Genomic DNA, 144,179 nt, shown 5'->3' with positions numbered 1-144,179 from the left:
ATTATTTACAAAGGTTTCATAAATCTACACGGGATAAAAAGATAGCTTTGTTAATGACTGGTGCTCAGCAAACTAAAAATCTATACACACAAAACTAGAACTATATTCCTTTCTTTAACTGTGTATAAAAATCAATTTCAAATAGATCAAAGTTCTTAACATAAGACTAGGACTTTGAAACTAATAGATCAAAGCACAGAGAAACACTCCTGGATCTGAGAATAAACTATGACTTTCTAGCCAGATAGCTCAGGGTTTGTTAACAAGAATAGACAAATGTATTGGAGGGAGGCTGCTTGTTTGTCCCAGGTACCCAGAACCCACATAATCACAAAGAAACTGTATTATTTAAATCACTGCTTGGCCCATTCGCTCTAGCTTCTTATTGTCTATCTCTTACATCTTAATTCAACCCATCTCCATTAATCTGTGTATCGCCATGTGGCAGTTGCTTACCGGGTAAAGTTCTGCACAGCTCTGGCGGGGCTACATGGCTTCTTTCTGATTCTGCCCTTCTTTCTCCCAGCATTCACTTTAGATTTTCTTGCCTAGATCCTTCTGCCCTGCTCTGTTTTGGGCTCAGAGCAGTCCTTTATTAACCCATGGTATTCACAGCATACAAAGGGGAATCCCACATCACAAATGGAATCACATTGTATTGAAAAGCTTCTGCCTATGAAACCATCAACCCTGTAAAGAAACAGGCTACAGAATGTAGGAAAATTTTGTGAACCATTTATTAGGCAGGATATTGGTAACCAGAATATATAAAGAATTAAAAGCTTAAAAAACAAAACAGCAAATAATATTTGATAGAAATATCAATGAATTTGTATTTTGCAGTGCATATTCAAATGAATAAGCACAATTAGGTAATCAATAGAAGAAATACAATTCAAAATCTTTCCTACCAGTTGTATACAAATCATAATTAACAACAAATTTTGGTGAAGATGTGGGGAAAAATAATCTAGTCACTGCTTGTGTATCTCTAACTTAGTTTACCACTGTAGATGAAAATCCATGTGATGTCCACAGAACACGGAATGCAGAATTTTTATTGAGTTTCATATATTTTAAGCCCTTTCTAGTTACTTACAATACATACATAAAGCAATATAAATGCTATGTAGAAATGTGTATTCTATTGTTTAAGAAATAATGACAAGAAAATAATATGTATATATCTACTGTGTGTTTTGTTTTCAAACACCCTTCTCACTCAGTTGATTAAAACTGTGCACCAGAGACCCTTGAGTACAGAGGGAATATGCCATTTCTCTAACCTGTAAAAGAAATATGTTCGGTAAATGTATTGAATGCCATTTTTATATGAGTTTTAACTAGTAATTTGGTGATTCTGTAATTTGCTTTTTCAGAAAAAAAAAATGTATTTCCTTTAGTTAACACCTAACTCCTCTCTTTTTATAGAGAAATGTACTGAATTTTGAAATAAGTCAACTACCTGAAACTGAGAAATGAACCCATGTTATATGAATAATATACATATATGTGTGTATATATATTGAAATAACTCAGAGAAAATTTAGAAGTAAACACAGGGTTTTTAACTTAAAAATATGTGGGTTAAATCTTGTTTTATTTCACTTAATTTAAAGGACAGTTGGTTGGTTTCCAAAGCAGAGACATGAAAAGATGCCATAACACCTTCTTATTTCTTAAAATGGCAAACTTGATTATGAGGAACTATTTTTAGCCATGCATTGAAATCTTGTTAGCTTCAAGAAGATGGGTTATTTATATATCTTCTTTAATATCAGCAGATAGTAAGCTGGAACCTGTCATTGCATTTTATGTTAATTGTACTATAAAATATTATTATAAATTACAATGTCTAACTAATATTCACAATGAAAATAGTTTCCAGAACCTAAGCAGAATAATCAAAATTGAATAATGTTAGTATAAAAGCATCTATAGCTTGTTTAACATCTTATCATAAATTGACCTTCTTAGTGTAATAGCCAAACAAATAAAATCCTTAACAAAGTACAGAGAGAATACAGATTTCAAAACTATGCAATTAACAATATTTCACAGTCTTAGATTTCAATGACAAAGCTGGTCTCTGGTACAATTTAAGACCATCAACATTTTAATAAGGATAAAGGGCATGAACAATCTGATTAAATGAGGCTTTTGAAACATCAATTTAAAAATGTTATAGGGCGTAAAGCAAATGCCAAAAGAAAATTAGTCCTATGAGTACAAGCCTTGGCTAAAAGGATTATGACTTATGTATCTTTAGTATTCTGAACTGGATAGGTGTTATGAAGATGAAGGAATATTGCTTCTTTACAAAATAAATTAAGAATGACAAAGAGTTCTGCGTTCCTTCAGAAGGCTCTGTGAATGTGTTTATGTGACACCTAGACTCCAGATTCAGTACCTACATTGTAAGCATAAACATGCAATTCAGAGCAGGGCCAAGGGAAGCAAAATCAAGCATCCAGGCTGAAGAATAAATTTGAGTGAAGGACAAGAAACTGTCCACATTAAAGAGAACCGTCAGTCATATCAATCAGGGAAACAATTGAATTCTGCAGGACTTAAATTAGTTTTCCAGTTTCCCATGATCTTTTAGTTAAAATGAATATTTTAAACACAATAGATTTGAAACCAAGATAATAAAATATGCAAAAAATCTAAGAGCTTATGGAATTGTTGAATTTCATCTCATTCATTGAATTCCTTAGGAGTTTAATATAAACTCGAATTTATACTGGAAAAACACATAGAATTTTTCATAATGAAATCTGTTATCTGCTTGATGATTGGTGTAACTAAGCAATTCAGCTCTGCAAGTTTCTATTAGGAGGACATGTGCTGTGAGACACACGATGAGGAAGCATCCTCTGAAATGAGTCTTACTGTTTCCTAGATTAGTTGTAGACACAAGAGGAAGCAGTCAGTGGACTAGACACTCAGTTTACCAGTGGCATATATAAGCTTTACACTCAATAGCTTACATTATTACCGTGACACACACTGCTTTGCTATAAAAAAAAAAAAAAAACAACAACAACAAAAAAAAAAAAACTCCAAAGTGAGTTCCTTCTGGTGGCTGGATATTTTCTAAAGGAAAAAAAAAACCTCCTCAAGACTCTCTAAAGATATTTATCATCTTCTCAAGGTAACAGAAGGGATGGGCATGGGAAGGTTCATTATTGAAATAAAATTTGAAATAAAAAAATAGAAGAGAGAATGCACATATGTAAAAAACACTTCTGACAATCTATACATAGTTTAAATGTTTTATTTTACCAAAATCTTTGTTTTAAAGAAAATGATACAATTTACCTACAGAAGAGTCCTAAGGATGATGGCCCACAATGACTACTGGGCATAAAATGACGGCCAATGGAGTAATGTTTGGAAGATGATGTACTTTATGGGAAGATGGGATTTAAGCAAATTGTTTACCATATAGTGCTTTCTCTTGATTTGTAAAACAGGAATGCTTTTGAGAATTCCTTTGTAAGAGGTACAAGCTGAGGTTTTGACATGGAAATCTAAGGAATATATGGGCAATAGAATGCTACTTAGAATTGAAAAAAAAATAAATTAACAGCACTTCTAACAATATTTATGTATTCATAAGTCTACTAGTAAGTGAAGTTGTTCACAAAACTCACAGAATGAGACTTATTAAATGAAAAAATAGAAAGGGCCAGAGTAATGACTACAAAGTTCTGATTGCTTACATGTCTATATGAATATATATTTATATATAAACACATGTATTAGCATGTGTACATATACTTACTAAGAAATATTGGAATTTTGGTTAATTTCTCATAGATAAACTACTATGGTACACTGAAATTTCCTTTTAAATATCTAAGTTTTAATGTAACTAATACTATATTCTCAGGAATAACTGGATTTTACACACACAAATTATTGAGATGAAGATTATATACTGTGTAGAGTAGTATCTATAGAAAATATTGAAGGTCATGTGAGGTCAGAAGATGTTATACTATTTAAATATCTTGCATCTATTTTATAAGTGCAGATGTATAATAGTTTTAGAACTAGATGCATATTCTGACATTTAGCTAACTTTCTAAAATATTAACTAGTCACTTTAGCTGATGGAGGAAGGTCATTGGTTAAATTAAAAGAAACTGCTTGGCTTTCATTGGTTAGAAGATAGGTGGGAGGAGTAGACAGAACAAAACGCTGGGAGGAAGAGGAAGTGAGGTCAGACTCCACAGCTCTCCTCTCTGGAGCAGACGCAAGAGAGACGCCATGCTACCTGCTCCAGGGAAGACGCACGCTATGAAGCTCCTACCCAGGATGGACTTAGGCTAGAATCTTCCCGGTAAGACCGGTGCTATATAGATGATAAGAAATGGGCTAGTCCAGGTGTGAGAGTTAGCCTAGAAGAGGCCGGGTAGAAGTGAGCCAAGAGGTGTTTAAATGAATACAGTTTGTGTGTAATTATTTCGGGGCAAAAGCTAGCCGGGCAGGCAGCCGGGTGGCGGGGACACAGCCCCGCCGCCACCCTATTACTACAAATGGCGCCCCACGTGATAGACTAAACCCACTTAAAAAACCTGAGAAGGCTTAAAAATAATGGAGAGAGAGTTTAACACAGATTTTTGCTGTTTGTTGGTGGCTTGCCGTAGAGAGATTTCCTGATTCGGCAACAGCAACAGAAAAAATGCTGTGTCATTTCAAAGTGTGGCTTCCTGGGGCTGTGCCGCCAGTGCAAACTCTGGCTTTATGTTTGTGTTCACGCTTGGGATCAGAAGGAGAGTGCTCTGAGACCTTGACGATGACTCAGAGCTCCCCGCCTGCTCCTGGGCAGAAGGCAGAATCAGGCTTAGGCAGGCGGAAGAGCATGGTGGATTCCTGCCGCCATACAGGGACTTGTTTTCAGACTGCGCAGTGTTCTGTGTGTCAGATTTGGATGTTACTTGGATGAAAAGAATTTCTGTGCTGCATGCTCAGTCTCAGAATTAAAGTGCTGAGTGCCGCTCCTACCTGGTAGCCCCAGAGCTAGCACAAAATGGTACGTCCTCCACTTTGAAATTTTCCTGACTCAGCAGCAGGAACAAACCTGTGTTGTATAAAAATGCCGGCTTTCTGGGCCATCCTGCCAGGGCAAACTCTGACTGTTTGAGGCAGGAGGGCCGGCTACAGAGAGAGGACTTGAGTGTTGTCTGTTGTAGCTCGCTGGCTGGCAGGGACCTTACAGCCAGTACCTCAGCCATGAGGCTGGAAAGCTAAGGAATGGGCTACATCTAGCCCGCAAAGCCACGGCTTTAATTCTTTTTATAATAATTAATATTGCTTGCTAAATTAAAGACCCATGTGGTCAAAAAACAGAGAGATATACAGTAAAGAGAGATTCAAAGACAAAGAAAAATTTTAAATGATTTACAGTGTTAAAATATATGCAGACTAAAAGTTAAAATTCTTAAAGTAAACCTCTGTGACTTCAAGGTGTGGTAGCACACGCCTTTAATCCCAGTGCCTAAAAGGCAGAGACAAACAGATCTCTGTGAGTTCAAGGTGTAGTAGCAAACACCTTTAATCCCAATGCCTGGGAGGCAGAGACAGGCAGATCTCTGAGAGTTCAAAGACAGCATGGTCTACAGGGTTATTCCAGGTCAAAGATATGCGCTCAAAAAGCAAAAAGTCAACCTAGGAATGTCACAGCTTAGATTCTTAAGCGCCTAGTGATTTAAAGGCGCAAATCAAAAGTGCTCCTGGATAGTAAAAAATTGCAGATTCACAATAGGACAGATTCAGACCACTAAATGAGTCACACTGTTGGATGAATGTACGTTGGCTTGGGAGAGAGAAGAAAAAGAATATAGAGAATAAAGTTAATGGTTTAAAAAAAAAGGTAAAGTCTTTAAAGAGACAGAATAAAGTAAAGTGATAGAGTAAAACTAAGCCACGTAAAAAATGGAAAATTCACAGAGAGTCTGGATTATGTACATTGTGTTTTCTTTAAAATTTTTGACTGTGAAGGAGCTAAGTACAGACAGACATTTCATTATATGGGCTGCCCAGTGGAACCAGAATGGATATCATGAGGGTATGATTTCAGAATTTGGATCTAAGGATATGATACTTTGGAAAAGAGATTCTTCTTTTGTTTTCACAGAGGATGAGACTCTATGGATTTCTTCTATTCCGATTTGGTATGATGGACCACGTCCTCCTGAAGGGTTGCTGTGAACATCTTCAGAAAATTGCTTTGCTCAACTGCCAACTGAGATGAAACTAGCACACAGGTTATACCATGAAAGACCTAATTAACGACGCCCCCATTCAGCAGGAAGCAGTTTGGAGAGAAAAAACTGCGCCCATGTTCCCAAATATAGTTTATAAATGTTCTTTTACATTTAAAGGGGGATATGATATAGACATGAATAATTTGCATTAGTATAGATTTTGCTTTATTGATAGAGATTTACTGTCAATTTTGTTATATGTATAAATGTTTCTGATGTAACTTTTACTTGATAACTTTTGTTATATGTAATTTTGCTATGTTAAAGTTAAAGCCTTTTTTTTTTTTGTTTAAACCGAAAAAGGGGAAATGATGGAGGAAGGTCATTGGTTAAATTAAAAGAAACTGGTTGGCTTTCATTGGTTAGAAGATAGGTGGGAGGAGTAGACAGAACAAAACGCTGGGAGGAAGAGGAAGTGAGGTCAGACTCCACAGCTCTCCTCTCTGGAGCAGACGCAAGAGAGACGCCATGCTACCTGCTCCAGGGAAGACGCACGCTATGAAGCTCCTACCCAGGATGGACTTAGGCTAGAATCTTCCCGGTAAGACCGGTGCTATATAGATGATAAGAAATGGGCTAGTCCAGGTGTGAGAGTTAGCCTAGAAGAGGCCGGGTAGAAGTGAGCCAAGAGGTGTTTAAATGAATACAGTGTTCATGTAATTATTTCGGGTAAAGCTAGCCGGGCAGGCGGCTGGGTGTTGGGGACGCAGCCCCGCCGCCGCCCCCCTATTACTACATTTAGTCTTTCTGTAGAGTGCATTAATGCAAAGAATTAGGTTTAGCACACAGTTCTAAATTTGATGCTTCAATAAATACCTGCCCTCAGAGCTCAGAGAACCTCACAGAAGTGTAGGCAGAGTGTAAGAGCCAGATGAATGGAGAACACTAGGAGAACAAAGTCCTCCAAAGCAATTAGACAAAGCTTGTATGAACCCACAGAGACTGAAGTTGCAAGCATAAGGCAGACAAAGGTCATTACCAGGTCTTCTGCATATATATTTTAGGTTTCAGTTTAGTATTTTCATGGGACTCCTAAATGTGTGAAAGAGTGGGTCTCTGATTCTTGTCCCTTTTTCCTGGCTTCTTTTCTTTGCGTTGGTCTGCCCTATCCAACTTAAATGTGATAGGTTTGTTTTTTCTTATTATATAATATTTTGTTATAAAAAGTATTAAATTTAGCATTTAGGTTAAAACTATTTGTTTTTTAATTGGATTATTTACTTGACAATTACCAAATATGAGAAAATGGGAATACTTTGACTATCTTATGATATTAGTTAGCTTTATCACTGTAAACTTTTTTAGTAGTTATATATATGTGTGTGTGTGTACATATATTTGTATATACAAATATTTTGTATATGTATACAAAATGTGAAGAATATGGGTAATGGGTAGTACTTCATTATTCCTTAAAATAATTTACTTTTTAATTGTCTCATCACCAGGTTAAATGAACTATAGTTCATTTAATTCAGTTTGCTGGAAGTGCATAATTTTTCACTTCAGCATATATGTTTATCGTCATTTATGCAAGTATTATTTTCAAATAAAGGATTTTTTTACTATCAATCAGGGGAGTTTAAACTGGCACAAATAGGAGCCTAGGGATTTGGGAGTACGGTGACATGTGGCTATGACATGATCATGTCAGGAGCTCAGGAACATCTTATTTCAGTGAGTTGTTTTTCATCATGATTGTGGTGAAGTCACGCTAATTACATAAGTGATTAAAAAGACTGTAGTGTGTGTGTGTGTGTGTGTGTGTGTGTGTGTGCATATAGTGCTAGTGTGAAATCCATGCATTGCAACATAATTAAATAGGATTATCTGTTGGTTGAAAACAGGCAAAAGGTATAAGACATTTAACATATTTCAACTTTTGAAGACTTCGTAGCTATTTCCAATTTATTTCAGAACATTTTAAAAAGAATTATAACACATACTAAAAAGGAAATGCTTACATTTCAAATACAAGATGAAAATGTTCAATTCCTCAGATGTTCAGTAACAAAGACACATTATATTTAAAATTAGCAGTATACAATACATTCTAAGCAGTTGAAAACTATGTTCTGGATAGCAAGTAGCATTAAATTTTGATGAAAAATAAAAAATGACAGGAGGGGACAAATTAGGTGATTATCAGATGAGAAAACATCCAATTAAAATCTATTGTACCGGACAGTATTTTAATTAGGATTAAACTATCTACTTTTTCTTAAATTCAAGAAATTTTCCAGTGATGTGGACTAATCTTTTAATACATGATTTTTCTTGTTCAATGCTTGTTATATTGTAGTTTAGTTTCTCGTGTGCATTTTGTCAAATATTCTTTAGGTATTTGTATTATGGATTTTCTACTACTTGCTATTCATCAGTCAGTTTATTAATCTCTATTAATCTATGGCCATATTAATTCTCTCAAGCAAATCTATTATTTCTGGGTATTACCATAGTCTGTTTTAAATCTACTTTTCCCTTTATTTAGTACCTGTATACAACCCTTGGCTCTTTATTTTGTTGGTAGGCCCTGGTAGAACTTCTAGATAGAGAAAGGCAAGTTACCCTAGGAGAATATTAAGAGTCACTTAATCCATGTTTTCAGTAAGGGGTGGAAATGTGGGATACTTGGATTGTTATCAGAAGTTTTAATTGTAGAGACAGTTGAATAATGACTTTCAATTTGATAGAAGACCATAACTGGTAGCTGTGTGATGGTGCATGGCCAAAAGTCTGAGCACTAAGCAGTATTCTAAAGAGAGCAAAGAGAAAGCTGGGCTTTAGCTTAAATTAGAACCTGTGCATGGAAGCCTTTATATGGAAGGCAAGGTAAACAGTATGGAGTCCAGGAAGATGACATAAGAGTAAGCAAAGCTAGAGGGGATGGATCTGGTATGAAGGACAATAAATAAATAACTTTGGAAAATGCCTAGGTAAGAAAGAATAAAGATGCAACAGGATTTAACAGTAAAGAATTTGCATACAGTTTTTTTCAGAAATGATGTCCAGATTTCATTATTGAATCTGCTGTATTCACTGCTTTGATGCTCAAAGATCCCAGGATGGAGATTTAACATAAATCACATTCATAATCAATACATAGTCATTGTGTATATACCTGTACAAATATGAGGGTTTTGTAATCAACCTGATTTGTATTTACTGGGGTTCTATATACACACCAAAATAGAACAGAGTAGTAAAAAGCTGCTTTATTCGGTTTGTCTTTCATGACCTTATTTGATTAATAGAATGGGGGGAAAGACATATAGATATGAATCAAAAATCAGAAGTTTTCAGTCAGTTTTGCAGTTCAGCAGTATCTTATTCTTCTCTGCAAGGTATAATTAAGGTGTTATTTTGCTTGGTAGAAGATATGACTTCTGTCCTTTGAATATGTGATTCTCTTCTACTGGCATTTCAGTTTTCCTTCCCTGTTCTGTTATTTCTTTGCTTCCATCCTTGCAGGAACTTACCATTCTGAACAGGGATAACGGAAATATTAGCAAAAGGGACGAGATCACCGAATGGAAAGAACAAGGTATCTCCTGATAATGAGAAGGAGCACAGAAGTAGAAAGCCTGATTTGCCTAGTTTCTCCTTCATTTTCCCATTAGCTTGTTAGAAAGGGGAAACGATGTCATTGTGATAGAGATGTGGGAATAAACAATTTTGTACCTTTTACATAATAAGCATTTGCTCTTTGGGAAGGAGCCGGGCTTCTCCATGAGAAGCTGTGTGATCCTGGTGAGTTGTTCAGCTAATTTTTATTTACATCACCAACCATTTCAAGATTAGAATGTGATAAATTAGAGCTGTTTTAGTTCAGTGTGTAAATTTCTATAGCCTCACATAAAAATATATTATACTGGAAAAAGAATTTGAGGAAATAGCAAAACTCTGCTTAGCCCAGCTACGTCATCGCTACCACCTTCGTACTGGGGTCCTCAGGATCCTCTGGAACAGCTGCCCAAACAAACAAAGCTAAATTTGATTTTTGGTTGGGTGATGTGAATTCTCAAGGAAGAAGCCCTCAGCATGTTTCTACAGAGATGAAACAGAGCCTGAACTATGAGTTGCAAGCAAACCAAAAGAGAAATTTTCAAAAATCGACACCATCCTGTGACACACAGAGAGAAACGACAGAAAATTGTGTGTGTGTGTGTGTGTGTGTGTGTGTGTGTGTGTGTGTGTGCTCGCGCGCACATGTGCACATGTGGGTGTTTTCTGGTTTTTAAAGTTCAATATGTTTTAGAGTGCAGTGTAAATGAGTAGCTTGTTGAGTTTGCCAAGAGAAACCCAGCTAAGCGAAACACTATCAGAGCTCCCCCTGATGGAAGTAACGAGGAAGGCAGGCAATTTGTCCAGCAGGTTCCCTAACATATGAATCAGGAGTAAATAGTAAAAACTTAACAGTTTTGCCATTCACAGTTGTTGTAATGGTTCACAACAAGACAAACTTTTTTTTTACACTGGGAAAAATAGTTCCAATTATCCCAATAAGAAAGGGTGCTGTCTTTGACTCTGACTGTAGGTCTTACTTGCTTCTGAAAGAAACAGAGAAAAAAAATTGAATGACACCTTAAAATAATTGTTCATTTAACTGATAAATAAAACATTCCTTTGCAAAGGATAAAAGACACTATATTTTAACTGGCCTGTAGAATTCACTGCGGGCTCAATGAAACTTGAGGATCCCGTTTCACTTCAGGTGTCATGTGTCCTGCACACTTTGCATCCTGTTTCTTTTAGGAAAGGAAACTCAATGTTAAGTGATCTAGACATCGAGCAAATACCAGCAGCTCTGTCGGCAGTGAATGGAATGGAGTAGTAAGATCTCCAGCTCAGATGTCTGATTAGACCCATCTGTAGGCTTTCGTGGTTCCCTTTTTGAAGAAGAAAAGGTCATCTTCAAATTCTTTCTAAGACAAATAGCCATGAGAAAAAAAATCCCTTAAAATGTTTTTAAAAGGCTTCTGCTGTCAGGTGAATAAAAAAAGACACTTAACAAAATAGAACATTTGTAGTCTATGCTTGACAAAAGAAGCAATTTACCCAAGCTACCATACAAATTAGTTTTATTTTTAAATCTTTTAATGTTCAAAGAAAGAAAGTTAGCAACCATGAAGAAACCAAAGGAGTGCTATAATTTAAAAGAAAGGTGTTTATTAGAGCCCATTGAATGGTGCACTGTGCTAATGCATTCCTTAGCAATACTCCCCTTGAAAATGATTCATCATCTGATCGGTTCTAACACGTAGCGAGAATTTCCTCAGAAGGAGAAAGACACTACACAGACAAAAATTGAGATGATATGTTTTCTCATTAATCAAGACTTCTGTCATCACTTTGGTCAATGATTGATTCAATATTGAAGGAAGGAGTAAACAAACACCGAGACAAAGAATTTGCAGGTTGATTAGTTAGCTTGAAAGACAATATCCACAAATCCTTAATGGATTTATCTTAATTTGCTCCTCTTAACCTAGAAAGAACAATAGTTTGTGGTTAGAAAGTGGACTAATACCAATCAGAAATTACTTTTAATACTGCTGGCTAAATTATTCACAGTAGCTACAGTGATAGATCAATTTTGGAATTATGGAATCATAGGCGTACAACTATTCCTTTGAGACATTAATCATTTCGTTATTCTATCTTCTTTTAGTGTCTTACTTGTTAGACTTGTAATTAGCATCACACAGAGGTCTGATAATTGGACACATTGGTGGATGAAGGGATTCAAGTTATATGTAGTCAATTTCTATTTCAAATTCTAAAGGTTGGATCAATATGAAACTTTATCATTGTATCTTTCCCTGAGTATTATAAAGTGTCATTTCTATTGAACTTCTTGGACTATTTATACCTTTGTCCAGGGAGCAGAGATTAAGAATACAACTTGTCTGCTGTGTAGTACTTCATTGTGTTAATGTACCACATTTTCCTTAGCCATTCTTCAGTCAAGGGCATTTAGGTTGTTTCCGGGTTCTGACTATGAAAAGCAATACTGCTATGAACATTGGTGAACACATGTCCTTGTGGTACGATTGAGCATTACAGCAGAAAAAAATGATATCTTGAAATTTGAAGGAAAATGGATGGATCTGGAAAACATCATATTGAGTGAGTTAACCCAGACCCAGAAAGACAAATATCATATGTACTCACTCATAGGTGGTTTCAAAACATGAAGCAAAGAAAACCAGCCTACAATTCACAATCCCAGAGAACCTAAACAGCAATAAGAACCCTAAAAGAGACATACACGGATCTAATCTACATAGAAAGTAGAAAAAAAAACAAGATCTCCTGAGTAAATTAGGAGTATGGGGACCATGGGATAAGACTGAAGGGAAGGGGAGAGGCAGGAAGGAGAGTAGATAAAAATGTATAACTCAATAAAATCAATTTAAAAAAGAATACAATTTTGAATATTGTACCTGTGTGTCACTGTAAGGCAGCAATGGTGGTGTTTTATAAACCTGAGGTCACTTCTAAGTTCTTACCAATAGATAACAGGAAACTTCTGATTTCTCAGTTGTAGAGAAAAACTGATTCTGCCTGATGTCTGAACTGAAAATTAAGAAACATATGCACTTACTTACGGCACACAAAAGATGTCATAGATCATTGAGTATTGAACTAATGATGGGAAATTGCCTGGCATCTAGTAGCCACTCAAGAAGTATTTTGGAGTGAATTAAAAATGGAATGAAAGACAAATTCCTGAGAATGTAGACCCCCTTATAATATTACACTTGTTACAATGCTAATGTAAAATCCAGTCAAGTTGAACATTCATTTTAATAATTCACCTTATTTTTTCATCAGCTTCCACTCAACTTTTCTGCTATACTTAAATACTTAAGGACCATTAAAATAAACAAAGTAATAATAAAACAAAATGACAATAAGGTCAGCTGTAGACATTCCATTGGTGAAATTAGCAAAAGGTTGATTCAACTGATAACCTTATTCTTTTCATGGAGAGTACTGTTTCTCCTCCTGGACAGAAAAACTGCCACCTTAAAGGTCTTCATCATGGAAACCAACTTTGACTCTCATTTTCTCTTTATCAGAATCTAAGCATCCAAGCATCCAATAATAAAAAAGATAGTAAGAGATAGTATTTAATATTTAGTAAGTAATAAATTAGTTGGTTACAATTTAAATACTATGCTAGCTCTCTGCAAAGTCCTGAAATCAATTTCCTATATAATGGCTTGAGGTATGCTTTGAAAACAGAACATGAGTTTTTCCTTAGAACCTTGGGACTCTGGAATTCTAGGTTATAATAATGTGCACAGTCTACTATTTGTTTTGGAAAAATAAGATAATAATGTGATGATAGAGTTTTTCTGAGCAATATTACTTAATCCTTTCAACACCCTACAATGATCAGCATGTGACTACTGAATTTCCAAATACGAAGAAACTAATTCCCACAAAGGCACAAAGTTGAATCCCACCCCACATCCAAGAACCACAGTAATGGCCTTCACTGAAATGCAGTAGGACTTAGGATGCAACAACCTTCCCAGTTAGAGATCCATGAAGTCAAAATTTGGCAGGTCTAAGTTCTGGCCCTAGTAACTTTAAACTTTTAATTGAGTTCCTGTGGTTCAAAGTAGAGATATTAATGCATGACTTATGGCTTAATGCAGCATTTGGATCCTTGAAAACTGGGGTGATAGCCCTCATTTGTGTTCCCATAACCCCCTATGCTGACCCAGTCACAGCTCTTACGAGCAGTCTGCATTGCAATTGATTTCCTGTTTGCCTGTCTGTTGTTTCCTCTCAGCTAGGAATATTTTATGTGCTCCTTCACCCCTCTGGCATCAACTGCAACTCCTGACACAGCTTTTTCTGTGTATATTTTGGATAAATGCAATGTCTATTTTTAAATTGACAAAAAAAAGTCTAGATCCCAGGTTTAAAAGAAAAATGTTTGGAAACACTTTTTTGGAATAGTGAGTAGAGAATGATGGACAGACAGATGGAGAATGGATGGATGGATGGACAAATGACAGAAAAAAGTGAATGAATGAGTAAACAAATGAGTATGGTCGGTTTTCATGGAGAAAAATTTCTATAATTTTTCTGTCAATTTTTAAAGTAAAATTCTATTTCCTTAAACAAATGTGTTCACAAATAATTTGCTCATGCATACCTTATATAGGAATTAGCTATTGGGAACTTATTATTGAGATGCTACTACATAATTTGAACTACTTCATGAGACCTGAAATTCTGGTGTAAAGGAAATGAGTAGAAGTGTATATATGTGTATATATATGTATATATGTATGTATGTATATATATATATATATAAATGACAAAGAAACTAAACTAGTAAAGAGGATTCAAAAGAATATGTGGTGTTAAATTTTTCTATTTTTGTTGAAATTTTAGAGAAAGTTTCATTTGCTAGGCATGGATGCAAATTTTAATACTGCAATCTAAATGTAGAACCATTTTTTTTCTATTTGTCATAAAACACACACTTCATCATCTAGAAGTTACAGAATATCTGCATTCCGGCAAAGGATTTGATAGAATTCCAAAAAATGTGATCAGACTAGGTATAAATATATTAAACAAATGAGAAGAAATATATATACAATATCAAGTTAAAACATTATTGAATTTTGATTATATATTATTACAGTTTTTATTGATGACATTGATATTTTGCCAAGTTCGTTGCCTGATATCAGGTAGTATTCATTAAGATGATAGGTTATTGGTATTGGAGAGATGACTTGGTGCTTAAATGCTTCTTATTCAACTCTAAGGCCAGAAGTCTGACCCCAGAACCCACGAAATAAGTCAGCTATCCTTCTAATATCTGTAACTCAGGTCTCATTTTCAGGATTCTATGAATATATCTGCACATGTATCTGGGTTTATACAAACTCAAACACACATGTATGCATATAAATATGATAAAAATTTAAAAGATGATAGGCAGCAATATCAAATATCCTTAAGAAGTTAAAAATAATTATTTTGAGAAGAAACAAAATAAAAAAATGTTTGTTTAAAAGAACTTCATGAGAGCAATGCATATATGAGTCATTAAAATAAAGTCAGAAATAACAAAGGAAATTTAGCCTATCATTATCTAGTTTTAGGTAGTACAAAAAAGATTTTATCATTCCCTTTGTTATAATAAATAAAAGACCACACCTCATACAAAAAAGAAATTACTCTTTGTTTTTATAGTGTTTGATAAAAGTGTTATATACATAAATGAATTACTTCATGCGATAGAAAATTATAAATTATTTTGTGTTACAAATATTTACTTAAATTTTCATGATCTTTGTATGTGTATGTCTATATAGCCATGCACATGATTTTATATTTTTTCCCAGATTTACAAATTCTTTAAAGTTTTCTATCAAGAATAAAATACATTTCACTTATTTATAGTCGTAATTCATATTATAGAACATCATAAAATGATTATAGATAATTGATTATGAAGGAAAGCAATATTGATATTACATTTCTTATAGCTAAAAATCAGTAAAAAATCTTATATTTTTTCCAAATGCTTGTTGAGAAACATAAATTAGTATTCCAAGTAATTTAAATATACCGTGTTGTGAAATAGATACCCATCGCAATAAGCCTGCATTTGTTTTTGGACATAAGTAAGGTTATAAGAGAAAGTGTGAGCCACAGTTAAAAGACAGTAAGTCAATTGAATACCTTTCGTGGTAGAAAAGCGAATTGCAAGAGTCTATGGATAATGTCACTGTAAAATACGTGAACACTTGCGTAGAGCCAGTCAGAAATTCCCTTTAAGAAATTTGAAAACTCATTCTTGATTTTAAAATTCTTCTTTTCCTATAGACATGGGCTTTAATAGATACATTTATTTTCTGTCTTGTTCACACTGCTTATCCAGGTCTCCAGGGATGAAAAAGATGTTCTGGGAAGTTTGTAGTAATGGTCAATGAGAATACACTTAACTTGTATGAGAAGATTTTGTCACACTGGTGGTCCAGCCCAAGGAGAATGTGTCACTATGATTAATGCGACCCACTTGTATCAGACAATGTAGTTTTGTAAAATGAGGATTCCATGAGCAGCTAGAGTTCATTTCTGAGTTTAGCAGAGATTGACTGAACAACCTTGAATAGTGTGGGTCACATCTGTAGATGGGCCCTTTCTGGATGCAACCTTGCTTGTCCTGGGTAAAATGAACATACTGCATATGGCAGCCTTTCAATACAAGTGATCAAAACCATCAATAAGATAACTGCTGTATCATTCCTTGCTTGTCTCAGAAACTACCGACCTTAGCATAACTACAGAAAGGCTTTTGTTTTCTCTATGCTTTTAATATGCATTTTTATATTTATATATTGGAGTTTATACTCTATGAAAAATTCATCTTAGAAAGTTTTAAACAGGTCAACATAAATTTTTAGCCAAAAGGTTTTTTTTTAATATGGATAAAACATGAAATCACAAAATCTCAAGGGTGAAAAATTAGTTTCTTACTAAACATCCGTGAATGATCTTCTTAGAGAAATTATTTTATTACCTCAGAATGGCTCCAAGTTGTGTATTTAACATTTATTGTCATTAAAGTGGCATTAGACATGTTGTGATACAACATATTATTTTGATATATAAGAGTATTCAACTTGATAATCATATATATATAATTTCTTATTTTCAAAACCAAGTAATCTTTCATGTTTTATTTAGTCAATTATATATTTTTCAAAACTCAAATTGTATTCAAATAGTTTGTGATTACAAGCTATTCTACAAGAAATATACTCACTTACACATTATTTTGGGAAAAATCTTAAAAATGGAGTTGCTAGGTCAATATGTAAATATTAAATTATGAAATATATTACATACTATCCTGAAAAGAGTTGAATAAATTTGCATCCCAATATTGATGTTAGAAATTGTACTTATTACTCACTACAAAAAGTTGCATGAATTCATATCCCATTGTTGATGTTTAAAACTGTTTTTATTTCTTGCTAACCCACAGTAACTAAAAGCTCAAATAATGGCATATCCTGAATTTTTAAAATCTGGTGGATTTAATAACTTTTTATATTTCTAAAAAAGGGTCTCGCTCACAGAACAAGGTTCTTACAGGTATGCTTGTTAATGGTATTGCCCGCATGCTCTGATTCTTTCTAATTCTTTCCTACCAACTCCCAGAATGGTGGGTTCACCCATGATTTTCACATGGATGCTGTAAAATGAATTACTGTCCTAATATTTGTGCAGCAAGTACTATTTCCAACAGCTGAGTTATCTCTCCAGCTCCCCCTTCCAACTCCATTCTTAGTTTTTGAGTCAGAGTCTCCTTATTTAGATCAGTCTGACCTTGAAGTTACAGAAAACACTAAAAAACTTTTAGACTTAGTTTTTTTACATAAAATTTTGAGATATGACCAGATTATGCATGCTTTCAACATTTGAGCCAACATATTTCAATATACTTAAGTATAAATTGTTAATAAATATATTTCAGCATTGTCTCTGAGTATATTTTTTCAGAAAATAAATATTTTTCCCAATTTACTTAGTACTATTTGTGTTCTAACATGCCTTTCCTTTGGACTTACTTAAGTAATGTTGTACTTTATGATTTCTAATAATAACTTTTGAATGATTAATACCACATGTGAGTATTTTTAAATGGAATTTTATGTTGCTAATCTAGACTTAAAGTTTGCAAGATGCATTTTAATAAAACTGGTAATTTAATGCCTGTGATTAAATTTAACTAGATATAGTTTTACTGAACAAAGTTTTAAAACAAAAAATAACACACAAGAATAAATTTAACACTCTAAATAGATCAGGTGTCTCTCACACACATCTTCATAATATATCGTTTACTTCTCAATGATATGGGCACAGTATTATCATGCATTAATAATTTCACATTTTTGTGCCTAGGGTAGAGACAGTGCTGACATCTGAGATTGTATTTTATGCCATTAGGCAACATTGTCTTTAGAAGATTATATTTGTCCTGCCAAAACTGAAGTAAATTATTAATGCATATTGAAAAGGTTACATTATATCTTAATATTTTTACTATATAATTATATAAATAATTCAATATTTGCTCTGGAGCATTGTTTTCTTTTATAAATGTGAATTATTTTGAAATGAGATTTTTCTCTACTCCTAAATACTTAGGTATTTGCCTATTAATTCCTTAGCTGACAGCTATTACAAAGACAAAGAACTGTGTGAATTTAGACAGCAATCCTAATTTTATTAAAGATTAGCATGACAATGACAGCTCAATATTCATTAGACATGTACCCACTAGCAATCATTGTGCCAATACTTTTATGTATTATATTTTTGGACTACACAGGAGACAAAAAGACACGGCAACATTATTTCTTTAATTTTATATTGAGGAAACTTTGAGTTCAAAGGATTAAGTAGCTCATAAAAAAGGATCCTACAACTAATGAACAACAAAGCCAGGCTTTAACAAAGTCACTCTGAACTCCTGAATATCTACAAATGGGAAAAAAATGTATGAAAGATAGGCTGAAGCTTTTACTCCTAGCAAGTTATGAGATGGTGATTACAGAAAGGAAAAAAGTTCCAACTGCATTGGTCTTGATTTCTTTAATGGTTCTTATATTTCAAGGTGCAAAATATAATCAAGATGAAAACATATTCATTTGTGTAATTTCAAACAATGATTACTATTTATAATTTTTCATGTAAAAATATTAGGAGGCAAATGGGATGTCTAAAATGCTTTTAATCCAACATGAGTAGTGTACCCATATGGGATTCTGTTACCATCATTTGTTCTTCTTGTCACCTAATCTGCCCCATTAAGCTTCAGATTATTAGAATGTAGATTAACCAAATTATGTCAAAATATAAAGTTATTACCAAAAATTTTCCGATGTTAACTCAAGTAAGCAAAGTAGTCTTTGAAAAAATGTAATTACCATCAAACATTTTTTCAATAGAAAGAATTCTGATAATCTTACAGTGATGATTTACTGAAATTACTAAATTATTTTGTTCATTTTTTTCTGATCATAGTTGTTTTCAAAGCAGAGCAGGATCAAAAAGTCTTCACAGCAACTCAGTCTGTAGCAGGTCAGTAGGGTAGGTAGGCTAGCAGTGTAAAGACTTGACAATACTGAAGAGATCCACACATTCAAAGAGCTTACCCTGGGGCTGAGTGGATTAGTTGGGCAAGTAATTTTTTCTTTCCTTTTGATAAGCTGTGCTCCTGTTTTTTTCTGTAATAAATGGGCATGTACCACTGAAATTAGCAAAAATCAAAAAACAATAAACCATGAAAATAAACATAGACATCATTCACTTATGAAAGGTAGACCATATGTAAGATTCACAATTTAATGATTGAAAGATGTGTTGCATTCTTTTATGTTGCATTTGTTTAACTGTGTAGAGCTGTGTTACATTGCCCTCTACAATACCTGAAGGAGGAAGAAAGAGCTCAATGGCAAAGAGCAAGGCAGAAGAAAGGACAGGCATTCTGCAAACTTCTCCAGTCAATATCTTTAAGATACTGACCTACTTTGTGCATGGTCTCATGTACTGTAAGTGCAGATGAAAGGCATGCATGACCCTCTTTTATGCTAGATTCGGTTCCAGTTCCCAGTGCACAAAGAGGCCTGAAGATCGCTATTTTTACTGTGAGTTTGTCTCCAAATAAATAAATCTTTCTTATACTCCATTCTGGGCTGTTGTGGAGCTCTTTGTCATGTCTCCTTTAACAGACGGCTTCCTGGTTCATGCTGGTGGCACAAATGGCTCTGACTCTTTCCAGAGTTCCTGCTGCAGAGCACTTAAGGGTTTGTGAGCAGCATGTGGCAAGTTGGTTAAGGGTGGCAACACAGTCCCAGTACATTCTGGGACATTCTGGGAACATGGTTCCCAGAGCTGGTAGTAAAATACCTCCACCAAATTGAAAGGACAACAGAGGAGGCACCAACATCCAGGGCTGGTGTGACCACAATGCTTAACATTTAAATATGTTCCTTGTCATACTTAAAAAACCTATAAACGAGACACGGTTTGTTTCAAAATGTAAGGAGGCTTAGGAGAAAGAAAAAAAGAGTATACACAGTTATAAAAAGAATTAAGTATCTTTTAAAAAATGAAGTCTTTAAAGAAACAATGAAAGTAATATAAAAGAGTAGAGAAAGTCATAGATTTAAGAAGTAAAGATAATAAATATTAAAAAGTAATAAAAAGCCATGTAAGATGGAAAATAAAAGAAGAGTCTGGTATATATATTCTTTCTTTAAATTTTTTTACATCAGAGGGACGTTTGATTCTGGGGGCTGCTAAACTAAGCCACCATATATATTTTAAAGATATCTTGAGTTCAAAATTTGACACTAAGGATATCTTATGTTGGAAAAAAGGTTCTGCTTTTGTTTCCACAGAAGATGAGAACCTATAGATTCCTTCCAGGCTAATGTAGTTTGATTGAAAAAGATCTCCCTAAAAGTCTCCATGAACTTTTAAAATACTTCACCGAACAAAAAGCAGGAAGCAGTTTGGAGAAAACTATGCCTTACTTGCCAAAATGATTGTTCATAAATGTTTGTTTTAATTTAAAGGGGGATATATTTATCATATTGCACATATATTTCTACTTCTGATCAAGATATTTATGTATATTGTTTACACTTTGAGGTCATTCTGATTTGCTGCACATTTGTTTAAATATTGTTTAATTTTTAATATAAAGTCTTAGTCTTTAAGTTATATAAATATTAAAAATTACAGGTCAATAGTCATTCATGTTTGTGATACTTATAGATAAACTAATCAAGTTCTTTAGAAGCATAGAGATTGTATTCTGCCTAGATAGGTAGTCCTCAAACACTTCAAACAACTGTAGAATATGGTATTTAAATAATTTAGGATTCTGTTGATATGAGACATGATTACTCCTGGCAGTACCAATCTATTACCAAGAGAATGTGGAGGAATTGAAGAAACTCCACTTGGATCCTATTTTCTTCTTGGAAAAACTATCTTTTAGGCAAAGAATTGCCCCTCCCTTGACTACTTACCAATTCCATGTTGTCCAAGCTGGACAAGCAGGATACAAGCAAAAGTGACTGCCAAACCTTGCCAAAACAGGGTATGACAGTTTTTAAAAAAATTTCTGCATCTGAAAATTGTCTTTCAGATAATCTAGGCCTTAGCTATAGTTTGTAGTCCTAATGTTACAAATGAGACTTTGAGTGATTGCCCAAGAAGCCAGTTGTCTCTGTCATTTCTTTCACCTTTCAGAAGTTGCTTGATTGCACTTCATGTTTACTCAAGTAATATTATTTTTGCTTCTCAGATCTTTGACAGAGTTTAAGACTAGATAGTTATAGTTACTTTCTTCTCATGACTTAGTCAAGCCATTTTTAATATATTCTTAGACTACTTAGAATAGGATAGCTATTAAAATATTTAGCATATGTTTCTTGTTTGATGTTGTTGAATGCTGGCTATAATTCTAATTTTTTTGGTGGGGGATTTTTCGAGACAGGGTTTCTCTGTAGCTTTTGGTTCCTGTCCTGGAACTAGCTCTTGTAGACCAGGCTGGCCTTGAACTCACAGAGATCCACCTGCCTCTGCCTCCCGAGTGCTAGGATTAAAGGCGTGCGCCACCACTGCCCGGCCCTATAATTCTAATTTTTAATGTATGTTTTTGCCTCTTCTTTTCCTGTACAACACTTGATACTTTTTCTTATTGTATATATTTTTATATTAGGCTTAAAGCTCTCTTATTTAGACAAAAGAGGGAGGTGTTTTGGGAACGCCTTCGGCCAATAGCCTTTAAGATACTGGCTCACTTTGGACATGGTTTCATGTACTATAAGTGCAAATAAAAAGTGTACATGGCCCTCTTTTCTGCTGGGTTCAGTTTCAGTTCCCAGCACACCCAGAGGCATGTGGAAATGCTATCCTTACTATGAGTTGTTCCCCAAATAAATAAACCCTTGTTAAACTCCATTCTGGGCTATTTTGGAATTCTTTGGTGCTAATACAGATACATATGTCTGGCAAGCAGAGAGGATAAATAGGAAAAGAAATCTGGAAGATGAGGATCTATGAGCAGAAGGAGGTATCTATTGTCCACCACCAACCATAACTACACAGCAAGCCACTGAGTAAGAAACAAAAACAGGTATATAGAACAGAGAAAGATGAAAGCCGATAGACAAAAGCTGGATTGGATAATTTAAGTTTAAAAAATGGCTAAAAATAAGCCAAGCTAAGGCCATGATTGGGAATTCATACCCAATACTAAGATTCCATGTGATTATTGGGGAGCTGAGTAGTGGACCACTTGAAGAGGAAAAGAGTAAAATCCAACAACATGAAAGTTGATACTAAAGAAGTATGTCATGCTAGAATTTTTAATATGTGAGAAGACTGTGGTTAGAGGATTTTATGATTTGGGATGTTTTTTTAGACTTGCTTTGGTGGCTCATGCCTATAATCCTAGCACTCATCAAGTAGTATTTCCAGGGTTTGGGGGTATGAGAAAATTAGACTCTGTCTCAAAACATCAGCTACAAAATTCTGTGTAACTGTCAACATTGGTGTCTGCATTTCCCTTGGAGAACTAGACCATTCCTTGCCTGTTTCATGGTCATATGGTTAACACAGAACTTAGACAACAATGAAGACACTAGGAGAGACACACATGCTTATAAACTACAAGGAACATAGGAAAATTGAATCTCCTGGATAAATCGGGAGCACAGGGACCAAGGGAGAGGGTAGAAGTGGAGAGGAGAGGAAAGTAGTATAGTGGAGAAACATATATATACATTATATATATACATATGTATATATCAATGTGTATATATATATATGTATCAATAAAAACAATATATAAAGAAGATATTGATTATTTACAAAGCCTTAAGAGGTCTATTGCTTGGGTCTGCTCCCTCAGCAGTGACTCTCTTTTACCTGCTCCTGTGGATATCCCATAATGGATATCTTCCTGCTAAGGGAAGTCACTGTCCAGCTTTTGTTGCTGGAATACTTTAATTTTCACCTGACCACTTGTTATCTCCTTTCCAAATTTCTATTGGCTCTGTTGGTCAAAGCACAGCTATTTTCTCTCCTTTCAATTATCCTTGAGGATATATACATCTATACTGCTTGTTTTTTGACATTTTAATGAAGATGTGAAGGACTTATGTTGACAACTTAATGTTGAATCTGCCATATTTTCCTAAAAGTCCCAAAATATGACAACCAATTTATTACACATCAGGATTGAAGTTACCAAAATAATTTTACAGATGATTTTTAACTCACAATAAACATTATAAATCAATAGATCCATTTTAAGTTCTTAAAAGAATGTACATTACATTATTATATAATTGTTATTATTAGCTATGTTCTTATAATCTATTACTGTTTTTTCGGTTTTTTTTTTTTCTTTTTTTTTTGATTTTCGAGACAGGGTTACTCCATAGCTTTTGGTTCCTGTCCTGGAACTAGCTCTTGTAGTCCAGGCTGGCCTTGAACTCACAGAGATCCTCCTGCCTCTGCCTCCCTAGTGCTGGGATTAAAGACGTGCACCACCACGGCCCGGCTAATCTATTACTGTTTTTAAAAGATACTTAAGTAAACAACACATTCCACAGAAAAAAGAAAAAAAAAGCACAAACCCAGATGTGAGCATATCATACCTCTAGTTACTGACTACTGTTATATCTGTGAAACTTAGGTTCATACTTGTGTTATAAATCATAAAAAAGTCCAGAGGCGGTGGTAATGCACTTGTCCATTTTTGTGTATATTTTCTTGATTTCTCTCTTTACTACTTTATTGAAGAGCTTAAATAAAATGTAGAATAAAAAGTTTGTATGTACCAATCAAAACAGTGAACAATTGAATCTGGCCATTTTGGCAAGTATGTACTACAAAGGAGTAAATTTTGTGCTTCATATAGGTTGATTTAATGTGGTTATTACATCAAATTCATTAAAGTAAGTCTTTAAAAATCTCACTTTAAGAAATGGAGAAAGTTAGAGACAAAGAAATGAAGCAAATTAAAGCTATAGACAATGTCTATGGGATGGCTGCCACTATTTTTTTCATGTTAACTACTGACTGGACTCATAATCTACAAAAAATCCTAGCTGCTGAGGGAACCATGATACTATTTTTTTCTGAATTCAGTAGTATTCTAAGATGTCAAATATTTATACATATTTAATAAAATATTTTTCCAAAAGTAAAAGTATCATAAAAATAGTTGAACATTGAGCTAATAAATTTTCAAGCTCACCTAAAAAGCCATTGCCTAGAAATATTAATATAATTGTAGGTATAAAAGTGACAGAAATAATTTCCTAGTGGATGATAAAACATTTTATCTGACTCCGTATTTTAAGAAATAACATCATTTTTATTTTCATTATATGTTCAATGGGCATTTGTTTTTATTTCTTACTATTCCTCTTTTCATATTACAGTGGTAAAATTAAATATTCTCATGCTTGGTTTTATTTTAGAAAAGAAAGATTGGTGAATCCCCTAATTTTCATCATAGAACCTTCATCCAACAACTGATGGAAGCAGATGCAGAGATACCCAATCAAATACTAGGCTGGAGTCCAGTTATAGAGAGGGAGAAGAGATTATATGACAAAAGGGTGTCAAGATCATGAAGGGGAAACCCACAGAGACAGTAAGCTCCGAGCTAATGGTAGCTCATGGACTTGAACTGTGGAGACTGCAGGGGACTGAACTAGGCCCTCTGAATGTGGGTGACAGGTATGTGGCTTGGGCTGTTTGTTGGAGCCCTACAAGTAGGATAAGTATTTATCCATGATACATGAATTGGCTTTTTGTAGCCCATTTCCAATGATAGGATGCCTTACTTAGCCATGATGCAGCAGGAAGGACTTGGTCCTGCCTCAAATTGTATGTCAGGCTTAGTTAACTCCCCACGGAAGACCTTCCCCTTTCTGAGGAGTGGCTGGAGGGGTGTGGCAAAGGGAGGTAGAGGAGACGCAGGAGGAAGGGGTGGAAAATTAAAATAACATGCAAAATAAATTTTAAAAATTAAAAATATAGAAAAAAGAAAGAAAATTCTAAACTATAAAAAATCTTCTTGAAAGCTAATACTTTATTATTTACATCCTTCCTGATTCCTTTTTCTGAATAATTTTCAATTGTGTTGCAATAGTTTTTCAGCCATTCAGTCTAACAATTCAAAATAACATTAAGGAAAACAGAGAAATTGAAAACATTGAAATTGCATTACTTTAGTCATTGAGTCCCATAAAATGTTTTAAAATGATTTATGATGCTATGAGGAACTCTTTTTTCAACATGTTGTTACCAATAATAAAATATAGAGTGCTCGAATAAACCTGAAAATGTATGGAAATTTGATGGGAATAAAAATGACTAACAAAATCAGTATTTAAACCCATTAAAGGTATAACTTGCCAACAGATGTCTATTATAGCCTATCTGTTAATAAACTTGGCTATTAGGAGAGTAATTAAGTAATATACAAAGACTATAAATGTAATAAACACAGGATATTAGCAAAGGGTGTGTATTTACAATATCAAATATTTGACATTTTATATTAATGTTTAAGTAGAAGAAATTCAGTTTTAAACCTGTTTCTGACAAAAATAATATGTATACAAATGTGTAAAATAAATCATTCAATATGAAATATAATGGGAATACATGCTTAAAGCCCCTCATTTTAAGAGATAATAACACTTGAATCATCTAGGTAAGTAGTGCCAATGTTATCAAACAATCAAATGAATTCATGAGAGTAGAAAGAAATTTAGAATTTTTATATGCGTAGTACTTTATAGTTGAATCCTAATGTATTCCTCAGGGAAGTAAATGAGAAGGCTCAAAGTCAGTGAACACAGATGCCATTAGTCCAGTGAAAGGGATAGGGTAGACTCCTTTATTTCACAATGGAATTTCTCCCAGCACCCAGGCATCCCATTTGGTTGATTTAACATGACCGCCCCTAATTGGCTAGGCACAGTCAGGACTACTGACAGTGCCTGTTGCTAGGCCCTAACACACCTTGAAATAATATTCTATCATATTTCTACCCTTTTTGTCTAAACAAAAAAAAGTTTTGGCTTTATCATAATAATACTGTACACAATTAAAACAATTATCAAATAAAGATTACATTATTAATGTAATGAATTCCATTTTATTTGTGTCTGGAAAATTAAAAGAAAATGCTTCATTAACTTTCCTATCTTACTGAATCTAAAGTTTTATACCTAATTTATTCTCTATCATAACTAATGAAAACTGCACTATAACTATCTAGTCTTTAAGTCCACTAAAGACCCCATAATGATAATATTAATTGAGTAAACCAAAGGTGCACCACAAACAATTTCCAAAAATCTCTAGCAATGACAGAGACACCTCACTCCTTTGACAGTCATCCAAATCTCCTTTGCAATGTTAGGGTGTATATCTTCAGCCTACAGGCCCATGGTATCTGGCAGACATTTCAATGAAGCAGGAAATTTGAAAGATTGTCCAGCCTATATTGGCAGCTTGTCAGTCACTTTCCTCTGTGCCATACAGAATGCCTGGCAGTTTCTTCTGTGAAGCAGGAATTTTAAAGGACTCTACTTCCTTTTTTTTTTTGAAGAGTTCATCAGGCTTTCTGTGTGTCCAGCATGTCCAATCAGCACAGTTCATTGTCATCATTCAAAGGCAAGAACAGTTTTGTGGACCAGTAACTAACCTTGATACAATGAAAGAAAAGTCCATGAAGAGTTTCTTCAATTCCCATCATTTTCTCTGAAATAAATCAGTACTGCCAGTAGAAGATGTGTCTTGTCATAAAAATCTATAAATTAACAACTTTTAATTTTAATTTTATGCCCTATTCTATAGATCTTTGAAGTATTTTAAGATCATCTATCTAAAATATATCTAGTTAATCTATTTAACATAGAAAACATACCTAACATATCTACAAATTTGATTGCTATGGATGAAATACTGACCTGTATTTTTCAATTGTCCAATATAGTTTATAAAAATAGCTTTCAAAAACTGAAACTTTACCTTACATGTTTAAATGAACAACATAGGTACAATGCCTTAAAGAAAGGAGACACATATATACAATATGTAGTAACAAAAACATCCTTAAGTTAGTATCTATGTACAAAAATCCTCTATACAAGAGTGGAAACATATGTACAGTGTAACAAAATATCTTCAAACAAAAGTAAAAATATATGTAGAATGTGTTGTAAAAGAATTTACCTTAAATTTTCATAAATTCTTACAAATACGAAATCAATATTTGTCCCTTAGTTTATAATAGATTCAGCAATCTCTCCTATTAAAGTAAATTCAACAATCTATTTTTCATCCTATATCATTTTATTATCTCCCGCCTCTTCCTTTTCTTTTTTCCTCCTTTTTCAAAGAGATCCTTCAATGTAATATGATTTGAATAATTTCTTCCCTTTCTAACAATTAATAAAGACCCTCCCTAAATGAAGGCAAAAACCCATAACTGACCAAATTCCATTTTCCCCAACTCTGAGGCAATATAGTTCATTGATAGCTCTTGGATGGCTTATGTATACTAGGCATACTGTAAGGGCAAAGTGGTTTCTATCCTGTGGTGCTAGGGGAATTTGAAAAAAAAAGCAATACTTAATATATAAAACTCAAATAAAATAAGAAGGAAGAATAGCACTAGACTGGGGAAGGCCTGGTTGCCTGGATCCCATTTTTTCCATTTGATCATTAACTGCACAGAGATCCTGCAAGAGGCGGTAGTGTCCCAATCTCTTAGGAATAACAAATATGGGGGTATTATGCTTCCCTGTTGTCAGTTCTATGTGCGCCTTCTTCAGCTGTTATGCAATAATTCCTTTAGGATTGACAGCTTTGCTTTAATTATTGGCCACTGTTTTACCCAGAAGTCCTGGTTTGAGAGTCATGTTAATGGAATTGGGCTAGGGGGATCTATCATGGTAAATTTCAGAGGGACAGTGGTCCTTAGAATGGGTGGTGAGACTCATGCATAGGATTGTGATTTGCCAACCCAGTGTTTTCATGGACCTGAATGTTATCAAAGAAAATTCTATCATTGGTAGTTAGGACAGCACCCATATCCTCCAAGATGTCTCTGTCACAGTGGTTTCTTGGTACCTTGAAAATGAAAATGAATGACTCCCTTGTTTCCATCAAGGTCTTTCCAATGGACTGAATAGGTGGTAAGTTTTGAATCTTTTTGGTCTTCTATTCCAGCAATTGGAGGACTATGTCTAAATTTCCAATGGGGGAAGTAGAGTGCCTCTGTTTCTGCTAATATGATGACCACACCCATACCCACCAAGCCTCTGAAAGCTTAACCATCAAGATAGGTGGTCAGCATTGGAAAGTGTGGAAAAGCAGGCAGCGTTTAATAGATTTTTGGATTACCAGAGCCTCCTCTTACTGGCAGAGCAGAAGAGTACCCTACCTGGAGTTTAAAGGGACAGATGCTTTGGCAGATTGTGATCTGCAATCATTTGCCCATTGAAATCCCTTATTGCATCTGGAAAATTGGGTGCTAGGTTTTGTCCAGTGGTAGTCACATCACAGGTGGCCTGGTTTGTCACATTCCCAGCAAGATCTATCTAGTTAAGCCCTTGGGTGTATCATCAGAGTGCTGCCTGTCTGCAAAGCCACCCAAGGAAGCATAGAGGCCAGCAATGGAACTGTTACTGGTTTCAAGATGTCCTGTGGCCAGGACCCACTTGTGAATGTCCTCATTGAGGACTGTTGTCAACGGCATTATGGGTGGGGGCATTATACCCTTCCCAAACCAATGATTTGATTAACATTTTCCTAGAGGGGCTGGAGTCTACTCTCTGCTCCATTGCTTCATTGACATGTGCAGGAAAACCAGTACAAAGTTCTCCTGACTATTAAATAATATTGTAAATGTAAGTTGAAAAGTCTCGCAGACTATGTGCCTTATGAGACTTGAAGATCAGGTCAGAAACCTGTTGCTAGAAGTTTTGATGGCCAATCTGTGCCTGATGGATGGCATGAGCAAAGTTACCTCATCCAGTGAGCATGTCTAGGGTCACGGGAACAATAATTAAGAAGTTCACTCATGCTTGAGATTCTGCTTGATCCTCATAAGCTGATTTCAGCTAAGAAAGGTGGCTGGCTCCAGCACAGCTTCGTGCAGATTGTATCAATCAAAGTAAGTCAGGAGTTGAATTGCCCATTGAGTGAGGACCTGTTCAAAGTAAGGTGAATCCAGTCCAACTACTTAACCACCTTCAGGATAAGAGAGACTTCAGCTATGGGTGTGGGAACCTAGGGCATTTTGTCCCAGGTTGAGTGGGAAGGTTTCTGAGATGACACTTGAGATGGGGGATTCTACAGTGGCTGGGATCATACTGCAGTGCAAAGGAATTCCTGCCTTCAAGGGCAGGCAGAATTTGAGGTACTTTATCCCAAGAGTACCATGGTGTAGGTGTAGCCTCCCATGGTGGTAGGAGAGCTGTTGGGGAAAGAACACGTGTGATTTTTAACTGTGTCCATGCTCTCCATAGCGTGTTTTGCAGGGTTTGAATTGTATGTCTCTTCATCATAGAATGTTGAGGAGAGATATGGAAGCAGTCAAGGTGGTAAGGTTACCCATTTTTGTAGAGGGAGATAATATCAACAGGAGTCAGAAATTATATCAGAGCTTTATGTCCTGTGATTAGTGGGAAACTTCTGTGAATCCTTGACCACAGCCATATGCACACATGATGTCTCAGGATGAGGGATGGCATTTGGAGCAGAGTCTTGGTTCCACTGTCTGGGGAGTCAACCCTTATATGGAGATGCCAGGTGAACTGAAACAAAAAATGTGTCTTGCTAACTGGATGAGCAGAAAAACATTACAGACAACAACAAAAAAAAATGAAAGAATGAGGGAGTCCCAATGCTTACCTGCTGAAAAGACTGTGGGGGCCTTCTCACAGACACAACACCTTAGTAGGTGCCCCTACCAGCACCACAAATGAGGAGAGAAAAATGACTGAAAACTGTTCCAGGCAAAATCCAAAAATTTACAGCCACAACAAAAACAAGGACTTTCACCAGGCAATCTCGAAACCTATGCTAGCAGTTTAGGGCACCAGACAAAACTGGGCCCTAACATCTTGCTCAGGGGAGGGGATGAGAAGGCATGATATCAACAAACACAAACGCTGGGAGTCAGGTGAAAGGAATAGGACACTCCTTTACTTAACCATGGAGGAAAGACTTATATTCCTTCTCATCAACCAGGCATTCCAATCTGTTGGCATGGCATGGTCTCCCCTCACTGGCTAGGCACAATTCTGGCCTCTGCTAGGGCCTAACACATCTTAAAATAATATTCTACAACAGCATTTGATTTTCAACATGTTTTAAAAGTATAATTTGTGAGTCAGAATTATTATAAATTTTATCAACTAGTTTAAATAAAGTATTTTTCATGGAACAAATGTTTTATAATATTTAATATTATTAGTGTCAGATAATATTAAAAAACTCAAACAAAACCAAATGCTGGGAGAAAATACATGTTATTTCTAATCCTTACTAGTCACATTGTTCTGCCATATAATATATATTGGTACACCAATACAATTATTATTAATAATAATAATAATAGATAACTTTAATAATTAATTTCTGCTTGCACAAAAAGAAAGCAAGAGCTAATAATAAGTAGAGGAGGATGATTAAACACAGGTAGTCTGACTACATGAGCCCTTTTGCATGAAATCAGAGCAGGCACATTCAAACCTTCCAGGTATTTCCAGAACTAATAAACAACATATTCATCCAGAAGGCAAGTGTAAAATCTTATGATTCTCCTTATCTTTCCTCACATTTGATTTTTTTCAGACATTTTTCCTTTTTTGAATTTCTCCTAATTCTCAGTAACATAAACATTACTTCATGTACATCTTAACCAATCAATATTTCCTTAGATTTTTGAATATCATATTTAACTGTGTATATGAAAGCATAATTTTTAATACAGTGTCTCACAACTTGTCAGGAATATTTTATAGGCTAAAATTGACTGTTCTTTTAAAATAATTGCCTCTGTTGTCTACTGTATGTGCTGTGATTGGTGACTTTGCTAGAATCTATCAGAAGAGATAGAAGCTTGCTCCTACAATGCCAGCTAAGTTTCCTGAAGTGGGAATCATTAATGCCAAAGAAATTGTCAAATCAAAGAAGCTGAGAGAGAAGACAGGATAGAATTGGGAGATCTGAGCTAGGCAATGGTGGCATACATCTTTAATACCAGCACTAGGGAGACAGAGGCAGGCTGATCTCTGTGAGTTTGAGGCCAGCCTGGTCTGCAAGAGCTAGTTCCAGGAAAGGCTCCAAAACTACAGAGAAACTGTCTCAAAAAACCAAAAAAGAAAGCAAAGAAAGGAAAGAAAGAAAGAAAGAAAGAAAGAAAGAAAGAAAGAAAGAAAGAAAGAGAAAGGAAAAATTGGGAGGTCTGTCTGGTCATGCTGAAACAGCCAAACAGTGCAGAGTTTAATTCAGAATGTGCTTATATACAAAAGCAGAACAAAGTACATCATAGCCAGTCATTCTGTATCTAATCACAATACCATTCCTGTCCTTGAGTAGTGAGCAACCTCCTAACTAACATGCGCTTGCTGCTCAGAAGCAGCCGTACTTTCTATCTCGGTGTTCCTGAGGTTTGTTGTCAGCAATATACTTTCTATTAGATAAGAGTGTCACAATAAGATAATTATAGTTTCTCAGTTTACATAATTGCCTTATGCCTTAATATGGGGCATGATTTTACACACATACATGAAAGTTTGTAACTGGGAAACTTGCTTCAGTTTTAAATCTTTCATTTTTTTTTATCATTTGTGTCTCTTCCTTAAAGTCTTGCATGTTATTTTTCCATTGTTTAAAATGAAAGAGGGAAGGAGAGGATGTGAGAGACACAGGGAAGAAGAAGGGGTGAGGTTTACTGAAAGATTCAGCTGTGCTGCACACTCAGACTTGCAGAGTTCATTTTGATGCCAACTCTACACACACAATCCTCTTCTGTGCCTCAAATGTCGGTGTCAGTTGTGAAAACAGATCATTTTATTCTCCCTCTTGGGGAGGTCAGCGTATGAGTGTGTAATTGGGCTGTCACTGTGTTTGTACTAAAATGAGTTTGAGCTGCTGAACAAGGACATAGGTGATAATGCACTGCATGATTACATTTAATTTCAATTTCAATTGTAATTCTCTTGAGTCCTGGGCCTGATTTCTAATTTTCCTTTCTTTGTGACAGTGGTACATAGGGTGATAACTTCAGATTTTCATCAGTAATTCTCAAAAGTCATGTTTAAGTCTACAAAAACCTTTTCCTTTGAAATGTACGATGATATCATTGTTTTGATAATTTTTGGTGATTTTCTTCCGTACTTTAAACATCTTCCTCTCTTCTAGAAATATAAAATTGCTTGCTATCTAGGATGGATTATTCCAGTTTGGCAAAAGTTGACTTAATTCATTTAAAACAGATTATACAATGCTCACCAACCTCGGTATCTATACTTAATTAGTCAAATATCTTGGTTCTAGAAATAATTCTTGAAGAGAAAATATGTAAAATGTCCCACCATTAAGAAGAAGTTATTATTCTTAATTGAAAGCTCCTGGGTGATGAAAAACCATTTTTTCTTCAAAGAAACTATGCTGTGTATATCAGCTACACTCCAGGACAAGTTCTATGCTCAAAAGTAGTTAGTCAATACCAAAATGTCTCTATGATTCTTGTTTCTTTGTAATTTTTTATTTTTCTTTCTCTTAAGAGAGAAAAAACAGAACATTGGGTGTAAGGTGATCTGGGAAGAGTTTGAAAAGTGAAAAGAATATCATTAAAATATATTCTATGAAAAAGATAAATAATAAAAATAATTTTTACTTTTTCCAAATGAATAAAGATTGCTGCATTGTCTATTACATCTATGAAAGACAGAAGTTGACATATGAGCTTAGTAAAAAATAATTAACAAACTTAAAACATTAGAATATTTATCATTTTTACTTATACAAAGGTGCAGAGGTTAGCTCACAATATGCAATAAGGGAGAATGACCCAAAGTAAAAACAAGTTGCTCACATATGTTGCTGTGAGAATTGACACTCTGGTTAAAGGTAATCTTGAAAGCTGAAATGAAAAGGGCTGGTGCAATAAGGAAGATGAAGAACAGAATTTGTAGCTGGGTATTAGCTAAGCAAAAAGACATGCAAAAGGACAGCGCTTCCGGTCAGCAATGGCAGGCTGACTGGCCACCGAGGCCCACCTGGAATGGCTGGCTATAAGTCACTGTTTTCCTTTCAGAATTTTTCTTCTGATACAGTTAATTATAACAGACTAAGTAAAGGTGGCATCTAAAAAAAGCTTATTCCTGTTTCAGGAAAGAGAACCCAGACCATCCTGTAGACAAGGAATTAACTGAGAACTTCTTTGCCACTGTAAAAACAATAGGACTTATTGCAATTAATAACACTTGGGATACTTGAAAAGTAAGAGAATAGCAACTCTGGCGAAGAGACTAACAACTACTAAATGGGTAAGGTCAGCAATGAAAAATGCCACTTTAGAGATGGACAAATACCCTTAGAAGGATGGCCGCTCATGAATGGAGGGATAATGCATAGAGCAGAGCCATTGGGTCCTCCATTAGCTTGGCTCAAGATAGCTCAGAGAGCTCATCTTTCTCATAATAGATAGCTGAAACTTTGTCTAGTTTCTGCTATAGCTCTATAAAAGCCACCAGGCAGGAGAGTTCAACAATAATTTTCTCTCTTGGGGACCCCATCCATTTTTGGGGATTTTATTTTTCTTAACTTCTCACCTGCTCTTGATATTTCTTAACAAAACTTGCTCCAGCTGTGATCACTCTCTGTTGTGTTAAATCTTTCGTCTTAATTGACATAAGACAATGAACACAGGAACCAGTATCTGGAGTGGACCAGTATCATACATTCTTGAGCTAAGCAAAACAAGGCTGAGTAAGGTTCCATTAAACTAATAAACTTTCATCAAAATGACCACTTAACCAAGATAATCTACCTTATGACATTGTAAGCAACACCTTCACAATTGGAACATCATTCTCCACCCTTACACCATGCGCCTGTTTTCTTTACAAATGAAGACTCTCCTTTTAATGAAGCAGTTGCTTGCTTTTCCATTATGAATGGGAAAATACTTACATATAACTAGGCAGCAAAACTATTAATTGTGTATTTAGAAAGAAATATAATCTTAGAAAGAAGAAAATAAAGTTAAATTTGTACATGTTAAAATAAATGTTAAATAAATGTTTTATATGATAAAATAAATCATTTATCCCTTAGCCTCAGAGCTTTGGGTTTAAATTAAATCTATAGAAATCTGCTGTTAGGCAGTGGGCACATACTTCTAATTCCACCACTTGGTAGGCAGAGACAGATGGATCTCTGTGAGTTCAAAGCCAACCTGCTCTTTAAAGTGAGTTCCAGGATAGCCAGAACTTTTACACAGAGAAACCCTGTCTTGAAAAACCAATTCTAATAATGATAATAACGAGCTGAGATGTTTCTTTGTTCTTGTAAATAGCATGTTATGTTTTGATACATGGTACTTCCCATGCCCTTACACTCTGTGGAGCTACTATCTCTGGGAGTTGTTTTCATTCTCTCTGTCCCTTCTACCTTTTGGCAATTTTCCTTCTATTCTCTTAGTGTAGAACTTTTCCTAGAACACCGGGACTTACAGCTAATAACCCCACATAACTCACTGAAGAAGCAATTCCACGTTCTTCGTTCATGGCCCTGTGCTGGTTGTGATTGCTAAAAGGAGAATGGTTGAGTTCAAGACAACTGCATCAATGAAAAGCCCACTCTAGCACGGCTGGTAACTTACAGAGGTGCCTCTAGGGAGCTCCCTCCCCAATACAAGTCAGCTGCAAAGAATAATCTTCTTTGCCCTATGTTGTGGATTTTAATTGTATTTTAATAAATAAAGACTGACTGAAGATCTGAGAGTAAAACAGTCCTACTGGTCAACCTTACAGACCAGATTATGGTTGTTTCTGTTGTTGCTTTGTTTCTTTTTCAGTGATGTTTTATTTTGTTTATAGGTTTGGGGAATTTTGTTGTTTTTTAGTTTGTTATTGAAAAAGGACTTAAAGTTGGGTGGGTAGGGAAAAGAGGGGGATCTGAATTTACTTGAGGGAGAGAAAAGATATTATCAAAGTCTTTTTAAATTTAAAAGTCATTTAAATTATAGAAATAATAATTAAAATAAAATTATAATAGAAAAAATAAACAGTGGAAGTAAGAGAGCCAAATAAAAAGGACAAGAAACATATATAGACACAGAGATACATCCATTCACATGTATAGGAATTCCATCAAAACACAAAGAAGCACCCCTTTCTCATCCTTCACCACCAATGATCTGCTGGAGCACATGAAGGGGCCAGGTCCTGCAGATACTAAGTTGCAGGATCTCCTTGACACATGGCAACATTAGGATGTCCAAAAGGAGTCCCAGAGAGGGCCCAATAGAAGACAGAGGTCTTGAATCAGACCAATGACTCATTGTAGTAAATACTTGTGCCTAAATGGCCTTAAATCTCACCAGATATTTGTTAGTCACTCTCAGAAGCTTTGTGTTACTATTGTGCATCTTGCAAAGGGGTCACTATCATAGACAAAAAAGTTTTTAGCTGGGTGACATTTACCTTTCCTTTTGGTAAGGTACAGAGGACCTTCCAGTACCATGAACGCTAGTAGTAGAGGGTGAAGGATCTAGTTAGGTACAAGGTCAATTTCTGCATGTTCAATGAACTGAATAACTTTCTTCAATAAAATGTACCAATCAGTTAGTGGAGAGCAGTCAATAGCCTTGTCAATAGCTTGTATTGTTTGGGGGTTCCTATTTTATCCCTTTGGCCAACGACTCAATTATATTTATCACATTCCCAGAACTGGAGGCTTCATGTGGTGCAGTCAGGTCCCCATCTCTTCCATTATTTGGTAATTTCATTTAGATCGCCTTAGTATATGTATACATTTTAGGATGTTATTACTGTATTAAATTTCCATTATGATCATCCAAATGTTCCTGATGTTTATCTGTCCCTTTCCACATTTCTTCCCTCACTACCTTTTTCCCCACCCCACTTTAATCTTGCTATTATTTACTTATATATGGCATTTGTATAAAAGTGAATATATACCCATACTATATTTGCCTTTAGGGGTCTAGGTTACCACATTCAAGATATTGTTTTCTAGCTCCATTCATTTGCCTGTGGTTTTCATTATTTATTTAAAAAAAACATGAATAGTAATTCAATGTGAAAATGTGCCACATTTTCTCAAGTATCTATCCATTGATAGACATCTTGGTGGTTTTCAAGTTTTGGCTATTATAAATAAAGCCGCAATGAACATGGTTGAACAAGTGTCTCCGTGTTAAGACACAGACTCTGTGGGTATATGCCCAAGAGTGATACAGCAGATCCTGTGGTAGAAAAGTAGCCAGCTTTTTAAGAAACAGACACGGTGATTTTTATAGTGGTTTTATTAGTTAGCACTCCCACCAGTAATGGAGGAGTGATCCCCTTGTTCCATAACCTCACCATCATGAGATGTCACTTGTTTTATTGATCTTGGTCATTTTGATTGGTGTAATATAAAAATCTCAAATAAATTTCAATTTGCATTTCCCTAATGGACAAGGATGTTCTATATTTCTAGAAGTGCTTCTTAGTCATGCATATTTTTTCTTGAGGATATTCGGTTTATATCAGTATCCCATTTTTAATTGGATCAGTTATGATCAGATTCTTAGTTCTTTTTATATTTTAGATTATACTCATCTATTGGATGTGAAATTGGTAAAATTGCCATTCTGTAGTCTGCCAATTTGCCTGACTGATGTTGTCCTTTGCCACATAGAAGCTCTTCATTGAACCAAGCTATACGCATATGCAATTTTCTTTTAAGGTATCCCTCCAATTTTACAGTATTTTTTTTTTAAGATTGGTAAGTACAATACCTCTTCAGAAGTAGGTGAGTGGACCTAAACTGGAAAACCAAAATCTACTAATTGTTCAGTCAAGAACAGAGCACCATGAAGGAATAAGAAAAAAAATGAATCCATCCAGTAATTGCCTCAGTGAGAATGGCAAATGTCTTTGCTGTTGACCCCTTATACTCTCTTTGTATATGTGTTGAGATTTTGCTGCTCTGTTTTTATTTCAGCTATGTTAGTTAGGTAGTGTGACCAAACTTCTTTAATTTCCAAAAAGACAATGGTATCATATGTCTTCCCAACTCCTATCCTTTCCTCTGAAACTTATTGAAAACATTGTAATTTGCTAACTTACCAGCTGTTATTTTGCTTAAAATCATTACTGTACATGTCTTATTCATGCAAAAACCCCTTTCTCTAGTCTTTATTTTTTAATTCCTACATGTTCTCTGCAACTCAACAACTTGTTTTTCCCAAAAAGAATTTCTTCATGTTATATGTCCCTCTACTATGTTCTCCTATAATTCCTGTAGAACATACTTTCAATAGTTGACTATTTCCTGTGAAAATAGAGTCTAGAGACTGTATTTAAATTGATCATATTTTATTTTAGTATTTACACTATTGTAAAAATTTTTGAACTTTATAAAATATTGTAATATGCCACAAAGTGAATATATCCAATGTCCAAGAAATTAGAAAAAATATGGAAAGCCGAAATTGATTAGTGCTGACTTGGATACTTCAGAGCACAAGAAAATGAATAGGCAACTACATGATTAATAGAGAGGCAATATTCAATGAGCTACAAACAAAAAACTCAGGAGGACATTTTGACTCTGGCATTATAAACTTTGCAATTCAAATCGATGATTGCGAATTTGGGCTTTTCCCTGAGGTAGCATTTCATCACTATGTAGATAGGCTGACAGGCTTTATCTCATTTATCATTTCTGAGTTCGAGTGGGATAATGAGCCCTCATCTAGCCTTGGCATGAATGAGTGTGGTGATTGATTGGCAATGCCTGCCTGAGAAGAGAAATTACCTATCAGAAGAGTGATAGGTATTTTCCATTTCTATGCTCATGTGTTTATGTAATAAATCATCTTTTAGTTGCCTTTTTATTCAAATTTTTTCCAGAAAATTCCTAGGGAGATATAGAAAATAAAAATGGACTTAAGGAACCTATAAAAAGCTGATGCAAAACTATAGAAATGTAAAACTGTAAAACGCTTGAAGCAGAATTGTTCTTTCTACAGATAGGGAAGTCAGGATCTGCACAGATTACAAAGGTTTGCCCAGAAATGCTTACCAGTTGAACAACACTAAAACTTGCATGTTATATTTCCTGGTCTAGCATTTTCAGCATGCACAATCCAATTTAATTTTATACAAAGGACTGTGTAACAATAAAACAACTTAATACTGTGACAACTGGTCTAATTTTGTTTGCTCTCTCCCCATTTTAAAATTCTTATAATATATTGAATGATTAGATTTTATAAAAAACAGACAACTAGCAAAAATTACTTTCCCCATATATTTCTATATAAATTACTTATTTTTCATTCTTAATTGAAAATAGATTCTTCTCACATTCAATATATCCCAACCACAGTTTCCCCTTCCTCCACTTTTCCCAAATTCATCCCTTACCTCCCTCTCCCCGTGAGACATTCCCCCTTCATTTCCTTCATAGAAAAATCTCCTGGAGACAGCATTTAAACATCACAAAGTGAAATACAATAAGATAAGGCAAAAGACCTGATATCAAGGCTGAACAAATCAATCCAGTAGAATGAAAAGGGTCCCAAGATCAGGCAAAATACTCAGAGACATGCCTGATTCCACTATTAGGAGTTCCACAAAAACACTAAGCTAACAGCTATAACATATATGGAGAGGACCTGGTGCAGACCCATGCAGGCCTTGTGTTTGTCACTTTAGTCTCTGTGAAACTCAAATGATCCCTGCTTATTTGATTCAGTGGGCCATGTTCTTCTGGTGTCCTCTATTCCCTCTGACTCCCACAATCTTCCCTTCCCCCTCTTCTGAGGGTAAGTTACCCATATCAGAGGTGGAGACCTCCAATTTACACTCTTTTGATACATAATGTCTGGCTGTGGGTGCCTGAACCTGCTCCCATCTGCTGCCAGAGAAAGCATCTATGATGGCAACCGAACAAAGTACTTATCTATGAGTATAGCAGAATAGCATTAGAAATAATTTTATTGATCTCTTTCCTTTTGTGTTTGGTTCTACCCTATGTCTCTGGGCTTTCAAGTCTCCTGTTTCTGGCCACCCAGGGGGTGTAGGCCATGGACTACATGCTAAGAGCTTTAAGCTAAATCAGATTTTAATTGGCCACTCGACAAGTTCTGTGCCACCAGTGTCCCAGGACATCTAACAGGAAGGATAGATTGTAGGTCAAGGGCTAGGCCAAGGGTTTTGTGGCTGCGTTGGTGTTCATCAGTGTCTTTTCATAGCTTTCAGAGTACCTTTTTGTGCCAAAGAGACAGGTGAAGAAATCTCCTACTTTCTTAAACAGTGATTTTTCTCTTTTCTTAGACCTCCATGCTTATCTAGCTGTGTGTCTGCCCATTGCAGAAACAACTGTTTTAACAAACTCCACACCCACAATAATCCTTCTTGGTGTCCATCGTGAACCCTATTTGAGACCTTTCATATACAACTTGACATGTTTCATAAAAAAAAAAGACTACATTTTATGAAGAGCTATTCATTGCACTGTAGCCCCTTTAACACAAATTTTTCTACATGGAGTATCACAAGATGATGTTATATCAGAATATGTGGTCACAGAAAGACAAGGGAAGGGACAGAGAGATGTTTAAATTAGGAGGAAGTATGGAAAAGAAACCAGAGCACCAAAGAAGGTATTTAAACAGGTATGTGTCTATCTCTTTTGCAATCTGCCATTCAAGTTTTAAGATTAAGCTTTTTGTTTCCTGTGACGAATTCACTAGAGTGTTATATTATATTTACACAAAATAAAACTGGTGACAGACAGCAGGAATGGTTTGGAACCCCATAAAACTCATGCCCAAAACTATTAAGAATAAAATAATCAGTGATAAGGGTGGTTAGCAAGTACATTCATTTTATTTCAAGCATTGAAGTAATTGTTGCATTCATATCACCTTACTTAAGAACCACTGTGAATCTGTGTTTGTTTTTTTAACGATCTCGTCTTACAGCTAAGGAAAAAAAAAAGAAATTTGAAGCAGTCAACTGATTCAAAGTCATGAAGACAAGAAAACACACAAAACCATCTGTCCCCAAACCCTACACAATTCACAAAGCATCTGTAAAACTACTTTCCTTCCTTATTTTTTTTTCCTGTGATTTACCCACAGAAAGCAATATCTTCCTCCACCTCCACTGAGGTAAGACTTGGCCAGACTTGGAAAACTCTGGATCCCCATCCATTCTACCAAGTGGATGTTCTGTTGGGTGAATTAGTTGACTGAACCATTCTAAACAGTCGGTGATAACCTCTGGCTGTGCGAAGACGCATTTATGACTTATCAGCCATTTCATAGAAACATTACCTGATCTTTTAGGCACAAAGCAAGTACAAAGGAGCTCAAATTCTCGGCACTAGGGGTAGATCACCTCCCTGTTGCAGTGCAAAGGCCCTTGCAATTTTGTATTAGCATTTATCTCCTTATAGATGACACAGAATTAAAACAATTGATTAACTTCCCCAGGATATATATATGTACAAACAATTCTTTTTTTTAATTTATTTTTTATTGAGAAAAGGAAGAAAAAAAAACAAGTTTCCACCTGTACAAACAATTCTAAATGAACTCAGCAGTTTACATATAAATGGAACATTGGATTTTATATATAGGATATTAAATACGTATATCCATGTAACAATAATTATTAAAGCAGAGATTATAGATTTGAGAGAATGAGAAGAAGGCACAGAAGGAGCTGAATGTGTGCAGGAGGAGTGAAAGTGATATAGATGCAGTGCTCTTATATAAAATTTTAAATAAAAATTATTCTTAAAAAAGGATGACTCTCTCTTTGGTCTTGGATAACCAGTTGGTATACTTTCCCCTGGGGAATACTATTTCTGCTATCCTCAGCGTTCCTTACTTATATACATTATACATACATATATACACATATATTTTTATTTTAATATACATATACACATACATACTTATACATATCTGTGTGTACATGCAAACAACAATTAATGAAAACTGAGGTCAGAAATTAGGAATAAAGCAAAAGTGGTATATGGAAGTGTTGGAAGTAGGAAAGGATAAGGTGAAATGATGTAGTTATAATTACACAATAAAATGAAAAAAGGTGAATGTAGAAACACATTTTTATCTATGCTTTGAATCTATAAAATTTTCCGGTAAATACAGCATTTATTTGACAATTTACAATAATTTAGTTCCTCAATAATTTTGTGGTCTAGTATATTGCTGTTTTTTCATATATTAATTTATTCAGCTTTTGTGCAATATACATAGAAGCAAACATTATTCCTACTATAAAAGTCTAGAAAATCAGGCTTTGTCTGAGGATTTATGCTTTCATATATTTGTTTTAAATCCATAGAATTTTTTTTTAAAAAAAATTGAATCAATACTTACAAGCACAAACAAAAGTGTTTTCTATTACATCCCCTTGTGATGGGATTTATCACAGATATCAAGATGTGGGCTTTTAAATGTTGGTAGAGTCTAAACCATGATCCTGTTTAGAATAACATGTTTTCAACAGTGCATTTCCTCACTCTTGTCCTAGAATGGCTGTTTGTCTCCACACTGGCACCTGTGTCTTTGGGCTCTCCCTTCCATGATGGTTCCTACTCTGGCCTTCTGAGTCTCACCTTCTCTTTCCATTTGAGTTGAAGGAAGTTGTGGACTCTTTTAATTTCTAAACTCAAGAGTACACAGGACACTCTGTTCAGTCTTTTACTCTATTTTCTGTGAGTTTGATGATGTGTTGATGTTCAGTGAAGGAACCTAGACTCAGACAGAAGCCATGTGTTTTCATTCATATGTGGGTCTGTTTTCAATGTGTGTGTGTGTGTGTGTGTGTGTGTGTGTGTGAAGCACATACATGTGGTTGCTGGTTCTGAAACTAGAAGGCTATGAACAGAAAAAAAAGGTTTTAGGTCAGAGTGACACAGAAAAGGAACTATTGAAGAAAAGAGTACAAATGGAGGGATGGAATACATAAAAACAAATAATGTATAAAATGTAAGGAAGCCTGTTATCTTATATGCTAGTTTAAAAATGAGCCAGTGAAACTGGGCGATGGTGGCGCATGCCTTTAATCCCAGCACTCGGGAGGCAGAGGCAGGCAGATCTCTGTGAGTTCGAGACCAACCTGGTCTACAGAGCTAGTTCCAGGACAGGCTCCAAAGCCACAGAAAAACCCTGTCTCAAAAAACCAAAAAAAAAAAAAAAATGAACCAGTGAGGAAAAAAATCATTTCTTTGGAATCAATCAGATCTCCATTATATATGATTGCAAAGCATATTTATTTTGTTTTAAAGTTGTGTTGGCTTTATATATTTAATTCAGAGATTGCTGTTGCACCCATAGCAAGGGTGGGTGTTTTTGTTCCCTCTTCTGTTCTTTGTGTCCTACAAAGCCTACAGCCCTTAAGTCTGTGGGAGAAAAAAAAAAAAAACAACTGTTACCAGTAAATTGTAAAAGGCTGATAAGAAACCACATTTTGTCACCTGCAAGCTGAACTGCCCAGCTCCCTAGATTCAGCTCCTAAAGACCTATTCCTGCCCACCTGACTGCCTGCCACACTGCTCACCCCACTGCCCACCTCACTGCCCACTTCACTGCCCTCCTTACTGCCCACAACACTGCCAGGATTCTTCCCTTAACTCCATCAGGCTTCCTCTGCAAGGTGCAGGCCACACAAATCAGAACAAAAAGTGAGTGACCTGCCTGCTGGCTGAACTGCTCCACTTCTTAGATGTGGTTTCCAAAGACCAATTCCACCCTACCCATCCAGCCCTGCCTCACTGAACACCAACCTGCTAAGCCCTTTGTCCCAATTCTGAAGGACTTTTGCTCTCAAGTACGTAAATCAGAAGAACAGGTGCAGCCCACACCTGTTTGAAGAACAGGCACAAACCAAACAAGCCAGAAAAAAACAGAGAAAAGAAATCAGACAGAGACTCCCTGAAGGACCAGAGACAACACCTGCTTCCAGAAGCACAGACAGACAGCCCACAAGCTGACCTTCTCCACTCACACAGCTTCCCCAATCTCCACTCTCTTCCTCATCACCACAACCTACTCCTCAACTCTGGCAGAGACACCTTGCTGCACCAAAGGCTCAACTAGGCAACAGAAATCCAACTCCTGACTGGGGCATGGACTTTTTACTAAGTCAGAGGACATATTGGCACCAGAAATGTAGGCCACAAAGACAAGACGAGGAAACAGAAACCAAGGAACAAAACACCCATTCATTAAAGGCAAACACGGAAATCAGCATCTAGACCTATAATCATCCCAAACCCATGTGCTCAAACAGCCCAGTAAGAACACAATCATCACCAACCAAGTCAATGTGACACAAGGAGAGTCCAACTATCCTACAACAAGATGTGAGTATTCCAACACAGCTGAGAAACAAGAAAATGGTCTTAGTGTCCACTTTATGAAGATAGTAGAGGTCCTTAAAGAGAAAAAGAAAAACTCCTTTAAAGAAATCAAGGAAAAGACAAACAAGAAATCAGAGGAAATCAATAAGTCCCTTAAAAAATGCAAGAAAAAATAAATAAAAAAAACAATGGAAGGAAATTGTTCAAGACCTGAAAATGGAAATAGGAACAATAAAGAAAATACAAAACAAGAGAATTCTGGAATAGGAAAATCTAGGTAAGTGAATAAAAGCTATAGATTCAAACATCATCCAAAGAATAAATAAGATGGAAGAGGGAATATCAGGTGATTAAGATATAATAGAAAAAATAGATTCGTCAGTCATGCCTATAAAGTTACAAGAAGTTTACAAATACCAAATAGATTGAACCTGAAAAGTAAATGCCCTTTTCATTTAATAATAAAAACAGTAAACATACAGAGCAAAATAAGAATATAAAAAAACTTCAAGGGAAAATGCCAAGTAACATATAAAGACTGAACTAATAGAATTAAATTTAACTTCTCAATGGAGAATCTAAAAACCAGAAGGGCCTGGACAGAAGTCCTGCAGACTCATAGAGACCATGATGACTATACACAGCAAAACTTTAAATCACCAGAGATGGAAAAACAAGCTATTTCCTGACAAAATCAAATTTAAACACTATCTATCCATAAATCCAACCTTAAAGAAGGTACTAGAAGGAAAACTTCAACCCAAGTTAAATGCCCCTCCAAACCTTACACCAGCAAAACCCAAATAAGGAAGCACCACACACACACACACACACACACACACACACACTCTACCTTCACCACCACCACCAACGACAATATAACAAGTATTATCAATCATTGGTCATTAATATATCTCTATATCAATAAACTCAATTTCCAAATAAGAAGACCCAGGATAAATATGAGATCCATCCTTCTGTTGCATACAAGAAATACACCTCAACATCAAAGATAGACATTACCTCAGAGTAAAGGGTTATATAAATGGACCCAAGAAACAAGCTAGTGTAGTGATTCTAATATAAAAAAATAGACTACAAACCAAAATTAATCAAAAGAGATGAAGAAGGATATTTTATATTCACCAAAGGAAAAATTCACCAAAACAGCATTTTAATTCTTAACATTTATGCCCCAAATTCAAAGGCACTCACATTTTTAACAGAAACATTGCTAAAGCTTAAATGATTCATCAAACCTCACACATTAATACTGGAAGACTTTAATATCCTACCATCATCAATGGGTATGTCATCCAGACAAAAACTAAACCAAGAAATAATGGCGCTGATATTATTAATCAAATGGACCTAACACAAACCTATAGAATATTAAATCCAAACACAAAAGTATACCTTCTTCTCAGCATCTTATGGAACATTCTCCAATATACCCATACACAGTCAAAAAGCAAGCCTCAACAAATACAAGAAATTGAAATAACTCCCTGTGTTCTATTAGACCACTACAGTTACAGCTGGATTTAAAAAAACAACAGAAACAACAGAAAGCCTACAAATTCATGGAAACTTAACAACTCTCTGCTAAACAAATGTTGGGTTAAGACAGAAATAAAGAAAAAATGAAAGACTTCCATAATCTCGAATACCCAAACTATGGGACATGATAAAATTTCCTAGCACTAAGTGCCTTCATAAAGAAATCAGAACAATTGCATAATAGTAACATAGTAGAATACCTGAAAGCTCTAGAAAATAAAAAGAACCCAATAGTAATAGACATCAGGAAATTATCAAACTTAGGGCTGAAATCAATAAAATAGAAACAACAATACAAAAATAAATGAAATAAAAAATTGATCCTTTGAGAAAATCAACAAGATAGATAAACCTTACCAAACTGAAAGACAGAAAGAGATATTCAAATTAACAAAGTCAGAAAAGGAGGACATAACAACAGACATTGAGGAAATGCAGAGACTCGTTAGGTAATTACTTCAAAAACCTATACTCCACAAAACTGGGAAATCTAAAAGAAATTGAAACTTTTCTTGAAAGGTAATACTTATGTAAGTTAAATCAAGATCATATAAACAATTTATATAGACCTATAACTCCTAAGAATATAGAAGCAGTTATTAAAATTATTCCTACCAAAATAAAAAAACAGATAAAAATGGTTTTAGTGTAGAATTTTACCAGATATTCAATGAAGGCCTAATACTCATAATCCTTAAAATTTTCCACAATATAGAAACAGAAGGAATATTGCAAAATTCATTGTTCAAGGCCACAGTCACTCTGATTCCCATAACACACAGAGTTTCAACAAAGAAACAGAATTGTAGACTAATTTTCTTCATAAACATTAATGTAAAAATACTCAACAAAATACTTGCAAGCCCAATCCAAGAACACATCAAAAAATATCATCCACTATCAAGTAGGCTCCATTAAAAAGATGTAGGAATGGTTTAACATACAAAACATGTCCATATTATCCACCATATAAATAAACTGACAGAAAAATATCATATGAAAATCTCATAGGACAGAGAAAAATCCTTTGACAAAATCCAACATCCCTTCATGATAAAAGTCTTGGAGTAATCAAGGATTCAAGGAACATAACTGAACATAATAAAGGCAATTTAGATCAAACATAGCCAACATCAAATGAAATGGAGAGAAAAACAAGTCTACTAAAATCAGATAAAAGACAAAGATGCCCACTCTCAAAGTATCACTCTTTGCACACGATATGATAGCACACATAAGTGACCCACAAAATTCTACCAGGGAACTTCTACAGCTTATAAACACCTTCAGCAAAGTGGCTGGTAAGATTAACTAAAAACAAAGGATTAACTGGACACATTGATCATTGGAACGGAATCAAAGACCCAGACAATATATATATATATATATATATATATATGTATATCCACATATCTGATTTTGGATTTTTAAAAAAGCAGAAATATACAATGGAAAAAAGAGCATCTTTAAAAATGGTGCTGGTCTGACTGGATGCAGTATGCAGGTATGCTGAAGAATGCAAATAGATCCTTATCTATCATAATGAACAACACTGAAGTTTGAATGAATCAAAGACCTCAACATAAAACCAAATACACTGAATGTGCCAGAAGAGAAAACGGGGGGTTTTTCAGGTGGGGCTGATTGGACAAAAGGGATATACCTTGTGAAACCCTGCAACTCCTAATGCCACTAGAAAGAATGAAGAGGTGTTCAAAGGATGGAGGCTCGAGGTGAGTTCTGTTCGTTTGTTGATTAGTTCGTTGGTTTTTTAATTAATTTGAGGGGAGGATACTTAAGGGCTGAGAGGCAGATTAGAGGTGGGAGGTGAGTGGAATTGGGGTGCATGATGTGAAATTTCCATAGAATCAGTAAAGAATTAAGTCTAAAATTTACAAAAGAGTAAATTGAAGAGTTTCAGGAAGGGCCTTTAATTCACTAGCATGGGACACAATTTCCTAAAAATAGAACACCAATATAGTAGGGATTAAGATCAACAGTTAATAAATTTAAATCTCATTTAACTGAAAACTTTCTGTAAAGCAAAGGACACTATCAATGGGACAAAACGGGAGCCCACCAAATAGGAAAATATTTTCAACAATTCCACATCTGACAGAGGGCTAATATCCAAAACATAAAGAATTCAAGATACTAGACATCAAAAGCCTAAATAATCCAGTTAAAAAATGGGGTATATATATCAAAACAGAATTCTCAAAAGAAGAATCTCAAATGGCCAAAAAAAAAAAAAAACACTTAAAGAAATGTTCAACATCCTTATCCATCAGGGAAATGCAAATCAAAATAAATTTGAAGTTCCATCCTACACCTGTCAGAATGATTAGGATCAAAGCCACAGGTGACAGCTCATGCTGGCAAGGATATGGAGCAAGAGGAGCAATCCTCCATTGCTGATGGGAATGAAAACTTGTATAGTCTCGTCAGAAATCAATATGATGGTTTCTAGGAAAACTGAGAATCAATCTACCTCAAGATCCATCTGTATCACTAATGACCGTATACTCAAAGAAAGCTTCATCCTACCACAAGAAAACTGGTTCTGCTATATTCATAGCAGCTTTACTCATAGTAACCAGAACCTGGAAACAAGCTACTTTGTTTCCTCTACTGAAGAATGGATAAAGACAATGTGGTGCATATACACAATGGAGTATTACTTTGTGTTAAGAAGGAATGACTTGATGAAATTTTCAGGCAAATAAATGGAACTAGAAAAAATCATCCTGAGTGAGGTAACCCAGACTAGGAAAGACAAATATGGTATGCACTCACTCGTAAATGAATATTAGTTTTAAATAAAAGATAATCATGCTTGGTCCACAGACCCAGGGAGGCTAACAACAAGGGATACAAGGGTCTCTTGGCAATGGGAAGTAGAATAGATTGGAAGAACTAGAAGGGTCTGGGACACAATGGGAATAGGGCCCACGGAATCAACAGACCTGGACTCATGGGGGCTCACTGAGATTCGGGAGCTATAAGCTATGGCTGAATAGCTTCTTGCTTTTGTAGGTTTTCTAACAGTTAGAACAGGGGCTTTCTCTGACTCTTTGCCTATTTGTAGGATCATTTTCCCCCTCTTGTGTTGCCTTGTCTCCCATTGATGTGATAGTATGTGCTTGGTTTTATTCTAGCTTCCCAGGGTGAATTTGATCTATGTTCCTGGGAGGTCTGCTCTTCTCTGAGGGGAAGCATATTGTGGGGTAGATTTGGGAGAGAGAGAGAAGTTGGGGGAGGGAAGAATGAAGGGGGGAACTGACATGAGAGTGTAATATGTGAGAGAAGAAAAAGAAGAAAGAAAAACACACTTTCAATCCAAAGGTTGAAGAACCACAATAGGTTTCTATAGAGATTACAGAAGCCCTCGTGATGACTTATATATACCCCAGGAGACAAATATTCAGATCAAGTTTAGTTTTAGTGCTTAACTTTATCAGTACCTTGGGGAAGACAGTTTCTCAAGAATATGAAAGGTTAAAACTGAAAACATTCTGTAAAATATCGGGACATACTTTACCTTGTGGCTGCTTCTGTCCTTTCCTAATTCTGGTGAGTGTGTCTATGTGTGTGTGTGTGTTTAAGAATATTTTTTATTCTTATCAATTAAAAAAAAGATGTGTAATCTCTCCTAAAATAGTCCCACTCTGCTCTGGAGGACATCTCTATTCAAGGAGGCTGGGCCAGTAGAACAGTTGGGAAAAGGATGGTCACTTATTTTCCCTGTGTTATACCAAGATGTCCATGCTCCCTGCCACCTGGATCATTTAGCAGTCCTGATTAAAGAGCACAAGGCCTGGCAGTCTGGGAAAGGCTATTCCCTGGTGCCACCTGGACCGCCTTGGGCTGCAAGAAGCCATGCTGTCTCCCGACAATCTGTCGTTCTGCTGTGTCCCAATAACCTTTGGCAAATGCAAAAGCAAACAGGTGCTTCAAGGCAGAGGGGTTACAATAGAGAGAATTTGCCCTTTATTTATTTATTTATTTATTTTATTAACTATATCACTGCAAGAAGTCATTTGGAGGTTTCTCTAAGTATCAAGAACACCTATGGGTTCTACAAAAATTCTAGATCAAATTGCATGTAGATTTAAAGTGGCCATCTTTTTATGCCACTTAGTCTGTTTCACAGGGTACTGAGATTTAGGGTAGTATTTTAAAACTAGGGCATTTTATAAAAATGTGTAAGTGCTGGTGTGTATTGTGTGTGTATTTGTGTGTGTGCGTGCGTGCGTGTGTGTGTGTGTGTGTGTGACAGAGAGGGAGAGGTGGAAAGATAGAGAAAATCATGGAGAGACAGCATAGAACTATATCTTGTAGTGTCTTTCAATTAATGTGAACAGAACTAAATATCCAGCTATGTGAACACTACTCCTACAAGTCTTATTGCTTAGATTCCATTAACACCAGACAGTGTAGGTGTCTCCTATTCCTACATGGCTAACAAGATGACCACCAGTCATCTTGTCAAGGCACAGCACAGGATCAGTAGGCCTGTGGAGACCTGATTGCTTCCTGCCCAATCAGGAAGGGACAGCAATCACTGGTCTCCTGTTCACTACTGTCTGAGAGATGCAGGTCCAGTGTTGGTAGATGCTCTTTATTTTCAAAAGAAGCTAATCTACCAGAATTCTTGCTAGTTCTACTGACATGAAAATGGGAATTCCACAAGCAATACTCTACAGAATATGTCTTTACCATTAAATTGCTCATCCTGGGTCCAGCTCTCTCATCTCACCCCAACCTTCCCTGTCCTCTTCTCCCATAAACAGCCTGAAACGTAAAGATGAGGATTTTTTCCTTTCAGAAACGTCCTCAGGATTGGAAAGTAGGTCAGAAGTAAATCACCTGCCTAGCTTGTGAAAGATTGAAATGTGGTCCCTCAAATACAAAACAAAACAAAAATATAATCGTAACCATTTCTTTAGAGTATAAGAATAGTTAAAAGTAAACAAGTGGTAAAAAAAATTTTATAATTAACATTCCTTATTTTGGACAAAACTTAGTTGATATTACCAACTGACTTTTATTTGAATTTATTGTTTGCTTCCATATCAAAATAGAAAGATGTTCTAGTAAATGTCTACAATTTTGATTCTGTAACTCATTTTTACTGAGGTTTAATAATGTTACACAAGTTCATAACCAAAAAAAATACATAATGTTGTTTTTACAATTCCATCACAGATGTCCTGGACATTTCTGATAAATGCCATAATAGGCTCGATGGGACCAGAGGAACATGGAGAAAGATTTTACAAAATAAGATGGAGAATTCTACATTTGAGGGTTTTAGCAATGCTATATGATTCTTTCTAATGCAATACAGATATCTCTATTATCTATCATTATTTCTCCAGTTCTGCTCTCAAAGTCCTCTTGAATTATGATAGCTGCTCTCTATTATCTGCCATAATTTTTTAAAACTTTGCTTTCAAAGTCCCTTTGGGTCATAAAGTACCAAGTAAGCCAAAGATTGTCCTATATGTTTTATTGCCTTGGCATTTTATACACTGAATGTTGGATGAGAAAATACTTAAATATTTATCTAAACATTAAAATAAATTCATTAGGCATAACAAATATTTCATTGGAAATTAGCAATTGAAACAAAGTTTATCTGGGAATGTGGCTCAGTGATAGAGTGCACGCCTAGCATTGGTAAATTCTTGAGTTCTGATCTACATAACCACATGCCAAAGTCCAATTTATCTGCAGAGATAGCATTTACTGTTTTTGCAGAGGAGCTCAGTTCAGTTCTCAACACTCACATCTGAATTCTCACAGCTGCCTGTAATTCTAGGTCAAAGAGATATGACACCTACTCCTATTCAAACTGGTATCCACATAGACCTGGCAAATATGCACAAAAACACAATATATACATTCTTTTCATATTTTTTTGTAACTTTTATGTGTTCTAGATTAATAGAATAAGGCTAAACATATATATGTGTTAGATATATGCTTGTATATATGTATATGCATGCCTTTACAATAATGAAGCATACATGGGCAGCCCATATATGGCAGTTCTGTTGAACTTGTCCATATTGGGTTTCATGGTCTAAGTTAATGAGTATGACTGACCAGGTCCCTTGTCGAGAGGGCACCATATCACATTACAGATGGTTGCAAGTCATCACGTGGTGGCTAGGAATTGACCTCAGGACCTTTGGAAGAGCAGAAGGTGCTATTAACCACTGAGCCATCTCTTTTTTTTTTCATTCTAATGTTTCGTTGTTGTTGTTGAAATTTAGAAAAAATTCTGATCACACATGTAGCTTTTAAGATATAACTAGTCCTTCCTTTTCAAGAAGAATAATGTATATTCATTTGTATGTATATGAATAGTCTATGATATTGTATAAAACTTGAGTCAATATTTTCTTAAAGTGTAGCTTGACTATAGAAGCAAATTTTTTATTCTTTTCTCGCATATTACATACTGACTATGAATTTCTCTCCCTTCTCTTTCCCCACTTTATACCCCCATCTTCCTTCTTCCCAAGTTCCACTCCACACCCTCCTGTCTGACTCTCCTTAATAAAGAGCAGGCCTTCCAGAGGCATCAACCAAGCAAGAATATCAAGTTACAACAAGACCAGGCACATACCATCACATCACCATTAGACAAGGCAACACAGGAGGAGGAAAAGGGTCTCACAAGTAGACAAAATAGTCAGACACAGCCCTTGCTGTCACTGTCAAGAACACCAAGATTCTCAGCCATAACATATATGCAGAAGACCTAAGGCACATTCCTCCAACTGCCTGATCTCTGCAAACTTCCATGAGACCAGGTCATTTGGTTCTGTGGGCCCTGTTCTCATGGCGTTTCTGACCCCTCTGGTTTCTCTGCTTCTTTCTCCCCCTTCTCAGTAGGACTCCCTGAGCTCTGCCTAATATTTGACTGTGGGATTCTGCAATGGCTCCCATCAGTTGCTGGATGAAACCCCTCGAGTATCTTTGGTGATAATTCTTCTAGGCTCTGGTACCAAAATACTGTGCAGGTAAGACACACTGTTAGCCCAAGGTTTTGTGGCTGAGCTGGTGTTCCAATGCCTCCACTTGAGGCCTTTTCTGGTTACAGAAGATGGCCATCTCAGGCTCCATGGTCACCATTAGTAGGTGCCTTTGCTAAGATTACTCTCATAGATTCCACAGAGTTTCCATTGAGCTCTTTCCATTTCCTCCAGGAAATACCCTCTAAGTCTAGTCATTTCTCCCAGAATTTTCTACCTCCCTCAGCCATAACCACCTGATCACCTAATCCTAAACACCTCCACTCTACCCATGCAATCAATTCTATTTTCCCTTCTCATCCCCCATTAAGTCCCTTTTTTTGTATTGAAAAAAAAATTTCTGCCTCCTCCCAGCCTCCCATTTCCCTCCCCCTCCTCCCGCCCCTCTCCCCCTCCCCCCACTCCTCTCCCCCTCCCTCTCCAGTCCGAAGAGCAGTCAGGGTTACTTAGCCTCTCTGTGTCTGTGAACCCTAGCATGATTGTTTTTTTACTTCACATTTTTCTGGGACTGTATTACCTCACTCAGGCTTTTTTTTTTTCTAATTCCATCCATTTGTTTGCAAATTTCCTGATGTCATTGTTTTTAACAGCTGAGTACTTCTCCACTGAATAATAAATGAAGCACATTTTCTTGTTCAGTAGAGGAAACAACATAGCTTGTTCCTAGTTTCTAGCCACTATTAATAAAGCTGCTATGATCATAGTTGAGCAAGTGTCCCTGTGGTAGAATGGAACTTCCCTAGGGTATATGGCCATGGCCAGGTGTGGTATAGCTGGGTCTTGAGGTAAATCTGTTCCCAATTTTCTGAGAAACCACCATATTGATTTCCAAAGTTTCTGTTTAAGTTTGCACTCCCATCAACAATAGAGGAGTATTCCCTTTGCCCCTCATTCTTGCCAGCATAAGCTGTGTTTTTGATCATTCTGACAGGTGTAGAATCTCAAAGTTGTTTTGATTTGCATTTCCCTGATGGCTAAGAATGTTGAATGTTGCTTTGCTTCTCAGTCATTTTGTTTCCTTTTACTGATAATTCTCTGTTTAGAGCTGTACAACATTTTTAATTTAGTTTATTGATGCCTTATTTCTCCAGTTCTTTTTACATCTTTGAAATTCAGTCTCCATCAGAGGTGGAGTTGATGGAAATCTTTTCCCATTCTGTGGGCTGCCATTTTATCCTATCTGCTGTATTCTCTGTCTTGAAGAAGTCTTTCAAAAGCTGAAAGGTAGTCCACAGAATGGGACAGTCTAGAACCTCAAATCTTGGATTCATTAGATTTTTTTTCATTCTGCTGCATTAAAGTTCAGTATGTTGTGTGAGACAATGAGCAGATGATTTTCCATATTTAGTTTGTACCATTATCCACCAATTATTTGGAGAACTGGTCTTTTAATGAGTTATGAAAATATTAAAAGCTCAAATCTTATCAAGGGTGATAAATATTGTTGGCTGTCTTTTTTTGAAGGGACTGTATGAGTTCATCATTCATTTTGAGGACGTACCTGCTTTACACCTGAGTTAGAGTCTGTCCATTGTTTTTAAGGGAAAATATTTTATAACACAAGATTTTTGATGGAATTAAAAAAAAATATTTCAGTGCTCTTTGTTGTGGCATCATGATAATTTGCCAAGCAACAAAGGCATCTCTCCTATGCATTCGCCTTCAGCACACAAAATACTAAGAAGGCATGAACTCAGGAGTTGATAGTTAATAAATCAATAGCCTTTACTGTTTTATGAACAACATTGCTCAGTACAACTCGCTGTGCATTGCCTGTGCTGTAGAGTGATTAAACAGCACAAGTTCCTAGTAACTCAGAGTTTATGTTGATTTTCTCTGAAATGCAAACATGTTTGATCACAGATGTTATTACATCCTTGGTATAAATGCCATTACTTTGAAACAAAGACAAGAATCCTTTGATACTATACCTTTAAATATTTTAAAGAAACCTTTGAGTTCTTTGAGTTCGGCCTAGCATAGCTTGCTGTCTTATTGCATTTAAAGACTCACATCTTCCTCCATAATTCATTTGCATTCATTTAAATACAGCTTGGTTAAAACTGGCAAAAACTCAATAAATCTTATACTTTCTTAGTTGTATACACAAAATTATATTACTAAAGAAACTAGACTGAAGAACGTAACTTACTATTTAAAAATAAGTCACTGCAGATATTGGTCTGTGCTTTTTGACTAAAAGCTAACAAGTATGTTTTATTGGCTATGTGATAAGTAAATCATTCAAAGTGTCTTGTTTATAGAATAATAGATGAAATGATGAATATTTAAAAGTCTATGGATAGATTGATGCTCTTGCCCATGTTAGAAATATATAGAGCCATTTGGGTGGGGCTATTGATTGCTCACCTTTCTTGGAAGCTGGCATAACAACTTCTGATACTATGAGAGCTAGTACTCAGGGAGGATTCTAGTTCAGTACCAGCTTGAATTCTCCTGTGTCTTCACATGCAATATCTCAGCAGTACAGTCTTATCTTGAAGTTCCAGGAGTCATATAAGAGCAATGGTACTATTGTCTGTGGTTGTTTCATAGACCTGCCATAATCAACAACTTGAAGGGGTATTTCCATTGTTTTACCCGAAGATTTTGCTAGTAGCAAGTGGGCCCTAGGGAGAGGGACATCACTTCACAGTGAGTAGCTTCATTTCAACTATATAATGTGTGTATGCATATATTTATGGGGAACCTATAAAATAATGTTCCTTTGTGGCATTTTCAAGCATCCTTAGCATTATATACTCCTCATTCCCTTCTTTTCCTTGATTATTATCCTCCTTCTGTGAACCACTCTGTCTAGCCCAGTAACATATCCGCACAATATAAAAGTAGCACTTATATCTTTGGGGAAACCAACATCTTTTTAATTGGACTTATGGTCTACTCTTCATGTATTTCTCCAATATAACAAGAATTCTCTTCCATTGCCCAATGGAAGCTTCACCTTTACTTGAACAAAATTATCTCATATCTAATGACTCATTGTCAAATGCAATGGGAACATCATAATGCGATGTGTTTCATGGAGAATGGAGCTTAATTCTAGTCAGATATTTTTATGGAAGGAGCACAAAGAAAGGTGGGTGTTAATTGTGTGATGGTTAAACAACTTCAAGAATTATTTCAAATGCTCACCCAAAAATATTTCTCCTACTCTTATCACTTCTAAAAAATTAATTTTTAGGATTCAAGTAGTGAATTTCTGAAGAGGAATTTAATTTACCCTGCCCATTCTAATATCTTCTCGAGTGAAGTGGTATTTCTGAGGAAAACAACTGAACAGTACACCCTCACGTATGTAATATTGGTACTTGAAAAGGGTCGTGTAAGTCCTTTTTTGTTAAGGATAATACAAGTTGCTTCTACATTGATAGAATTTATAAGAGAGTTGTAAACCTCTATGTGACTTGAAAAGGATATGCCATTCAGATAAATGATCACATAATAGCCATAGACATTAAGAGGCCAAGGCTTTTGCTGGATATCATTCTGTGGATTCTAATGTACATCTTAATTTAGTAACACCCAGATCAGTAGTATCTCAATGTTACCCACTAGAAAATACCATGTCTTAAGGCATCATATTATTTTTAAGACAACAAAATACAACTGTTGTGTATCTATGACTATTAAACACAATTTGGGTCACTATTTTATTTTATTTTATTTTATTTATTATTATTATTATTTGGTTTTTCGAGACAGGGTTTCTCTGTGGTTTTGGAGTCTGTCCTGGAACTAGCTCTTGTAGACCAGGCTGGTCTCGAACTTACAGAGATCTGCCTGACTCTGCCTCCCGAGTGCTGGGATTAAAGGCGTGCGCCACCACCGCCCGGCTGGGGTCACTATTTTATATGAGTATATGACACTTGTTAACATTATCAGGATAGAAAGATCACTAACTTCCTCTCTCAAATTCAACGTCTTTAACTTACTTTCAGTTTTCCTAGCAGCTCTCCTATTGATGCCTTGTTTACATGGAAAGGTGAGTTAAGCAGCTCAAAGCAACAGTGTCTAGAGAGGAAGGATCACATTCAGATAACACCCTTGCCATAGACTGTGCAAATTAGTTAACTCATTGCTCTGCTACTTTGACCTCCTCTATGAAATGAGGCTGCTACCCTGGAAGTGCCTTTTCAATTCCATGACCTAAATTTCATTCCTAAAATAAGTGGCTATGGTTCCTTGTATATGAATGTTTAAATACAATCCACTAGGGCTTATTTATGCTCCTCTTTCTTACAAGTAAACTGTACTTTTCTATGTTGGTATGTTTATTCAGCTACATACATGACTCAGGATTTTGCAATATGATGATGAATATGATAAAGATGAAAAAGTAAGATTAATTTGTACTAAAGATGCCACCTCCATCCCCAGAAAGATGCAGATTTACATACATACAGACAATTTTATGTGTATCGATAAAAAAACAAGACAGTGTTTTCCCCCTTTATTAGAAATTTAACTTATAAATAATATGTGTTTGTGCTTTTTTCATTCATGATAATTACCTGGTTCTAAATAGTGCCATGGTGCAGAGATACTGAGCACCATCAATATTGAACTATGCCATTATGGATTACTGTGATGAAATCTTGGACATATGCATGCTTCATGGTGACATGATTGAAGATGGGGACTTCTTTCAGTGCAAAAGATAAGTAATACATGTATTTTTAAAAGAATTTTAATTATATCTGTGAATATGTGTTTGTTAATATTGGGGGCAGTATACATGCATGCTGTGGCACCAGTGTGCAGGTTAGAAGACAACTTATAGAGTAGATTCCTCTTTCCAGCATGTTGGTTCAGGAATTGAACTCAGGTCATCAGGTTTGGTGGAAATTGCCTTTAGTCACTGAACCTTCTCAGCAGTAAATTGTTTAAAGATAATTTTTTAGCTAATAAATGTCTGGTATAGAGAAGGCCTATGTATATTGTTATTTAGATAACAAACAAAAGGAGCTTAAGTTATGAGGAAAAAAGCATCTCGAATTAGATGTTTCTGGATTGATTTCTTAGGGTTGTTGTAGCAAATTAGTCAAGTAGATGATTGTATTCGGCTGAATTCTTTTCTCAACATTCTAGAGACTTCAGAATGCTGTCAGTGCTGGACTCTTTCCATTATTCTGCAGGGAAATACTTTCACGCCTCTTCCAGTGCTACTGGCATCAGGAGTTCAAACACATCACTCTAAACAGGTATCCATCTTCTATGGACTTCTTGTGCCATTTCCCACATTCTCAGTCAAGCCTGCCTTTGCCATTATAACATAATGAGCTTTAAGTGATTGTCATTAAACTTGGGACTTGATAGTTGAAAATATCTTCTTAAGGTTCTTAATTATATTTTCAAACACTGCTACACATAATAGAAATTAAGGCTCAATTTTTAAGATTTTAGCAATATTGATACTTATTTGTGAATGGCTACTATCCAAGGCATTCAAACTGTATACAAATGTGCTCTATAAAACTGCTAGTTTTTTTACTCTATATGTCACATATATCTAATGGAAAGGAAAGAGATTTCCAGAGATAAAGGACCTATTATATACATCTTTCTATCCCCAAGGTCAAGCCTGTTTTCTAACAGTCACAACACAAATCTACTCAATAAGTTGTTTTAATACCTCCAACCTGAAAGCTGTATCATTATTTATATTTTTGAAAAAGTTTTGTGCTATCTGGTTCAACCTTCTCTTTATTACTCATAAAGTGTAGTAATATGAAGCAGCGGGGCTGCGTCCCCAACCCCAGCCGCCTGCCCGGCTAGCTTTTGCCCCGAAATAATTACACGGAAACTGTATTCTTCTAAACACTGCTTTGGCCCATTCCTATCTAGCCTCTTCTAGGCTAATTCTCACATATTAATTTAGCCCATTTCTAATCATCTGTGTAGCGCCCCTAGGTGCGCTTACCGGGAAGATCCTAGCCTAAGTCCATCCTGGGTCGGAGCTTCATAGCGTGCGTCTTCCCTGGAGCAGGTAGCATGGCGTCTCTCTTGCGTCTGCTCCGGAGAAGAGAGCTGTCGAGTCTGACCTCACTTCCTCTTCCTCCCAGCGTTCTGTTCTGTTTATTTCCACCCACCTAAGGGTGGGCCTATCCAATGGGCCTAGCAGTTTCTTTATTGCTTAGCCAATGAAATCAACAGATTGATATATGACACTCCCACATCAATAAAGTAGAGGAGTATAGTGTTAAATGATGCTGTGGAATGTGCCGTATTAAAGAGCTAAATTTTTGTTCTATTTCTTAGAGAATTTGAGAAATGAGCTTGGTGATGTCTGATCTACCTTTAGTGAATGGCTTATCCATTGTAGTTCTCTTTTTATTTTATTTATATAGTAATGCTGAATTTATAGGGATAATCAGCTTCTAGAATTTACTCACCCTTCAGTGGCAGTCGGTAAAATATGTGACTGTTGAGCCAGAAGCCCTGAATATCAATACAAACTTCTTTAAGTCATCACAATTTCTTGCCTGAATACCTGTATTTTGAAAGGAAACACACAATGGTATTATGAAGGGAATCCATTTGTCATTCTATTAAGATGTAGCAGGGATTCAGAAATTTAAATTATATTTAACAAAATGTTTTCATAAACCCTTCTAGGCAGTGTTGCATGCAGCTTGTACATTTTCCAGTCTCTAATGATAGATCTTTGTCATTGCAATCTAAAACTCATTTTTCAACACTGTGGAAGCTGATAATAGTGAAAATCATCCTCAAATGTATCCCTAGACTTAAATCAGTTCAAAATTGGAGCTACCAGGAAAAATAGACTACCTACAAATAAAAGGGGCTAATTGCATTCACCGGTTGACCTAAGATGAGTTGATCTGTAATGTAGGAAGGAGAAGACCTTTCATTTACGGTGTCTGAAATTGAGCAAAACAATTTTGCTTTCAACATTAATCGACTTTTCTTATATAAGGAAGATGTTCTCTGATTTAGCAGGTTCATTGATTTTTATTCCTCCACTTTGCTTGTATGTATCTTTTCATTTGTGGTGCAATTTACAGTTGCCAGTTTTATGCTGAATGACATAGAATCCCCAGGAGGTATTTCAACAAACCTTTGAATTCTTTGTCATTAACAGCAAAATGTATATGTCCCTCCCCCAAGAATCTTCACTCTTCTTCCCCCCTTTCCCCTTCACACGGATGTTGAATCCATCACATAAGCTGTGGGTGAAGTTGATGCCACCTATGTATTGCTAGTCAACAGTGTCTGGGGACATCTTAGAAACACAAATTAATTAGCCCCATCCAGACATATTGAATTGGAAACTACAGGTTATATTAGGCTATCAGTTCTACAAAGCCTTTCTTGGCATTGCAATGTGTGCTCCAATGTGATGGCCACTGGGGGATTGCCTTCCAGAATCCCAAAGTCCTATTCTCTCACAAAATTTCTTCAAGTGTAGGAGTATAAACATCTCTTTACTGATGGCTTGGATCGGTCACTGGATTCTGTCTACAGACCATATCCTTGGTAAACACTGTCCCTTACAATTCACAAATTTAAATAGTTTTTCTACTTTCTTTGGTTTTTATGATATGGATTGTCCACTGATATTTTTTCATATTATTTTCCTTAGTTGTTGCCCCATGGCACTATTTTAAGAAAGAATCAAAAGTCTGCTAGGTTCAATTGCACCTATATTATGGGTGATACCTCACATCATTTCTTCCCATTAGCTGTTAGTATTTTCACAGGTGTGTTACAAAATAACTTAAAGACTTAATAGGCAACTATCCACAATATAGAGTTGAATAAATTTTACCAAGTTGATGATGTATAGCAATGACCAACTCACAACACTCTTTTGCTATCTTCAAAAAGACCCAGTGGATACCATAGATTTCTTTCACAGGATATTTTGTGTATATGGGGATGGTGCTCCTATTAGTATTCACACAAAGTTGTGAAGGAATTTACATTTTTATTCTTATGGGGAAATTAAACTGTGGACACTTATTATGATCTGATATCAAACATTTTATAAAGAAACTAAAGCATTTCTCACAGTGTCCACACTGTTTGTTAGTTTTTGTTAGGTGTATGTGATTTTAAATATTCCATATTCTCTTTAGTACATTTCCTGACCTCTATTATATTAGGTTCATTTTCTGAGTATAAATTATTTTAGAATTTTGTTTTTTAATTTGCTTTCTTCTGATAACTAATATTATTAGTTATGAAACATCATTTAATGCACTTATTCACTAAATTTTAGTATTTATGTGTATAGTGCATTTTAAAATGGGTTATTAATCTTTTTAAATAATTTCATAATTTATATATTCTGTGTATTTATTTACTAAAAATTAAATTTATTTCAGACAATAATTTTGGCTTTTATATTTTTCTTCACTGTTATAATTTCATCTTTGAAGCACAAAGTCTTTTGATATTTAGTGGAGTATAATTTATTATGACTGTTTTTTCAATATATTGTATTTGGAAATTTGCAAGAACTGTTGAGTTAGCAAAATCATGAATACTTTTACCATATATCTTTTTCTTAGATATGTTACAGTTTGGGTTCTTTTGTTTTGATTTAATTTAATAAAACAAAATAATATAATAGCAAATTTAGTGATATACTTTTATTATTTTTTGGAATTAAATCATTATTTTTAGTATAACTTTAATCCCTTTGCTTCTTTATTTGGAGTTTTAACATTTCAAGTTATATTTTTAAATATTATTATATTTAACTAATTAAAATATACATTTTATTACAACACACATTTTGAAGTGTACGTATTGTAGAATAGCAAAATTGAGCTTCTTGCTATCTTTACTTACATATGTATTTGTCATTTTTGTGATAAGAATAGTTAAAATATAATGTATTAGAGATTTTCAACAAGTAATATTATACCAAATAAGCAGACTATATTTAGGAATATATATGTATATACATATATATATATATACACATATATATGTATATATATACAGACAATAACAATCAGTGAAAAAAAGAGTTCATTTATTTTAAAGAAATTTGGAAAGGTTATGGACGGAGTTTGGAAGAAGAAAGGAATGGGAAAACTGTCATAATTATTTTATAATTCAATAAAAGAATACTTTGTTATTAAATGCTGTCAGTGTGTTATGTAACATATATCTAAAATTTGTATTACTTGGACAATATCTTCCCAATTCTTACTATTCTATTCTCAATTGTGTAAATTTAATAGTACTTAAGTTTGACGTGTAAGTGAGACCCTGTTCCTTTTGCCTTTCTGCCCTGTGTTTTACATTTAATATAATGTTTTCCAATATCATACAAAAAGTGATAGAAGTTATCTTTTTATAGACTGAATAAATAATAGTCAACAATTATTTGTTCATTCATCAATGGGATACTTTTAAATGACAAATATATTTCTTTTATTAACCTTCACTACTCTTGCAAGCAAGCGATATTTATCCTTTTACCTTTCAAAATTCAATCTTGGTAACAAGTTTACTTAACAAAATGTCTTCATATCATTCTCCAAGTATGAATTCTTTATATCTGTACAATAATTCTATTTCTTTTAGGAATTTATAACTTCATGTTTTCATTGACTTCATTTTATTACCAATGGTAAATTGTCAGCTAAAAGAAGAAAAGTACATGGGATATTTATTCTCTCACCATCTCTATTGTAGTAGAAGGGATGAACAGAGTAAAACGCCTTGGAAAATGTTAGCATAAGGTCTTGCAATGAACAAAATCAACAGTGGAAGGTAGTTGTTGTGGCTAAATCATGTTGAAATAGATTGAAGTCAGATATTTGTTTTGCTGAAATAAAGTGAAGTCAAATTTTTGTTTTGGTTTGCTAAAAATGCTATACAAATTTAAAGATCTTCAGCTAATCACTTCAATTAACAGATGGTTGACAGTGATGTTAAGCTTCTCTTGTTCCTTTGATACTTACAAGGGGCCTTGACATGGGCTCAGTTTCTTAGCCAAATAATCATCATTCCCTGTGTTCCTTCCTAGGTATGCTCAGAAATGAATGAACCTGGATAGTGATATGGTTTACATGAGCAGCGTTACTGGATCATGCAATGTTATTAGTATATGTTATAAAACATGGCTAGTATTTCTAGTTTATTTTAAGTTTGAAGAGGCTACTGCATTTTTTGTAACTGAATCTACATTGTTTTGATCCTGTCAACAATGGACAGATTACCTCACATCATCTCATCTATCATAACTACACATAATTTTATCTCTACAATGGATCTTGTCCTGTTCCTTTTATCTTTCACAAATGCTCACCATCAAATACCAATCAAGCAAACAACAAACAACAATTATTTGATAATTCTAGTTCTTAGGCAATTCTTCGCAAATAATAATATCAAACTATTGACATATTTTTAAAGATTCTTCTGAGTGGCCAGGTTGCTGTTGAAACTCGGTACTTGCTGGTATTTCTAGCCCAAAAGTTGGTTAAACAGGGCAATGGACGGACCTTTGCATGTTGTATAAACAGAATCAAATATTCCAGTTTATTATTGAATAATGTAAGCTTTATTATTATCATAGGATACAGTGAGACATGAGATTAAAAGCTTTTGCTAAACGCTGTAAAGCGCAACATGCAGCTGCCATGAGCAATCTTGACTCAGGTTGGGTTTTATTGCCACTTGCACGAAGGTGCATAAACATTCAGTGTCATCTTTTAAAAATATTCCTGGGAGTCAACAGGAACTGCCCTCTATAAGGGTGTATCTTTATTTTCCAAGGAAGACTTAACTAGTATTACATGGTTTACCAAAGCACGCTTGTTGTAAAGCTACATAGGATAATTCCTCTTTGATAAGTTTGCAATCAATTTACACAATAGAATATTACTCACATGTACTAACAAACTCAGAAATGACAGCAATGCAATCATTGCAAGGCAGTAAGCAGACTAATAGATATTCACATCTAATAAGCAAAATACAGACCCAAAACTAGGCGTGAAGAGTCTGGGAGATAAAATGCTCTCACTGAACTTGTCAAGTTAACGTCGGAAAATAACAAGATAAACAGCAACACAGATGTTAGAGCCATAATTTATTTTATTTTCTTTACATATCTATACATGAAATGTCCTTGGTTCAGCCATTTTTTTTGGCGTAGCTCATGAAATTTAGGCAGGACCAAATCAAACAATGAAGCACATTTAAAATGAAACCAGAGATTTGTCATCTTTAGGGATACACAAGCAATGTGTTTTCCAACATCATTGGATAGCAGCTTTTTGAGAAAAACATCACTCAAACATCAGGTATAGATTCTAATTGTCTTATTTGGCAATTGTACTAAAAGGTTTACATCATGGTCTTATAAATGTGATTAGACCACGATCTGTGGATTCTGAACACTAAAGTTAAGTATCTGTGAAAATGTATCAGACAAAAGGAGACTTCAAAAATACCTTCTTCATAAATATTTACTTCTAAAACATCTGGGCAGTAATGAAAGTCTAGACTTTTTATAAGGAATATTAATGGACCTCTTTTATTTAAAGCCCTTACATAGTATGCCTACAAATATATTGCTGCAGTATAAATGAAATGTAATAATATTACTCAATAAAAGCTAGTTCCTGTACATTCTTTCATGTATTTTATATTTTTGATGCTACATATGGTACAGCACTTATTGAAATAGTTGGTATCAGCAAATAGAGAAATAATATACAGCTGGTTTTCTAGCTCCAACTACTGTTCCCTATTTTTTTTTCTTTTTCACAATAGCCTAAAGTAGGGAAAATATGGTATGACAGAACTCAAGCAGATAGCAACTGTTCTCTTATTGAACACTGGGCAACAGTGAAGTTATGAGCGTTCTCTATATAATTGGATTTCATTCTCAGTATGTTTTAAGTGGCATCTGTCTCCTACAGGCTGTTCTGTTCTTAAATGCAGGCTGTAAATGTATTTCCATAGCATTTAACAACATTCTAACAGCTATAAGTGGAGATTCCTCGATGATATTTTAAGAACATAACTTTAAAAAAAATTTAAATGTACAATCTCATGCTGAATATTTACATATATAATTTATATATTCTATTTTTGTTGGCTAGTCATAAATTTCAATCTAAAGCTTTTGATGTAGTTATATAAAAGAATACATTCAACAATTCTAGAGCTTGCAAAATAGTTTTGCCCTTCTGAAAAAATCTTCATCATAAGAATAGAGTGATTCTTGGATGGATGGACTATCTGGGAATAAGAGTTAAAGGAAGGGTAGTTTTAAAATTATTTAATTAATTGATTTATTTCCTCTTCTACGAAGTAAACATCTGTGTTAGGCTAGCTAATCTCCATAGGCTACTGGTAAAAGTTCAGATGACAATGATGCAGCCTGTTGAAAGGGTTTCTTTTTATTGGATTGAGAGTGCTGCTTTGACAGCTGCATCTTACCCTGTTAGACTTCCATAATTCTAAAATAGCATTAAACAACAGAATACTATGTAGCAAGATTTAAAAAAAGAGCCTAGGGAATTTTTTAAATTTGACAATCAAAACATTAAATCTAGATAATAGCTTAAAACATAAAACAAATAAACATAAACACACCATCATTTGTGCAATAAAGACGTAGATTTAAAGTTCATTAAACATTTGTCATGTGTCCTTTTTAAACACCTTCACACAAAAATATTTTTGACATATATATTTTTGAGAATATTTGGAAATATATATTACAAATGACTCTGTGGTTATAGTTAAGCTCTGTTTTTCTTCTACTTTTCATTCTATCTTTGGACCTTCTTCCCCTATCCCTTCCTCTCATGTCTATCACCTTCTGACATGATTTTGCTTCCTGGCTTCCTCTCAGAATCCTGTCTCCAAGCTGAGAACTCTGCTCTGCTCTGGACTGTCAGACAGGGGTCTCTTGTTCTTATATAAAATATGGAAATAAGGAAACCTTCAGACTCTTTAAGACAGAGGCAGTGAAGCAGATAGGAATCACTGCATTGAGAACAGAAAGCGATTCTCGGTGCAGAGGACTGAACAACAGAAAGCGACTAAAAGGACCTATTGATGCGGTGTGGGGGCTTTGAGCTGAGGCTCTCTGTTTAAATAGGTGGCCCAGTAGACTAAGTTGAAGATTCCAAATAGCAGCGGGAAGGCTATTCTTGACAGTCGGTCGATTTTGCTGACGCTGTTAAAAGTCTTCTTGGGTTCTGGTGGTTTTGTCTCAGGCTTGACTTCTTTTGGTTCGATGGTCGCACTTTTAGCAATGGTTGCCAAGCCAGGATCACCCCTGGCCAAGTTAGGGGTGTAGCTGGTAGCTGTTGGAGCATATGTGTTGTTTTTCTTAATGAGAGGATCCTTCACTTTCTTTGGCTGGAGAAGAAAAAGTAATTTATTTAGCAAACAATGGGAGACAAAATTATAAGTTTCTGAGCAAAACAGCACTTGCTACAAAACCCAAATCTTTGCTTGATTTAAAAATCTACAATCTGTAATTTATGACTAACATAACTGTGATCATTTGAAAAGCCAGGCAATGTTTGTAACCTTTTAGACAAGAGGTAGAATCTGTTTCTTCACCGGTTAAATACAAAACAGATGGGATTATAGAAGCGATGTTATGCAAGCTCAGGATACTGGACTCAAAACCTTTTCAGTGTCAGCCTTCACCTTCTAGATACTTCCTGGAGAAGAAAGCCCAGGATAGACTAGAGAATACCTTGAGAATAGGTACAGTGCAAGACCCATGACAGCCAGAGCCAGCTGAGGCCTCAAATACGTGAAGAGGCCAAGTGTTTCTCAACAATTGTCGAACCTCCAGTACATCACAGTGGTGTGAATGAACCCAGATTACATGAAAGGTTGTTTCTAGGCACAAATTCAGGATCGTCAGCAAATAACTGGCTGTTATTTCAGGCTAGTTCCTAGACTTTTCATCAGGAGATTTTCCTAAACAGCTGTCCTTTTTCAGAGTTATATGATTTAACACAGTTGCCCTTAGCTATTTGCAGACATTGAACACTTGAAATTCATCTAGACTTACTTGAGATGTATTGTCAGCAAAAATATGAATAGAATTTTGATGATTTGTATAATTAAAAATATAGTATAGTGCAACTCCTTAATGGCTTGTAACTATAAATTCAGTATGTTTTCTGTATTCCGTATATTGGAAAATAGTATTTTAATCATCATGGTTAATGTTTATTTATACGTTGCTGAAGTATTTTTATTATTGTTGTTATTGCTTTCCTGAGATAGGGTATCCCTATATAGCTTTGGTTAGCCTCCAACTAATAGAGATCCACCTGCTTCTGCCTCTCAAGGGCTGGAACGAGATGGTCGAGATGGCAGAGAGACAGAGGGAGAGAAAGGGAAAAGATGTCTTGATTGAGGGGGCCACTAAGGAGCTAACAAGAAATCTGGCACTAGGGAAATATTCAGGAATCCACAAGGATGGCCCCTGGCTAAGACCCTAAGAAATAGTGGAGTGGGTGGCTGAACTGGCCTTTCTCTGCAATCAGCTTGATGACTACCTTAATTGTCATCACAGAACCTTCACCCAACATCTGATGAGAGTAGATCCACAGTGAAGCACTGGGTTGGGTAGGACCCTTTTAAAAGAGAAGGTAGTGAATGTGCACAGGACGTGCTCTTAGTGGCTACAGCTGAGGACGTATACCCCAAGGTCAGGCCAGTACAGATGCCTGAATACTGTCACTGAGGGATGTCAATTTTTTAAATGTAACCCAACTGAAACATAGAAATAGTTAAGTTCAGAAAACATCCAAAGGGGGTATGTTTTTTTTTTTGTTACAAAAATATATAAGACTAGGAAAATAATGGGTTACTTTTGGCACTAAATGCGAAAAGGTTTTAAAAAAAAAAAACAAAAACAGTTTCCAAAACCAGAGAAGGCACATTTGAAGAGAGATTTCATCTTTAATCGTCTCTCCTTCTTTTTCCTATCCTGTACCTGCACGTCAATTCAACCAAACAATCTCCATTATGAACAGTAACAGAATATTAATCCACCTGACTTCATCATTTACAGCCTGAGAAGATAATAAAAAAGTCCTCACTCCCGTCTTGCATCTAATTCCACAAACCAACATATTCCTCCAAAAGGCTTATGGCCTCAAAATCCTGATATAACAAAGAGCCACTATGGTATTTACCTTTTCTGGAACCACGCTTTTGCCATCCCACGCATACCCTCTCTTGGTGAAATAGTTTACAGTGGCAAACTCAATCAGAGCTGAGAAAACAAAGGCATAGCACACTGCAATAAACCAGTCCATAGCTGTTGCATAAGCCACTTTTGGGAGGGAATTTCTGGCACTTATACTCAGGGTTGTCATGGTGAGAACGGTTGTCACTCCTATAAGGAGAGAAATATAGTAAATAGACAATTTCATAACAGTAGGCCTAAGATCAAAGGGCACCAACAGCATCATACTCAGATTTGAACCCATCTATTTTGATTTGCAGTGGAAGAGTCATGATGTAGGCTCAATATAGTTTAAGATCAATAGAACAGCAATAGGTTGGGTGGTTTGGAAGAGATAAACCACTATGCTAATTGAGAATCTGTTACTAAAGCAATGAACTTCTTTAAATAGGCATCTTGTATGTGTATCCTGAGTAGGATAGGGGATAATTCAATGCACCCAACTCTTGATATAAAAATCTTAGGTGTCTACTGCCTGCAGTATTCTAGAAATATCTATAATGTTGTTTAATAGTCTTTGTCCCAAATGTAGGTACCTGAAACTCAATTAGTCCTCGATAGTCGAAAGATGAGTAACAGTTTGGGGAACTGATTATTTACCGTATTTGCAAATTTGCTCCTGTACTATTTCTTGCTCAAAAGAGTTGCTCATTCCCTAAGAAGCAGTGCATGCATGTGTAAATGTATAGCAAGTTACAAAAAAGTTGCAGTGGGCAAGATACTATATACACATAATTGCATATAGATTTTAAATATCTTGCTTAAGATCAAGTGGCTTAGTGGTAGCAGAACTCGTCCTTAAACACAGATTCAGATGTCCATGACCTTTCTTCTTTCTAATGTTGCCTCATCCTCTCCACTCTGTAATTCCAAATCTAAGGATTTAAGTGTTAAATTGGTCTTTCTTTTCTTGTCTCTAGAATCTTGATTCCACCTCATTGCAGCCTCACAGGGCACTAGTGGGTGGGGTGGGGCTGTACCTTTTTAAAAAATATTATTTTACAAGCCAATGACAGTTTTCCCTTTTTTTCCACCTTCATTTTTTTTCTCCCCACCTCCTTCCACACTTCTCATCTACTCCTTATAAAGCAAGGCCTCCCATGGGACTCAGCGATGTCTGGTATATCAAGTTGAGGCAGGACCAAGTCCTTCTCCCCCTGCATCAAGGCTGAGCAAGGTCTCCCACCAAAGAAAATGGGCTCCAAAAGTCAGTTTATGTACCAGGGATAAATCCCGGTCCCATTGACAGAAGTCCCCCAAATTTATTTAGATATTTCAATGAAACAGAGTGTGGGTAATGATATATTTTACTGTTGATTGGACTAACAAATGAAACACATTGTGTTGGTACCGTATACTGAGTTTAATGCTTTGAGAGGCCTTTAGTAAAATTTACAAATGTTTAAAAATATTTCAAAGTTATCTTGCCAGAATGGGTCAGAGATTACCACCAGGCAGCCTTGAGCGACTACAGGGACTATTTAGAGTGCCCTGGTATATAAACTCACAGACCTTTGTCACTATGACTGTGAAGAGGCTAATTCCATTTTCTATCTGTCTACTGTCTATGCCATCAGTGAAATTCTCAGAAAGGAGAAGCTTTCTGCAGTCACTCACAACATTACTGTGGGGATTACATTTAATCTCATGAAGATGATTGCATTGCTGAGGAAGGAGCTGTCAATCCATGAATCTGAATCTGGGATTAATTCCTCCTGCTGATAACTTTAGAAAATCGGATGTGCTACATGGCTTATAGAAATTGTTTGTAATCTGCTTTAAATCAACAAACATTCTTAGGTTTTCCAGGAATATCAGGGTGGATGTTTGTAGTCTTTTCACTACACTAGAACATTAAATAACGAAGAAGAAATACAGTTGAATACCTATTAAATGATATTCTTTACACATGATCAGGATTGTAAGGAACATATTTAATGTAAGTTTGGATGGCACAGCATTCAGAAAATTCTAGGGCAAGTCCTTATTACATAACCAAACTAAAGAATATTAGCTGGCAAGCTGCCCCCAGATTTACATATCAATATTAACTAGAGCAGATAGCAAGGTAATTAAGAGTCAGTAATTGGGGAACAGAGCAGCCCAATTCTAAATCCCAACTGGATAATTGCTATATGACCTTGGGACAATTTCTCCACAATCTCAGGCTTCGGAATTGTTGCTTTTAATTTCTTCCTTGTTAATTGATTTTATTAAATCTAACTCACAGTGTTATTGGGAGTATTAAATAAGATAATATAATAAAAATATTCAATTCTTAGCCGAAGGGTTAAGGGAAATACTAACAGCTATGAAGGAAAATGTCTGTGTTCTATTTCACATATCAGTACTGCCCTAAACTTCAGTTTTCTAAAGTTCAATTTACAAATGCAAATATCAAAAGTAATCTGGAAATTAATTATTTTACCCCCCCCAAAAAAAAACCTCTGTAAACTAGGAATAGTACAGAATAGTTTAAAGGATATGTGTGTGTGTGTGTGTGTGTGTGTGTGTGTGTGTGTGATTCGAATGATTTGAAGTTCCTGCCATATAAAAAATGGAAAGAAACCAAAAGGTCAAAAGGTACTGAATGGTTTTTAGATTCCAATGGTTAAGCCTGATAATATATTTTACCTATCCTATGGATACATTTAAAGATTGTTTTCCCTTCCTTGTACCTGCATTTGACTAGAAATAAGTTCAGACATATGCATTAAAAAAGACAATGTTTTATTGCTGTTAATGGACAAAATTAAAGGTAAAGCTTGGATCTTATTAGCAGCAAATTTACATGACATTGTTTGCAAATAAGTGAGCACAGGAAGACAAAAAGATTGTATTTTCAAGTGATGCCTCATTTTGGATTGCTTTGTATCAAATTCTAGTGAGATTTTTTTTCTCTGTCGGTATTTCTTTACATACTGGGGACGTGGTTAGGTATCCACGGAGCTCAGAGAAATGTGCTAAGTTCAAGTTAAAAAGAATAGAAACATGTACTGAATAAATGTTAAAGGGCTAAAGGGCTAGGAAAATGTATTTGTGGTTTTTATTGAACTTAAACACCACAAATATATGACTTTGCACACAGAAATACTTGCTGTAGCTGAGTTTACAGTTATACACTTATGTTCACCAAAAGGTCGTTGGTGCTTTAAGATCATTGAAAATGTTATAAGTAATGTTTTGGACTCATAAAACACTGAAAAGCTTTGGCAAATTTCCTGTTAGAAAGGACATTCATGACTTGAACAAGAAAAGGAAGGTAGGAAAAAGGGGTAGGGGAAAAAAACCTTTTCTGTGTAATACTGGTTTCATTCTTTTGAAATAAAATAAAATGAAACCTAAACCTAAACCATGTGTCTAATTCAATGTTTATTTCCTGGTGCAATGAGGGCTGAGATGGGATGCCCATACAGAGGCAAGAATCTCTCAAGAGGTCGGTCTTAGTGTATTGCATGGTTGTTAACCTTGGCAAATAGGTACAAAGAAAATGAATCGGAAATGAACTGCTTGTTTATTCTGCAGGTGGAAATCATTTTGCAGGTGAATTTAGTTGTGGGCTTAAGCTGTTGTCAGAAGGCCAGGGAACAGATTAGGAGATCATCAAGCTACAGGCATTGTTAAATTCAGAAGACAAGAAACTTCTGAATAGGTAGAGCAGGGTCTGTCTCTATTTTTGAGAGAACTGATATTTTATCCCTTAGACACCATGGCTATCAGGGACATCAGAACCTCAGCATATAAACTGATTTGAAAATATGTAAATGGTTTTATATGTGGTACCTATGGCCTTCAACACAGCAGATACATAGTAGTTGCTTGTTGAAAGAACAGGGATGAATACGTCTTCCTCCAAAGAGCATGTGGTTATTACTTCTAAATGAATGATCGGGACCAGAGTGAACCCATTACGTGCCAGCTTAATGTACCAGGATGAAACAAAGGTGATGGCTCTGGGCCAGCATTTAGGACAATGAATCTGGAGCTAACACTTTATCATGATTCCCCAGCACCTCTCCTAGTAGCTCCTAACCTGAGATGAATTGAATCATGTGTTCATTTGGTTTCAAGTTAATAAGATGTTCAGAAAAACAGTGTCTAAGATGATTTAGGTGTCAATGACATGATGTGGTGAATCTCACTGAAAATGACTAGTATAGAAATCACATAACAAACTGTTCTTCATAATTTTATGATCATTAAAACTTCAAGTTCAAGCTTGTATTTCATTAAGGCAATAGTGTACATGTCATTTATGACCTCGTCTTATATTTCAGAACAGAGCCCTAGCTTGGTGCATTTAAAAAAAATGCAGTGTCTAAGTGAATCGATAAGTTGACTGTAGCTTTAATGCCTTCCTCATATTGAAAAGCATGGTCAAGATGGTGTTTTAGCTGAGATTCAATCAGGAAACACTACTTTCTATGAAACATAAACTCGAAAATAACGTACCAGTAGGTCAGTTTTCACATTATACAAGGGTGTTTGTTCACTGTTCAAATAATTTCCTATTACATTGTCTTGACCTACAATGTTCAGGTTATTTTAGAGACTCTAATAGAAAAGAGTCTGTTTCTAACTCTTTTGGAATGCACTTGAGAGGTGAAAGGAATTATCTATTTCTTTGTTCACTAACGACCTCTCCTAACTTAAGGTAATCCTGGTTTTAAAAGTAGGCTGCTGCTATTTTTCATGATTCTCAAAATCATATGCTATATATGACTTTAAAATCTTTAGGTTATTACATTTTAATCTAATAAGTGCTTTTGATGTCTGTTCCACTGTCTTCTGTGACAAAACATCAAATTAAATTTATATTAAGACATTCTATTTGTATTAGCAAAACAGCTTTCTATGTAAAGACTTTAGCTTTTGAATCATATCATAACAGAAATGATAATTCTTCGAACTTTTTAATAACACAAAGTTCAAATTTGAATGTAGAGTGGCATTTTTTTTCATTTTCTTTGCAGTGCCATAACCATTGACTAACCTGCCCGCTAGACCGGTACACACATATATTGATTCCACTTACCAAAGACAGTTCTTGCTGGTACCGACTCTCTGTTGAGCCAGAAGGAGACTTGTGAGAGAATAACTGTCATTATGCATGGCAGATAAGTTTGGATAACAAAGTAGCCGATTTTCCTCTTCAGGTGGAAATGAGTAGTCATAACCACATATTCTCCTAAAGGATGAAATGGACAGTGAATTTGAATAAGGTGCCTTTGAAAAGATGTTATTTCCTGGAGTTTCAAATGAAGTAAAGTTCTGGAGGTTAGCCACATCTTGTTGTCCACATGGCATCTGTATGCTAGAGGGCAAGGAACATTCTCTCTGAGGATAATACAGAGCTTTTTAACTTAGGATCCCTTCCTATTACCTCTGTTGAATCATAAACCTAAGGGATAAAGTTAAGCCTATATTTCCAGACTGATTCTTAAAGTGATGTGCTCAATCAAATGTGTTCAACAAACAAAACCATACTTGGCTTCAAGTGTGACTTTGCAAAACAGATTGGGAATGCCAACTGAGCAAGCTATGATGTGAAAGTTGGAACAGGTGGATTTTAGTTTCAAGACTTCCTTGGGTCTTAGATTAGTAATGGAATTTGGTTAGAAACAGAAAATTAACAGCAAGGTAAACTCCATTATTTCTCCAAATTTTCTTCCCAGAATCACTTGCTAGTATTTGGGAACACATAACAGTCTTTCAGGTATATAAAGAATAATTTGAATTTACAAGGAATTTTATACTGGTAGTAATAATTTTCTATTACTTTCATTATTTTTTTCAGTATTGAGGATAGAACCTAGGACATCGCACATGTAAGGAAGCTACACTGCATCCATATCTCTGTAACCCCCCTTAGGGTTTATTTCAGTCCCTAGCCTGGACTGAGAAGCAATGCTAGGCACTCTCTAGGATCTTTCTGTTTTATTAGTCTGAAACAGTAGATAAACAACAAAAACGACAATAAGGGTGGATTTTTCTTCATGTTACATCTATTCAATTGCAAATCTTCAAAATGTTCAGCCTGATTCACACAGAATCTATATGTGGATGCATACACGAGAAAATAAATCTATTCAGAATAAGAAATCATCATTCAGTGTAGAAGAATTCCCTACTAGTCCCCATATTCCTATTCTAAACTTCTCAATACTTGATTTATCACTTAAGAACAATTCCTGGACCTGACTTCAGTTCCTATTATGTGACCACACCTCCTCCAGAACATCTCATGATTCAGTTTTCAGTCTCTTACCTCCCTGTCACTCTGCTCACAGGATGCAGTAGTGGATGTCTCTTCTCCATAATACACTCTCACAAACTTCTTCTTTTTAATTTTTTTCGTTTGACTTCTCTTAATAACTCACTAATAATTTTCTTCATAAATTACTGAGTACTGTCTCAAATCACCATTTCCCTTTTTATTTTCAAGTAAACGGTGCATGCTTCTCTCCTCAAATCCCTCCTCTAATCTTTCTTGGATGACAGATTACCCTCCATCTCTCTTCTTACTGGCTTTGTGGCAGTATAAAAATGCCTGCCGATTTTGTAGTGAAAATAATTTGGTTTTAAAAATAAAGACCTCTAACGGAAATTCAAAGAAGACAAATAATAGCTTCTCATGGTCCACTAACAACTATGCTTACAATCCACATTGCAGTTCACCTAGCATAGCTGATATTCCTATACAAAGAACAGAGTGTTCTAGTCCAGCCTAGGGTTACATAGCCAGAAAATAAAAACACAATAGTTTATTTCCTTTAAAATATTGAGCAGCACATACTGTCTAATCATTGCCAATAATATATTGGATTACTCCTCACATATAAAAGGTTTAGAAGGAGAGGATTCTATCATCACAATTGATTTCACCTCTGCAGCATCTTTCATCCTCTTTTTTCTTTTCCATGCTTACTGTTCCCATCCCTTTTAAAGATTAATTACAATAAGCTGTCTTATGTTCTACCAGTAACATCTAACTCCAGTTTTTTTCCTACCTTCAAATGTACAGGGATCTTTTACATGCAATCATAATATCCTTCCTACTTAAAATATATAACCATCAAAGAGATGGTTAATAAAGTAGTAGCTAACTTGAGTGTATTGGATAGAACAATTCTAGAAGTGTTAGAAAGAAAGAGTGTTTCTGAACATGGGAATTGACTCAGGGAGCTAAGAGTTGAAATGTAGGGCCCTGCTCTGCCCTTGTTCCTGGGGTGCATCTGGAGGACAGTTTCTGGTCAGCTAACTAAGCATCCTGTTTGTTTCAATGTTCTCCTTGCCCTGCTTGGTGATTAGCTGTAGGGCATTGTCTCCATTGTTAACATGGTAATTTCCCACTTGCCTGGGCGGAGATCCTTGTGCAGCAGTTAGGTACATAAGGATTTCTCCAAATCTGAATAAACGGCATTCAGCTGATCTCCTTTTGAATGACCCTGGTCTCTTTGTGTGTTCTTTCAATCTCCAGGCACTTGCCCGACTCGCGTACGGTACAGTGGTGCGCAAACTGTACCGAGGGTGTAACACAAAATCGGGTGTTACATTGAAGATCCATTTTAAATGTAAGTTGGACAACCCAGTTCCAGCCCAGAAGCTGAAAGCCCGAGTATGAAAATATGCATGACTCTCTCTGTCTTACAGTGATTTTGCTGCTGTTCTAGCTCACAGGTATTAGAGTCTGGTTGCTTCTTCGGTCCTTGAAGTTGGACTTATGCTAGCAACACTCCTGAGAATTTCAATAACCATTGTTCTGAGACTCCAAGATTTTGAGCTAAGCAGATTTGATTTGCCTTGGGATTGGTGCCATATATTCTATTATGCAACATGCCCCCAAACAATGGAACCATCCAGTTGTGGACTAAAATATAAAAATTCCTGAGCCAAGGCATACTTTTCCCCATTTAATTATTTTCCTTGGTATTATTTTAATAGCGATAGAAAGCTAACATATACAATTATCTATATCAAAGTTTCTCAAACTTACAATTGGCATTTGGGATCAAAGAATCGTTTGTGGTTTAAAGTCCATCTTGTGCTCTGATATTGTTTAGTTTTATTTCTAGATTTTACCTGAAATGGGGACCCTAAAGCAATAGATATCACAGACTTAAATTTCCCAAAAAATCTTACACTAGAGGAGGAAAGACCTCAAACTCTGGTTGAAAGGAGGAGGAGCTGCTTTCCAGAGGAAATTCCACACTGTCCCAACAGTTTGTCTGAGATTACCACCAGAAAATCAATATGAAAATATTTCCTAGATTTCATTTCATCTTTTTTTGTAAATTATAGTCCTGCTAAAAGAGAGATAGACTCTAGCAACATTTTGTGTTTCCTACTGCTACCTAAATCAATTCTCTCTTATCGTCTTCTCGGGAATATTTTTTTAAAAGCCACTGTGTTTGTGTCGCTGAGACCTGTTAACATAACTACGAGTCAACAGCATCAGGTGATGCTTCCTTCCCTGCAATGAGGATAGAAATGGTCTGCATTGCACACAATAAAGGATGATCTCTTCCCTGTACTCAAGGTTCTTTACAATATAGATTAAGCAACGCCGGCTCTTGCTTTTCCATACATCTTAACATCTTTGTACCTTGGCCAGGCAAACTATTTGACTTCTATTGCTGAACATTTTGTACATCAATCGATTGAGAAAAGCCCAAATATCAGATCCTCTGAAGGGTAGCAAGAACTGTCCTGAGGGGAAATTGTATTAGCCTTGGAAGAAAATAAGTTTATTTGAGTTTAATACTCAGATCTATTTTCTGTTTGTATAGCTGTGGGCACCACATGTAGACTTTCTTGCTGTCAGTTTTCTTGTCTGTAACATAGTAAAACTCTAGTATAACTGAATGACAAATAACTGCTCTAACAGGACATTATATAAGAACGCTAAAATAAATCTTAGTTACTTTCTTCATTTCTTTCACTCTTTTCCCGTATCGGAACTGGGGAGAGGTGTTGGCAAAAGAAATGCATTTAGAGTTACAGAAAAAATAACATTCCTAAATTCATCAATTGGTATTAATGACAACTCAACTTATTGAATATTTACTAAGCATTTTGTACTTTAATTACAGTTGCTCTTTATACTCATTAATTAAAACTATGTTATCCATTTTACAATCTCTTTTTCAAATATTATATACAACCTTTAGTAGTTTCATTTTGATTTCTCCGTGAATTGTTGGTGATATCTTCAAGGTAAACAGAAAGAAAACCAAGAGATCCTAATAGCATAAAAGCTCAATTTTTTGAGATTTTTGTTAAACTTTATCCTGTGTAGATATGCTAATGCTGTTTTTCCATCCTAGGGTACAGTTTACTATCCCTATTTATTCTACTATGACCTGAAAAATGTCATCAGCCTAAAGGCAAAAATATCCCATCTTTCATAAAATGTCAGGAAGATGAGTATCTATCTACATATATTCCTTCATCTTTTGTTATTTACACTGTGACATTTTTGTAAAGAGTCTGTAAAGGATATGATTCTGGAGAGTTACTTTTCGACATTATATTGTATTATAAACAATGTATTTTTCGGAGAGATTAGAAAATTACATGAGGGCTTGCTTCCACTGTTTTGAAAGCATCGTAATTTAAATAAAATGTAAATAGCACTGGCCAAAAACTTTTAAATACGGAAAAGAAGTGGCAGAGACACCAGAAACAAATTGTAATCATTTTAAAATTAAAGAAAAACAGAAAAAAGAAATGCCCATATCTTAATATGAATTAAAAGTCTAGACACCAATTGTGTAATACTAAGTATAACAAATTAGCAATGTAGAAGTATAAGTTAAATATCCTCAGAGAGAATCTAACCCTGAGGGAAGCTTGTAAATTAAAAGGAATAAAATCTGTGATATATTACAAAGTAAGATTAAGGAGAATGCAACGATGGAAGTGGATATAATTGGGCAAATTGGTATTTGGAGTTGGTTTGGAGGTGGCTTTCTCATATGCTTGTTAAACATCTTGGTTTGTTTTCCTAGCCTTCCTTTTTCTGATTTGTCTACATTATATGACACTGTTGAACTGGCTTATTTGCTATAATGCTCTGAGGATAAAATTTAAGAGCATTGTGACAGTATTTGTAATCCTGAACAGTGTGCAGATTTACAACATAAGATAGAGCGGTAGATGTATATTCTTTCTAACTCGAGAAATCAAGTCTCAGTCAACTTGTAGAATGTTATTGAACATTAAGTCCATACGGAATGTTTTCCACATTCCAAGGAAAAAAAAGGAAATGTGCTTCTGTAATGGAACGCTTAGCCTAACCAGATCTTTTCTCTCATTTGAAATACCATTTAGTTGACTAGAAAACCACAGAAGCCTTTTCTCTGAAGACCATGCACCAGACTTTACAGATAGGAGCTCTGAATGCTGATCACATTTCAATCCAGTCAGATAAGATGATCCCTGATAATGTTGATCTAGAAAGTTATCTTTCAGACAAAATCTAGAAAAGCCTCCTTATCCAAGAAAGGTGACCCTGCAGTTTTTTTTTTAGTCATTTTCCTAAGGATAAAATATCATAATTCAGAAGAAACAAGTTACATTCCAAGCTTACTAACAAGCCCTCAGATCAAACTGGCTTTGGAAAACAAAACAATGTCAAGTTGCCCTTGAAGATTTTAAAAACATTGCACGAATTACTTTCTTATTCTTTTCTTGATATTGATGTTATTCTTGTCCCAACAGCCAATGCAATGGTTTCAGTTTTCTTTACATGAGCTGCAATCACTGATCTATAATCTCAGATACCATTCTTTCTCACATCACTGAAGTGACATAGAGGTATTTGAACCTGAAGCCTGTCATGGGGATTGCAAGATGTGTGTTTACAAATAAGTAGGATAGCACTGCTTAACATTGTAAGTGGCCATTTAGAATTGACTAGGCCCCTCAAAAGATATTAAGGTGGACAAAGATTTTTTTTTTCTATCTAGTGACTGTTTTGTGTTTAGAGATATTATTCTCTGGTCTCCTGGCAGGAACAGGGAGGTAATTGAACTCAGTGTCATCTATCTGAACGCTTTCCAGGCTCCACAATGAGGTGTGAAATATAGCATTGACAACCTTGCACGAAACCTTTGTTGCCTTCATCTGAAACGTGCAGAGATGGATGGTTGATGAGCTAAAGTGGACCCAAAGGATGTATAATTTGGTTTCTTCTTGTAGTGTTGAAGATGGATATCACACTGAGCTCAAGTATTTGAGAATTTGCTGTCATTTTCCCTGCTCTCCAGTACTTAATAATAAGCAGTGATCACCTCTTTTATTCAGATATATTCAATGTCAAATTATAGAATGCCTATTCCAAGTAAGGCTAACCTTTGGGGTTGACCAATTCAGTGACCCAAGTGTTGGTCTTTTATCTCCTTGCCTCAGTCAACCTTTCTTTTTGATTATACTTTCTACTCTGAATAACTGTAATTTTGTTGGCATGCTTCCTTAGGAAGCAAAAGGTCATTTGAGAGAACCCTTAATTTAAAGATGTCGTATCTCATACTGGAGTGGGCTATTATGGTATGGTCACAGTCATGAAGAATAGAACTTCAGTAGAGTCTTGTTTGTTCAAACGGTCTTCCAGTATGTGTGTGAATTCCTGCAATATGATTATCTCCTTGATATCACCAACTACTATCACAAAAGATTAAATGTGCCTGTGTATATGATACTAAATGCATAGAACCTGGAATATTGGCTACAGTTTCCCAACAGAGACACATACTACCAATATAAAAACTTGCCTCGGGTTGTAATTTTTCCTCAATTAACCTAAGCTACATTTTCCCCTTATTTACTCAAAATATTTATTCAATGCCTCCTCTGCCATAGCTAATACAGAAAATAATAGGGATAAAGTAAACAGACATGATCTCTGCCCTCACAAAAGCATTAGCACGGCACTTAGCACCCATTATGATAATTGTAGTTTATGTGTTCATCCACTCTTGACTTCGCCTTCCCTGAGAGCAAGGTCTGTGCTGTGGCCATCATTGAAACTCCAGTGTCAGTCATGATACCTTACTTATCAAAACATTCCTTTTCAAGAACAGAGCTTGTTTGGGTATCTTTTTCAGTACATGTTGTAAAACAAAAACAATAAAAAAAGAAAAAAATTGGGACTTAAACAATAGCCATTGTGCAATAATTTGAACATCTACTGTGTGATATTCCTCAGTGTTTTATACTAGGGCTGCACCCCAACTTCTAGTTTTTGTCTTAGGTATGAGGCTAGAACATGAGTGCTTATCCATGCTATGCAAGTCACTCACCCTTAGCTACATCCCGAGCCACTATCTCATCTTTAATGAAGTATGTCTTTCTGACCCCTGAAATGGAGCACAAATTTCTGTCTAGAGAACGAGGGAAAGTTTCTGTCTGGCAAAACAACTGGTTCAACATTTTAACGTTTTTGGGACAGTACCGGGATGTCTATCCACATCCTCCTCATAGTAGAGAGGAAATCATGGGATTTCCACCATGCTGCTGCATTTCTGATAAGGGCATAGTTGAGAGCAGATCCTCTTCATCTTATAAAACAATAAGTATAACTATTTTAGCTCCTAAGCAAGTGATAGGTATTTGTAAACAAGCAAAAGGCACATCTTGCATAAAAATTAGGTGACTGAATTTTTACATGAAAATGTTAACATTTTTAGAGTCCCAAAATGAAATCTGGAACAGAGGAGTTTTGTTGTTGTCATTGGTGGTCAAGGTGGTTTCTTGATAAACTAGCATCATTGCTTTTGTAAATGACATCACTTTTTTTTTTTGAAATCACAAATTAAAGCCCATTAAGTAAATTCAAATTCTGTGAGATGTGTAAAAAATAAATATTAGCTCTTAAAAATATTCAGCAATTTAACACATGTAAAATACAGAAATTTGAGGGGAAGCGTAAGTTTTCTGATTTGTTATGTCCCATGTTTAACTTACAATATTTTATTATCAGATTTCAAATAATCCAAGATGGTCCCCTGTATTACTTAACTCTTTACAAGAACCTTTGGGCACAGTTGGCTTGAGAATTAATTGATAAAACTTTATCTACTTTTAATTCCAAAATGGAATGGTCAGTATTGTATACCTCCGCTGGCTTCGGCTGTGGGAACAGTCTTTTCGGTGTCCTGTGCATAGTGATCAATGCTTAAATTTATACATGATTCTTTGACTATGACAATAAGTAGGATATAGAGGCCACAAATAGCTAGCATTAATGTAACAACACTATGTGCAAAAGCTTTTAGAAAATTATCAGCATGGGTTTGATCTATTATTCCTAACATACTGTAGAGTTACCATAATCAGTTGGCAAACTAAAGGCATAACAAATTAACACAGACTTTCATCCGTAACAGTTTATAACTCAAGTTTCTGTTTATATCTCAGGCTGCCCTGATCATATAGAACCAACCTCTTTTATGCAAATAAAAAGAAGCCAGACATACTAAATCTCAAATATAGCACTGTAAGCCCAGAGTTCACTCCTTTCCTACTTTTTTGTTACAAGGGGGAGTTACAGAGCTCTTACATTCTTACTATACACTTTTCATTTCCTTAATATCCAGAGTAATTAAATTGAACTTACCTGTACTAGATTGAACAATTCCGGAGTCAACTGTTTGTCCAAGAAGGTCATACTGGTTTAAACGTGACCCATCTTCGGCGACAACAACTGAGCGAGCCGGCTCTCTGGTCCACTCATAGACAACTTCTGCTCTTGTATAAGCATCTGAGAAAGAAAAAAAGAGCATAGTTATACATCTTGTTTGTTCCTCTAATGAGCTGATTGTTCCATCAGCTTCATATTTTCAACCTCATTGTTACAGATGGCACACTAGAAAATGAAAGCTCAAATTCGTTTGATTGGTAATATAAATACACATTTATTCTGAGGGGTTCTTTGAGTCATTTGTTCACTTCTAACATTGAGAACATACAAAAGATACAGCACTGTGCTAGTATTGCTATAATAGACATACACAAGGTTGCTGACTTTATGTGACTTATATTGGCATATGAGAGACACAGAGAGCCAAAAGGGATATATAAAAAGTCCACATAGTTTTTAAAGTAATACAGTACTGGGTGAAAAAGGAATTAAGGGAAAAGGGCTACATTTAGATATGGGAAAGGACTTGGAAAGACTCGTAGTCAACACTTTTATAATTGCAAGTCCAGAAAAGAGAAGGTGGGCAGAACAGAGGTCAGAAGAAAGAACTTGTTCAATAGACAACATGTTTTGTGGTTGTTTTTTGCTTCTTTTTATTTCAGGCAAAGGTGTGACACAGTTGAGGAAGACTAGTATATCCACAGAAAAAGGCATGAGATTAGAGACAATAACCCTGAGTCCATATGTACCCCATGGTGTACAGTAAATGGAGAAATACCAACAGAATTGTTGCCGTAGAGCCCTTGGACAAGAGGCTTGCACTGGCATTCTTTCAAGTTGATTATTTGTGTGGGTATTTATAATCATGATGCTGTTTATTTTCATTAGCCAAGTCACTGCTAGTGAAGACATCTCCCATATGAGGTTCTGGTTCATAAGTCCTTAATCCACTCAGATTAGAGATGAGTGGATGGAAATGAAGTAAAGAAAGAAATTAAGGGGGGGGGGGTAGAAAGAAGGAAGAAAAGAATGTGGCAGGAGGGAAGCAAACATTTCACAGAATTTCTGTTTTCCAGTAACAGAAGACTCACTTCACATGGCTGAGATGCTGTCCTCTGTTTAGATGCACAATGATGTTAACATTTTAAGGAGTATCAGATGAGGAAGAGTAAGCTGCTTTAGATTATTTGATGGGAGGGCATGACAACGAAGGTTGGCCTTATGATACAAGCTTGAATCCCTGGCCAATGGCCAGCTCATCCATTAGTCACATTTGGCAATGCTCCCAGGGACCAAACCATGTTCAGAGGGCTATGAAAATGTTTTAATTTATTTAAGATCTAAGATCAATATAACCTAAACTGTCATGTATTCATCTTTATGCCACCAGTTATAAACTATGATTTAAATAATGTTTTGGAACAATGCACCCCCCACAAGATAAAAATACTTAGGGTTCATTGAATTCTTAGCACTGGCCTTTCAACACAACATTCAAGCTCAGGCTTGAGAATTATGTTCTAAAGTATTGTAAGATTTTTGCATTATGGTTGCCTTTCATATAAAAATGATGTTATCTGCAAAAAACATACACTGACTTTGAAACAAAATTTGGAACATCACTTTTCTCAGAGCAGAGGGATGCAGGAAAGTTGAGATCTTGTTTCCCCATCTTAGGTAGGCATCCTGTCTGCCCTATCATCATTTATAAGTCAATTTATAGCAGCTACCCCTTGAGAAAACTCTTAAAGAAGCTTGAAAGAAAATAACTTAATGTATCATGAGACAAATTTAAGTGACAAATGAGTAATCTATAATTTGCCCCCACAGACTTTATACATTTCCTTATTTTCCATGGGTAAAAGAAAAAGGTGTTTCACCATTCTACAGAGTAGGATAATTTCATCAATGAGGAAGATATAAAATTAGACTTTAAAAATTCTCTTAGAAAAGGGCAGAGCACACACGTTGGTGAAGCATCTACACTACTTGCAGTCCATGCATACGAAGTTTTAGGAAAATATCTTTTCTGGTTAATGCAAGTTTCTGTTTTCTTACTGAATTCAACACACTGTATTTGTTAGAGCATGAACTGTCCTAATGCACCTCTTGGGAGAGCTTCAGTGGCCACATGCTTTTATCACATTTTATAGACAGTAAACTGGGGCACAGAATCAAATACGTGTTACAAGGCATGCCACAATTTAGTGGGGAAAGAGATATACAAGCTTAAAATGCTATTCATTCTGCTCCATCTCATTTGAAATATTTTTTTCTAGAAAAAAAAGTCCACTTGGCACATAAGCCAAGGAAGTCGACTGGTTCTGCGAATGTCGAGGAAGCTAATTCTAGAGCTCATGCCATTTGGAACAAGCCAAATCTCCTGCTACTATATTGTACAGTTGTTGGCAACAGTGCAGGCACGGTATCATTTTATACTTGAGTTGTCTCTGGAATGCTAATACAGTTAGAGCAGGAAAAGTGGTGTGTTATCTTTGACGCCTCATGCTTCATATTTTTAGAAGTACCGTGGTGTATGAAAGCGTTCCATCCCTCTTATACAGTGCAGGGAAGGTTCACATCACTTACTACATTGAGTTTTTCCTGGAAATTTCCCTAAATAGGGCAAAAGTTGGGAACACAGAGGTGGGGTGTGGTGAGGGGAAAGGGAAATGGGGAGAGAGAAGGAAGAAAGGGAGGATTGGAGAGAGCTTGGGGGAATGGGATGGTTGGGATGGAGGAAGGGTGGATAAGAGAGTAGGGAATAAGATATCTTAATTAATGGAGCCATTTTAGAGTTGGCAAGAGTCTTGGCTCTAGAGGGGTTCCAGGTGTCCAAGGAGATGTTCCCAGCTAGGTCCTTGGGCAGCAGAGGAGAGGATGCCTGAACGGCCTTATCCCATAGCCACACTGATGAATATCTCGCATATCACCATAGAACCTTCATCTGGCGATGGATGGAGATAGAGACAGAGACCCACACTGGAGCACTGGACTGAGCTGCCAAGGTCCAGATGAAGAGCAGAAGAAGGGAAAACATGAGCAAGGAAGTCAGGACAGCGAGGGGTGCGTCCGCCCACAGAGACGGTGGGGCTGATCTAATGGGAGCTCATCAAGACCAGCTGGACTGGGACTAAACAAGCATGTGATCAAACTGGACTCTCTGAATGTGGCTGACAATGAGGGCTGACTGAGAAGCCAATGATAATGGCACTGGGTTTTGATTCTACTGCATGTACTGGCTTTTTAGGATCCTACTCTGTTTAGATGCACACTTTCCTAGACCTGGATGGAGGGAGGAGGGCCTTGGACTACCCACATGGCAGGGCACACTGACTTCTCTTAGGATTGGAGAGGGAGGAAGAAGGGGAGGGGAGGAGTGGGAGGGAAATGGGAGGAGGGGAGGTGGTGGGAAATTTTAATAAATAAATAAATTTTAAAAAAATTGTTCAAAAATAAAATAAATAAAAATAAATATAAGAAAAAAAGGATTCACTTCCAGAATGCAAACTGGTACTTTATGGTAGAGAAGATAGAAGGAAGACACAAGAATAGTTTATGTGAATTGATAATTCTTAAATATAAGGAAACAAAAGCTGCTCAGTCAAACAATTTAGGACTTGATTTCAAAGGGCTCACTTTCCCTTGTAAGAAATTGTAAAACAAAAGCCATTGGTTGAGGTTATGAAATAACCTAGTGTTAGTACTGCATGCACACCTGTATTTACTATCAAGAGAAGAACTATAGAATCAAGTTAGAGTGCCTGTTATTAGCCTCAATGCCCAGGTTTCTATGTTTTCCTTTGATTCTTCACTCCTCTTCCATATATCACCTTAAGTTTAAATGTTGAAAAGCAAAAAGGTACTTAAAACCTGGTTAGTATAATCTTTCTTTATTCAATGAACATGTATCTATCGAATTGTGCTACCCTCTGCAACAGAAAATGCTAAATAAAATATACCCTGCATCTATAGTTTTGGTTGTGAGCCTAGCCCTTAATGGCTGAGCCCTTAATCCAGCCCAACCCTGCTCTTATAAAAGTTGCAGCCTTCATACAACAGAAAGTGCTCATGAATAAACAAAAATGATAATGAATACATACAGTAGCAACTGTTAAAAAATAAGCGGGGGAAAGAGATAAAAAAGATTGATAGGGCCATACACAAATTACTATAGAAACATTGGGAAAAAACTTAAGAGGTCCTGGTCATGCTGAGTTGTGGTAGATGAGAAGGCTATCCACAGAGATGCAACCAAGAGAAGCGCAACACAGGAGCGATCACACAAGAAACACCCAGGAGAAACCTGCTTAGACATTTTTTTCTTTAACTTTATTCTTTTCATAAGGTACCTTATTTGTTTTCTCCCCAAGTCCCATTCCCTTCTTTTAAAATACATCTCTAATCCTTTAGATGAAAGGATTATTCTGCCCAACCTTCTATGAGAACATAAGCAAAGTAAAACACATTATTTTATACTGAGAAGTAAGTAGATGACGCCTAGGTTTTTGGAAAAGCTTTGATCTTTGGGGCCACTATTTTTTTTTTATTTTCTTTACCAACAATCCCTCATCTCCCCAAAGCAGATGCAAGTGCTTGAGATGCCATTTTGTGATGAAGAACTTCATGTAAAGATTCCCTTTGTTAAGAGGTGGGACTGAACAGACTTCAACCAACAACAACCTTTACATATCTCATATAAAAGTGTATGATGACCCCTTTCCTTTAGCCGTCCACACTACCAGAGTATGTCTTATTGCAAATTAAACTTTAATTCATTGATCAAATAAGAACACATTTGAAGCCTAATTGAAGTTGAGAATAATTGGTAATGACACAGTGATGGTGGTGATGGATCAATACTGTCTTAGGAACAATATAGTAGGTGATCTTCGATCTTCTTCCTCCTAAGGAAGTCCCATTGTGGACTGGGAGAACTTATCAAGGATCATATATTTGAGGCACTATTTGATATCCAAGTAATCTATAATAGCATCACTATTAGAAATGGAACTCACTCAGGAGAAAACAGCAGATTCATAATGTAAAGAGTACATTGAAACAAGAAAGCGTTGGGAAAAGGCCGTCTTCCCTAAAGTCCTGTTTAGCTGGAAGGTTTGGAGGAGATTAATTTTGAGTCCTCAGGATAGAATGTGATCCATAAATAGAGAACAATGTCTCCCCATGACTAGAACTGCTAGGCACATGAAGGCCGTTCGCTATTTTCTTTGCTTGCGATCATCCTACACTCTCACTATTTTTCTTCTATGAATCATATTTTACCAAAATAGTTGCTCAGTCTGCCTGTCTAGTGGGAACAGTAAGCTAGTTAGGTAAACCAAGATTGACTCAGTCCCTGTCTGAAATCCCTCTGCAGGAAGCCAGGAATACATTATCCTCACTCCATGTATGCACTACAGTCAGAAATAGAAGAGGAGAGATAAGCTCAGAAAGTCCAGCTCAGCAGCCCAAAGTTCCCTTGTCTCCCCAAAGGTACTCCTTGGTGTTGCTTTCAAACAGTACAGGTCTATAAAGTTGACACAATAGAGATACGACTACGATACTATCAAATGGAAACGAAAGCATCAATACATTCATGAATTCCATGGGACACTCATACCAACCTAGAAAATTTTAGACATGATCATTTATTTTCTAGATATCTCTATAACATGCCTTTGAAGATATATCTTTAAAGCATGTTTGAAGAAAAACACCTACACGTTGTCACAAGCCAGCTATGAATATTTTTCTAAAAACCTTGTAAATTCAATAGAGCAATCTGCTTTTATTGGAATGAAAATGTATCTATGAGATTCAAGATTCTTGTCCCTTTTCCATAAATACTATTTGATGATGCTTTTCTACTAGATGGTTTAATTCATGGGTTTTATTTTAGTAAATAAAAAATAACCCGGGAACTGGAGAGATGGCTCAGTGCTGAAGAGTGCGCATTACTCTTCTCAGGATCGCGAGTTTGGTTCCCTGCACATAAATCAGGCAGTTCATGGTCACTTGCACCTAAAGCTCCTAGAGATTTGATGTCCTCTTTTGGCCTCCACAGTTGCCCACACATGCATGATGTACATTCACATAGTGTCCAAGCTAGAGTTACTGATGGTGTGATGAATTACTATGACCAAAGCAACATGGAGAGAAAGTGCTTAATTTGAGCGTACACTTCTGTGTATCATCCCTGAGAGCAGAAACTCAAACAGGGCAGGACTCTGGAGGCAGGAGCAGATGCAGAGTCCATGGAGGGGTCCTGCTTACTGGTTGCTTCCTATGGCTTGCTCAGTCTGCTTATTTGTACAGTCCAGACCCAGCAGAGCAGAGATGGCACTGCCCTCATTGGACTGAGACACACACTCCAACTAATGACTTATTTTAAAAAAAAAGTCTTGTAGCTGGATCTTACAGAGGCATTTATCTCAACTCAGTTTCCTTCCTTTCAGATAAGTCTGGCTTGTGTAAGCTAAGGTAAAATTAGTCACCATACATAGACACACATACATACATGAAAATAAATATCACAACTTTTTAAAAAATTAAAGTAAGGACTGATACTCATAGGCAAACAACTCTTGTAATATAGGGCTGACTGAATTTTCTTGATGTATTTGTGACTCTCCAACAGACCATAACTAATTGTAAATCTCTTGCTTAAGTTCATAGATCTTGCAGAAGAATAATGACAATTTGAAGTAAATTTACTTACAGCTTCCAAATTTTAGTGGGCAGGCATGGGCATCCATAGGGAAATCCTCCAAGTGCATTGGGCATTCCGCTCTCACCGTCAGTCTTATTAATTAAGGAGACAGAATACAAACAAAAGCTTTATAGATTAGACACTTGCTGATAATTAGAGCTTGACGTTATTAACTATAGAATACATATTACCAAAGCAGATTACATGGACATAAAAGGTACACCTATGATATATTCGCAATAATCAAATGATCTAGAAAGATTTATGAGCTACCGTGATTGTTTTCTATAATTTTCTGTTTGTCTTGTAAAAATCAACAAGATTGGATTTTGAGAAGGGAAAAACATTACTGGTGTTTCTTATAACAAAGAGCATCCACTAAATTCATCTAGCTATGGAAACTGTTCAGAGAATTAGAGTAGATATAATCAGAATTGCATAGTCAAATAATGGATAGAGTAATTTCCCTGATTTGATTATTAAACAATGTATACCTAAATTGAAATCATATTGGAAGTCCTAAATATGTATAATTATTGTCTGTCAATTAAAGGTGCAAAAACTCCTATAAAAGAACATGCATAATTGCCACTTGATCCTTGATTGTGAAGGACACAATATCAGCAATACCAAGAATAGTCCTCCTGTCCTAATCATTCTCTGAATCCTTCCCCAAACTACAGCACCGAATGGGACAAAAAATGGAACAGGTGAAGCAGAAAGTTTCCTGGAGTTTGTGAGACTGGTTCATGCAAGGTGCAAAACCTCCTTGATGATTTTTGTGAAGTAGGAGTCAATTTCCAACAGTCAGTTCTATTTACAAACCCATTGCCTAGTTGAGGCAGGGCTCTACTGTATTTCCTATCAGTCTCAGATGTTCTGGTATTGTGGATGACTCTACTCATGTTTTTGTTTTTTCATTTGTTTGTTTTGATTTTGATACTGGCTTTCTCTGCATAACAGCTCTTGGCTGTCCTGGAACTCATTTTGTAGACCAGGCTGGCCTCAAACTCATAGAGATCTAGGTGTGTCTGCCTCCCAACTGCTAAGCTTAAAGGCATGCACCACCCCCATTGAGACATTCTATTCGTGTTTTTAAAAAATATGCTAAAACAAATTCATTGAACTATAAATATATATTTATATTATGTATATATAATATATATTAGTAAATATATATTAGTATATATATGTATTAGTAAATGGAAGTGTGGGAAGACTTGTGGTTATTTTCTTCATAAGATTTAAAAAGAAAAAAATTTATTTGAGTGTGTTCATGAATATGAATGCAAATATTCCTTGGTACATATGTGAAAGGACAACTTCCAAGAGCCCATCCTTTCCTTCCATTATGTGTGTCTTGGTTCTCCTACCTACTGAACCACATAGCCGAAAATGTTTGAAAGATTTTTAGCAAGTCCTGCATTACTCTTTCTATTAAGTAGCTCAAAAACGTGGTAGAATGGCTTTATAGCCAATTAAAACAATTAGGTCTTATAATACAGATCAAGGCATTACAGAATGCATATTAATATTTGTATTACATGTTCAACTATTTTAAAAGTTGGTAATGCGAGGAAACTGGTGAGTAATTTAGTTAATGGAACGTGTCATTTGTTTATGTTAAAGAGTTTTACAATCCCAGAAAACATTAATGCAAAACCATTTAGGATCTGAACGTCATTGACACATGAAAGGAATAAACACTGGGTTAGGGTCAAGCACGAGTGGAAAGTTGCCTGTCTGTAACTAAAGCAGATTTTAGTTTGCAGCATGCTTGGGTCCTGCTTGGAAGCTGCCATACTCTGTGTATTCATATCTATTGGTCCTTTATTATCTTTTCCGTTGTTATTTTCCCCATATTCTTAAATCCTATTGTGTTTTGACTAGATTGATTCAATTCCTAGAGAGGTTTTTAAACTACTCTTTCTATCTTTTTTCATCTAAGTAATTGTTTATGAAAACATGCATATTCTGGCAACATCTCGCAAAGTCGAACCATCATTCTAATCCCATATTAAACACAGACAACAAAGCTGAGACTTTTTCTTCCTGTTCCTCTTCTTCCTGTCCTCCTCCTCCTTCTCCTTTTCTAAGGGGATAAGCCCCAGAAAGATGGCAGCATGAAGCTTTCCCTAAGAGCTGACTTCTGGGCCACAGTATGCAGTCAGTCATTGGATGCCTCTTCGGGATCAGATGAAGAAACATATTATACACAATGCCCATTTTCCTGATCTTTTCCTGTATCATCACCTCAAAACAAAACCACAAACTCAGAACGTGGCATGAATTTCTATATTGGTGCCTCAGTAACTCTTCCTAGTTCCTTCAGTCAGCCACTTTCCCTAGTGGAATGTGAACAAATTACTTCTATGTTTATGAATAAAAAAAAAGGCTTTTCCTTTTTTCACCTTTCAATTCAACACAGACAAAACCTCAGGTTACAATTGTCCTAAAGATGTTTCCAGGAAGAAAACAAAACATGCAAACAAGAACACCAGCTAGTGTCTTCTGCTAATTTGCTTCATTATTAAAAAATCATTTTTAAATACCATAATTTGAAACAGGTGCTGAGATTGTGGTAATTGGGAATTCCTTCCCCTTTGCTCCATACAAGGAGATGTCTCCAGTTTTGATACTACTGTGATTAGCACAGATGAAGTTGCAGCAGCTTACAAACGAGCATGCAGTATGAAATGAGAGGGATGTTATGAAGTAGCACACACGAAATTATAGCTCACCCGGGGACACAGAAATATTTGACAAGAGTGGAAAGTTCATAAGGACAGGATGTCAAGAGGGATTGCAGGTGTGAAATAAATTGCAAATTCATGTCTACCATGTGAAATACACATATTTCAATGAAAGCAGTTTTATTATTAATTTTGGAGAAGGAAGCTCTTGGTAATTTCTTCAGACGGCTTTGGACAATTAGATATTTTAGATGGATTAGGCAGCCCTGCTAATGTGATTTTGTGTTTAGTTAAAAAAAAACAGTAAAAGAAAACATGGGTTAGAAGTAGTAGTGTTCTTCTTGTTATCTCAGGTGTTTTATATGAGAGGTCAGAATTTTATATGAAAAGGAAACCTTTGTTCTCAATTATTTGTGCAATTTCTAGATGAAATCGGAGGCAGACAGTGTTATATTGGCTATCTCAGTGTAAAGAAATGGTTGGGCAAGGATACCATGACTTAGGGACAGAAGGCAGGGAGGCCAAATTTTAGCTAAAAAAATAACCAAACGTAGGAAACACTGACCATTCCAATCAATAGTCATACTGAGCAACCAAATTTCAATTAAAAAAATATTTGTTTTTCATTAAAAAAATCAAAGAATAAATCAGAGACCATTCAAAATTTGTAAGTTAATATATAAAACTGTCTTTCTATAAAAATTATTTAATAATTTTGTTTTTGTGATTCATGCTTCCTTCATTTTATCTCTAAGATGCTGTATATTTATGACATGCTTTTCAGTCAGTTTCGAAGGAGGAAATTTTTTTATAGCATACCCACATATGTAAACACACTGTCTTCACATTAAGCCAAATTAACTATCCCTAGCTAAGGATATTATTTGAGAAATTATGTATTTCTTCGCATACATAATTCCATGTGAATTTTTAAAAGAACTTTATACAGTCATAATTTTCATTTTGTCTTCCTTTTTTGCAGAAATGTTTTTGGATATCTACCATTAGACAGCCTCTAGAAATTTCACCTAGATCTTATCACAATGCAGGGAGATATGAATTTCATAACAGGGACTAAAAGGTCCTCATGTTGAATTAAAGCAAATACAGCCTTTGCAATGTTGTATTACTTAATCTAGACTTCATTTACATTTTATTTAACATTGCAGGCATGCATGATATTTTAGAGCATTATGATTACTTAGCAGAACAAATTTAATGCTTAAAAAGTACAGAAAACCCAAAAGCCAAGCACCAATCAGCACTCTGAGGATTTACTTCTTGGAGCAGAACAGGAAATACAGACGTTTTAGCACAGGAACCGCAGCCCCCTTACCTCATGGTGTACAACAGCGTGCCGTCCTCCGTGATGCGCAAGAGTTTGTTAGGCATGGTCATGTTGTGGGCCACAGACTTCTTGCCATTGTGGAAAAACGTATCTGGAGTCCAGATTTTACTGGCCATGAGGTTGTTTAACCGAAGAACTGTCATGGGCCCTTTGAATTTTAATCTTTCGTCCTTCCAGCTTTGACGAAAGAACACATCTATTGTATATTCCTGGATAATTTTGGGAAAGAGCAGAGTACAGTCTTACGTTTTGCCATAGAAGTAACTTACAAATACGATTTTGGAAACTCAGTGTGGCTTAGTTGACATTCTCAGAAGCAAATGTGGAGTGGCATTTACATGTTAGTGTTAGAGGAATTAGTGGAGGCTTTTGCAAAAAAATTTTAATATATGGATATATGTATGTGCATACATATAGACGTCTGAAAATTTATGGGAAAATGTTCTCAATTTTCTCCTTAGATACCTGAAAGTATAACACAAACTACCTTTGTCACCAATAGTAAAATAAAATCGATAAATTGCACTTTGAAATATAAACACATACTTGCAGGTTGTATGCAAAGGAGAATATTTAAATTAATGGACTTCAGCAGTAAGAAGAAAACATAATATTTATAGCTCCTTTGTGTTTTCTGCAAACCTTATCATCAGAATCAAGCCAATCATGGTGTTGATATAGATGTAAAAATCCTTTGACTAAGGAAATGACTTCTTGTTTTTTTTTTCAAAAATAGTAAATAGTGTATGTAGCTCCCCAATTCTATTACATAGTGAACAAAACTATAAAAATATGGAATAAGTTAATCAAATTTCACAAGTAATTCAAACTTTTTTTCCACATAGAGAGGGGCGAGAGAGAAGAATGCAAAGAAAAGAGGCGGGTGTATTAGTGATCACGCGTGTGTGTATATCACGGGAGAGATGTGCGAACCTCATCGTCATTCACAGTGAGGGAGTCTATTTATTTGAATAAGCAGAGCATTCCTTATGGCATTACCCAGAGATGAACATCTGCTCATCTAAAAACAAGCGATGTGACTTACCAACTCCTGAAATTGAAAAGGATAGTGTTCATCTTCCTTGCAGTACTTGCTACATTGGCACTAAATTTAGGACTCAATGATTCAAAATAAAGATTGCCACATCTCCATTAATCTTAGCATACTCAAAACCAGAAAGGGGGGGCGGGTGGCTAACTAGAAAACATTATGCCACATTTTCCTAATCCTGTGAAGCTTGATGCTTCTGAAAGCAGCTGCTTTTGAATCCTGTGCACGTCATCCTTAGGACATACAAAACAAATAATTTCTGTCTCTAGGCATTCTGTGCATGTTTTAAAGTACCTGCCTCTTTCCTAGGATTTAAACAATACAAAGTGAAGTCTGAATGTATGCTCGCCCTTCTGGCAGAGGTTTGATATTGCTCAGTCATCACTGATCCATGACGTTACATCATTAGTGGATGTCTTCTAATGCAACATGGCTAATTGGGGTGACTGACTTATAAAGAAGGAAGTGAGCAAAATGATGATATTCTGTTGATACAGGCCAGACAAGATCCCATGTTTGTTGCTGGGCTTTTCTGTGTCAGAGTGTCAGATGGAAATCACTGGGATACGTGATAGGAATTTATTTGCTGCAAACATTTGTTAAGCATCCATTAAACTCAGCAAAGGGAGAAATTATTAAGACTTGAGTTTTATTGGAAGAACCATGGAGGACAGGGATTGTACATTAGATGATGAGGCAATATTACAGAAGAACAGTGCATATCACTCATACTATATATAGTCTTGTGCATATGTCTCCTTGTCGATATGATATCCAATGACCTTTCTATTCTTCTTTATCTAGCTACAGCCAACTGTTCTCAATACAACGGAATAACTTTAGACTGATTCATACTACAGAGAATATCTACAGGTAAATCAAGATCCCACGCATACCTAAACAGATTATGTTCTCAGGAATCATAACACCACTCATTTGCCAGCTCTAAGGAAGATTCTGTTTGTTTGGGTTTGGTTAGCTTTTGAAAGCATAGTAAGTGTTAAATGTAAAATAATTTTCAACAAGACAATGCCCAAGAGAAATGGCTCCAAAAATTATGTCAAAATTGTCCATGTCCTAACATTTGTGTTTTTATTATTTTTCCATTCAGCTTTATTTTTCTGTGCTAAAGGAGGACAGTGAAATCACCTTTCCCAATTTTGTTTGAGGCAATTCTTCAAAAATAACACACACACACACACACACACACACACACACACAGCAACACTAAGGGTAAAATATATTCCCTCCTTTTCTCTGTTTGAGGAGAAATAAAAGCTAAACAAAAGCAGTTGATTATGATCATATCTCACATAATTTCAAACAGTAACACTCTCTGCCCCATGTTTTCTAAACCTGATTATATGATTGAAATGGTAGCACCAAGCAACTTCTTGGATGCCCTTATACAACATGAACTAGCCCCCATGACCCCAATTTGTTAGATCAAGATTGGCCATTTGGAACAATATGAACCATGTTTCCCTTTTCAGAAAGATGAAACAAAATCTAAGGAAGATTCATAGTGATAGTGACTATGGGTATAAAATCAGTACCTATTATTTGCCTTCCAATATTATCAACACAATTTTTTAGGCTAGAATTCTTTATAGCTTGGGATCAAGAAAAAGACTATTTGGAAAAGTGACTTAGTAAAAGTTACATGGTGGGAATTTGAAGAAGATAAAAAAAAAGCTGTCATAACCAAGATAAACAAAAGCAGACTACAAAAGATGGGACTAAGTAGAAGAGACTGAACAAATGCCAAGTTTTCCCGAAGGAGTTACTGAAGTTTCACAATTATGGCTCCCACCTTACAAGAGAAAATCTTTCCCAAGTTTGTCTGGTTTATAGAGTAGGTCCCCAGAGAATATGAATCTTATTTCTCAAGATCTGGGACAAAACATCCACTTTGTACCTAAATAAATATCGTATTGAAGTGTTCCGGTTCATGCTATTTATTGACATCTGTGTGTGCCTTGACTTGATACATTTTAAGCAGCACAGGAAGCGAGGCTGTGGGATTGTGCAGCCTGGATATTTCTGTCAGAGCCTAGTGCCCTGGGAGTGTGCTGCTTGTGGCCAATTAATGGTTTTTAAAATAAGCTTAAGGAGTTGACCTCATTTTTTTTCTAGATGAATCTGGATGCCTTGGGAGCTAAGCAATCTTCAGGGACAGTCTGCTGAAGTTTCAATTGGTACCCTTAGCTAGTGGGTCACTTTTCTTTCCTGAGAGCATGCAGATGAGAATATTCTTGAGCTGAAAGGTTTGAAATGGGGAGTAGATAGAATAACATTTAAATAACATTTAGAATGTATTAGGACCTTGAAAACACTCAGTAATGACAAGTTCAACTATGGTTACTATTAATCAGATATTTTATTAGTTCCTGCTTAAAATATAGAGAAAGCTATTCCTGTTTGTAAAAAGGAACTTTATCATCCTGTCTTTAAAATTTGACTGCCTCTAAATAAAACTCCTTTTTATACTTAATCTCCCATAATATAATTTAAATAATTTTCTAAGCAAGAGAAAAGGTACAGGATCCAGGACCCACTTTGCAATTCAGTTGTAAAGCCTAATTAGATCATCACAAAACAACGCAAATGCTGTCTCAGAAATTATAGACAATGAGAAAGATCAGCTTCTGTACACCCTCTGTTTTCCTTTTTGAATGTTTGAGTTTTGTTGTTGCTGTTTGAAGACAGGGTTTCTCTGTGTAGCCTTAGCAGTCTTGGAACTTACTCTGTAGACCAGGCTGATCTCAGACTAACAGAGATTGGCCTGCCTATGCCTCCCAACTTCTGGAATTAAAGGCATGTTCCACAGTTACTCAGCTCTTTTATAATTTTTTTTTCTGAAATTTATATGTGAAATGCAGTTTTGACTGCTATAGGGATACAGACAAGTAAAATCATCCTATAATGTACCTTTATTTTAAGGCAAAACTACAATGTCATTGGTTCCTTGAATTCCTGTTAAATTGAATCAACAACTCAAAAGCATAGTCAAGTCAGTCAAGATCCAGCATGGATGGAGGAGGAAGCTCCACCCATCACCAAGGAGTTATTGGCAACTGGTGACTGCTAAAGGAAGGGATAGTCAGGTTTTCATTTGAAATGTGGTCCCTGCTTGGCTTCCCAAGCTCTAGTAGATGGTCCTAAAACCATAAATATTGGCAGTACAGATAGGACACAGTGGACTCAAAATAAGAATCCATTAAGTTGGAAAGAAGATTCTCTTGGGTGATTGTGGTGGTAGTTAGAGGGAAAAGAGGATCAAAACTCATTGTATATATGGATGAAATTCTTAGAAGAATAAATATAAATAGATTTTTAAAATAAAAATAATTAAAATTTGCTAAATATATTAAAGGAATTTTATGTTTTCCTTCTGGCTTCCTTTGAGTGCTGTTCCTTAACAACATGAGGCACTCTGTCAGACGCAAGAGACAAAGGCAGAATTATTGTAAAAAAAATAAGTTTAAAATAAATATAAAAATAAACAATATATTATTCTAATTCCATGACCTTTATTTCATTGTCTTCCTTATCAAAATATTCAGAACTCAAGGAAGAGGGTTTAGTTTAGTTTAGTTTAGTTTAGTTTACAATGGCCCACAAGAATTCACTTTTTTTCACAAGAATTGGGCTTCTAGGTTTTTTGTTGTTGTTATGTTTTTCGAGACAGGGTTTCACTGTAGCTTTGGAACTTGTCCTGGAACTAGCTCTTATAAACCAGCCTGGCCTCGAGCTCAGAGATCCACCTTCCTCTGCCTCCGATTGCTGAGGTTAAAGGTGTGTACCACCACCACTGCCCAGCCAGGGCTTCTAGTTCTATCAATAAGCAACTAGTAACCCATTACTCCCTTTAAATCACACTGTGACGTCAGTAAGACATGTTTGTCTTTGCAACTTCTGATTCCACTTTAAGAATGTAAGACATTGATTTGCAATAAAAAAATAATTTCAAAAAAAATAATAATTTCACCAAGCAGTACTGTGCATGCAACTAAAAGCAGTGTTAAATTTTATGTCAAGGAATTTGATTGAAACACAAGTAAGAGTTTGGTATTGTTTCAATGAGAAATGGCAAGCTTTTCTTTCTCAGTTTGGTCCCTGTGTAAACACAGAGTTCAGAGGAGTTTAGAAAGGAGAAAATTCCCTTGAAGGGAGTGTGGGGTGGGGTAGGGTGTGATTTAAATCATTTGTAATCTTACATGAATGGGTACCTATAGTAACACAGACATCTGAGAGATTTTGAGTTTTTGGTTTTTAACATTTTGGCCAGAATACCGAATGTTCTGTATCATATGAATATGATTTTATTATATTGTGCTTTAATTGGGTGGTGGTGAGACTTTAATGCAGCCTGATTTCCTCCTAGAGACAGGTTTGTGGACTCACAGACTGGATCACCTTATAGTAATAAGGACAAGCACAACCACTATATGAAAGTGATGAAGCCTCTGAATGAGTGAAAGAGAATGCTAAGATTAAGTATGTACAATATGGAATACAAGAAAAAATAATTTGAGTTTCCTTTTAAACCAGGAAAAATCTTCAGCTTTTATTTGATTTCTCCCTGAGCTACTAAGAAATCAAAAACACATTTGTATTAAGAACTAATAAAGGACATCTTAAAATAATAAGACATAGTTGAAATATTCATAATGGTATGTTTTCATGACATCTTTACAATGTTTCAGTTATATATTGATGGAACTCTTAAATTATCTAAGATTTTCCATAAAAAAGAAAGGTCAGACACACACACAGTTCCATTTTTGGAAATAATTTGATGTACATTTTGCAACAAAGAACATTTCTCTGTCCTGCATTTCTCCCTCTCAGTATTTTTTGCTTTTAATTAGAGTCAACTATTCTCTCAACTTTGATGTTCGTTCTCCATATATAGCCGAAAAGGATTCAAACATGGTGGTACAAATGGCTGCTTGTTCTGGAATAGCAGTGCTTATCTGTAAGCTTGACATCCCTGGATCACCGTGTTCTGACAACTGAAGTGAAAGGCATGAGGCACATTGAGTCCCGTGGTCAGAAGCTAAGCACAACAGTCATTTTAGAGATGAAAGGGAGAATGCTGTAATGGTTGACTAATAAACACAGAAACAATGTGTGTGTGTGTGTGTGTGTGTGTGTGCGTGCGTGTTATAAAATATATATTGTCAGTATATACACATGTATTTGTTATAATATACACAAAGACACAAAATTATAACCAAATAAGGCTTTTCAAGTAAGTTCTTAAATAGTCTATACCTTCCTTTTAAAACATCCATTTAAAAAATACTAGAAAAGTCAGGTAAGCTTCCATCAGGATCCAACAATGCCTCTGTCTGAACAAGACCTGAGCTACAACACCAGCAGCATTCCTTACATAAAAAAGAGGAAATCTCACAAAGCTCTACCAAAAGACAGAGAACTAAAGGCAACTAAGGAAAACTGAGAGGGGGAGAATTAGTCTTCCCTAAGAATAAGTTACTGAAATACAAATAATATACCACTACAGTTATCCAGTACCAAGTGTTCAGCCCCCTAATCACGTGCACGCGCACGTGCACATACACACACACACACACACGTAACACTGTGTGAACTGAGCACTGTATATACATTGTTAGACATATATAACAATACAATCAAAGAAAAGGAGACCATGATTTCAAGTAGCAACAAGAAGGAAGAGGGTCCTTAAGAAGGAATTCAGACAGGACAAGGAAGAGAGAAATAATATAATTAGATTTTAATTTTAAAACTCTAAACAAAAGCAAGAAATCAAATGTCTAGTGTCACTTACCATATCATGGTCCGAAACTGGCCCAAAACTGGTGACGAAGATGTCAGTCTTCACCTCGGTTACACGCTCTGATGAAGCAGGAAATTGTGCCAGTGAGTGTCTATCAACAGCCGCTATTAGAGCTAACTCACATGCTCACACCCAAATGGGAAATTCATTGGCTTTGATTAGCCATTTCTAAAACTTGTCCACTATGTGGTTCAGGTAATTGACTGCTTACACATGAAATTTCACAGTTAGTACTTTCAATGAGGTAACGATCCTAAATATGCCTCCTTGGGAGGCTGCCTTTCAGGAGATCTCAGCTGCTTCTTCACGACTTTTTAAGAATGATACACTTTGTCTAAGTGGTTTGGAACCACTTCCCATTTTATTAATCAAAATGTTAGTACAGCCATATGCCTGAAGGTTAAATATTTTTACATAGTTAGACAGATCTCCCAGGTGCATTGTCTACCCTTGGGAGCAATAGAGGAGTGTTTAGCAGGCTTTATGGACTCTTGCCTCAAGTGTATGCTTCATAAATGATTGCTTTCTGTTACTAAATCATACCTGAATTATCCAAACTACTCCCTGGGAAAACCATGACAAGTAATGGGAGCATTTTTAGTTTTGATGATGAGGAGAACATATTGTGGCATGGAAAAAGTTAATATAGTATGCTGGGGTTTTTTTCCCACATTGAATGTAATTTTTATTAGAGTGGCCTCTGATGGCCTATACAGAAACCGATGAACCGTATTTGCTGCAGTTTTGTGACAACTCAGCAGAGATATTTTCAAGGAAATACAGTTGCTAACCAAGAAACAGGAACAGATCGCTGGCTGAAAGGAAAAGATTTGCTTAGGGATGAGAATGGGAAAGAGAGCTAAATAATTTTCAGGTGCACTCTGGGAAATGACAACCCAGTCTCGTAAGAGCGCCTAACACGTGCTTTCATTTCTAACGCTGCAGCAGTAAAGTCTTTGGAGGATCAAGAGCTAGCCTAGCTTGTCTCCCTCAGCAATTCACTCGTGGGTACTCAAGACTTCAGGATAAATTCATTACCAAGAGTTTCACCTCAATCAATAAAAACAAGCAGAGGAGGAAATAGAGTCTGAGACCATCATTTCACTTTTTCTTGTCTGAGCAAGTATTTCCTTGATTTTAAAACATCCAATAAGTTTCTTCATCTGAGAAGGATCGTTGGTTTAGCCTTTAAGCAGTCTTAAATTTTTCGTAGCTTGTAACAAAAAAAATATCATAGAATTGTGGATGTAGATCTCACTTCTAACAAGCTGTAGCTGAAGAGAAGTAAATGCCCAGCAATGGGCCTTGGCTGTGTTACCGATTTTTCTCTTACATCCTTGGCTCTGCATCTTCTAACATCCACCCTCATATGTATCTATACCTGTATCACAGACTTTTTATCCATATATTTTTAACTATGGTTTTTCTAATTTTAAAACATCTCATTATTTGCTATAATAACAAAAAATTATATAATGATTTCACTATGATATTTTCATGCAGTTTATTCTGTTGAACTTAGGGTTCCTTCAGTTAGTAACATTTTATAACAATGTTGTAACCATTCTTCAATGAAAAATCACAAAAGGAAAATCAATACCACATATTTATAAAAACTAAAGGTTATATTATATGGTGTCTCTTTTAATTCTTCTCTTCGGTATCTCACACTTAGATTTTATTTGATAAAATAAAATATACATATCTTATTCTGCAGAGGTGCAAAAAAAGTAGATATTAGAGCCTTAGGAAAATTTGCAGTCTAAATTATTTCCTACCAAGTAAAAAAATTGAAAAAAATTGTGTTTTATTATTTATTATCCATTTTTGTGCTGTTAAATCCTACTGAAACTGTGCAATAGAAAGAATTTGAAACTTATTTGTTTTCTAATAATTCTTCATCATATGATCGATATTCCTATTGGGTATTGCTTTTAGTTCATTGAGTTGACCTTTTATTATTTCGAAGGTTTAAATCTTATTGCATAGTGACTATTAAATATATGATCTATAGTAATTATCTTATGTAACTGAGTGGCCTGCAGTGTCAAAGTTCTTTCTGCTTTTCCATTTTACTTTCATTCTTGAGATGCATGTTCGTTTAGGAAATGCTAACTAATTCGTCTGCGCTTTGGCATAATTTGCCAACCTGGGGCACTGTCTTACAAATCTATTTCACTATTGTCTGTTTCTTGTATATGAAGAAAACTAAGTTTCTGTTATGGAAATTCCACAAGGTAACTAGTTTAAGGAAATTGGACAAGCAATTTTTTTTAGTATCAAGTGATTTGCATCATCATTTATGATGAAGTGGTCTGAAGAAGTGAAATAAAAATTTACAGAATATAGGTACTGTTTTTTCTCGGTTGTTTTAAGATCGAAGGTTAATAGATGGCCATTTATATAATCAACAATTTTGAAAGTAAAATCCTATTTATAAAAATGATTGTGCCAAATGAATAAAACATGAAATATAGTTAAGTTTAGGTACATCTATAACCATGCATAATTGTACCTGTGCCAGGTAAAGATTAGAAAAAATGGGAAACAATTTACATGAATGACTATCACTACATTCTAAATTTTTTTAATTCTAAAAGTTTTAAAACTTTTATTATCTTTTATTCATCTTTGGCCTGCAACATACTCATAATATCAGTACATAACCTTCAGATACTTTATAACAGCCACTTGCCTCTGAGACTTGCTAGTATGCACTTTATATTCCAAAACATGAAATCTGACCTCAAGTCCCTGCATCATAGGAGTCTGAAATGACTTCCTCACTGTATTCTCTAATAATATATGTATCCTTAAAGAGTTTCTGACTGGTAATCTCTGTCATTTTCTTTTAACCTCCAAATGGAAAAGAGAGAAAAGAGGAGAGATAGATAAAGGGGAAAAAAGAGAAGGGGGACAGAATTGAATGGAAGGGGAGGGAAGGGAAGGAGAGGGGAGGGAAGCAGAAGTTGCAAACCAGAATCATGCTTATGAAGGAGAGCAGAAACAAGTAACTACTGGATGTGAAGAATGGTTGATGTCAGAGAAGAGGGAAGAAGCATAGTCAAATGAAACAGCCTGCCACTCGGTTCCTGAGCAGCATAGAGCAATTACAACAGGAGAAGGAACACTTTCTTTGCTTTTTTTCTTCTTAATGACTCTAAGACACTATGTTTCAAGTAAATATAATCAGCTTTATTGACCTGTTTGTTTCCCAAAGATCTTTAGGAATACTTTCAAAACCATACAATGGTTTCATGCTGAGTATTAGGCCAAAATAACACATGAAGTTTTGAGCTAAAATCTATTGTTAAGAAGTTTACAAATCTCAAAAGATATTAAAATATCAAATGCCAATATTTAAATAATTGTTTCATTCATTTCTGTGGCTTTCATTATACCATACTTCTTGTAGTCCAGCATGAATTCAGAGTAAAGTTCTTGGCCAAAACAGACCTGTCATGGGTATCAGGAATATCGTGAGAATTCTGTCAGTCATTCTTCCTAATAATCCCAAGCACAGAGTCTCAAGAGAAAACATTTCTACAAATGAATCTTAGCAAACCTCTTTGGTAAGACTATCTCACTGTGTTTGACTAAGAAATAATGACTTGACATTAAGGCTTGTATAGGCTCAGGACCAAGGGGAAGTGAAAATATTATCATTTCTTGGTGCTCTTGTTGAGATCTTGAAATACTGCTAATGAACCTTATTTTGCTTGTGTGTTTGGAAAATATTTTCCTTCCAGGTCTTTCTCAATGAGATTCCCAAGTAACATCCATCCATCTATCTATCTATCTATCTATCTATCTATCTATCTATCTATCTATCTACTTGCCTATCTGTGTATCATCTATTATATATTTATATATATATGTATATATAATATATATAGAGAGAGAAAGAGAAATGGGATAATATATACCATATATCAATCAATCTATCACCTATCTATCATCTAACTATCTCATCAACTATCATTTATCTATCAGGTATTATCGATCTAAATCAAGAAAAATTAAAATTGAATTATATGCTCTAATACCAGAATTCAATGATTTGATACGGCACTCACATTTCATTAAGCATACTTGGATGATGCCCAGTATTTTTCTAGAGATCACATGACAAAAGGTCTGAAGAAAACATGACATTTTATGTTTTAATGTCTTCTACTTGAGAGCATATGAGAGCCTTAAAAGAAACTTAGATAAAAATGCCTATAACCTAGCAAAAACCAAATATGACCAAATCCCCTTCATAACTATGGAATTGGCTCAAAAATACAAATCAGTTAAAAGAATTTGAATGGGAGAAATGTTCAAAGATTTAAATTTTCAAATAATTTCCCCCAGGTTGTTTTCCTCACAGCAGTCTTTTCATAGCCAACGTAACTGAAATTCAATGGATTCTCTAAGTGAAGATGCCTGCACATATTCAGGATTCAAGGCAAAATACATGGATACTTCATATAAAATGGGATCACAGTGACGATTGTTACTACAGTTTTGGAGAATATAATTATAAATCAAAGTAAGAAATTTATATTTTAAAGTCAGTCCTTAAACCAGCCCACCTTTCCATGCTGTGTTTAAACAGATACCAGTACTACATCACCTTTCAACTGCCAGACAACAAATCTCTTTGACCTAGACTTTCCTACAATATTGAGACACTATTAAAAGTATTGAAATAATAGCAGTTCAGAAGAGATATTTCCAATGGATGATTAGCGCCAGAGGCATAAAAGAAAACATCACTACAGTAAAATAAGTAGACCATGCATTGGACTGAGCGATTAAGTTCTCAGCTTTTAACTCTGGTTTTCTTCTAGTAAAAGCTATGTAAGTGTATGAACTATCCTTGCATCTTTTTAAATCTACCCCTTTTCATGTTATGAATGAAGAAATAATAAATGGACCATCGTTGAAGTAATTTTTTAAAATAAGATTGTAGGGTCATAGAAGCATTTGTTATGTGTGTGAATTTAGCATATTTCTTATACTCAGTGTGTTAGCTAGACATAATTCTTTATAATAGTAAGAAAACTGTGAACAAAAGTGATTAATATTTCCATCTTGCAGCACATCTCTTCACTCTATAAATGAAAGCATATTCAACCAAGATTTGATAGGTAGAATCTAGATAGACAGGTAGGTATGTAGATGGCTATATAGAAGACAGAAGGAGAAGACTGCCATGTCTAAAGCCTGGTAATGCTAATGATCACAGGATGAAATGTGCTTTGAAATAAGTGGGACTGTAGTGGAGGCCCCTGTGGATGGCAGAAAGCAGCTGACCTTTCTGCTAATGCCATTAAAAGCCTTTGGGTACAGAAGTAACATTGTTACTTGAACCTCCAGAAAATAGCTGATACTGGGTGAACAGTGGAGTATAAAAGAGACTATAATAAGAAAAAAAGGGAGAGGGGAGAGTTGTAAGCAACATTTTAACAATACTCATAAGAACAGCTTGTTTAATGGGGCATTAGCCACATGCTAGATGAAAATGCTGTCAACTGAACAATTCGGAAATATTCATTGGGAAAGTTTTCATGCGCTCTTAATTTATTAAATCCTATATTGAGACCAAATGGACTCACATTAGTCAGGATCATAAAATAAATGCAAAAATCTTAGTTTCAAATGGTCCTGTTTAAGAACTGGAAATACCCTGGGTTCTCACTTAAACACCATCATATAGACAGGACCATGCCAAAGAAGCAACACTAATCTCTCAATCTTGCTATCCTCCTAATACAACAGGGGGGAAAATGGAAGTTCGCCCCTAGTTAATTTGTAAATCAACCTAGTTTGTTTGTGTTTACCGTCTAAAACTAGATATAAGGCGAAGAGATTTGCTTTAAGATCGCTATAATGTCCCTGACTACATAGTGGGATGGGGTTCAGAGAACTCAAATGATACAAGCATCTCTAGGGAAAAAAGTCGATTAATTTTACTATGGCACAGCATATACATTTCATTTTTACTGAAAAACGTTTTCCTTCTATTGTCTTAGGAGTGCTGTCTTCTAGAATAGTATTCATTTTAGAGGAAGGGTATGCATGATAGTCTTGGGGAAAATTAGCTTCTTTTTATCTGTATACTGTCATATAAAGCTTTGGGGCATGATACACCATGCAGTACTTGAGATATATGATGGCAACATAGCAATATCAGATAATATTTCACCCCATAGGAATTAGCTCTCTGTTACATTCCCCAAAATGATTTTCTGTGATTCTGACCTCTGAGGTTCTTATCTCAGGAAAATTATATACATTTTCATTTCGAGAATTCACATTCTATCATAAGATGAAATAATCTATAGAAAACATTTAGGAGCCCTCCCAATGTACTGGAAAAAAAGTGGAAATGGAAAGGATAGAAAATATGGATTATAGGGGCACAGAAATTATCCATTCCTATTTTCTAAGACTGGTTTTTGTAACCTGACTCTAGTCTCTTATCCGAGGAAATTCCTGGCATTGATCTTGTAGATGATCGGCATACAACAAGAACAACTAGAATAGAATATTTATAAATGTACTAGAACATTCCTTAGTATATAATGGTGATCCATTACATAAGCTGCTTTCAAAGTCCAACTGGAGACTTCAACAGAAAAGATTCAGAGGGGTTTTCTGTTTATTGAACTGTGTTTTTTGGGTTTTGGTAGTTGTCTTTCTCTCAAAATACAACTATGTCGTAGACTGTCTGCATCTACTTTTTCTGTGGAAGGGTGTTGCATTTGCAAATATATGAACATCTGTTCCACAAAACTATAATTCAAACTCCATAAAACTATAATTTTAAAGTTAATAATTCTAAGTGTATAAATTTTAAATACTCTTCTCAAGAACATTTTTTTTTGTAAAATAAAGCAATCATGAAAAGGAATTAAATAAGCAGAGTCTTTTTATTTGTATTTTGTGATGTTCTTCAATATATATGACCTTTGTAATTCTAAGACTATCACATTGTGAAAGAAATATAAGCTGTTTGAAATTCATCCAAACACAAATACAAACCAGTATTTTAACGTTAAATATGATATAATTTTCCTCTCTGATCTCAGTATTACTTGGGATGCCAAATAATTGTAAAAGGTTGTTGAATACCAAGTATCTTATGAGTTAGTCAATTATATTTATTTATTTTTTTAAAAAGTATAAAATAGTCATTTGATGCTGTGGAGCTTCACATTGGATTGCACTTCTTCACTATCAAATTTATTTTTATGCACTTATTCACTACCAAAAATAAAAAAATTGTGACAGTATTTCAACTTGAAAACAGTCTGTTTCACAATCACCTTCACAACTCATGTATATCACCTGACTGCATGAGAGTTCATTGACCTTCATACACTTTGGGTCTGATTAATTGGGAATGTTTACGCTTATTTTTTGCAAGTCTTTTTATTGAATACTAAAGTTTATGAATTAATTTAAAGTGAAAATAAATTTTATTTTATATTTTTTTAATTTATTTATTTTTTTTATTTTTCAATTCAAATATTTACATTTCCTCCCTTCCTCCCAAATGTTTCCTCGTTTGTAGTGACTTAAACTTTTTTTCGTCTTTGTTTTTGATTTTTGAGGCAGGGTTTCTCTGTGTAGCCTTGGTGCCTCGCTTGGTAGACCCAGGCTGGCTTCAAACTCATGTAGATATACGCCTTCCTCTGTCTCCTGGATATGACTTAAACTTTTAAGCATTGCACAAAATATACAGTTCACTCCCATTTGCCTTCCTTTAGTTTTCCAGTTTTCTCATATTTGAAAGAAAAACACAACCCAAAAGACAAGTAAATTCCCTGAGAAACCAATATCATTTTTTCAGTGACGAAGAACTTCAGGCAAGTTGGCTTTTTCAAGCTGAGTCTTCTTATAATAGCTGCATTAAGAATTAGTTCAAAAGATTTTGTAAGAGTTTGACTAACTCAAGATTGGGGAAACTATTCTGTTTTAGCTTCTCTGTTTACTTTTATAGGTTTTCTTGTAGCAGAGCTGGCCTGAATTTATTTTGCAACCCATGATGACTTTAAACTCCAGGTTCTCCTGCCTTTTGCTATCAAGACCTTTGATTAAAGGCTGGGATTAGAAAAAAAATCTAGTAATAAAGATAAAGGATGCTGTTTTAATTAAGGTTTCTACTCCTGTGATAAACACCATGACTAAACAAAGCTAGGGGAAAGGGATTTATTTCAGCATACAGTTCGACAACACACCTTTTCACTGAAAGGGGAGGTCAAAGCCAGAACTGATGTCTGGCAAACCTGGAGGCAGGAGCTGATGCAGAAGAAGTCATGGAGGAGTACTTCTTACTGGCTTGCTTCATCATGGGTAGGTTTGTCTGCCTTCTTACAACTTGAAGGACTACCTACCCAGTGTGATGCCAGTTCTAGTGACCTGGCTCCCACCATATCAATCATCAGCTGAGAAAATGAACCACAGGCAGACCACAGACTAATCTAGAGGGCATTTTTTTTTAGGTTGAGATTCTTGATTTCACATTCTTGATTCTATATTGTATCAAGTTGACATAAAACAACCTAGTACATATATCTACAGGCAAAGATTCCCTCTTAAGCCTACTACTTCTAAGATATTTTGTGTATCTAAGATTGCTAACGACACAAAAAGATGCTTAAATCCCCATTAACCTATTTATTTTTATTTAGAAAAGGAGCAAGACCAGAACCAAAGAAATTAAAACAACAATACATATAACAAAAATATTAAGTATTTAACTAAATACTGTTCATATGTAGCAAGAATAGACTCACTGTCTTAAGCTCTATGTATCTATACATTTTATTTTTCTACTCACATCTCTTTCCTTGGCTTTCCTTATCTGTGTAGTTTAGTGACAAAATCTTTTGAGAGTCATCCATCATTCCTTGCATTATTTGTTACATCATTAAACGTAAAAGTAGATTTAGAAATTGTTAACAGTACTTCCAAGAAATATCAGAGACAAAAAGAGGGAGGGATGAAGAGTTTCTGTAAGTCCTTTAGTTGTGACTTTATCCATATTTTATCTCCTGTGCTCCATCCCATTTGTATTACAGTGAACCATGAATTTCCTGAGATTTGTATTGAAAAGGGTAAAATGAGGATACCTGTACAATATGTTCACTATATGTCAGTCTGGTTCACAGTGGAACTGAAGCATACCATAAAATGGAAGAGGTCTCTACAGAAGAGACAAAAAGATAGGGTGTAGCGACATGGTATCCCTTGTTCTTAGAACCTCTGAAATATTTCTTCAGCATTAAACATGTGGTGACTGCCTGTGGATTATTTTTTACAGTTCCAAGAGTTGGAATAAAGTCTATATATAGACAAATCAAATTTCACCCAGGTCTATACAGTTGCTTAGTTTGGGGAAAAGCTGAGAACACACTGCCATCCTTAATATATTTTAACATATAGAGAAAAGTATTAAAAAACCAATTTATTGTGAACATTCAATTTGGTCCTGTTTACGGACAAACATAAGAAGTTGTGTGTCTGCACAGTGCCCATGTACTCCTCTGTTTCAGAACTGTCTCTAGTCCTCTCCACCATTCTGACGCTTCTTGCTACACTTCAGTCCCACTCCCCATCCCTGGCCTCTCTTTTCCTTTCTTTCTTCTTGAACTTTCCTTTTCTTATCTTTCTCTCCGGTTTTCACCTTTATTTTCCCAACTATTTAACTTTTTTAGTCTTGAACTTAGGTTAGTCAATCATACTTTGAGTTTTCTGCTTGAGAGAAGAGTCTCTTGTTCTCTTGCCACAAAAACAAGAGATTATAAATGAGAACAAATTCAGTAACTATTGATGAGTCTATACATTTTCAAACTATTTATAATTTTAAATCAAATTTTCTGCAATTATTTTTATGTGAAGTATAAACTTCACTGACTCATTAATTTTTTGTTCATTTGACATTCAATAATTAGTACTGTACTACATGTTCTAATTTATTTTGGTTCACCCATTTTTAAAAACAACAATATTAAAAAAAACAGCCTCTACCAGAAAATTTCTCCTCATTTCATACTTCTATTTATTCTTTCTGGAATTGATACTTGGTGCTAACAGGGACAGGGACTAACTTTTTACAATAGTATTATAATGTCTGAAAGCTGATTTCCAATACCTGGACCAACCAAGTCTTGAATTTCGTTCCTAATTACATCCGGGTGTACACTCCAAAATAATAAAGCTGAAGATGTCGTAATGGATATGCCTATTGAAGAATTACTTACACAATCTTAAGTTTCATTGCCATATCTCTAATTCCTGATTGTATTCAGAAGAAACATCTCTGTTTTTTCACACTGTTTAAACGTGATGAAGAAGACACAGGGTTCCTTTCTAGGAGAAAGTTATCTCAAATGTAACTATGAGCAAACTACTAAGAAGTTTTTGCCTTGTTTTCATGTAAGATAAAACCTTGACTCTTCCTTTACTTATCCTTTTCTTCTGGAAGTAAATGAGTTTTGTAAAAAATAATAATAAATGTGAGAACCTGATTTTTTACAGACATTTCCTATTAACCATACCATTCTTAAATTATGGGATATATAGCAAATAATGTAATTAAATATTTTATTCTTAAAAATATAAGATAATTCCTGTTTAGCCAGTCAGTATCAGAGCTAACTATTTTCTGAAAACTCATAGCTAATTATATTATAAAATCAATGCCCTAGAAAGATACTTCAACTTTTAACTGTTATTGTCTAGATATTTAATATCAAAATGTGCATAAACTGTTTTGATCCTATAACAGTGGCATGGCTGCTTGTCCATTAATTAGGACTGTCCATCAAAATGTAAAAAATAGGTTATTCAATATTGTAGTTTTAAAAAAAACTCAGCCCTTGCACATTTGATTTCATTACATTCTAAGCCAGTATTTAAAAGAGAAACAGAAACAAGGTTTCTACTATATTTTCCTTTGATTTTTATGACCATCATATTCTTTAAGTCAGCATTTTTAGGAATGAGAAAAAGAAAAATAATTTTTTTTCCTAGAGGTTAAAAGACTTTCATTTTTTAAAAAAATATTTTTCTAAATCATGAGTTTGTGTTCCTTTATAAGAATATACTTGACCTTTATGAGATTAATCATTATTTCTGTTCTCTAACCCACAAGTCTGCTTCTGCTATTTTCAGAGATTAAGCAGTTCTAGACTAAAACATAGTAATATTCTGATAATGTAGCTATTTCTTTAAGAAAATCTTTCCATGTCATAGATCTCAAAAATTAACTTTGAATTTGTACGTTAGGCTGTCTGTTCATTTGCAATGCATGGCTCTCTGTGGTTTAGCTGTAGGTACAAAATATTTATTAAGGAGTTAGAATGTACAATTAAATGAAAATTAGCAGTCATGCCTTGTTACTCAGATTCTAATAACAGTACAATCACAAATGATCATTAGAGGAACTGTGTGCATGTGTGCATTTACAGAAAATTCTCTAGCAAATTGACAGTCACATGAAAACATTCAGAGGATATTTACATACACACAATAAAGTAGAAATATAATTTCCTAAACTATTGGCATATGAGGTCCATCCTACTCTAAGGTTGGACCTGAGAAGGATGGACATTAAGTAAAGGAAATAATTATCAGAATTTTTAGAAGCCTTTCTTTTTTATAATTTGTATCAATATCCTAGTGGTTGCATTGTTTTGTACATCCCTTATCTCTAGTCATTGCAATTTATTCAGATGGTATGCAAAGATATCAAATTTCTTAGCATCAATCCAAGTGCTTAGATACACGACGACATTTATTTTTACATTAAGAACCAATCTGTGCTATCCATTTTATGAATATTTCATCTCAAATGTAAGTTTTGACTTTTTCTTGACAGAGAGGCTTCCTAATCCACCTAGACTGCTTTTGGAGCATCAGATATAATGTATCTACGCTCCATTCTCAGACTTCTTAGTATCTGAGTCTATGAGTACATGACGTTATATGCAGCAACTTTGCAATACTATTGACTCCCCCAAGAAGTTAAAAGAACCAAGGTGCAGGCCAAACCTGAAGAAACTATGTCCAAAATTAATTTTTGAAATTGATAAGAAAGTATATATATATATATATATATATATATATATATATATATATATCCAGTTGTGACTTTGGTGAGGCACTCTCCTCTTAACATATGAAAGGATAATGATTTTTGCCAGCTTTAAAATAGACACATGATTTCCATCCATGTGATGCTAATATACAAGCTATATGGTTTCTTTTAGAGACTTTGGATCTTGAAACATATCTCGTGAGTAGAGAGAACATGACTAGCATCTGCAAAATCTTTCATTACAGTACCACCTCTGAACAGTGAATGAATGAATGATTCTAAATCCATGATACCAGTTTGTCTGAAAACCAGTGCTTTAGCTCTTAAGTTCAGCTTCATTTATCTGTTCTATCTAGCTTAATAAGGAGTGACTCTTCATATAGCTGCTTAAATATTACTATACATTTCTGTTCTTTGTAAAGGTGACAATTTGGTTGTAACTTGGAGTCATAGAGTCATATGTTGGTTTCCCATGAGATTTTGAATCACAGTTTCTTTCTTCATTTTGTTTGTTTTGCTTAAGATCAATATTTTGGCGTGGCTTCTTTAGTCTTTACTCAACCACAGTAAGGTAGTATGTTATTGTTTTCAAGGATTATTCAAATCAGCATGCAAATTCTGGTAGGCACTAGTGGGCATATAATATTAAATACATACAATTGAACATTGTTTTCTCCCTAACAGAAATTCCTTAATAAATTAATCAATTAAATATTTTTATAAGAAGCATCAACTTTACTAAATTAAATTATAAAATATGTTCAAAGGTATCGTTTAAAAATGAAACACTACCATCTGTCTTATTCAGCTTTGATCATAGAGATTGGGTAATATAACACAAAGGTATGATTGAATATATGATCTTCTAAAGTAAATATTTCTAGCATAGAATCAGAGATAGAATTCAGTGCAGGCAGAGCAGTGCAGGTGAAGCTGATAAGTCATACTAAATGGGAGAATATTACCTTTCTTTTTCTCTAACCAAGTCATTAGACAGAGAAATAAAAACACTGTGCTTGTCAAGAGTACATATATCTTTTGTGTAAATATAAGAATTTGTGTCTGTCTTTCAACTTATTTATGTGTGTGCAGAAACTATCTTAGTAAACTGGATTAGTGATTTATTAAAATAGGATTAATCAATTGTATGCTAACATTTTTAGTTACCGTTTGAAGAGAAAGCAGAGCTAGACTAATAAAGATTTAATAACACTGAATTTTCTAAAGAATAGGGTGAGAGTATAGCTTACCTCCCAACCCTGGTCTCAAACGATTGTCATAACCATCCAGCAGTCGGTCCAAAATCCTCGTGAAGACAGTGGTATTGTCTTTAAGTTCATCCTGTGAGGGCTGTCCATTGCTGAGGAAAGAATAAGAAAACAAGAGCACAAAATTGTAAATTTCCACCAAACCTCTTATCATTCAAAGCCTTTCTCGGATTTTATTACTTTCCTTGCTGTTGCAAGTTTGAAAGTAATTATAACACAATTGTCACTTTCTCATCTGTGGTCTCATTGGTGATGGACTTTTAATTTTAATATAGAAAATGAGATCTAAGTCTACGTTTCCAGTTCTTTAGGTAGGGAGTCTTAGATATAACTTTCCTGAACAAGCCAGAATATTAACTCATCCTATAAAAGCCATCTTGGAGGCTTTCATCCACATTACTTTTGTTTATCTATGTGCATACATCTCTATGTGGGTTATAAAACTATTTTAAAAGTTTATTTAAAAATTAAATATGCATTTTTTTCACCTACCAAACTTCCTTCTCCAATTTCCTTTTCATACTCTGTGCTTTTAAATTTTGGATGTCCATTTAAAATATTCAAGAAAGGAAGATATACAAATGATTTATTATGTTAATTATAACTTATCAACGTGGGAAATTTTCATTCCCCTGAGATGTATGAACAAATTTTGAAATTTTATTTAAACCTTTATTTGATTGAATTTGGTCATTCCTGGGATTAGGTGTAGTAGAACCATTATGAAAAAAGTCAAGTTAATACTCTTGCTGCAAGGTGCACAAAACCTTGGGCTTGTGTTTTAGGATACCACCACTTAAGAGCACAGCTCAAGCCAGAACTCAGTTTTCTTCACCTTCTGAGATAACACTTTATTTTTATCCTCTGAAAAGGAACGGTAATTCTCGTGTCTTCCTGTTTGAGGATATGGGTTCTATCCCTTAGTGTTTCGATTCTGGTTTTCAACCATATAGGTTATACCTCTTATACTGTGTGTTTCCTATACCAACCCTCTTATTATCTATAAAGATTCAATCTTATTTTATGTAATGATTTGTGTGACGCTTTCAAAATCCATGGAGAGATGCAGTTTCTATCTCAGAAAGAGCATACACTTGGTGGCAGATTTCAGGGGAAGCTCTGACCTTGAGTGGAAAGAGTAAGTGGATATAGTGTATAAAACTAAGAGAGGGTAACAAATCTACACACTTCATATTTAAATTTTATTATTCCTTTGCTTCACTCATGTGTAGTTACAGAGTTAAAAATATATGTAAAAAAAGTGGCATTTTAAACCAGGATTGACTTATTTGATAAGAACACCAAATATAATCTATTAGCATTTCAGAAACAAATGCTGTTTTACAAGCTACTAATTTTGTATACGCAAAGTTCAAATACCACTTTTCTTTTTCTTAATTTTATAAGATTTTATTTAAACCTTGCAGATAAAAACAAGACACACCCAATTGTCTAGGCTAAATAGAAGGGAATAAGGAAGGCCTGAATGCAGATAACGGCCCCTTGAAGGATACAAAAATATTTAGTTTTTCTAGTTCTGTGATGGATAAATGCATAAAGGATACTCATTGTGAAAGGGTAAATTTAATGGGACCGTCACTGTTCCTTTTCTGAATGCCTGTTCTAACTGCATAGATGTTCACTGAGTTGTATGTCCTTTCAGTGACTACTGTGCTCATAGAGTTTTAATTCACTAGTACTAAGTTCAAGTTCTCTGTGACATTAAATATATGAAATTTGTTTTTATGAAATCATATTTATTCCCTAAATTAAACATTAATCTATCTGCCATGTCACAGCGATTGAGGACTTACTCTTCTTTAGCAAAATTAAACGCTCTGCTGTTTCATTTTTTTTTTTAAATCAAATTTTCAGAGAGCGTGTGACTTCCCGCCCGTCTCATGGGCAGATGACAGCAGTAAGGCAAAGGCAAAAAGTAATTTTCTGAAAGGAATTATTTATAAAAATTTATTGCCACAAACCAAATGCCATCCATGCATCTTTCAAGGACATTGGAAGGTCACCTTGATAAAGATGAGAAGGAAATATGAACACACCTTAGAATTCAGCAAATTCTTTTTTGGAGAAAACTCTTAAGGAGAAAGCAATAAATTTTAGAGAGGAAAGGAGATAAGTTAAGAAGATATCAGAGGGTGGTTAGGCTGCTAACACAACCCTCAGGATCCCTGGTATCTGTTACCTTTATCTGTGCTCCCTGTGTTTGCAGAGCTGTTGTAAAATGCAAGAAATCTTTTCAGCTTACAAATCTTGCTTTCAACAATTGTTAGCATTGGAATGCAAATACCAAAGAGATCAACCCCCTCCCCAACAAGACCAGTCCTGCTATCCCATTCAGAATGGAAATCTTCTTTTATTATGATTTTGTAATCAGGTTCCTCTTCAAGCTGACTTCTAATTCCATATGTAAAGTTACAACTGACACAGAAGAACCCTAGCAGAAAATTAAGATGATTTTGGGGGGAAATATGAATACTAATACCAATGTAGAGTGCCCTAAACTGAATATGCATTTGGAAGAGAAATGTCAGTTACTAAACCTGCATTTGATTCCATATGAACCACTCTGTAATAAAACGCTGTGCACTAACTCCACCTACAGGTCATTATAATAGTAACACTTCATATAATTTTTCAGAATTCAGTTATCACTTAACTCCTCAAATTCAGAGTATCTGACAGTATATCTGATATAAGTATCATCTGATATTTATTTACATGATAAGGCTAAAATGTAGCACAGTCAGAATCTCATTGAAAACCATTTCTCAGAAACCTCTGCCTTTCCAAGACTTCATACCCCTGACTTTGACTCATATTCATTCCCTATTACATTTCAAGGAGTTCAGAATTTTAGGATATTGACGAGAACCTTCCAATGAGGCACAAGAAAAGATTAATCAAAAGCCATTAAGTAGATAAAGGACAATATAAACCATTTGGTCATTTGCTAATACGGTATCTCATGTTCTTGATTGGTTAATTAGAAAATATTTTTGTCAGTTGAACTTACTGAAATTTATTCACATCATGTCTTCCTAGTACATATGCTTGATTAGCGCAGTTTAATTTTTATCTAGTATTTTAAAATATTCGTCTGGTACAGTGCATCTCTGTTGGTTTATCAATCTTTATTTATAATACAATATGCACATGTTCATAGACATAACATTCAAGTTATAAATATTATTTTAACTTTTCTACTCCCATGTTTTTACAGCTTACTCTATGATTTTTGCAAATGATTAGAATTTTTTGTTGGAAAATTAATTTACAATTTATAAGGCATACAGAAATTAATCCAGTAACTTTTTTTGTAAATTAGAAAACTACAGGCTTTGTTGTTCAGTTATAAATAAAAACTGCAAAGTTCTATTTCAGCCTTAAAAGTTGAACTCAGATATTTCCTAGCCTAAAGAAGCTTCTTAAGTGTATTCTAGCAAGCATCCTAATAAGAAAGTTCTTTTCATGTCCTAGTCTATTCTTTAATCTTAGCTGAAATTCTGTTGCAGTTAAGTCATCTCAATTCCCTTAGTCATGAATTCAGCCATGGACAATTCTCTTCCCCCTGATGGAATAAATGTAAAATTACAGAAATTGTCATGCAGATTTAAGATAAAGTGCCCCCACCTTCTTCCTGATAGAGTGCTGAGAACGAGGATCCAGGCCCAAAGATAGACAGAGAGACCCGGACTTTTCTTCATCACGGACTTGTGCAACTGAAAAGTGGAATAAGTAGAGATCAATGTGTCTTGCAAGAAACATCAGGTTATAACCACTAGGGCTGACTGAGGCAGTTCAGATGAATGCTTTGAAGTCAGGAAATGACCTCACTGGAATATGACACCTCATTGGAAGCAATGAAAGCCTGGACCATCCACTCTCCACCTTCCTTACCATTTCTTCATTCAAAAATATACCAGTGTTTTAGTTTATCCTGTAAAAAGAATACAAGTTGAAATGCTTTCAGGTGACAGTATTGCTCAACACAAAAACTGTGAGATGGTTTCTAAAATAGCTTTTAAATTTCCATTACTTGCTGCCTGATTCCTTTCTGTTGTTGTTGATCATCTGAAAAATTTGACCTTTGTGATTTCGGTCCTTGTGGCAGAATCTGTCTTGAAAGATTTAAGCTTGGTGTCTCTATCAGGAGAGCATGCGGGTAGGTGGGATGTGGTAGGTTAACACCTCCTGTTGACTGAAGACATCTCTGTACCTTGATTTCAGAAGCAACTGTATTTACCTCTTTATAAAAACCATTGGAAACACACTGTTGAATGCCAAAGTCGTGCTTCTGTGTGGATGTTAAATATGCCCACTAATGTTTCTATGAAGCTAAAAGATACACTTTATAGTCAAGCCATGTGCTTTCTCTCTCTCTCTCTCTCTCTCTCTCTCTCTCTCTCTCTCTCTCTCTCTCTCCCTCTCTCCCTCTCTCTCTCTCTCTCTTCCTCTCTTTCTCTCCCCCCCCCACATTAATGCGTACAAACATACCCACACATATCTTGTATGCATTCTCTAATTTCTTCCAGGTTGCTGCTAGAAAATGCTTCATCTCCAACAGATGGAAGCTTAAGTGGTTTGCTTTGCATGAAAAGAAGGGGATATTTATTCCCACTTAGGTAAAGTACAATCAATCATTAACTGATGTTGAATTTGGTTGTGGTTAGAGGGGTACTGCAAGAAAAAAGGAATATAGAATGGAGCACTTATAAAAATATATATGTGTGTTGTATGTATTCGTATAATTGTGTATGCATATATACATAATTGTTGGACCATATTTTGATGTCCTGAGCACTACCTGGGTAAGAAGCAGATATAGTTACTTAAATGCGCTGAAATTAATTCCTGTCCTACAACGAAAACTATCACATGTATTTCCTTTTACCACTTTCCTGAATCTTAACTCTTTAGTAGAATCGGGGTTGAATAGATGGAAGCCTTATAAAACCTATTTTTCACATTGAGCACTCTGTAGGTCCATGTGGTATGCCTTTAAACACATCAACAAAATGCTCTCCACACTCTCCGGGATCATGCCAACCAGTAAAACCCCTCACAAACAGGCATGTAAGCAAGGAGCCCGAATTGATTCAGAGTGCAATGATGTAGATAAGAACTGTGAGCTTCATCATAGCTTTCCTTTATTCGGTGGCTGCTTTGGACACACAGGAGTAGAATATGACAAGACATCTTGGATAAATATCATTAAGTTAAAATATTGGATCCAAATCACACAATGATAATTCATCCTTTCAAAAGAAAATTAACATCTGTTCTGAGTAGCAAAATATCTTCTCTTGGCCCTATTAATTCCCATTGATTCTAGAAAAGGGAGAAAGTCCTAAAGGGGTGAAGGAAACAGAACCCCAAGCTCAGACATCATAGCTTTTGCACTCCTCTGATATTTGGAGGAAAACAACCCTGCCCTGGCACTTCAGCTGTGGAGGAAGAAAGTTTCTTGCGAATACAAACATAATAGTTGAAAAGAGAGCACGGAACTGTCTCCTCACCCATCTCCACCTCCATGCTACCCCTAGCCAGACACATGCTCCACTACCCACCTCCCCTGCCACCCAGATCAAGTAAGTTTAGCTTTTTATTCCCGGAATGAGAGAGACCCCTACATCAGAGGGCATTTCAGCCGCGGGTGCTGGATAGGGGAGAAGGGAAGTGTTCCAGCAGGGTGAGCGAGTCTTCCCTAGGATGGAAGAGGGTGACAGGTTTTCTGTTCTAGCCTCTTAACTTCAGCTGATGGCAAATCCCAGCGCCCCTCCCCAACTCACCCCAGCTCCCCTTGGCCAGAAAAAAAAAATCAAAACAGCATGTCACCACCCACCCCTCAGGGTACATTCAAATCTGCTTCAGAGAGAAGAGAAGAAAGAGAAAATCCTGCTCCAATATCGCTGCAGTTTTCACCCTGAAAGAAAAACATTCCTTATTTCTACCTGCTCCCAGCTTCAGCTCCTGTCCTGCTGGCTCCTGCTCTCTTCCCCTCTAGAGCATCCCTGCCTCTCCAGCTACGACAAGGCACGCTGCAAGCTCTGAGTGTTCGCGGTCCGAAGTCTCACTTACCTCGGGGCCCCCTCTGGGCACCGGATCGCTCCAGACCAGGGAGAAAAGTGTGGGAGAGAGGATCGCGGTGAGCCGGAGCTGCGCGAGTGTGCGAGCGCGGGCGCGCCGGGCGGAGGGCGTCCTCGCGCCGCGCTCACTCACTCGGTCTGAGCCATCATGGACTCTGCGTGCTCCTGCACTGGAGATTTCATACCCAAATTTGCTTCCCAATATCCAATCTGCAGCTATACAACAAAAGATTTCTCTGTACCAAGACAGTAGTAATACGTCCCAGCGCAAACCGGATGTGAAATAGGCGGTGACTTCATGCCAGAGAGATTTTATTTTAGAAAGGAAGGTGGTACCAGCCACTGGATCTGGACACCAATCCGCCCATTTTTTTTTTTTTTTTTATATGCAGCGCAATTTAACTTGCGCCGCTCTGGCCCTAATCCCTTTCTCTGTAGCTCCCGACTCAAATCTTTCTTCAATCTACAGCAATTCCTTTATTTTGGTGGGTAGGAGGTGGGACTGGGATGGGGGAGGGAAGGGGAGAAAGGGTTAGACATGGGGACTACACTTAGGATCTCTTCTCTCTTGCACACTATTCCAAGGTGTGCTCATTAAAGAACAACCGATCCTTGTAACTCTGGTACCTCTGATCAAATATTTAACTACTGCATCCATATGAATGAACGCAAGCTATGAAGCAGGGAGAGGCAGGCTGACACGTGCGGGGAGCGCTCTGTCCTCTCGACTTGTTCTCCCTTGAACACTCCCACACATATGTCTAAATCGCAGCATGTTGCAGAGCCTGGGACGGTGAGGGGACAGCAGGGAAGAACCCTGCCCGCTAGAGGATGGGCCCCTAGCTTTAGAGTCCTTCGTACTTTCTTAGGCTCCCAGCGCTTTGCACCCTGCCTTTCATCTGTAGCATAGAGGACAGCCAGACAAGCTTCAGAACCGGGTTTTTAACCTTTGTCTGTGTGTGTTGTCATGAAGAAAGCACAGATGCCCTTAACTCTGGATTTCTACTGGCTTCCCGAATGTTTAACTTTACATAAATCATTTTTGGGTTTGAGAGGCATGTCTCCATTTCCGGAAACATGCCTTTGCCATGAACTCCATCATTCTCGGATCAGAAAAATGGGAGAGAGGATGGATGTTTAGAAGTCAGGAAAATAGAAAAAGTACAAGGGTTTTTTTTTTTTTCCTTCTTCTTTGCCCTCTTTTATTACCTTCCCTAGGAGTTCTCCACCTTCTCCACCTACAGATAATTGTACACTCAGGGTGTGTGTTTGCGTGTGTGTGTGTGTGTGTGTGTGTGTGTGTGTTCGACATCTTCCTAACTGAATTTTCAGGGAATGAGAGATGACTGTAATTTCTCGCTCAGGTTTTGTGAATGACTGTAGCTCAGGTCATGGGTGCTATCTTCCTGGGGGCGCTGGTAGACAAGCCCAGCGCTGCCAGGAGCTGTCTTTCAGCACTTTAATACCACAGGAAAGACATGCTGAAATACGAGTATACTTCTGGTGGATGAAGTATGAGTGTTGGTAAGCCGCTGGCCATTTTCTGCTGGTGTAATTCCCGCGGAGGAAAAAGACCGAGTGTTATCAAACATATATATATATATATGAAAAACTAATTAGTCCACCCAAACCGTTTGGTGTTTAATATTCTACAAGTGTTCTTGGCTTCTGCTGTAAGGAAATCAGCTTGTAAGATTAAAACTGAAGCTAGGCAGTTGCAATGATGTGGCCTACAGAATGGAAGATCTATTTTGGGAGGGGTAATTTACAACGCATTTTAGAGATAAACATTTGGAAGATAGGTTTGAAGCCTGACTTGAGGTGTCGCTTTTTAAACAGGAGCTAGTGGCCAGTGAAGCAGATAACAAACAGCGATGCACTCTTAGACACTGAAGACCACTACAGTTCGCTTGTGTGACATAGACCCATTCATTTATCATTAAATTTACATATTCATTGAGAAGTTTGTAAAGCAAACCTGGCTTTACTAAGGTTCTGAAACCCCAAGTAATAAAATACCTTCTTATCTCCCCACAATATACAATATTCCATAGTTTCAGTGCCTTTGGAAAAATACTCAATAGTCATAGAAATGTTTTACTTTATAAGTATTTTCTTCTCCTGTTTAAATTATTGCAGCTCCTTTTATATTTCTCAACAAATTGGGAAAAACTTGAGTTCTTATATCTAATGTCATACACCCAAATCTCTACTGATTAGAATTTGCAAACATTGGCCTTGAAATGCTACCATTTGAGCAAAAGAGTTTTTGAACAATTCTGCTCACATACTGCTTTATGCTCAGCAACAACTGGGTGCAATTTTACAGCATTTCCACACACACTAAGAAGAAATACAAACAAATAATTTTGGAGCTGTAATGTGAATGCAGAAATGAAAATATCCTTTAAAATAAAAAGCAAAGTAAAACATATTACATCATATCCATGTATACACTCTTGGTTTTGGTATGCATACCCACAGATATATTGACTAATCTTTGTAGTACATATACATTTGTTTAAGGGCACCTGTGCTTTTATTAAATAAAGTATATGCATTTCAAATATTTCTAACTTCATAACTCCAAAAACAGTAATCAGAATTCTAAATTATGAATGCTTTTATAGTTTTCTGAGATATTAATATAGTTCCATATTTTTAGATAATAAAACACAGCAATAATAAAAAGAAAGAAATTTATTTTATATTGCCCTATTACATTAATTCTTTAAGACAGTTGATGGCACTATACTTTTTCGGTTACATCTGGAATAAATCCTCTCAAAGTGTATGTATGTGATAAGTTATTAAAGTAGCATAAATCATGACGTCTAACTTATCTAAGTGTTTACTTCATAAATTTATGTCCTAATTGTTTAGCATTACTCGTTCAATTATGTTCTTAAACAAACCTTAATATACCCATTTTACAAATCTTTCAATACCTGTGGCTTAAAGAGATCAAAATATGTGCCCAAGGTCACATGGATCATGAGTTATCAATTCTAGAATAAAAATAGAATCTTAGAAATCCAAAGTTCACCCACTTGTTCATACTTTCAAGTCATTGCTTTTTTACTGTGAGGCACATGTTCAAACAAATGTCCCTTTTCATTTGTCTGATGGTTGTGCTTGACCATGTATGGCAGTAACACTGCTTCCCTCTGATATCGATGGACATTTTTATTTCAAATACCTACTTTTAAAGGTTAAAAGAAGAACAAGAGTCTTTATTTTGAAGTTGTAGATGTTGAGAATTAGCACTTATTTTCCTTTTTATTTCATATTTCTTGTCGCAGTTTATTTTCCCTCTGTCATATGAAGACAGTGGCTAAGAACTTCCTAATGGCTACTAGTTCTTAGCAGGAGGGATTTGAGATCAAACCCAGGAGCAGGGATCCTAAGGAAACCAGAGAGCTTTACCTCCAGTGATGCAGTCTGGTCCACATTGCATTTTCTGTCATTTTTAAGCGGCAGAAAGTCCTGACCTAATTGAAGAAGTAGTTGGGATTCTACTCAATAGGAAACTGCTTTTACTTGCTCAACTAAATGTGTAGAAAATGAGAGAAAAATAATGAGTGTTCTCATTTATTCAGTGACCTTTTTTTCAAATTTACAAAATAATTTCAGGTGAGGATAAAATATAAGTAAAAAAAAATCAGCTGTAACTAAAACCTGAAACAAAGTCACTTTTAAAAAGACGGTGTGATGGCTCAGATATATGTGTGCTGAAAATAATTCTCAATATTAGCATACTATAAAGTATGACTAATAATACATAACACTAAATATAAATGTATTTTAATATCTATATTTATCTATACATAAATGAATAAAAACATACAATATTTCCAAACTTACTAATACCCATAGTATATAACACAGACCACTATACCTATTGAACCCTATAAATATACTGTGTAGAATATTCTTTATTGTATAATTGATACTAAATAAAACAAATGGAATTTATAAGAGAGGATGTTTTTGTACTTTATTTGAGATACATTTGTCATCAAAGACAGTATTTTTTTTCCAGTTAGAAACATGGTTTAATAATTGCAGGTATTAAGGGGCATGTAACTATAGTGTTAAAAATAAAAAATAAAAGGCCACTTATTTTTTCATTTGACTCATGTGTGTCTTACAATCTGATGACATAAAATAGTCACTCTCACAACAATGGCAGAGAGTAAGAACTGCATCATTTTCCAGGCAGGCAGTGGTGGCACTCACCATTAATCCCAGCACTCAGGAGGCAGAGACTGGCGAATCTCCCTGAGTTCAAAGCCAGCCTGGTCTACAAAGTGGGTACCAGGACCGGCTCCAAATGTATAGTAAAAAACATGTCTTAAAAAACAACAAGAACAAAAATGAATTACATCATTTTTCAATTTATTTGCAAAGGAAATAAATACTTATATATACATAAATGTATAAATCATATATATGTATGTGTATATACATACACATATGCATGCATTCATGTACATGTATGTATATATGTATGTACACACACAAGTCTTATATATTTATATATAAGATAGGTCTATTTCCAAGTTCTCCAAATACCATCCACTGAAATTTTCTAGTGGGGTGATAATACCTTGAGTTGTGACATTGCATGGGAAAATATATATCTCATATGATTTTATTGTTTGAAACATAAATTGTATCTAATGAACACACAGTTTTCATTACATCCCTTATTATAAATCGCATATTCATTTACAGGAATTTAATGCACATTTTAAAAGACTGGCCAAATAACTCATCGTACTAGGGTCAATATTCACTTTTATATGAGACTAAAATTCCAAAAAAGAGGTCATCACACAAGGTATTGGGAGAATCTAACACCCATGCCATCTTAACCCTCGACTATGTTCTTATACATAGGGTTTTCTGACAAAACTAATTGTTCTTAATGAGTACTTCTTATCTATGGGTTATTTTGCACTGCTTCAAAAGCAAAATCTGAAGAGAATATGAGGCCTTACAGAAACTTCACAGCACATGATCCATCTACAGCCACTTCACAGAAACATAGATTCTCCCAAGGATGAATTTAAACACTTTTTTCTTCTTTATGATAAAAAATAACATATATACATATACAGGGGCAATTGAATAGTTATTTAAGTAGGACACTCTTGAGGTTTTTCTCTGCTGGTAATTTTCAATACTCACGAGTAACCTGGATTCACCCATTTTCTTTAAAAGACTTTTCACAGATGTCAAATCCATCCACTCGAGTAGATAAATTCAGATTTATTTAGAATTGAATAAACTGTGAGCTAACAGCAAGAAGTGATTTTATTTATTTAAAAAGAAATAAAGTTTTCATATTGCTCAAACCCGGAAAAAGGGTTTTCATCTTTGTACATTCACTTGGCAATTTGAACAAAATGAGAAAAGTAGGAAAGAAGGTATGAAAACTGACAGCTGTTAAAATATCCACTGTGTAAGGTATTTTAAAATGCAACCTCAGACACATGCTAAATGGCCTAAATGAAGAAACAAATTATTTGTAGAACAGAATTAAGATATTAAATATGTGTATGCATTTTGTTTGGTAGGTTTGAAATAAATGGATAGGTACAAAGCAAACATATTTTAACTGTAAGTACGGATGCACATCCTTTATCTATTTTTTGTTAGACAAATGGGATGAATAAGTACTCATTTAGCAACATATAGTAAGTGTTCACTATCTAGGAAAAATTAGATAGCTTATTTACCAGAAATAATAATAGTAAAGCAATAGACAAGCTGATTCCAAGAAACTGCACTTACTTTATGTAGAATCTTCTGGTAGCATTATGATACATCTGGCTTATAGTATTTCAAGACTTTAATGTGTTCTCATTATTGCGTTGGACATCTGCATTTACGTATTTGTTTAGAAACATAGCACACACAAAAATGACACGAACATTACAGGAGCATTTGAAAACCTATACGTCATGCCATCAGTGGTTGCAGGATTTGTGGAAAGGATATGAAACGGAAGGATTTGTGGGAACAAAGATCAAGAATTAAGACACTAATGCCCCATCTGTTCAATAGCTCTCAGTGTTTGATATCTACAATAATTGTGCTTTGTGGAATGAAATAAAAGCGAGTGTGGAGATGTAGATGCATTTGTATTGTACATAAATACATCCAGACATAACAAAAACCTGTGTTAAATATAGAAAGTGGAAACTAAATTGTATTTACTATAATTTGCATTCATACAAATCAAGATCTTTAACCTAAACTCATTTCCTACATTACTCATAATGTATTTCACAAAAAATGTTTCTTTAAATAGAAGTACAATGTCTCTCTGTCCCTCTCTAAGTGTGTAAATGTATATATGTGTATCCATATAGATCTTATATTTTCATATATATGTAAATAAACTCTTTGTATGTCTTTCTTCTGTCTCTTTCTTAAACACATATAATATGTAGTCACATATATGTATATATTTCATATGCATTTTATATGTGATAGATATACATGCACATACATGTATGTGTATATATACATATATGAAAGCTTCAAATGACGTATGAAGTTTAATAGCATCAGATCTGAGTGACAATCACTTTTGTATAATAATCTGTGAAACTGTGATATGACTACAGACAATTCACCAGGGTAACTTTGGGTTTGGCCCAAAAAGTACTGTTCTAGATCAGTATATATACACACAAATACACACACACACATACACACACCAGAAACTCAGAAACCATATATTTGAAGCTCATTTAAGATAAAATAATCTAGATGACAAATGAAGACATATATGTTATTAATTCTTTGAGAATTTCACGTGTTTTATTTTGATCATATTTACCCAATTTCCTCCAGCTCACCCCAGATCCACATCCATACTTTTTCCCTACTCAGGAAATTTTATGACATTAGAGATGAGAAGAGAACATAGGGTGCCCTGGAATAGCAAATGTTTATGAGCTGATATGTGGGTACTGACAACAAACTCAGCTCATCTGCAAGAGCAGCAAGTGCTCTTAATTGCTGAGTCATCTTCCCAGTCCCTTCAAGATGTTTTTTAATGAACTGAGTATAATTAGGGTTACCTATATACTTTTGGTTGTGTGATAACTTTACCTGAAGCAACACTCTTAAAGAAAATGAATTCCCTACCCCACTTTCAAGGCATCCACAATTCAACTATAGCTCCTTAGCTATGAGTGGGACTTTATAACCAACCCTTCCTGGTGCTAGAATTTTTTTTTTTTCTGGTGTGAGTTTGCCCAGATTTTATGGATCCTGACTTACCACTGTGAGTTCACACATATACTCCTCTGTTGTTTCCAGAAAAAGTTGTTTCTAATATATTTTTTTGCAGCATACTTTAACTGCTTGTGAAGATGATAGCCCTTGACCACAAGAAGTGAAATTTTGAGAGCAGTTCAATGGCCTTGCTGTGTGCCTTCACTCACATGCAATATTCTGATTCTGGGGGCTGGAGAGATGGCTGAGAGGTTAAGAGCATTGCCTGCTCTTCCAAAGGTCCTGAGTTCAGTTCCCAGCAACCACATGGTGGCTCACAACCATCTGTAATGGAGTCTGGTGCCCTCTTCTGACCTGCAGGCGTACACACAGACAGAATATTGTATACATAATAAATAAATATTAAAAAAAATATTCTGATTCTGAGAAGGTAGCCCATTCTCAAGTTGCCTTTACAAAAAGGATAGGTGAGTCTCAAAACAATAGTTTCTTAGCTCATAGACATGATAACTCTTCCTTCTTTAGAAGCAATAGCATACCAGGTATTGTACTAAGGTCTAGTTCCATATAAACTTCAATCACATTTTTACAATAGCACTATCTACAGATAAACAAACTAGTTTCCGAAAGTGTACAGGACTTTCTCAAGCACAGAGTGCTGAATTTGTTGTATTCAACTCTGTAATTACAAAACTGTGACGGTAAATCCCTTTCACTTAGTCTTCGAAGAAGGTTATGATGAACCATTTTTTTTGGCAAAAATGGCTAGATATTTACAAAAAATATAGTTATAACTATTTTGTTTATTGAAATAATCTTGTATAATATTTAGGAAAGGAATTTTGAGACAGGTATATCTTTTCTTATATCCTTCCTTCGATTATTTCTCCCATTCTTTGTTTTTTCTCTCTTTCCTCCTTTCTTCTTTTCTCTATGACTTATTTGTTCTTTGATGATTTCTCTTAACTTCAGTTTTCTTATTTGAAACAGGAGATTCATATTTTCATCTTATATGAAATATTTATGAGTAAATACCAGTAAAGTCATTTGTATAGTTAAACAATTTTAACAATTGATTGCAATGCTTTTTGCTACCACTGTTTTTGAAATATATGCCATCTTATAGAAAGTAATATTTTCTAGGTTGTTTATCAAATTTCCAATATGGAAAATAAGTCTGCAGAGGTGGTGATCAAACCAGCAGAGGCTTTGCAGCTGAGCAGGAATATTCAGAGTCCACAAATACCAAACTGACTATTTGGTTTTATTCACTGTGTAGCATAGACAGAAGCAAGAGAGAATTGGCCGTTGCATGAATAGTGAATTCATTATTGCAGAGAAACTGGACTCAGTAGGTGGTCAGACACCGTATAGAAAATGCTTAAAGCTGAAAATATAGCAAAATGGAACAATAACCCCACAACAGGAGATAAAATATGCTTTCTCCACCCAGTTTCTACTCAACTATTTTGCCAATAAGACAACAGAGATTAAGGGACAAAATAGAATACTTTATATTGGAATCAATAACATGAAATTAACATAAGGGACATGTTGGAGGGAGGGTCACTTGTTCATCCTGGCCACCTGGCTAGCTTAGCCCCAAAATAACCACACAGAAACTGTATTAATTAAATCACTGCTAGGCCCATTAGCTCTAGTTCCTTATTGGCTAATTCTTACATCTTAATTTAACCCATTTCTATTAATCTGTGTATGGCAGTGGTTTACCGGGTAAAATTCCAAACATCTGTCTTTGGTGGCTCCATTGCGGCTATCTGTGACTCTGCTTTCTTCCTCCCAGAATTCAGTTCTGTCTTCTCTGCCTGCCTAAGTTCTGCCCTATCAGGCCAAGGCAGTTTCTTTATTCATTAACCAGTAAAAACAACACACAGAGGGGACTCCCACATCAGGGAGATGAAATGATAAATCAATCAGAGCGTGAGAGATATAATCTGCTCTTGTTAGCTCTTTTTCTAACAGTTGGGAGAGATATTTGTCAAGTGAGCAGCAATTCACCAAAGTCCAGAAGGGTCATTGCAAGACAAGGGACTTAGATTGAACTCAGTGAACTCAGAAACTGAAAGGCCACTTTTGCTAAATAGAACTAAGAATCTGGAATACTATTTTGGAGTTCCCATATTGTTATTTAAACTTTGGACATGTTGTAGCAAGGAAAATCTCTCTATGTTGGATCAAGTCAAACTTATCAATGACTTGAAACTGAAATTAAACACAAATATCAACTGTTATACTGGAAATAGAGCAATTTTTATTCTGGTTTACATGTCTTTATGTATACTAATATAAACTTAGTCATGTCTGTCGTCTTCTCATCTGTTAACGCAGAATGAAGCCTAAATACAGAAAGAGTGTCTGAAAGCAGCTTGGCTAGACTGCTGTTCTGTGTTTTTCTTCGTTAGGCCTTTGAACCATGTCGAAACACTCTTGTTCCTCTTCCGATGACCTTGAGACTTCATACCTCTAGGAAAACTAGCTGTTTTACAGATTGAACTGTCCTAAGTTAGTCTGACAGCCATATGTTTAAATCATGACTTCACTGCCTGGAGAAATTTTTGTCAGGCTCCCAAACAAGTCATCGAGTTTTGTGGAATTGCCCTGTGGCTTGGAGGAACATGGATGGTGAAGGTCAGGCAAGGTTCAGAAAGCCTTTGTCAAAAGCTTAAGGGAGCCCAAGTACAAGCCTGGCTTCCAAACATTGTATGCACATGCTCAGAGAAGATTCCACGGAATTCAAAGGATGCCCTGCAAAATGTGGCTACTACTGCTCATATTTTCTAAAGCCAAAGTAAAATTTAACTCTAAACAATATGTCACAACATGGGGAAAGTAAAAGTAACCAATAATAGCAACCATCAGACTACAACAGAAGATAAACCAGCATTTTCTTTGTGCCAGCACATAGTCCCAGAAAATGAAGTGTGAGACCCAAAGATAAGCACTGAATGCTTTTTAAACCCAATAAAAATGTTCATGAATCTGATCATTTTCAAGACATGCTTTCCTTTTAAAATGTCATTTTAAAGTTGATGCTATACAAAGCATCATTCTATAACTAGAAATAGTTTTCAGAGTATATGAAGTCAAATATTTATAAAAATCTATATAAATGCAAAAACACATCTTTCACCAAAGGTAATTTAAAGTGTATATATCAATTTTGTCTAGAAAGATTTCAGTAGTTTCCTTTGTATAGATCATTGCTTTTTATCTAGCTTTCAAATCTAATACTAAATTTAAGATTTCTCTACTTATTACTACACCTTACAAAAACATATCATCATAAGGCCCATAACATCACTTTCTGGTGACCCTTGGCAGAATTCATATCTGCATAAATATTTATTGCTGTAGAATATTCACATCCTTCATATAAAAATTCAGTGCTCTGTTTAGTTTTATTTTTATTAAGAATCTAAGTTGATCAAGAAGTTTGCTGAAGGAATTGATATGAGCAATATAAAAATTGTTGTAGGCAGGGGAAATGAGCATACATTTATTCTGTTTTATATAAAAATGTGCACGGAACTTGCTAACTATAACTCAATAGCTATTTTTAATGGAGGCTTGCACAGCTATGAATAAATGAAGACTCTAAAATTAAAGACCCTGTATAAACTGGATTCTATATGAATAGTTTTCCAAACTGACATTATTTATTAAATAATAAATGGAGTGATATATGGGTGACAAGGTAAAATGAACCAAACCAAGGCAAATCCAAGTAAACTCTTTAAAATTATTTTATACCCAGAAATTAAAACAGATTCCTGATAGAAGAAGAGAAACTTGCATTAAAAAGAACAGAAATCTAGTGCATGAAATGATAAAACAATGAACAGTGTTTGCATTTGCTCAGCGAACACAGAAATAAGCATTTGATTGAAATTGTGGTCATGGAAAAACAAACAAAACCTATATGATGCTATGGCTATCTAAATAATAAAAGACTAATAATTGGTGGTAAATAACATTTAATATTAGTGGGAAGTTATTTAGTTAACATCCATGGCAATTCATGCAAAAAACAAAATCTGCACCCAGTTTCAGTAACCTATTTAATAAACAATTAATTCAAATGGGAAAGCGTATACCTAGGTGGAATATTAATATAAAGCTATCACGGGAGCATTCAAAATGTATAAAAATAGAAGAATTACTGAATATATTTGGATATATTTACATAACTAATTTGGTGTAGAACTTTATAAATGACGTAAATCTTTATTCATTGGCAAGAAAAATGTATATACAATGAATGCATTGTTATTCAAAAGGAAAAATCCAAATATAATGATTGTCAATTTACAAAATACCTATAATATACAAGTTAAGTGGGTCATGATGATGCCTGTCTTTCATCCCAACTTATCTGAGATGAAGGCAGGAATATTGGGCTTCTGCCAAGCCTGGGATATACATTTTAATACCTTAAATTATCTATAGCTATATAGGGATTATTCTTTGACTTTTAAGATAATTTTCATATGTGTCCTTGTGTATATGTGGGTGAGTTGATTGGTAGGTATGTGTACATATGAGTGCATGTACCTGTGAAGATAAAGAGCGTGTGCCAGAGGGCTTCAGGTCCCTGAAACTGGAGTTACTGGTGTTATGAGTTCCTCCACGTGGGCACTGGGAACTAAGCTTGTATCCTCTGGGATAGCAGGACATGTATTTAAGGACTGAGCCCTTCCTCCAGTCCTACACCTCCTGTGCACACACATGCCTTCATCTGTCCCTTTCTATGTTGTTAGTGGATATATCTTTTTCAATTTTCAAAGACAAAACAACAGCAAAATAATATAAAAATGTGATTTAGATTTCTGGATACAGACATAGTAATTCAATGACATCCAGAGTTCATTTGAAATTCCAGAAGTCTGAACATTTTGCAAAGACAGTTTTGTTATAATTATCACCCAGGGAGAGCTGGCTTCTCAGAATTGCTGAGAATTCATACACCCTGGGAAGCTGAGGAGGAAGTGACTGTGTGGTGCTAGAAGCTCAGACTCACTTCTTTTGTCATCCAGGAGTAACACATCCCTTCAGAAATAGGTTTAGTTCAGAATCTCAGTGACTCCTCCAAAAAGCACATGTATAGGTCCCCGTATTCAACACCAAATGCATGAAAATGTTAATCAATGAACCAAATATTTGAGTAAGAAATGCACTCCAGCATGTACTATAAATACCATATCATTTTGTCAGCACTGCCAGTGTGGTGATATACAGTCACTTTTTTTTTTTCAAGAGAAGGAATTGTTCTGTGCTTGTAAATACCCTGGGGAACATATGCTTAAGTCTGTTAGTGTTATGATGTACCAGAGTTCTTTGCCCATTCCTCTGTCTGTTACTTGGCAAGTCCTCTCTCATCTCACTGTTAAGTCAATCACCTTTTATGTCTTACGTGGAAAGACATATAAGATTCGCTTTGTGGTTTTGCATAAGGATTATGTAAGCAAACAGCTCCAAACTCCTACCAAGGATGACTTTTTCTCTCATGTGTGTTTGATTCCCACACAATCCCATAGGAAACAGACCTTAAGATGAAGAATAAGTTTAAACTCCATATGTCCTTTTGTTTTTTATCACTTCAAAACATGTTATATACAAGTTCAGTGCTTATAAAAACATAAATGTTTATTTCATTTCAAGAAAAAGTGTCACTTTTCCAATGTCATTATTCAAAGGAAGGCAACAACGCAACAAGGTGCTAATAATATACACTTAACTATCTACGACTATCTATTTTTTCTGTGTTGAAAGCACAGATTTATATAATATAATTTACAGATAACATAATTCAGATAAATTACCTAGCCTAATGGCCTATGATATTTAATGAAAATTTCTAAAATGTTAGTAAGAGTTGAACTTGGTGGCACTCACTATTCACCGAGTATGTGGGAGACAGAGCTGGGCAGATCTTTATGAATTTGAGTCTATCATCACCTACATAGCAAGTTCCAAGCCAAAGATACATAGTGAGACCCTGTCCCCCCCAAAAAAATCTTAATTGCTAATAGTATACCCTGTATATCTGTTATGTTGTTATCACTGCTCCATATAAGGAAAAAAAACTCTCCTCTCTCTCTTCTTCCCCCCCCCCCACCCTGTCTCTCTCTCTCTCTCTCTGGAACTCAGCTTGTAAATCTATAGGATGAGTTTACAGCAATTACTCATAATGCTGGGTTAGATATAAATAATTCAAGCCATAGGACACTGTGAGTACCTTCAATAGAGATCTTTGCCATTGGAATATTTTTCCTTAGGGTGGTAGTTCTTCATGCTACCACCATTTAGAGTTCATAAAGTAGCTGTGTAAATGCTGCACCCCACGATGAACGTTTTCCCTAAGGACAATCTTATTCAACAGGAAAAAAACACAGCAGTGTTATAGGTGGTGAATCATGTGGGTTTCCTGGCTTCTGTTTCTTCGTTGAGTAATGATACTTTGTATACTAATCCCAACATTGATAAAAAGGCTATTTTAGTTTACATCCACCCATGAGTATAAAGCAGAATCTTGCCAAGAAGATTTAAACTTGACAGCTTGGATATTGATGTCTGAATTTTTAACTAGGCACTTCTTGCTCATTCTTACCCCATGCACACCGACTCTAACTATATTATTTGTTATGAGAAACATATTTTTTGATCCAGAGGTTCAGGAGTCCAGTCCATTCTGATTAAGGAAATTCTGATCTCTAAAAATAACAACAACTGTCACTCACATATGGAGATATTTTTAGTGTAAACACGGATTAACTTCTCTGGTGTGATTTAATATCCCTAAATCTGTCAGACTGTTCCCAGGAGTCTTAACTGTTATGTTAAGGGAGACATCTCTGAGAAACATTAGCCTAGCCACTAATACTGCTTAAAGGTGGTCCTCATCAACTTTAGGCTGAATAGAGAAGTCTTCATTTAGAGTTAGAGGGTTTGTATCTTATTATTTAATACCTTGGCAGTTTCTTGGTGGCCAGGAGTAATCAATTGCTCTCAAGAGTCATACAGAAGGTTACTTCCAAAAGAGCACTGCAGACATTAGTTTGAAACTTAAGACTTAGTAGAACCGATTGAGTTGTAACCTCTAAATGCATCTGCAACTTTTGCTGTCTTATAAATAGAGACATGGCCTTCCTTTATGCCAGATTAGCTTGTGTCAGAGAGTTTGTAATAAATTCCTTGGAAGATAAAGACAGTCTCTTTTCCAATAGTAGGATTCCCTATCACCTTAGAAGGCAGAACAGCATTTCCTTCTGGAGAAAAGTATATAATCTCGCTTTGTGATTAAAATAATAATAAAAAACGACTGGAATCAATTGAGGTTACTCTCCTGGGATTAGCACTTGAGGAGTTCAGTCTAGCCTTCCTCATATCTCTCAGTGAGACACGGGGGAAGGGGAAGTGAAGCAAAGCTGATGCCTTTACAACAAAATCCTTTCTTTGCCCTAGGAATTGTATTTCTTCTGCTAGCATGTATGAAACAGTAGCAATTTATAAGCCATTAACTTGAAAGAGATATAAGGAAGAGCACAATTTTTGACAGGATGAAAATGAAGATAGTGGTACCAGAAGCAAATGAACTAAAGAAAAAGATGTACAAGATAAGCTGAGAATTCCTTCACCTACATGTGATACTGGATCACCTAGCATTGATTTCCCCATCTTCTGAACATTTTCCCTGGAGCAGATACTGTTTTCATTACCAGAAATTCAGCACTGACTGGGACAATAATTTGATAATTTCTCTCTTCTTTTACTGCATCCCTAGATTAGGAAACAAGGGAAAAAAAGTCAAATACCTTACTATCTATTAAAGCTATATATAAACTCTATGAAGGTAAATTAAAGGGAGAAAAATCGAATATGACAGTCGTGGATGATAGCTCCTTTCATTAAGGGACTCATGGAAGGTCTTATCAACTGAGGATGACTGTTCTGCCTTTGTGTGAAGATGTTAGAGGAAGAACATCCCAGAAAAGGAGAGAGGGGGAGGAGACAGAGAATTAATTAATTCTGGAATTGTCTCATCTTATTGTAGACTATTCAGTCAGATGGTAAAGATACTGTCTCTTTTCCTTTGCAAAGTTTAATTAACTCACTGTCTTCATAATTTTTTGAAATATAAAGTTATTTAATATCATAAGCATTTAAAAAATAAGGAGCAAAATGGCAATGCAGCACACAGATTCATGAATTTCAAAATAATAATAGCAAAGATTCCTTAATTTAGTAACCTACAGATAACAGGACCTCAGGATAATCACAACTACTATTTTTATTGCTATTAGAATTTAGATAATTTTAATATTACTAAAAATAAGAATCTAAAGATAAGATGAAGAGAACAAGAAAGTAAAGGAGGAAGAAAACAATAAAATAAAAATATTATTAAGAGGTATTTATCTTCCAAAAGCTATGATGAACACTGCAATATTTTTCTAAACGTCAAAGTTACTCCTTTTGATGTTCTTTTCAGAGATGGAGAATCAGCATGTCAAAAGGTGAATTCTTTGCTTTAGATTTTTTAGGTAACCAATGCCTATGTCAAGGTTTGAACCTTGCAAGGGTTTGTCCCCACAGGGAGAATAACTGTGCGATATGCAGGCCATATGCCAAGGCAGAATCTTCCCACTGCAGATGTCGCCTCCCTTATGCAGCAGACAGCTTTGTCGTCAGCAGATACAGAATTGCAGTATTACAAAGATTGTTAGGATCAGAAATGGGACAAAATGATGGGTGCCTTTTAGCTACATTGTTTGAAAAGCGTGTCTCTATATAGAGTCTGAAACACTGTATATAAATTCTTCCAGTTGATGCGGTAAGAGAACAGATGTTTGAGATCTACATAATGAGATGGGTAGAAGTACCTATCTTGATCATTCACCATGAGGATACAGTTAGCCCATACTTTATCCCACGTGCTCTGAGACTCTGACCATTGAAAAGAAAAAAGAATGACTTTCCTAATAATATCTTTAGAGAAAAGGATTATTGTTGTCTTGGATAGATTGCTTTGTAAATGCTCAAAGTCAAAAGGATTTCAATAACCTGAAAAGAACAAATTTTAATCTAATGAAATCTCAAATGTGTTCAGGATCAGACACATTTTTACACTAGGAAAATAATCATCTGAAGAAAATACTGTTTTAAATTGTTTCTAAGAAATGTAAAGATATCCGTGCTTCTGGAAGTGGAGCTACTACATAGAAGAAATAATTCATAGTTTGAGAAGCCTTACCTTATTTTTCCTTATGTTTTTGTTCTGTGCATTATTGGAGCAAAAGCATAAGCTAAGTTATCACATTATTTCCCAATTCTACATTTCTCAAACTACTAAAGAACTCAAAAGTGATGGTTCTAGTTCTTAGTGTAACCAGTTCCCAGGCCCATGGTATATTCATTTTGCCACTAGGGTTTTATTTTATTTTTTGTATAGAGCTTGTGTTTTATGATATAGCTGGAACAGGCCCACAGCCATGTGATACTTTTTATATTTGAAATAAAACCCACAAGTTAGCATAGGAAATTAATACATGGAACTTCACCTCATTTTGTGACAATGCCATATATGACTGGCTATCCCTCCACCTGTATTTTATACCTCCGTCTCTATTTTACTAAGAATATAAACCACGTGCTTAAGCCATTCTAGTAACTTACCAAGAATTGGTCACAGTACCTGATATATTTTTGATATTCTATTCTTTCTAAAGGTTGTACAGATCAGTTGATGCTGAAAAACACTGCCACAAATAATAAGAACATACACAAAATAGTTAAGACATTACCCTGTTGTGCTAGATACAGGGAAGATGAAAGAGTGAATAGACTGACTATATCATAAAAGCAAAGTTTCCCCAGAGAAGAATAGCTGGGGAGACATGTAGGTGTTTTCTAAATAGAACAGAAATATAACTTAGATTAAAAAATGTAATAATAAAAAGAGATAGATCCGTTTGTCAAGAATTTCATCACATTTGCTATATCTATCTACAGAATATAGGTGCATTGTTCTTGAAAGTGACTATATGTTCCTGGGACAAAGTTGCCTATGGACAAAAACCTAACTGTATAATGACCACAATGATCCATATATTCTTTTTTTCCTCTTTCTTATCTTTTTATTTATTTATTTATTAAAGAGTTCTTTTTTTTCTTTTTTTCTTTGATCCATATATTCTTAGCAGCATGAGTCCAATAAGAAGCTGTGAGCAAGGAAAGACAATATTAAATTTCCCTACAATCCACAACCCCACAGAAACTAGGAAAAAGAAGGACCCTAAGAAGGACATATATGGAGGGTCCCAGGAAATAGTTAAGATCTCCTGGATAAACTGGGAGGTGGGAGTAGGGGGGGGAATGGGGGTGGGAACATGAGGGCTCTAGAAGGCTTAGTTGGGGGAGGGACAGAGAGGGAGAAAATGAAAGAGATATTGATAGAGGGAGCCCTTATGGGGTTAGGAAAATGATGTAGTGCTAGGGAAATTTTTAGGAATCCACAAGGATGAGCCTAGCTAAGACTCCTAGCAATAGCAGACAGGATGCCTGAACCAGCCTTCCCCTGTAGTCAACCAGATTAGTGACTACCTTAATTGTCATCATAGAACCTGTAACTGATGGAAGCAAATGCAGTGACCTAAGCCAAGCTCTGGTTTGAGCACCTGGAATCCAGTTGAAGAGAGAAATGAGAGATCACACGAGCAAGGGGTGGGGGGTGGGGGTTCAAGATCATGATGGGGAAAACTATAGATAGCTGACCCAAGCTTATGGGAGCTCATGAACGCTGGACAGCTATGGAACTTGCATGGGACTCTGAATGTGGGTGACAGTTTTGATTTGTTGGAGGAGGGGCTGCCAGTGCTACTGGGACTTATCTCAAATACATGAACTGGATTTTTGGAGCCCGTTCCCTATAGTGGAATACTTTGCTCAGCCTTGATACAGGGTGGAGGGGCTTGGTCCTGCATCAACTTGGTATGCCAGACTTTATTGACTTTCCAAGGGAGGATTTACCCCTCTGAGGAGTGAGTCAGGTGTGGGAAGAGGGAAGGTGACGTGGGTAGGAGAAAGGGGAAGGAGGGGGAACTGAAGTTGGTATGTAAATGAAAAAATTAAGTAAGAATATTTACCTTATTGAATGACACATTTTGGAACTAACATAGAGGGTTAAAAAGATGAGCTATTTGAGAAAAATAGGTAAGACTGCCTAGAAATGGCTATGCATCAGTACTGGCTGAGGGGAAAAAGAACTAGCACCATTTTGAACATGAATTAAGACAGGTCAAGATCAAAGAGTACATCGGTCAGTTCCTGAACTAAATAAAAAAGAACGATGAGTATTTATTAGCAGTTCCATGGAACAACTATGTCATGAGTAGACTTAGCAATAGAAGAAAGCTCCTATTGGAGGAAATCAGTTATGGGAATTCCATTTGTGTTCTCTTTAGACACAACGAGAGTGAAGGTCTGGCTTTTGTTTTACCTCATCTTCACACTAACACTTTTTAACTTTCATGCTAACAAATTTGTGATCTCTCTGCCACTTTGCAGATCCCTCTCCGTCCTAGAATAAAAGCACAGCCTGTACAATTCTGTGCCCTTATTCAGGAAGGCACGTTTCCCCAGGTTCCACTGTCCCAGCTACTGAGAAGCATCTGATCGTGCACTTTCCACGGTACACTTCAAGTATTATGGCAGAAGCCAAGGACATTTTCTCTGAAGTTCTGTCACTCAGACTACAGAACAAATGATGACAGCATCAGGGAGAACCTTTGCAGACATATGTTCAAAGGAAGTCACCCTTTCCCTGGAAAGGAGGAGGGGTTGATAAGGGGAGGAGTGGCGATTGTGGGGAAAGACTTTGAGGAGAGGAGGAAGGAAAGGGGAACAGTGATCTAACTGGGGAAAATAATTAATTAAGTAAGTGAGTAAAAAAAATAGATTTCTACCTGAGGAGTCACTTTTCACAGGTGTCTTTGTGTGCCTGGACCTGAAGAAAATTGTCTTGCTTATTATGACCGCAGGTTTTACAATTATTTATACACTGCAAGTCTTATAATCTCTACTTTGCCAAATGAATTTCTGAAGGAAAACAATCATTGTGAGAAGAGACCATTTCCAAATGTTTATATGTTACTTATATCTCTTATATATGGCTTAGTAAAGACTCTTGTCTCTGATTCTAATCCTTTTCTTTTTGTTTGTTTGTTTTTAGAGTCCGGATTTCTCTGTAGCTTTGCAGTCTGCCCTGAAACTAGCTCTTGTAGTCCAGGCTGGCCTCGAACTCACAGACACCTTGAGTGCTACAATTAAAGGCATGAGCCACTACCACCCAGCAAAGCTTAGCGCCCAAATAGCGACATGAATGATTTTAGCTCTTTAAAAACATGTTACCTTCACATAATCCTACCATTATATGATAAAGAGCAATTCTTGAGCTACCTTCCAATACAAATATTGACAGAAAGCATCGCCATTCTTGCTGCAGTAAGTCAGGCACTGAGCAAAGAAATTGGAGAAGGTATTATGCATTTGCATAGCTTGTAATATTAATACATAAACATTTAATAAGACACTATAGTTATATTAGCAATATATTACTCTAAAATATAAATGACATGCTCATAAAAAGTATGTTTTCACTTATTTGAGTTTCACACCTTTTACAGAAAGTATTTTCAGTAGCTAATTGGGCACCCTTCATCTGGACTAACATTACTGATTTACTAGATACTCACTACCTGTAGCATAAAACTACAGGCAGTAGAAAGGCACATTATAGGACATGGTTCAACTGTCTTCTCTTTTACTGATCTCAAATTTGAATTATTATTTCCATAAAAGCAATAGAAAAGCAACAATAGATAATTTAAGTATTAAAAAGTTATAGAACCATGTTTCTCAATCTTCGTATATCGCATAATGAAAAAGGAAGAGAGAGCAAGTGAGCGAGCGAGCGAGAGAGAACAAAAAAAAATCATGAAACTTAACCTTTAAAGCATTCAAAAAATATCTTTTTAACAAATATGGGTATATGCCATCTCATATAGGCAGCATCCCCAAAGAGACTTACATAATTAATAGAACCAATAGAATACCATCCCGTCTTGAAATACTGATATTCACCAATATCATCTTTAATCCTAGCACTCAGGAAGCAGATGCAGGCAGATCTCTGTAAATTTGAGACAAGCCTGGCCTAAACAGTTCTGGACTAACGCTACACAGGAAAACCCTGTCTGAAAAAAACAAACAAAAAAGGAAGGAAGGACGAAGGACGGAAGGAAGGAAGGAAGGAAGGAAGGAAGGAAGGAAGGAAGGAAGGAACCAATGAATGAACAAACAAACAAACGAATGAAGGAAGGTAAGATGATATGCGGAAAAATGGAGATTCTCAGGGAACATTTAATCCAATGCCTGTACTTCATAAATGGGGTAGTCAACATCCCAGAGCAGCCAAAGATCATTTAAAAATCACAAAGCAATGCATAAGCTAACTGGAGCTCTTTGATGCCAACTTGAACTTTTTTAGTAAGTAGTGCACTTCCGGACCACTTACTTGTAGGGAAGCACTCTGTGCTAGAGTTCTGCTTTGATTCTCGCTATAGAGTAGAAGTGTGAACTAGGGCACATTTACCTTTTGAGGTTTTGTTGGAAGACATAACTCTGGTTTGCTTGTTGTTTTTTTTTTTAATTTGTTAGTTTTAATTTGTTTTGTTTTTAATGTAACACAAGCCACCTAAAGAAACATCATATGAGCCAATGTCCAAGATCAAATACTGAAAGGTCTCTTGTTTAGAAACAAAATGTTGCATAATTCGGTTCTTTTTTTTTTTCCAGGTCAGGTAAAAAATTCTATGGAGTTATTTCTCTTAAGGAAAGAAGAAATGAGAACATATGATCCCGAATAGTAAAAAAGAAAACTCTTCACCATAGTCACTTGAGGCTCTGCTGGTTAAAAGATTAAAGAATCTTCCTTAGGTTTCTAGAAATACTTGGTAACCCAGTTTCTCAGGATCCCATTATATCACAGCAGGATGTGTGTCTCAGAGCTCTTGCATGGGAAAGCTTAGCCTCAGGAGAAAGACGAGTCAATCTACTATAGGGAAGAGTCCATATTTATTTGTGCCAAGTTTCACCTTTAGTAATTAAATTAATCAAACCGACATTTTTCACATTTCTTCTCTAAAGCCCATTTTTAGAGGCTCTTCAAATACAAATTGTCCTCAGAATCAGGTTAATTGGCTCTCTGGTCATTCAAGAGATGACTTCTTGATGAATATGATAATGACAGACTCACAAGGAAATATGAGAAGGCCTAGTGCTCCGCATTGTTAAAAGATAAAAATATATGAAGTGGCAATTTGCAAGGTTGAGGTATGTTTACTAAAGGGATAGGAAGGCTGCTGCATCTCTTATTCTCATAGTAAAAATGGAAAGATATGAGAAATTTAAACAAAAGAAAATATATCATCTGATAAGAAAAATGCAACCTTAGTAAGACTTTGAAGCTTTCACATCCCAGGGTGACTATATCTGTCCTATTTGGCTACATAGTAATGGTTTTTCTCAAAGTATGAAAGTTTCTCAACTGATCATGTATTTTTATCCATGTAGAAATCTATTTTACTATTGTCCCTCAATAAATGGTTCAATTACAGTCTATTGCTATTACCCTTAGTTTTCCCCCAAAGTGGAAGGTGAAGCCCTATTGCTGAAGAAACCATACGTTTCAAAAAGAGGTTCCAGATGGCTATGATTTGGAACTGACCAAAAGCCTTCTTCTTTAGGAGCAACAGCCATCATTCAAAAAGGTGCTATGTAAACTTCCAAAGGGGAAAAGTAACCAAAATTCTTACCCAGCTATGATGCCTATGAACCACAACCACTAACATGGCACAATAACCCCAATGATACAGTCTTGGCATGTATATCCTAGCAGTAACCATCAGTTTTATAATTGGTATTAACACCTAAACAACAAGACAGAAATATTGCCTGGTAGTGGAAACCTAGTCAACTACATAGACCCTTTGAAGGCATGAATATTGAAGAAAAACCTACAATGGCCACTTTACTAAGCCACTATAATCTAAAACCACATTCTTATCATTAATCTTTATACCCACAGATATGTATGGTAGGAGGAGGCCACTTGGTGGTCCCTGCTGCCCAGAAACAAAATAACTGCACAGAAACTATATTAAATAAAACACTGCTTGTCCCATTAGCTCTAGCCTCTTATTGGCTAACTCATATTAATTTAACCATTTCTATTAATCTGTATATCACCACGAGTTTGTGGCTTACCAGCAAAGTTTCAGCACATCTATCTCCTGTGGCTCTATGGCATCCCTATTTCTGCCTTCATTCTCCCTGCATTCAGTCCAGTTTCCCCTGCTTACCTAAGTCCTGCTCTATCAACAGGACACTGCTGTTTCTTTATTCATTAATGGTATTCACAACACACAGAGGAGACTCCCACATTAAAGTGTAGTTCTCAAGCCTCATCAAGGAGGCTTATTTTCACAACAGAAGGAGACCATTACAGAAAACAACCCTAATAAAAATGTAGAATTGTAGAGGCCAGATCCAATGAATGCATATATATATGTATGTATAGCACGTCTGCACCTAAAACCAAGGGAACAATGCAGAAGCAGGGGTGGAAAGATCATAAGAGGACCAGGAAGTTTGTTGTGGGATTGTGTCTCCTGTACATGTCAGAAACTCTAAGTATAAAGTCTCACCAGCATCACTACCTAAACATGAACTGAACAAAAACAACAACAGACATAGTAAAGTGAACAGAAAATCTCAGATGGCTCAAATTTACACAGAGATCTACAGGAAACTAATGAATGCTAATAGTGACAGAATAAATTTTTTCAGGGAAGAGCACACCAATTGTTCACTCAATATCAATAATCTTCCCTGAAAGCACACATACAAGTAACATTATACAGACTGTGTAATTGTGCGTGAACATACACACACACACGCGCGCGCGCGCGCATACACACACACATACACTCAATGAATTTGAAAGAGAGCAAGGAGAGGTATATGGGAGGGTTTTAAGAGGTAATTGATATAGCCATATTATGATCTAATAAAGCTAAAAGAAATTATGGAAAAGAAACTATTTGAAGTTATCCAGGAAAGAATTAGAGATGTCTTTGGAATGCATGAATCAGACAGTCTCAGGTTGCTACCTCATCAGCCTCATCCACTTACACGTTTTCTGTAGAACCTCAAACTGGTCAGATGTTCTTGCACACTTCTTACAGAAAAGAGAGTGAACTGATTCATAGTCAGGTTCATTTCCTTTGTCATTCAGTGAATAAGGTTGGCATATGTGACCCAAGCTTGGCGGAAGCACAAGTTGGGGGTTAGCAACGTAGCTTCACCAGCAAACACGTGCAAAGGAAGAAACACACTTTATGATTAGTGTGTTAGGTAACTAGGGTTTGAGTGGACTGAGTGACTTAGAAGGGTCCATTGTGATAACATCTGAAATACCTGGGTGGCCCTGAGCAGGAGTTGTCAAATATAATGGGCGATAAAGCCTGGTGGATAAAAAATCTTCAAGTCATTTTTAATGAGCTCTCTCTAATATGGATTATGGAATTGGTTCTTTTGTCGTGTTTGTCAATACAAACTCATTAATTAAACATGTGTTCATGCCAAGATATGCTACCTCCCATTGCCCAGGTCAAAGGCTATACCACTATCCACCCCAACCTGCTTTTGGACTTGAGCCTCCAAAACCATGAGCTGAATAAACTCTTTTTCATGTTAAGTTAGCTGCCACTGGTATTTTATGGAACACAAAAGCTGACTAATAACCAAAAAATTGCCAAAATGTGTGTGTGAGAAAGTAAGATACACACACACACACACACACACACACACACACACACACATTTAAAAAACCTATTGCAAACATCTTGCCACCACCACAAATAAGAACATTGCCAAAGACAATAACAAACAGAGGACAAAAGTAGCAAGTTTCCGAGTCCACAGGGATATGGCTGATATGCTAAACCAATCCAAATCTGCCCACAGATGGGTATCAGTTTTCCTTAAGTCTCTTGGATTTCAAAAACCTTACAGACACAGCGGATATCTGTTTTTCTGATGATCTTTACAAACATATTTGTATACTAAACAGGTTTAGAAGACATGTTGTCTCTTCCAGAGACATAGGACTGATTTACATTTTGTCTATTATGGGATTGATAATGTTCACTTCCATGACAGAGATGAGCAAAATCTCCAGTGTGTTAGAAGAAACTCTTTGTCCTTAACGATGGACTTTTCCTAGAAAAGTCAACAGCCTTTGGGAGCAAATACTGTTTTTCTCTTTTCCTTTCCTTTATAACATTAGGGTTAATGTGCTAACACAAAAGTGATATGGTTATTACTCATGCTGTGGGTAATAAAGTCTTGTGTTTTTAATCCAGTGTTTTGTATTTCTATCTACTCATGAATGTTGGGTGGCTAATTTTCACTTGAGAGGCAGAGTAAAATTTCAGACCTATCATGATTTAAAAATAAATCTATTTTGATTGTGTGTGTGTGTGCATGTTTGTCTACATGTATGTAAATCTACCACGTGCATGCCCAGTGCCTTTGGAGGCCAAGAGAGGGCATCAGATCCCCTGAAACTGGAGATACAGAAGCTTTTCAGCTTCCATTTGGGTGATAAGAATTCGACTCAGGTTCAGCCGCCAGTGCTCTTAACTGCTTACATGTCTCGGCACTTCCTTCAATCGTATTTTCCTACCCAAGCTTCCCACAGCTTGAACTAGCTATGCCTTAATCATTAATTTCATACCATAGGATATTGTATTTTTCTTTGTCTGTGGGTGCACCTCAATGGGAAGACTGCTTTCACAGTGTGTGTGAAGTCTTGGGATCAGTCCCTAAAACTGTAGAATTTGGTCCCTAACTCTGTATAAAACCAAGCATGGCAGTGAACATTTGTAATCCAAGTGTCCTAGGGGTAGAGTGATCAAAATTAGAGGCTCAAGACTATCTTGCCTTCATAACAGGTTTAAGTTTGGCCTTGGCTACAAAAGGCCTCATTACATTTAAAAAAAGAAGAAGAAGAAAAAGAAGAAGAAGACATTCTGACTAGAAACATCATATTATTGTATAAAATTTGGAAGAAACAAAAATGCTATTTAGATATGCTTTCTTTTATCTTAAAGTCAGCACATGATGCAGGGAAATTGGAAGAGCTGAATATGTTGGAGACTTCATAATAAC

The 144,179-nt window shown here is 35.7% G+C and overlaps 1 protein-coding gene across 1 annotated transcript; it reads right to left on the bottom strand.

The window, feature by feature from the left end:
* Positions 1 to 63,180: 63,180 nt before the first annotated feature.
* Positions 63,181 to 119,531, bottom strand: Gabra1 (gamma-aminobutyric acid type A receptor subunit alpha1). The gene is made up of 10 exons (XM_075941304.1): positions 118,609 to 119,531; positions 116,161 to 116,249; positions 112,495 to 112,604; positions 99,142 to 99,209; positions 92,261 to 92,481; positions 88,241 to 88,323; positions 81,499 to 81,642; positions 72,916 to 73,068; positions 67,828 to 68,030; positions 63,181 to 66,022 (listed from the first exon to the last, which is right to left on the bottom strand). Exons 2-10 carry the CDS (start codon positions 116,232 to 116,234, stop codon positions 65,711 to 65,713), a joined length of 1,368 nt encoding a protein of 455 aa, XP_075797419.1. The 5' UTR covers positions 116,235 to 116,249; positions 118,609 to 119,531; the 3' UTR covers positions 63,181 to 65,710.
* Between the last annotated feature and the right edge of the window lie 24,648 nt (positions 119,532 to 144,179).

The sequence above is a fragment of the Microtus pennsylvanicus genome, chromosome 11, assembly GCF_037038515.1.
Source record: "Microtus pennsylvanicus isolate mMicPen1 chromosome 11, mMicPen1.hap1, whole genome shotgun sequence".
NCBI lineage: Eukaryota > Metazoa > Chordata > Mammalia > Rodentia > Cricetidae > Microtus > Microtus pennsylvanicus.
This window is presented reverse-complemented; position numbering and strand designations above follow the sequence as displayed.

Excerpts from the sequence above, each read along its gene's own strand:
- Gabra1 (XM_075941304.1), bottom strand. The coding sequence starts at position 116,234 with ATGAAGAAAAGTCCGGGTCTCTCTGTCTATCTTTGGGCCTGGATCCTC. Across the intron at positions 99,210-112,494 it reads TTTGAGACCAGGGTTGGGAG|AGCGTGTAACCGAGGTGAAG; the intron begins GTAAGCTATACT and ends CTGCTTCATCAG. Across the intron at positions 68,031-72,915 it reads ACCAGCAAGAACTGTCTTTG|GAGTGACAACCGTTCTCACC; the intron begins GTAAGTGGAATC and ends CTCTCCTTATAG.